The sequence below is a fragment of the Mus musculus genome, chromosome 10 (assembly GCF_000001635.26).
Source record: "Mus musculus strain C57BL/6J chromosome 10, GRCm38.p6 C57BL/6J".
Taxonomy (NCBI): Eukaryota; Metazoa; Chordata; class Mammalia; order Rodentia; family Muridae; genus Mus; species Mus musculus.
In genome coordinates, this window is record NC_000076.6 from 117,032,358 (window position 1) to 117,174,816 (window position 142,459).

Sequence of the window (142,459 nt, forward strand, 5' to 3'; positions counted from 1 at the left end):
TCCAAGTTCCTTGGGTAGTGGCTCTGCATCAGATGCGATCTTGCACCCAGGAGACACTAGGTAGTGTTGAGAGATGTTTTCGATCATCATACTGGAAGTGTTACTGGTACATAGTGGAAGAGGCCAAAGATGCTATTGAACACCCTGTGATGCACAAAATCAACTTTAGTGCTGGTTCCCTAAAAGTTTAGTGTACCCAGAAGCAAGCATGGTTCCGTTTGTCTGTCTATCTGACTGACTGTTATTTGTTCAGGTATTGATGCTGGGTTTTGCCAGTACACAGAACAGTGCACGGGCCTCCTTGTTACAGATATTCAGCTTCTACACAAGAGGCCAGTTCCTGATGCCAGGGGGAACCCTGCTCTACTGACTACAGTGCTGCCCAGAGAGCAGTCTACAGGGACGGGGGTGGGAGTGGGAGGGTGGGGGTTAGGGGGCTCAGTTAGGGCAGGGAGGAAGAACAGCCATGCTGAATGAGATGATGGGTACCAGAGGAAGTCAGCTTTCATTTTGTTTCTTATGTGGTTGTAGTCGATAACTGTTATTACTATTAACAGTCAAAAAGAATGCAGGGGCTTTGATATCTGGCTTGAGTCTGTGGACTTGGTTGTTGGCCACCTGTGGCAGGGCTTAGTGTCCTTAGGGGTGGCTGAGTGAGGCAAACAATTGAAATTTTAAAAATATATATATGAGGGACCCTCTAGAGACCTTTTTTTCTTTTATTATATGTTTTTATTGGTTTATTTAATTCTTCATTCATTTCGTGTGGAGACAGAGGGTAGGCATGTGGAGATCAGAGGGAAACATACTGGAATCAGTCACTTCTTCTGCTATGTGGATCTTGGGAATCCAACATAAGCCACCAGGCTTGGCTGCAAGCACCCTCACTCGCTGAGCCATCTCGCTGGCCCATCACATCAGCCTCGACCACACTGCCTTTGCAGTGATATCCTGAGCCCGCTGTGTCACCAGCGTCACGCTAAGGCCTCAGCACCACAGTGAGAACCCCGAGCATCAATGTCAGCCTTCCTGCTTCCCATCAGTAGTTTCATGTCTAAAACCTCCAAGGTTCGAGGTCCCAGAAGTTCAAGGCCACACTGGGCTACCTAATGAGACTATAATTAAAAAAAAAATTAAAAGGCAGAAGAGATGGTTCAGTGTATACTGTATATATGTGTGTGTGTGTGTGTGTGTGTGTGTGTATGTATATGTATATATGTATATATATATATATATATATATATATATATGCACTGAACTATATATATATATGATATATATATAAACATATGTTAAAAACATAACATATATATGTTAAAAACATTTACTATATACACATATATATAATAAATAAAACACATCTTAGGAATTAGTGGTGTTGCCCTTCAGGGAGAAGGCAGGAAACCAGATCCTGGCAGGAGACTCTCTGGTTTGAATGGAATATGCCCTCCTACAGGTGGTCAGGTCAACTTCCGCTCCTGCCAGGGAAACCAGGCAGCACCAGCTCGAAAGGGGGTTTCTTTCTCAACCTTAGCTGGAGGCTTCCACACCGGCAAGCAAGACGTTTCTGCTTTCTCCCATCTGTCTACCTATGAATCATAAATGCCACGCCGGTGTTGACTCCCAGGGCCAGGAGTGCCCCCTGGTGGCCATATGACCAACTTATTTCTCTTCTCCTGGTGGGTAAAGCCAGCCAGCTATCTGATGAGCTACACAACTCTCTCTCCCGCCCAAAAGCAATTATTTGGATGTTGATGACTAATAATAAGCATTTACCACGATCCAAATGTGTCATCAAAACCTTACTCAGACTGTCCCCTTTAAGACTCACAAATTCTATGATCTATGATAATATCCTGCAGTTCACAGTTCAGATTGCTTGTCTCTGGGACACCTAGACCCCTCTTATATATTTTAAAGATATGTTATGTGTACGAGTATTTCATCTGTATATACATATGTGTACCGCGTCTGATGTGTGATGCCTGCAGAAGAGGATTCTGGATTCCCTGGGACTGGAGTTACAGTTTGTGCGCTGCCATGTGGGCGCTGAGAATTAAACCCTGGTCCTCTGGAAAAGCAGCCAGTGCTCCTGACCGCTGAGCTAGCTCTGCAGCCCAAGAATACTCTTAAAGACACTTTCCACCAAACACTCTCTACCTTCCATTTTGACCCATGATTCGTCTCTGATTTCTACAGATTTGCATTCCCAGCAACAGGTGGTTCTTAGGGCATCCAGGTCAGCTTGACCTGGAGTTTACGCCAGCATATCCCCCCCCCCCTCCACCCGTCCCCACTCCCGTGTCCCAGAATGCCCCAGGGTACTACCCAGAAAGAGCCAAGGTTTCTAAGGAACAGGTCACGTGGGATAGGTCAGATGGGGGTGGGAGGATGGCCTGAATGCACCGTTCTCCCTGCAGGTATTTTAGAAGGGACCGCTGGGGACGTGGGGCTGCCTCACTTCCGGCACTGGATATTAAAGAGCCTGGTCTTAGGCTCAGAGCTTGCTGAGCCCTGGACAGTCAGAAACCGGGCCTGAGATTCTGGGGGAAGTTTTGCTATGGGGATGTGGCTCTCCCCACAAATCTTTCCACTTTTCAGTTTCTTCAAAAGCATTTCCCTCTTGTTGAAGCCTCTGGGCCTCACATCAGGACTGAGACACCTCCTGCCGGATGCAGCCACTGTCTGTGCAGGTCGGAGCTCATGACCAAGAGCTCTCTCATGTAGAGTGTCCAGTTGCGACTTGTCTCAGAATTTGCAAGTGAATGTGAGAAATAATGAAAGAAAAGGAGGGGGGCATGTCTACCTCTCGAGTATGGAAAATATTTTTATTGTAGATATAAAGGAGAAAGTAGGCAGAGGGAAGAGTCCAGGCCAGCAGGACCAAACCGGACTGCGAGAGGGGTGGAGTGGGAGGGGTGGGATGAGGGAAAGCAAGAGAGGAGCCTCGGGCTAAGGCAGCCCAGGCCAAGAGGAAAGAGAGTAAAGGGCAGACAAAAGGACCGGGAAACCAAAATGTCTGGATTATATAAGGAAGCGCAGATGGGGGGAGGGCAGCCCAACCCCTGGGCTGAAGAAGTTTAGGGTAGCGGGGCTGGGTATGCAACAATACCCTGTACCAGATAGGGATGAAGGATGCTGGGAGAGCCTGGCAGCCATTTGTCTCTGGTTTAAGACCTAACAGCAAGCCTGGGAACAGGGAGTCTGAGAGGGCCTGCCTGCTGCTGCCTGCCTGCGCCTGTCTTCCAGTGTTTTCTCAGTAACACAGCAGGGACTCCACTAGAGCCAGCACTAAATTGTGACCACGTGGAGGGCAGCCACGTTTTGGAAACTCAGTCCCAGAGCCCCTGCAGGAGGCCTTACCTTCCCATCTTCACCTAAAAGCAGAAAATGGTACTAGCATGTAAGGAGCAGCCTGGGCGTGGCATTTAAATAATACTGTATAAAAAGCCCTCAATGTGGGGGACGACAAGAGAGCAGCTATTATTATTAAAACTAACTGCAGAGTCTGCCGAAAGTAAACCTTTTCTCTTCTTTTCTTTTCTTTTCTTTTCTTTTCTTTTCTTTTCTTTTCTTTTCTCTTCTCTTCTCTTTCTTTCTCTTTTCTTTTCTTTTCTTTTCTTTTCTTTTCTTTTCTTTTCTTTTCTTTTCTTTTCTTTTCTTTTTGCCAAGAGCCTCAAGTGTTTCCTGAAGCAGAGGTCCAGACCAAGCCAAGTGTTACACCAATGTTTATCTAGTACCGGTAAGCGGGACCTGTTCTGTTACTCTATCCCTTGGACCTATTCAACGATAGAGGTGCTGCTGCTTTCTATATTTTACAAACTAGGAAATCAAGACGTGTTAACAGCGGTGTGGTAAGGTGTTTGCCTAGCATTGCACAAGGCCGTCGGTTCATCCCAAGCATTAAAAAACAAAAGCAGGGCTGGAGAGATGGGTCAGCGGTTAAGAGCACCAACTGCTCTTCCAGGGGTCCTGAGTTCAATTCCCAGCAACCACAGGGTGGCTCACGACCATCTGTGTTGGGATCTGATGCCCTCTTCTGGTGTGTCTGAAGACAGCGACAGTGTGCTCACATACATGAAATAAATAAATCTTTAAAAGGAGAGAGAGAAGGGAGAGAGGGAGGGGAAGGGAGAGAGAGAGAGAGAGAGAGAGAGAGAGAGAATGAGCAGTGTATTAGGCATAGGATTTCAGAGGTTTCAGGCACTGTGGCAACTTGGTCCCATTTCGGGGAGAGCCTTTGAGGTAGAAAAAACGCCATGACAACATCCGTGGTGAATAAATATAAGACCAGACAGGAAGGGACTAGAGACTAGAGATGGTCTTCTCCAGTGCACCTGCCCGGTAATGTGACATTCCCAGGAGGCCTAAATCTCCTGAAGATTCCATATCGTCCCAATAGCACCCACAGGCTGGAGACCAAAGCCCTTACAGGTGATCCTGTGAGAGGCCTTGTCAAACTCAAAGGATTCCAGAGACTAAAGGGAAATTTTGCATTTTTCTGTCACCATGAGGAAATAGGCTGTAGTGAACCAGGAGGGTATAGAGTTGGCCAGGTCTTCAGGTCTTTCTGAAACCAATTGAAAGACAGATCTAGGAAAGGGAGACACCACCACCTTCAGGCTGGCCCCAGGCCCAGCCATCTAAGTATCCAAGGACTTCCTGGAATAATCTTTCCCCACATCTGATGATAACACTAATATAAAGGGATTATAACACAAAGCAGCTTCCGTGTATGAGATACTTTGAACCCAGTATCTCCATGACCTCAGGCCGAGCCCACTTTGGCAGATAAGTAAACTGAGGTTGTAAGATGTCACCCGACCCCAGTCCAGAGCAAGGTTGATATTAAAACTCTTGACTCTCCGTGCGCTCGGGGCCCACACAGTTCATGTCTGGTTCATCATGTTGATCCCTCTAAGTGTCTTAGGGAGATGTGCAAAGCAGCAATGGGTGGGGACCTTGTTGATTATAGCTTTACAGTCTGGAATTTGAATGAAAATTCAAACAACAGTGGATTTCTCAAGCTCGATCTCTGACCCACATTCCACACTTAGCCTTTGTCTTAGTCGGGGTTACTATTTGCTCTAATGAAACACCATACTCAAAGGGGAGGAAAGGGTTCGTTCATTCAGCTTATGGTTCCACATCACTGTTCATCATTGAAGGAAGTCAGGGCAGGAAGTCAAACAGGGCAGGAAGCTAGAGGCAGGAGCTGATGCAGAGGCCATGGAGGAGTGCTGCTTACTGGCTTGCTCATTGTGTCTTGCTCAGTCTGCTTTCTTATAGAACCCAGGACCACCAGCCCAGGGATGGCCCCACCCACAATGGGCTGGGTCTGCCCTAATAGGCTTGCCTACCGCCCAATCTATGGAGGCATTGTCTCAGTTGGGGCTCCTTCCAATTCATTGACTTCAGCTTATGTTAAGTTGACATAAAACTCACCAGCAGAACCTACATTTCCAGGTAAAATATGCCTAGTATTTGTTAACACTAAAGTCTCCCAGCAGAGAGTCTATGCTTCCTAGCCTGATGGCCTATTAGGGACACAACCCTCTTCTTTCTAGAAAAGGAGAAAGAGACATAGAAAGATAAACAAGGAAACAATTGATGGAGTTCAAAGAGACCTTCAGAGTCCAAGTCTAGGACCCTTTCAACCACACTACCACACACAGTTCAGGTGAGCAGTGTCTAGCAAAGATCTGCACCAACAGATTCCTGAAGCAGCGCGATACTGAACTGATGACAAAAGTCCCCTCCCCATGAGTAAATGAAAACGAAGAAAACAGCTAGCTCACTGTTTTAGTTAGGGTTTTACTGCTGTGAACAGATACCATGACCAAGGCAACTCTTTTTTTTTAATTAATTAATTTATTTATTTAATGTAAGTACACTGTAGCTGTCTTCAGATGCACCAGAAGAGGGCATCAGGATCTCGGGTGGTTGTGAGCCACCATGTGGTTGCTGGGATTTGAACTTCGGACCTTCGGAAGAGCAGTCGGGTGCTCTTACCCACTGAGCCATCTCACCAGCCCCCCAAGGCAACTCTTATAAGGACAATATTTAGTTGGGGCTGGCTTGCAGGTTCAGAGGTTACACTGGGAGAATAAAAGATACTGTCACAGTATCCAAGCTGAAAGGTGACAACCAAGGAGACTGCCAAAAACTAAAAGTGTGCCAACTGTTCTGCGAAGGAAGAGTTCAGGAACCCTGATAGACCAGTCAGGAGCAGATCCAATGCAATCATACTAGGGTCTTTATTTACAAGCTCGAGCTTGGGCTGCCCACTTGCCAGCCCTGGGGGACAGAGGGAGGGAGCGATTCTAGCCTGGCAAGCATCTAATTGGAGAGTTATTATGGCCTTTACCATAATTGACTGGTACTGGGAGTCAAACTATAAACTTACCTTCTATTTCCCACTGCACTGGTGGTTGTTAGATAGAAGGCCGGCTGTTGTGGGGTTATTCTGTTAACTCCAAATTTGCTGGGGGAGATTAGCTTGGAGATGCTGGTCTTGTGGGGGTTAGCCTAGAAACTGGAGCTAGACTCCGGTTTCATTGGGGGGTAACCTGTAAACCAATTCTAGCTACTGGCCTGTTTACCTGAGTTCAAATGCTTTAAAATGGAGCCTGAATTGAAAAGATTTGGCCTCTCACAACCTCCCCGATGTCCCCTCATCTGCAGCTATCTAAAAGCACACCAGCCCCAGACATCTGCTTCACTGTTTAAAATTTACATCTTCTTCCCACACACTTGACATCACAATGGCTCATCGATTCCCAAAGCTTCAGGGCTGCTGCTCTGTGAATTCCAGAAGGGTCTCAGTTGCTGGGAGTTGTATTGATGTGACTGCTTTCCGACTACACCAAATGTCTATATCTCAGTGAGATTCGAGGAGACACCAGGCACGGCTGACAGAGAAGATGCAGAGGGCTGAGCGGAAACCCTTGATGTTGGCCAAGTCTCCTCTCTGCTCTGCGTATTGACTGACACCCACTGGGGCCTCATCAGAAGGACAGCGCTACCGTTGCACATGCCCGGTAATGTAACTTTCCCAGGAGACCTCAATCTCCTGAAGATTCCATATCGTCCCAATAGGACTCACAGGCTGGAGACCAAAGCCCTTACAGGTGATCCTGTGAGAGGCCATGTCAAACTCAAAGGATTCCAGAGACTAAAGGGAAAATTTGCATTTTTCTATCACCATGGGGAAATAGGCTGTGGTGAACCAGGAGGGTATAGAGTTGGCCAGGAACAAAAGCATGCACTACTACAGTCAACTGCAACAAAGGAATGTATTATGATATCGCTTTATTATTACCGTTATCTCTATCTTCTAGATGTGGAGTTGGTCCTCTCCTTATATCGTGACAAGGGTTCCAGAAATCAAACTCAGATCACCAGGATCGTTCAGCAGATGGCCTTAGCCACTGAGCCATTTTCCTGGCCCAGAAATCCATAAAAGGCCGGTTGTGTGTGGAGTATTTCAATACTAGCCCACCCTCTGTATTAAATTGAAAGAAAATCTTCCCCAGGACTACAAACAATTTGTTCCGCTGAAGAATATAAGCTCCTAGCTGTTTAATAACCTGCTGGGTGATTGGGTGATCCAGTCCCCAAGAAAAAGACCGACTGGCTCACCACTGGCACAGACAGCTAAGGGCTCCTCAACCTTGGAGCATGAGATACCGGAGGTAAATGATTCTTAGTTGAGGGGAGGCTCTGTCCTGGACACTGTAGACAGTTCAGCAGCACCCCAGCCCCTCCCCACTGAACACTGCTCTCTCTCTCTCTCTCTCTCTCTCTCTCTCTCTCTCTCTCTCTCTCTGTTATAAGTTTCCTCTCTGTGCGAGGTTGACCACAAGGAGCAGTTGAACGTAGGCATTTTGCTCCAGGGTATACAGCAATCATAATTCTGTGCCAAAACCAGTCAAATAAACCAAGTATTCAACTGCTCTCGAAGAAACACACAAGGTCTGTTTTCCAAGGGTGGTAATGTTTCCTTAGCTGTTTATTGTTGAGCCAATAAAGTTTGTGAATCCAAAAAATGGAAGAGGGAAGAGGAGGAGGAGGAAGAGGAAGAGGAGGAGGAGAAGGAGGAGGAGGAGGAGGAGGAGGAGGAGGAGGAAGTCAGCAGATAGACTCAAGGTCCTCTCTTTAGCAGCAGTCTTTGTTGCTTTCAATACTAAACTCTACCGCCACCTTGTGACTGCAGCTTGTGAACAGAGTATGGTAGTATCCCTCTGAACTCATCAAAATCTAATTTACAAAATATAGTAAAAACAGAAATTCTTTTTTTTTTTTTTAACTTTTAAAATCGTGGAATCAAACAGGTAGCGGTGACGAACGCCTTTAACCCCAGCACTCGAGGCAGAGGCAGAGAGGCAGAGAGGCAGAGAGGCAGAGAGAGGCAGAGAGAGGCAGAGAGAGGCAGAGGCAGAGGCAGAGGCAGAGGCAGAGGCAGAGGCAGAGGCAGAGGCAGAGGCAGAGGCAGAGGCAGAGAGGCAGAGGCAGAGGCAGAGGCAGAGGCAGAGGCAGAGGCAGAGAGGCAGAGGCAGAGACAGAGGCAGAGGCAGAGGCAGAGGCAGAGGCAGAGGCAGAGAGGCAGAGGCAGAGAGAGAGGCAGAGGCAGAGGCAGAGGCAGAGGCAGAGAGGCAGAGGCAGAGGCAGAGGCAGAGGCAGAGGCAGAGGCAGAGAGGCAGAGGCAGAGGCAGAGGCAGAGGCAGAGAGGCAGAGGCAGAGGCAGAGGCAGAGAGGCAGAGGCAGAGAGGCAGAGGCAGAGGCAGGTGGATCTCTGTGAGTTCGAGGGTAGCCTAAACAACAGGGAGAGTTCCAGGACAGCCAGGACTACACAGAGCAACCCTGTCTCAAAAAAATAATATAATATAATATACCAAACAAACAAACAAAATCATGGGATCAGGTTAACTAAATACCACTCTGTCAGGAGCTGTTTTGACGGATGGCTCTGGTTTCAGTCTTTGCTGGTGGTGTTTATACTGACAGCTGATGAGTTCATTCCTGTGTGAGTTGTACTTCTATCACTAATACAGTGATGGCTCTGAATGTGGCTGGATTCTTCATCATTAACCTCCCAGTGAAGACCTTTTCACACTGCATGAATGTTCAGAATACCTCTCGGGTCCCAGCTGTGGGGAGCAGCACACATTCCATCTTAGAATAGACTGTTCACAATAATCACATCGATACAGAAAGAGACATCAGCTGGCAGGATCAGGCAGTCACGGGAGGAAAGGGGAACCCCAGGCCAGTTCTGGGCACTTGTAGTTCTTTTTTAGCTGTAGGCACACAACTCACCTTACATTTAACTCACCTTATATTTAGGGAGCGCCTAGGGTGGGACAAGGACAAATGACTCCTCCCTCTGCGCCCCGGTTCAGCTGCTAGGGATACAGAGACGCGGAAGAGAGCTAAGGTAAAGCCCACCTCTGCAGAAGAGACGGCCAGGGGCCCGGGCAGCAAGGAGTATCATGGGTCAGAGACACAAGTCAGCAGAAAATTACTTCCAAATCATGAGACTTGAGCTCAACTACCCACCATCACTTGGGGGTTGGAGTGGGGCTGTTGGTAAAGTGCTGACGGGAAGTCCTGTGTGTTGGAACAAGGATTAAGGAAATACTCTACTTTTCCAACCCCGGAGCATTCCCTGCCCCTGCTGGGGTGAAATGGTATCCTCAGTGGCATGGGGGCCCCATTGTTAACTACCAGGTTCCCTGTGCCCGTTCATAACCGGTGTTCAAAGAGTATGTGACGTCACTATAAAGGCTCTCTGAGCCACTTGTCCCTCGTATGAGAAACGGCGTAAAACACTTAATCTATGTCTAAGAATTTTATATGCTATACCAAAGTATGTGGCACTGGGTTTAGCACTTAGCAGGTACTCAGTAAATAACAGCCAGGAGCAATACCTCTATTGTTATCATTTCTAGGGACAATGAGGGCGCTGCTTCATGACCATTTGTGGTCACCACTGGCTAGGCTAAATATAGAGGTAAGACCGCGCGAGCGCTCTGTCCAGAGACGACTTATTATAATAACACAAATACACAAAGCAAGGAGAGGACCCAAGATAACAGCCCTTGACATTCAAAGCCTAGCGAGGCCGGAAACTACCAGCTTCGGTCACAGTTCCGTGAGTAGGAAGTGAGTGGTGACAGGTTCCGAGGGCCACTCGCTGTCCTGGATGCTCCTGCCTGTGGCTCTGCTGGGTCTGTCACAGGGTAGCTGTTGGAAACGGAGCCTGGCGACTCTTCCCACCAAGTCAGGCTGCTCTTTCCCAAACAGCAAGCAAGCTGGTGGGCCAGGTTCTTTGTTTTCTGGGCTAGTTTTACATTTTATTTTGTTATTATCTTTGTTTTGTTTTTTAGATGGGGGGGTCTCACTCTGCAGACCAAGTTGGCTGGAAACTTGCCACGTAGTCTGGGCTGACCTTAAGTCCGCAGCAAGGCATCTGCCTCGACGTGTCAAGGACTAGGGTTACAGGTATACACCATCAGGCCCAGCCAAGTTTTAATTTTAAAATAATAAATGCCCTTTTAAAAAATTCTGAAGGCACTAAAGAGTGCGACTGGGTGGTTAACATCCCCTAATGTCATCCCAGGTCTCCAGGAAGATTTCTTGTAAACAGTCACCATTACTTCTTAACAAAAATATTTACTCTCACACAAGGATGTATGCATAATTTTTTATAGATGGAAATTATAGAATTGTCTGAACATTGCTTGGGTTTTTTTTTTTTTTGTTACAGACTTCCAAGTATTTTCTCAAGTCAATTTATATAGACTTATCTGTTTATCTTTAACAGTTATCTAGATTATAACAAGGTAATATAAGGAGATCTATACTCTAATAAGGTAATATAAGGAGGAGATCTATACTCTAACACAGTAATAAAGGAGATCTATAACACAGTAATATAAGGAGATCTATACTCTAACAAGGTAATATAAGGAGATCTATACTCTTAACAAAATAATATAAGGAGATCTGTACTCTAACACAGTAATATAAGGAGCTCTATACTATAACAGGGTAATACAAAGAGATCTATACTATAACAGGGTAATACAAAGAGATCTATACTATAACAAGGTAATATAAGGAGGAGCTCTATAGTCTAACACAATACTATAAGGAGGAGACTCATAACTTGGTCAATTCACTTTTCGCCTACCCAGATTCCATGGGGTGCTGAATGGGACACTGGGGCTGTGAGGAGGGAAGCGTCTGTCCCAGAGTTTACTCGGCATCCGGGATGACCCAAAGTGCTGCCAGTTTCAGCATGTGATTTGCACATACTTTGCTGACTTGTAAAGTCACCCCAGGTGACATTATTTGGCCAGTGAGTGGGGAAGACTCTGGAGGAGGGGGAGGAGCCTGTTTCCTGCTGTACAGCACAGAGCCACATCTGGGAGACAGTAAGCACTTCTGCATCCATTTCCAGTAGACAGATTTTTAAATTAATAGTTACCTTTATTTGTGTGTGTGTGTGTGTGTGTGTGTGTGTGTGTGTGTGTGTGTGTGTGTGTGCTTGCTCAGGGGTGGAGCTTCCCGCTCAATCGTTCTGCCACGCCCACTGGTGGAACGTGCCGCTTTGCTGTTTGGAGTCACACACGTGGTCACCCTGCTACTGAACTCCGAGATTATTTGGCGGGAATCGGGCCCCCTCCCCCTTCCTTCATAACTGAGTGTCGGAACAGTAAAATTGAGCTTTGATCAGAATGCCTGTCTTAGCTGCATCATTTTCTCTCGCCGCCTAGCCCCTCTTCTCTTCCAGGTTTCCAGAATGCCTTTCCAAGCTAGAACCCAGGCTATGATCTGCTGGCCGGACACAACATGCAAGATCCCACAGAGGCCAGAAGACAATGTTGGATCATCACCCCACACCTCACATCCAAAGCTGCCGTTAAAGACAGTTGTAAGCTATCAGATACAAGGGCTGGCTGGCGTGGATATGGCGTGGATATGAGGGCTGGCGTGGAACCTGGGTCCTCTCAAAGGGCAGCACGCGCTCTCCACCTTTGAGCCATCTCTCCAGCCCCCAGCAGCCAGACCTTGGAGGCCCTCGTTCTTGGAACGGTCTGGCTCATCGTTGCTTTTCTCAACTGGACGCGATTATGGACGAGAAGTACAGAGCTTTAATGGCCATTTAAATGGGTCTGGAAAGTGTTCCCACCTCTGGAAAGTGCCCCCCCCCCGGGTGCATTACATTCTAATGAATTAATTAATAATTACATTCTAATTAATCTATGCTTTTGAAGGCTAGTCAGCCTTCCTTCTTGTCCTTTGTCAAAGAGAGGATTTGTGTGTGTGTGTGTTCGTTTTGGCAGAAATGGAGACGGACCCCAGGGCTTCAATTCTGCCATACGAGCACCCTACCACTGAACTCCACTTCCAGCTCAAATGTACCCTTTTACAGTGTGGCAAGACGCTAGCTGGACACAAAGCAAGACTGTACAAATCAGAAGCCATTGCTTCTGATTACATATTGGTTAAGGCTTGTTGGAACTGGAGAAAATCTGTAAAGGATGTAGGCCTTTGGCAACACTTTGAAGGATGCATCCTGGAAAACTTAGCAGCGGGTTGTTGTTGTTTTGTGCCCCACTCAGGATTGAAGCAGGGCCTTGTTCGGGTTAGGTGAGTTGTAACACAAAGGAGATGACTATGCATTCAAATATTTACAGTTTTACCTACATAGTACAAATATAGGTGTTTTTCATTTTTACTTCTCCACCTTTGTCACAGTATTTTTTCAATTTGGGGGGGGGGGGCGGGAGATCAGGAGAGAGTAGATAAGAGATCAGGGCTTAAGTGATTAAAGACAAATATGTGAGTTGGACAGGACGTCCCAGACCCTGCCTGTCCGGCCTGTCACCAGACACTCAAGCTGCTATCAGGAGCACTTTATTCTGTCAAAGTGACTGGCTTTTGTCACCGAATTCCGGGTTATAAAGAGAGGGTAGAAGGGTTCCCGAGCAGTGAGCACAGCCAGCCCACTCCCTGACAGAGTTGGTGGGCAGGGGCTCGCCTTGCAGCCCGTTTCACATGGGAAACACCATCCGGGCCTTCGTGGCTTTCATCCCCACCGACCGCTGCCAGAGTTATGTGGTGGGAGACCTCCGGGAGATGCCCCTGGACAGGATGGTGGATCTGAGCGGGAGCCAGCTGCGTCGCTTCCCACTGCACGTGTGCTCCTTCACGGAGCTGGTGAAGCTCTACCTCAGCGACAACCACCTTCACAGCCTGCCTCCCGACCTGGCACAGCTGCAGAACCTGCAGATCCTGGCCTTGGATTTCAACAACTTCAAAGCTCTCCCCCGGGTGGTGTGTACCTTGAAACAGCTCTGCATCCTCTACCTGGGCAATAACAAACTCTGTGACCTCCCGGATGAGCTCAGCCTGCTCCAGAACCTACGGACCCTGTGGCTCGAATCCAACTGCCTCACCCGGCTGCCCGATGTGGTGTGTGAGCTGAGTCTCCTTAAAACCCTGCATGCCGGTTCCAACGCCCTACGTCTGCTACCCGGCCAGCTCCGGCGCCTGCGCGAGCTCAGGACCATCTGGCTCTCCGGCAATCAGCTAGCTGACTTCCCCTCGGTACTGCTTCGCATGCCCTTTCTGGAGGTGATCGACGTGGATCGGAACAGTATCCGCTACTTCCCCAGCCTGGCCCACTTGACAAATCTGAAGCTGGTCATCTATGACCACAATCCTTGCAGAAATGCCCCCAAGGTGGGCAAAGGGGTTCGCCGTGTTGGGAGATGGGCAGAGGAGACACCAGAGCCTGACCCCAGAAAAGCTAGGCGGTACGCACTGGCCAAGGAAGAGAATCAAGAGCCACCTCCTCCCCTTCTTCCTTCCAGCTCTTGAACAGCTGAGGTTGAAGGCCAATTCAAAGGTTACCCCACTGCTCCGAAGGCATCTCATTAGAGCGGAAGGGATGGTCCTGGCTCATCCCAGGGCTGATGGAGAGAAAGCCAGGTGAGATGCTGTAAAGGAATAGGGCGAAGAAAACATTTCCAGCCCCCAGCACCTCTTCCTAGGGGGAAGGTGTGTGCTGTTGCTGGCCTGGAATCCAGGGTGACTGTCACTCCTGTGCCAGAAGCAGTTCCTTCACACGAGCTATTTTGAAACACCAAAGAACAAGACCAGCCACAGCACTCTTCCACCACGCAGGAGTAGCTGGTCACAAGGCTGGTGAGTGCTTCAAAGACTGTATTTGTTAAAATAAAGAAAACAACGCCACCAGCTGCTCAGTGGCCTGTCTCTAGCTCTCTCTAGCTCTCATGCCTCTTTCCTTCCCGAGAACTTCTGCATAGTACCAATGTACTGCTGTTACTAATTTGGTTCCTGAAAGGGACAACTCTACCCAATCAGTCTTGATTCGAAGGAAAATAAAAAAAACAAAGCTGTGGTCACACAGCCTGAGCCCCTCCCCCCCCCCCCCCCCCCCCCCCCCCCGCACTTTAGCCCCTGCTGTAAATGCCACAAAGAAGTCTTTCCCTGAAGCTCTGCCTTCCAACTTCCCAGTGGTTCAAGCCGGTTCCACTCGTTTTCCCTCGTAAGGTTTGACCTAAAGTCCGCTCAGTTTACTGTCATCTGAAAAGCCAAGCCTTTCTTCCTCGAGACAGCCTCCTGATTCCTAGGGTGAGGGCAGGCTGCCCCCCAGAACAGAGCCATGCCTCCCGAGAGTCACACTTTGTTAAAGGTAGAATGTAAAAATCAGTTCACCTAAAACAAGTGTCTGAGTTTGAAGTGGAGGTCTCAGCTTTTATCTTGGCTGAGACCAATAATCATAATTTGTTCGGGTTTTTGTTCATAGGGTCTGTTGACTGTCTACAAACGTAGGTATTTTGGCCGTTATTTAGGGAAGAATGTATCACAAGTGCATAAATCCTAAATTATTGTCTGTATATGAATAACCGTTTCAAAACACCAGGGCAAAAATTGTCATCTTAACTAAGACAAACCATACTGAGGTTTTATAAAGAACCATGGGAGGACGGACCTTCACGAGCCCAGTTCTGGAATATCAGAATCCTTTCAGAAATACTGCTGGCTAAGTCAGAGGAGGTCCTGGAGTGTCACAAAACCCTGTCACCACCTCTCTGGTGCAGAACATCGGCAGCCCAGTGATCAGACCGCCAAGGACGCCTTTAGTCATTAAATGGAGTAGTTTATACCCATAGGGACAGATTTCTCCTTACAGCTACGCGTGCATATTCCTACTAGATTGCTAGAATGGTTTTTGTTGTTGTTATTTTTTGTTGTTGTTTTTTTTTTTTGTTTTTTTGTGTTTTGTTTTTTTGTCTATTCTTTTTCAGGTAACTGAAGCCATACTCAACTGATTCTAAATGCAATTTGCAAACAAGAATTTGCCTTCCAAGGACACTTCTGCTATAGCAGTTTACAAGTTGCTTTTTTGCCCAGTCTTCCATCTCAAGATGAACAGGTCTGTCTTCTCCGGCATAAGCTGCAGTCCACAGCCTTGAGTTGAAGCTAACTGACCAGGGTTCCCATCGGGTATGCAGCTGCTCTTATAGATCACTAGCATTTGGAGTATAGCCAAATTGTTTTTTTTTTTTTTCTAAATCAGTAAGCTTGCAACATTTATTTTGTTTTTGCTGCCAAATAATTGTGTCCACTCTTAAGCTTTCAATCACGTTTATACGGACGGCATTTACATTTCTTTCAATTCAGTGGTTCTCAACCTTGCGTACGCTCCGACCCTTTAGTACAGTTCATGTTGTGGTGCCCTCCAACCATAAAATTATTTTTGTTGCTACTTCATAACAACAGTTATTTTGCTGTTATGAATTATAATGTAAATATTTGGGGGGGACAGAGGTTTACCAAAGGGGTTTGTAAGCTGAGAGCCATCTTCTGGTGGTCTTAGAGATACCAAGATCTCATCAGCAAAATAAGGAAGAAAGGCTGAAGCACCAAGTGTTAGTTATTGTTCTTCTGGACTTTCAGTCTGGAAACCCAAAGCACTGAAGGAAAGATGGCCCTTGCAGACCATCCCAGGTGGGGATGAAGGGAGGCCAGGTCTTACCTACCGACCTCTCCTCAGTTATCAGAGATGAGTAGTATGGACTCGTACCAGCTTTTACTTGACACAAGCTAGAAATCGCTTGGGAAGAGGAAACCTCAGCTGAGAAAACGCCTCCACCAGATGGGCCTGTGGGCAAGCTTGTGTGGCATCCTCTTGATTAGTAGTTGCTGTGGGGGAGCCCAGTTCACTAGGGAAGGTACCACTCCCGGGTCCTGGGTACTATAGGGAAGTAAATGAAGCCACGAGAAGAAAGCCGGCCAGCACCACTCCTCCATGGCTTCTGCTTCGGGTTCTCCTCTGACTTCCCTCCCTTGGGGATGGAGTTATGTGTTTTATCGCAGCAATAAAAACCCCAGGACACAGCTAACTTGTTTTCTTTTGAGACAGCCTCAATATGATGTCTCAGCTGAACTCAAAGCTTAGACTCCTACCGTGCCTACCCACTTATCTTTAGCATTTGTTAGGGAAATAAATAGACCACCAAGCTTTTCTATTTTGCCCTAAGTGGCATACCACTGTAAATTGTAATTTTGTACTCCATAGGTGGGATTTGCCAAGACTAGCACATACCTGTAACGCCAGCACTCAGGAGGCTAAGGCACAGCTAAGTCAGTCTCAAACTCAGGGGTTAGGGAGGGGCATGGCTTTTGTCTTGAAGTCAAAATAAGTTGAAAACACCTTAAAAGCACAGGCCACAGGCATCAGAGAACTCTGCAGTACCATGGCGGAGGGAAGCCCCCCTCCTAGCTATCTGGACTCAGTCCCCACCTCTGCCACTTACTAACCTGTGAGTCTGGGTTCCATCCTCAGCTTCATAAACTAAAGGCAGGACTCTAAATCCTGTCTCCCTTATTGTTCATGCTGGGAGTTTTAAAGTTCTCTAACAATTGTGATCTACAGAAAGTTCCCACTTATGAAGACATTAAAATGCACCCACAGGAACCTAGCAAGGTAACGCATCTGGATTTACCACATGTGAGTGCACTGGCGGGTTTTAAACAGAGTATGACTGAAGAGGATAAAGGGCACAGGAATGGAGACAGTAACAATAGCAGCAAACTCTGATCCTTAGGGTCGAGTTCACAGGGAAGTACAGCTCAAATCCACTTCAACAGCCATGGAGGAAACCGGTCACATATGTAGAAACTGCTGCTGGAAACACTCAGTGGTTAAGGGGACTAAGTGTGGTTCCCAGACCCAAGTCAACCAACCACCTGTAACTTTAGCTCCTGGGGGGGGGGGACCCAACTCCTCTGGCTTCCCAGGACAGCTGTACCTCAAGTACAAATGCCCACCCCACATTTAAAAATAAATCTTAAAAAAGAAAAAAGAAATCAGAACCCAGAAGTTGCTGTGAGAATCAGGAAGAGGTTCCCTCCCACACCCTGTCAACATCTCCCAAGTTAAACAGTGGCAGCCCAGTCCTCGTGGGAGTCAGCCCCATGAGAGACCAGTGCAGCCTACTGGATCCTAGAATCCTGTATTTTCTATGCACTGACACTAACGTGTCATTAACAGCTCTTTGAAGTACCAATTTGTATTTTTTTACATGTATTTATTTGGGGTTTGGGTCTGGCCACCTCTCACACATGGAGGTCAGACAAGCACCTTTGACCACTGAACCATCCTGCCTACCCCTAATAAATTCCTGGTATTAAAATAGAGAGAGGCTAGAGAGATGACTAAGTGACTAGTGCTCTCAGAGAAACTAGGCTCAGTTCCCAGCATCTGCATGGTGGTTGACAACCACTTGTAACTCATTTCAAGGACTCCCAGGCCGTCTTCTGACTTCAGGCACCAGGAACATACAGGCAAACACTCATGCACATATATCTAAAAAAAACAAAAAACCAGGCTACTTCTCACTGACCCTGAAGCCCACCTATGTAACCAGGCTAGCTGTGACTAGTAACCACTTAGCCTTTCCAGTGCTGGAGTCAGGTGTGTATCATGTGCTAGGGGTCCAAGCTCAGGCCCTCACACTTATGTGGCGAGCACATCACTGACTGAGTCACTTCCTATCCCTCTGCCCCCCATGACGGCAGCCTGTTGCCCTGGCAGCCAATAAAACACCTAAGCCTTTGAGAGCTCTTCAATTCTGTGCACGCTTCAATATTCTGATTAACTTCCACATCTGTGTCAACTGTAAATTAAACCTAATACATACCTATGCTCATTTCCTGTTTACCAAAACAAAAAACCCTAACAAGACAGTTATGACATCTAACACTCACACTTAGGATAGGAAAATGCTACCCTATTAAGGCACCAGAGAGAGAGCTGTGGATGGTTAAACGTTACTTCAGAAATAAAAAGGTTGTCTAATGTAATAAGGGGTACTCATATTAAACTAAGTCAGAACTCTACCTTACAGTACTTCTACTCCAAATTAATGTTCAGTAAAAGCTATGCCTGACTGTGTGTGTGTGTGTGTGTATGCATAACTAAGATAATTACTTTATTAAACGGTAAAGTCAGTAATTGATTAGGCTGAAACAACTCTACAGAGGTACGACTGCTTCCGTGAGTAATTTCAAACAGGATATATACAGATCAGTAAGACATTAAGGGCTAAGTAACTGGATTTTTATTTTAATACACAGTATGAGAAATGAACTTGTAAATCAACTGAATTGTATGGAAAATGAAACAGTAAATAAATTAGACCCATGTTTAACACAGAAGGTCAGCTAATGTTCAAACTTAAGGCTATCATGGACAGGTCAATTCCACCAGTCTTCTTTAAAGGTTGAAGTCTTCCAAGTACAACTTTGCTATGAACTGGCCCAGAGTTCATCAGCAAATGGGAATGCTTAACAGGGGTGGTGATCGGGGACACGTTTCCTGTAAGGGGAAAAAAAAAAAACAACCCACACTATTAAGGAAAAGTAAACAATGACAAGTATGGTTTCAACTATATTTTCATTGACTACAAATACGGCGAGAACCTCTGTCTCAGTAGTCACTGCAGGCCCACTTCCCATGAGGACGGAACACCACACAATCACTGTCACTATTAGGAGGACACAGGACAATTCAGCAGTGTGCAGGCCTGTACTCAGCAGTTCGCAGTGCCTGACCCAAACAGCTACTCGATAAACAATACACTTCCCAAAACAGGCTAGCCTGGTTTTTGCTTTCTTTCCATCTTGTGAAGGTCACATCTTACCACACACCCTAAGACTAGACTTGAACTTGCAAGCATCCTGCCGCAGCCTCTAAGGAATGCACTACCACACGTGGTTTACGGCATGATTTTGAATAATGTAAGGATTAGGAAAGTTTACCAAATTCACATTACACCAAAGCCAAAGAACGACTCAGGGGTCCTGGATTTCAACCTACTCAGGTTGCCCACGGCTAAGCTAGAGTGAGGAGAGAGCACAGCATGCTGACAATCACCCCTCACTGTCCAGTGACACACAAGTGACAGAGACAGGAGAAGCTGGAGCAAAGGGACGACAGGCCATCAGTGAACTTTTAACTTTATATTTTGTAAAATGCTTTTAAACAATGTTTATATATGTATGATGTATGTGTCTATGTGTAAAAGATACATTTTAGAATTATACAGTGTGGGAAAAAAGTGAGATTTTTAAAAATCCATGGTATGTAAGATGCAGGGGCAATTAGCGAGCATCCCCAGGAACTCTCAGAAGTTTCAAGTTTACAGAATTTTAAACCTGCCTCTGACAATCTTCCACTTGGATATTCAGGCTTCCTCTAATGGCCGCCGTCTCTGCTCACTCACAGAACATGCAATCTGTACCTCACGTTTCCCTTTCTGAGAGAAACTGTACTTTGAGGTTTCTCTCTCTTCTGAACCTACTACAGGATCAAATTTATCCCCCACACTCCACAACCACTGCAAGCCAAACCAATGCTGGGGAGGCTTGGCTTCTAAGTAACCCATTATCTTCCCAGTTCTTTCCCTTGGCACCCTGGGCTCACGTTCCCTCACTGGCAACTGTGCCACCCCAAGGCAGTATGAACTGACACAACTAAACCTGTGAACCCAAACACAGCCTTCTTCTGTCACAGCCATGTGAAACCGGCTGATGCGCTTCATTTAACCGAGTCTGTGTAAACGCATCTTCAAGAGAATTTAAAGTCACCTTCTACAGCGTGAACGTGGAAAGGAGCCTTGAGCATGTTTGTGAGCCACGTGCGGGGCGCCTGCCGCCTCAGCACTGCAAGCTCAGGGAAGAGGGTTCTGAACTGGAAGGCAGCCCCAGTTACACAGCAAGACCATCTCCAACAACAGACCCACCAGGTCAGGCACACACGCACCTATAAGGATATCCAGGAAAGCAAGCGGCCTGACTCATCCTGGTAAAACCACCAGATACCCACACGCTCCCTGATACCTGACCTTCAGAAGCCTGGCTCTTTAACCCTTCCAGTATGAGTGTGCCCCTGGCTACCCAAACCAGTTTCCTCCTATGCCTTTCTAAGAACTACGACTACTTACTTTAGATAGTTTGTGTAACCGTCTACTAAGACGGAACTGTCCCATTATACACAATTATCAAGCTCCCTGGACTCCGGCCTGTGTTTCCCTAGGAGCACGAGCACTCTGGTACCTTGGTGCTGCTTTGATAATGTTGTCCACTCGCAGGATCACCTCTGCTGCTTCAGCCGCACTCAGAAGAACCTGTCGCTTCACTTGAAAACTCTCTGTTATACCCAGTACTGCCATATCGCCGATGGTACCTTCCTTCATATCTGAAAAGGTAGTTATTAAAGGCATTAAAACATTCCTAATAACTCATAATAAAACTAAAGCTGTTACTGCATCTCACTGCCTGATTTAGCTAGATCCATCTACAAAAGCACTATTTTAAGAAAAAACTGGCAAGAAAAATTGTTAGGCCTGGCAGTGGAGTCACACACCTTTAATCCCAGCACTGGGGCGGCAGAGGCAGGCTAATCTCCGAGTTCAAGGCCAGCCTAGTTTACAGAATGAGTTCCAGGACAGCCAGTCTTGAAACTAAACAAAATGACAATGAGCCCACACAAGTGCTTTTAAGGGGTTTTGTGTAGACGCATGGGGCAGGGCTGCCTGCAGTGGGCAGAGTCCATGGGGAGTCTGGTAACGGGCCCAAGTCCAGGAAGCGAATGCCCGAGTGCGCGGCCCTAACCAGGTCTCTGAGAGCACCACAGAACAGGGTAGAAGGAACCTAAGGGGTGAAGGAGTGCTCTGGCATGCTGCCTTCTGGACCTGAGATGCCCAGTGCACCCGTGACGTCAGCAGCAGTGGCCACCTGCACACAGCTAGGCACATTAACATTCCATCCTGGGGAGAAAGGGGCTCCTAAGATCCCATCCTCACGGAAAAGCTGCTAGGGCTACTGGGGAAGGATGAATCTTATTCCTCAGGGTACAGCCTGGATAAGGTGCCTATAGCCCGCGTGAGCAGGACAGGGACCTGGGAACAAAGGGTTCAGTGAAGGAGAAAAGGTGTGAAAAGAAAAAGGGAAGGGGGTGGGACCCCAGTGCATTATGTGCGTGTCCATACAGACATACAAAGTGGATGTATGTGTGACTTATTTCTAATTGAAGAAAACTACTTTCCAAAGTGGCTGCAGAAGTCCATTTGTCTCTTACCCAGTCCAGCAGTTATATGGCCTTCACTGTGAGCAGCTCGGAGCTGTGCCACCAGATCTGCACTGTCATAGCCCGCATTGTCGGCTATGATGGTCGGCAACTGCAACATGAAAGGGACAAACAACTCTCACTCTTGCCGCTTGCCCCTTGCTCCCCCCTCTCCACCGATTCCCTTCCCCTTCCCTCCATGTGGTCATAGCTGGACTCTACTTCTCTACTCTCTCCATCTCCCCACTTTTCTCTCCCTCTTAACTCCCCTCCCTATGCCCAGAATAAACTCTATTCTATACTTAAAAAAAAAAAAAACAAAGTGATGAATAACCACCAAGGACCACACTGCCTCTAACCTAGAGAGACAGCTGAATTACAGGGAAAGCCTGCTTCCTGTTGCTCTTCTTAAAGACAAGCTCTTACAGACAGGGCTGGTCTCACATCTGGCTTCAACCTCAAGTGCTGGGATTATAGGTAAAGACCATGCCTGGCTGTCTGGTTTGTTTGTTTGTTTGTTTTTTCCGAAACAGGGTTTCTCTGTGTAGCCCTGGCTGTCCTGGAACTCACTCTGTAGACCACCAGGCTGGTCTCGAACTCAGAAATCCACCTGCCTCTGCCTCCCGAGTGCTGGGATTAAAGGCGTGTGCCACCACACCCTGCTTGGCTGTTTGTTTCTTAATAATGATTCATGATTACGTATAAAATGTAGAATCAAAATATAAAACATTGTGGACTACTGTAGTTTTGTAAAGGCAAAGAGAAAAATTTTTCTCTAGGACACAAAAATATATTCAGTTTAAAATCAAGCCCATGAAATGTATGTTCACCTCTCTCTTCATAGCTTACCATTCTCAGGGCTTTTGCAAACGACTCCATTGCTACAGCTTCTTTTCCTGGGGTTCTGTTGGCAAGCTGTGTCACAGCATGGGCCATCAGCATCTCAGAGCAGCCTACAAATGTAACCCAGAACTTGTTATGCACTCTGCCGTCTCTGTTTCTATAAAAGCCAAGATGTTCACATCTAAGTCGGACCTACTGTCAAGAAACAAAGTATGTAACATTCTTGAAATGCTTACCTCCCCCGTAAACTGTTCTAGGATCTTTTACAGTCTGAGCAAGAACACAAAGAGCATCATGCAGAGATCGTTCAGCTTCATCCAGAATTTGCTGAGTGGCACCACGAAGCACAATGGTGCATGCCTCACCTAAGGAGAAACGTCAATCAGTGACCGTCTAGCCACTCACCACAGCATCATCTGCACTCCAAGTAACGACTTAGTAAGTAACGACTCGACTAGTCTTGGGCTTTGGTAGCAATGCTTCTCTGCAAAAATCCATGTTCATAAATGTTCTGAGTGATGAAGAAAAAAATTCTATGCTAAATGTACACATTTCAAAAGGCAGCAAGTATCAACCTGACTTTAAGACACTGAAACAGAACATAAAATAGGCTCTCTCAAAATTTATATTTGTAAATGAAGAAAATACCTAATTAAAAAAAATTTATATTTGCCCTCATAAGACACATATATCCAGTCCACTTAATAATCCTTAGTCATGCATGTATGTGCGTGGGTGCATATATGCATGGAAGTCCAAGGTGAGAGTTGGCTCTCTCCTCCTACCATGAGGGTCCCAGAAAGGGAACTAAGGTCTTCAAGTTTCAAGCACTTCCACTCAGAGCCATCTCGACAACCTATAGGATATCTATCTATAGGGTATCTATCTATAGGGTATCTATCTATAGGATATCTATTTCAGTGCTATAGAAACCTTAAAAAAAAAAGTTTCACTTTATGTAGTATGAGTACACTGCCGCTGACTTCATACCAGAAGAGGGCATCAGAGCTCATACAGATGGTTGTGAGCCACCTTGTGGTCACTGGGATTTGAACTCAGAACCAGAGGTCCTTAACCGCTGAGCCATCTCTCCAGTCCTACAACTTTTTTCCCACTTCCAGAGGTCGGCAAGGACTTAGGTCCTTAAGCCAAGATTTACAGTCACTCACCAAGGGCAACCCCAGAAAAGTGAATGAGTTTATCTTCCCCGATCATAACTTCTTCAATAAGTTTGCAACTTCCAAGCTTCACAAGTTCTGGGTGATCAAAGGTAGAGGCAATCTCACCACCTGCGAACATCACCGGAAACACATCTGTGGGTTTGAGGCTGTTACAGAATTGATTCACTCATTTAAATAGTTTTACCGTAATTTTGTAAATTAGAAACTTAGAAAAGATATGTCAAATCAAGCACAAGGTACATACTTGACCCGCTCTGAAGGGCACGATGTCGTCATTAAAGGTCACTGACTTTACCTCACACGGGGCATAAGGAGCTAAGCATTCAGCAAAACAAACTAAGGTTTAACTTAAGATTTAATACTCGAGACTCTTCTTTTAAGCTCAGATTTGCTCATGCCCAGAAAGTAAAGTCTTTATTCTGTGAGAAAGAATGGACTGTCTTGAAACATCACTCTAGAGTCATGGCAAACCGTGTGGTGTGTGCATGCACACATGTGTGTGCGTGCGCGTAAAATCTGGCATACACTTTAAGCATTCCTAAACGGAAACCCCAAATGTGCATCTGTAAGAATGAAAATGGCCCAGGTGAAAGGCCAGTAAAACTGCATATCAACCAAAAGCGCTGCGTAAACCATTTCTGTGTGAGTATACACATCTGACGACCTCTCTGTGTGAGTATACACATCTGACAATCTCTCTGCGTGAGTATACACATCTGACAGAAATGTATTTCATATTTAGACTTGGGTCCTACCCTATGTCATTTCATCATACACAGTCAATCACTACACTCCACACCCAAAAATCTGAGAAACTCAAGTACAGAGAGAATTGCCTGTAATGGTATAGAGGAGCCAGCAAGGTAGTTCGAACCTGAGCTGAGACCCAGGACCCACACAGGAAGAGGAAAACATTAGTGCTACGATCTCCACTGGTGAAGCAGGGCACATATCCACATGCACAATCAATCAATCAATCTAAGTCTTCAAACAATGTAAGGAAATTAAAGGCCTAACTCAAAGTATATACTCTCAACTCTTTAAGGGGGTTCTTCCTATTCTCAGTGCACTGCACAGTAACGTACTGGAAACTGCACTTCCTAAGGTATGCATTTTCCATACCTGTGACAAGAGCGAGGCGCTCCACACCTGCGAAATCCGCATGCTCAATAGCCATGACGCCAGCAGCGCCGAAGAGTTGTTCAGGGTAATTATAAATTAACTGTCTGAAAATAAAATACATGTTATGCTCAAAATGGCTCCTTGTCAAGCTGAATTACATTACAACACAAACCTGCAAGCACTTTTACTTCACCGGAAATAAAAAATCCAGCCTCACTATCTATGCTCAATCCTTGAGTCTCAAACGATAGAGACTGCAATCCCACACGTTGTCCTGACCTCCATAACTGAATCCCCAGTATGTTCTACCTGTCTGGCGTCACCTCCATTAGATCACTGTTACCTCACTGTTAACACTCATGGGGCTTTGCATGATGTTAGCCTTACTCCATCCACAGCAAGCACTCCGTGTGAGGCTGAGGACAGTGAAAATAAAGGACCGAGGAACCTTAGAACACAGAGACCTGCCCGGAAGCTAACAGTCCTCCGAGCAGCAGCCTGGAGGAACTGCCACACTCTGCAATCTTAAGTAAAACCGTGTGCAGCAGTTTCTAACAATAAGTAACTTGATAGGAAATACAATTTTTATGAGAAAAAAGTAACTTTAGGTTACACACCTGTTAATAAAGCAATTTATTCCATGCTTAAGAATACGTTCAACTTTCTCCTTCATCTTCTCCTTTTCTGCATGTTCTATCTCTGCAACCTTTGCTGTGGAATCAACTCTTACCCGAGAGCCAAATATCTAAGATTGAAGACATAAAGGCAGTGTAAGGTTCACTCCTCTTAAAATACACCGTACGTACTTCAGCGTTTCTACGAACATACGCTTCAAAGTGTATATAGGTGTCTCATCTGCTTGGTGTAACTGACTCCTACGTTAACAGCACCAGCAACAGCCTGTCAAGAAATGTAGCCACGCACCTTTATTTTGTCTGTATCCATCCCAGTATTTGCAATAAGAATTTTAGCATTTTCAATTCTCTTTGGTTGATTTACTCCAATTTTTTTATCCAAAAGAAAACCTACAACAAACATAAAGATGGTAATAAACTTAAGGATGCATTAGTAAACCTGCACAGCACGTGCTGGCTGACAACCCTCAGTAACTCCAGTTCTGGGGGATCCTGTGCTCCACGGGCACCAGGCATACACATAGCAAAGGACCCATAAACTTAATAAAGCAAAGAAACAACTAAAAAAGAGAATACACACAGGCAACGCTACAGCATCAGTACAGACACAAACCACATCACCCTGAAACTTTTGTTACACACACACACACACCCACACCCACACACACACCCACACACACACACCCACACACACACCCACACCCACACACCCACACACACCCACCCACACACACCCACCCACACACACACACTCACACACACACACCCACACACACCCACACACACACACACACACACACACCAGATCAGAGGCTACAGCTCACAATGTAAACACATTTAAGTTCACTTTTACTAGCTTAAAACCAGCAAAACTAGCAGTGAGAACTGGAAATCAGAGACAGGGTCACCTGTTCTACACAGCAAGTTTCAGGACCACCAGGGCAACATAACAGAGACCCAGCCTCACTAAAATAAACAAGACAGCTAGGAAAATGGAACCACCTTGGACAACACAAAAACAACACAACTACATAAACCTGCTCCCAATCCTGCTCTTGCCCTTAGGCTATGGCTGGGGTCGACCAGATGCTCACATATAAATCATGCACAACTCAAGGAGAGATGCCATTTCTAGCCGTGCTGATCTGCTGCCATCACATGACCTGGTACTGACATCTGCACTGGCTTAAGACACATGACAAACGTTTGGCTCAGTAACCCTACCTTGGGCTTTCTGCTCTATTCAGCTTGCCATCACTTAGCAGATGATTAGAACAGCTACAGGATCGAGGTTCCACTACAATTCCTGGCATAGAGCGCACACACACAGCAGTATGAGCCTCTGTTACAAGGCTGCCCTACTTGGCAGACCACTAGAAACATTAGAGAGACCTTGCAGATCAACGGAACCAAAATATTTTCACAACTCCGTAAGTAAATGGCACAGGACACACATAAAAGCCAGGATTCCAAATCACTGTAGACACAAGCTTACAAAGCACAACTTGATTCTTTTTAAAACCCTTTAAGATGGGCTGGAGAGATGGCTCAGTAGTTAAGGGAACTGACTGCTCCTCTGAAGGTCCTAAGTTCAAATCCCAGCAACCACATGGTGGCTCACAACCACCCATAATGAGATCGCCCTCTTCTGGTGCAGCTGAAGACAGCTACAGTGTACTTAGATATAATAATAAATAAATCTTTGGGCCTGAGCGAGCAGGGCTGACCAGAGTGACCAGTGGTCCTAAATTCAATACCCAACAACCACATGAAGGCTCACAACCATATGTACAGCTACAATGTACTCATACATTAATCACATAACTTTGGAAATATTTTTTTCTCAAAACGACAACAAAAAAAAAGCTGGAGAGATGGCTCAGATGTTAAGAGTGCTTACTACTGCAGAGACCTGAGTCTGGCTCCCAGCACTCTCACTGGGGGCTCGCACCAGCCTGTAACCACCAGAGTGGAGCTGCTACTTCTGGCCACTGGCATGCACATACCCATACACAGACCAAACATGCACATGATTAAAATAACCTTGGACACGCAAAAGAAAATGTTCCTGGGGCTAACAATGTGGCTCAGTTAAAAGATAATTACTTAGCATTCACAAAGCCCGAGATGGATCCCCCAGTACTGCATAATCACAGCCTGGGAGAGCAGCAGAAGGGACAGAAGACTAAGGGCATCCTTGGCTGCGTGCGAGCACGCACACGCATGCACACGCACACACACACTCGCTAGCTACACAAGACTACCTTAAAAAACAACAAGGCCTGAAGAGATTCTACTTGCTGCTCTTCCTGAAGTGGTCCTTAAAGACAAGCTCTCTGCCTCTGTAGTGTCAGGGTGGAGATCAATGGGTACGTTCCACCAAATGGTGGCTTCACAGCCATCTTGACTACAGTGCCAAGGGTTCTGGTTCCTTCTTCTGACCTCCATGGGCACCACTTATGCATGTAGTGCACATATGTTGCCAAAACACTTAAGAGAACAAGTCTAAAATTTTACACAAATGCCAATAAAATATCAGACAAAAATTCCTTTATCTACAACAACCTGCTAATTTGACTTAGGGAAAACACATATAATCCTGAAAAAGCATTTGGGAACAGCTTTTGGTAAAGCTGTAATTTCTGTTATTAGCAGAGACTTCCTGTTTGAAATCTAGAAAGCAAACAATGCTCAGCGGTGTTGAAGATGAAGCACACAGACCGCAACAGGACAAATTGTTACAATGGCCCAAGCAGCCAAGTGGTCCTTAAAGACAAGCTCTCTGCCTCAGTAGTGTCAGGGTGGAGATCAATGGGTACGTTCCGGCATACACACATACCTTCATCTAGATAGGAGTCTGCCAGACTCCCACCTAGTTTCTTGATGACATGAATCGCCTCCAGGTTGCCAGAGCCTTTCAGTCTGAGAACCGCTTCCACGGCCAGTTTAGTAAAGTGGTCCTTGTGGTGAGTAAGGAGCTTTGAGGACAATGTCGTTCCTGCAATGTTCATTAAGTCCTGCCAGAATCTGGCTTCATCAGAACTAATAAAACCAAACAGAAGAAGACATGCTTGTTATTAAAATTATCCACTGAGTATCCTTGACTTCTTAAAGATTTACTAGGAACAAGTGAACAATGGGATCCCGTCTTTCCCATCAAAGCACCAAACTCGGTGAGCCCTAAGCCCAGGCCCACTCAGTGTTGTCCCTCAGCACAAACAGAATTAATTTCTGGTGGTTTATTTGGTAATGTAGAAGTAAACTAAACATGTGTATTCTTTTAGACTCAGCAATTCCACGTCTAGAAATATCTCGAGTAACAAGTGTCCTACATCATAAAGCTAAACCTTCCCAAGAATAAAGGTTCATAGGAGGGCGGCCTGTGTTTTAGCTGTGAGGGAAGACAAAGTGTATCGAGGTAATGGTCACATGTGTTTCTCACGGTTCTCTAGATTAGACTTTCCCACCACGGGATTGCGGTACACCAACCCATGATCCACAGCGGAGCTCAGCAGGGCCTCTCTTGCTGCCTTTGTGGCTTCTCTCCAACCTGAGATGATGGTCTGTGGATGTATCTTTTTTGCAATTAAAGATTCTGCTTCCTGCCAATAAACAGATACACAAAAGAAAGAAAGGATTCCACTGTTGCTCAAACCACAGTCCCCATACTAAGGTGGAAGCGTCAGGCACTCTTACCCGGAGCAGCTCTGCGGCTAAGACAGTAACAGAGGTAGTGCCATCACCAACTTCATCATCTTGAACCCTTGACATATCTAGGAAAAAGTGAAATTATTTCTCCACATTACTAAATTCTCTTAAAACTTCCACAACAAGCGTAAACTCCATTAGTAATATGCACCTGACAAAATTTTGGAAGACCTTTAACCGTTAAATACTTTAGCTTGAATGTGCCTCACGAGTTCATGTAAATTAACCCCTAATCTTTTTCTGTCTCACCAAGTTAGGCCTTTTGTCACATTATGACAGCAAGAGAACTCACCAAGAAAGGGCCCACTTGGACTTGGCAGTTCAGCCAGACTGAGTTGTACCATTTAAAAATTGTGGTGGCAGCAGCCCCCCGTGGACTATGGGTAACAATGATACTTCTGACACTCATCTGACTAGCGATAAATGCCAATGGCCATCACTTAAGTAGCTGACAGCCTATCAGGGAATAAATTATTGGAAAATAACAACAAGCAAATCTTATACTCACCAACTAGAACCTTTGCTGCGGGGTTGTCCACACCAATGTTCTTGAGAATGGTAGCACCGTCGTTGGTCACCATCAGAGCGGCGTCTCGTCCACTGCTTAGGAGAATTTTGTCCTGAAAAGAAATATATTTCTGTCAAATTAAGGTCTAAGTACTTCTTCAAGAATACATGCAGATACCAAAACCTCTGGATAGTTAGTTGGCTACTAAATGTTTTCTATGCATGTATCCTACAACCAAACCTCAATGTGTAAAAAGCTTAGACATACAGGCAATACAAACTAGCTCTGCTACACTGTCACAAGACAGCAATGGAAACAAATATCCCAGAACACTATATGACAGTTAAACACACTAAAAGCAGATACACATAAACAAAAAACAGTATGTTACTTTAAAAATGTGTTGCAAAAATATGTAACATGATAAACTTACCTATAAGTGAACAGAAAAATACCAGCTACAGTGTACTTAGATATAATAATAAATAAATCTAAAAAAGAAAAAGAAAAAAAGAAAAAAGAAAAGAAAAATACCAGCAAGTTTTGTAAATGGTAACACTTGCTGCCACTGGAGAGGGATGTGAGATTGGGGATGGTAACACAGGAGAACGGTTTATAATTTGTAAGTTTTAGATTAAAAAACATAAATAAGAACATTGTTACTATCTACATTTACACCAAAGGCTTTAAACCATTATTAAAATTTTGGCCAGCCACTACTACGCAAGACCGCAGGAAAGCAAAATTAGAAACAAACAAAAGAAACTTCTAAAAATTCCCTATCTTTCTTACCATGCCCTTCGGTCCCAAAGTGCTCTTCACCAAGTCTCCAATGGCGATGGCACCGATAAACGACGACTTAAATTATAAAAGAAAAATCAGAAAAGGCGGTCAGAATTTACCCTCACAAAGCGTTGGATTTTATCATTTAAAAGCAACAGACGGGCTTACCAGGCGAGCTGTCTCGGCCCTCTCTTCATCAGCTCCAGCCTTGAAGATATTAACAGGTGCGAGGGAAAGGGAAGCCTAAGAGAGGAAGCCAACACACGCCGTTTGAATGCCAGTACTCGTTAACACCCGTCCAGGGCCTCTCACTAGATCGGGAAGTAGATTATCTAAAGGAAAATTGGTTTACCATCTAATTTCAGGAATCCGTCCTGGGAGTGGGGTATTTACTTAAATGGGGAGAGGGACGCTCATATGGGCGCCAGGAATAAATCATCACACCGACCCACTGGTCTGAATGGCAAAACTAAAGGCAACATTGGGCCGGTCGAGCACGGACCAACATAGCTACCTAGCTACCCTCCATCTTCCGCAGGCAAGCACGGCCACTCGCCCTTCCAGCCCCGCCCCGAAGAGGGCGGAGCCAGCAGGTCCTGCTAGAAACTTCTTCACTTGGGGTGAGGACCGGGGGTCGCCAAGGTCCCCTAGCCGAGAAACAGCCCTGATCTTACAAAGAGATGCTGACTTAGTGTGCGTTCCCCCTTCCCGTCCCGCGCGGAGAGCTCGGTCACCCGGTCCCACGCAGGCCTCATGCCCGGCCCGAGCCATGTGCGGAGGGGCCAGGAGGCGGCCGCTCGGAGCCTGCGACTCCGGTTAGACAAGAGGACCAGCGGGGCGGCAGGACACAGCGGGGCGGAGCAGGGAGCCTAAGTCCTTGGCCGAAAGCTAGGCTCACCATGGTTCCGACGGATTCCGCGTAGAGGAGAGAACCCCTCACAATCCGCGCCGGGAAGCCAGGCCGGGGAAAGAGAGAAAGGCGGAAGTGACGACACGCTCCGCCGCGGGGGGCGGAGCCGGACGCACGGGTTTCCGCCTCCTGCGTGGCGGGCTGGGCCGGAAGCGTAGCGGCTCGCTGGAGAAGGGGCGGGACCTCAGTTGGTGGCGGAAATCATTGAGCTGTGGGCGGGGCTAGGGGCGGGGCCAGGGGCGGGCTGCTTTAGAATAGAACTAGAGAACAAAGAGACAATGTACCGCGCGGGTTGCCGCGGAAACCAAGTTCCTGCTGACATATATTTTTAAAATATAATCTTTCAAAATTTGTTTTAAGGTCAGACGTACATTTTCAAGTGTTGCACACTAATCATTTCTATTATTTACCCTTCCTGGAGGCAACCATTCCCATTTTCGTGCTTATTTTTTCCTTTGGGAAAGTTATTTATCAATAGATTACTAAATGATTTTTTTATAAAGGAGTCTTCATTTAATCTTTCAGACATGATCTGACTGTGTAGCTCTGGCTTAGCTCGGAACTCACGTTGTGGACCCAGGCTGGCCATTCTGGGATGCTGCTTCTGCCCTACCTCAGCTTCATTTGTTTTCTCGGGGGGGGGGGGGGGCACCCTAATATAACTTACATGACTTCAAAGCAGAGATCAAGTCCTAAATATTCCAGTTTATCAAAAATAGTTTTCTCGGGAGCTGGAGCTATGGCTCAGCGGTTAAGAGCACTGACTGCTCTTCCAGAGGTCCTGAGTTCAATTCCCAGTAACCACATGGTGGCTCACAGCCATCTGTAATGGGATCTGATGCCCTCTTCTGGTGTGTCTGAAGACAGCTACAGTATACTCATATAAATAATAAATAAATAAAACCTTTAAAAAAATTAGTTTTCTCGGGCTGGCGAGATGGCTTAGCAGTTAAGAGCACTGATGGCTCTTCCGAAGGTCCTGAGTTCAAATCCCAGCAACCATAGGTTGGCTCACAACCACCTGTAATGAGATCTGATGCCCTCCTCTGGTGCGTCTGAAGAGTCAGCTACAGTGTACTTATGTATAATAATAAATAAATCTTTGGCTCAGAGCGAGCAGGAACTGAGTGGAGTTGACCAGAGCAAGCTGAGGTCCTAAAAATTCTATTCCCAAGAAGGCTCGCAACCATCTGTACAGCTACAGTGTACTCACATAAATAATCTTTTAAAAAAAGAGAGAAATGGTTAAAACATACATAGTCTAGGGAAAAGCCCCAAAACTAATGCAAAAAAAAAAAAAAAGTTTTCTCGGCGCTAGCGAGATGGCTCAGCGGTTAAGAGCAGTGGCTGCTCTTCCTGGGGTGCAGAGTTCAATTCCCAGAAACTCCATGGAGACTCACAACCATCTAATGCCCTCTTCTGGCATGCAGGTATACATGCAGATAGAGCACTCATTCATATATATATATATATATATATATATATATATATATATATATATTACATAAATCATTTTTTAAAAGATTTCTCTTGGAATTGGAGAGATGGCCGAGGGTTAAGAGAACTGACTGCTCTTCCAGAGGTCGAGTTCAATTCCCAGCAACCACGTGGTGACTCACAAACATCTGTAATGGGATCCCATGCCCTTTTCTGGTGTGTCTGAAGACAGCGACAGTGTACTCACACACATAAATAATTCTTTAGAAAATATTAATTTTTGCCGGGCGTGGTGGCACACGCCTTTAATCCCAGCACTCGGGAGGCAGAGGCAGGCAGATTTCTGAGTTCGAGGCCAGCCTGGTCTACAAAGTGAGTTCCAGGACAGCCAGGACTACACAGAGAAACCCTGTCTCAAAAACACCAAAAAAAAACAAAAACAGAAAATATTTTTTTCTCTTTACTCTTGACACCTAAGGCAAAGCTCTCGTGCTTAAAAAAAGAATGTTAGTTTTCCTTTTATCCACTGGTAGGTAGCATTTATCTCTCTGATCACTTAGCAAGTACTTATATTTCTGATACTTGCCGACACTCAGTCATTTTCCATTTTTAGTTATTTTTACCCTTAGATATAGTAAACTAATTTATATTGAGTTGGCAAGCTATGGAGAGTCAAATCTAGTTATCAACTGCTTATAAAGTCTTAAGCACTTAAAACTAATTATGTGTGCATGTGTATGTGTAGACATGTAAATGCCAGAGGACAACTTGGAGAAACCAGTTTTGTCCTGCCATCACAGCTCCCGGGCCCTGAACTCAGGTTGTCAAGCTCAACAGCAAACGCCTTTACCCACGGAGCCTGTTTCTTAACTTTTATTTCTCTCTGTGAAATCTCCATGTGCATGTAGGTGCTGGCGGAGGTCAAAAGAGGGCATCAGATCCTCTGGAGCCGGAGGGGTAAGCAATCCAACCCTGTTGCTGGGAATTTAACTCAGTTTCTTCCAAGAGCAGCAAGGGCTCTTAACCACCGAATTATCCTCTCAGCCCCCTATCAAACGTTTTTACAGTGTATGGGTCCACAGAGCCTACAACAGTCTTTTTTTTTTTTCCGTTTTTTTCGAGACAGGGTTTCTCTGTGTAGCCCTGGCTGTCCTGGAACTAGCTCTGTAGACCAGGCTGGTCTTGAACTCATAGTTATTGGCCTGCTTCTGCCTCCTGAACAGCATTTTCATGAGCAGATCCAAGGTGGTATTTAGGAGCAATCACACTAAGAAGCTAACATACCTGCACATTTTAAAAGGCTGCTTTCATTATGCACAAAGTATATAGTGTTCAGTGGGTGGCAGGCAAACTTAGACTGTGGGTGAAGGGTTACCAGTGTCCCCTCCCTATCAGATTTTAGAAGAGTAGGTGAACATAAAGGCTTTGGAATAGAACAGAGAGACAGACCTGCCATCCTGTAGCTCTGAGCTGAGTGGCACTCAGGAGTCAGTCCCCTGGAAGGGGGCTCTAGAGACTGTCTTCTCCCCTGCATCTTTGGTCTCTTCCTCCTCTGCCCCTCCCTTCACTTGGAACTAAGCTCCAAATGTTCTGAGTTGACTGACTGAAAGCTATTTCCAAAAGTCCCACTGGCTGAATGTGTCATCTTACACCCCCCACCCCAAATGTTTGTCTCTAAGCATTTTATAACTTGTGTAGCATTTTTGAACCGGGAATGTTGCAGGGTCCAGGGGCCACCCTTGCTTATTCCTCTCATTTGTTACTCCTCCTCGGGTTCTCTTGGCTCTTTATCCTGTCTTATGACGCCCTCTCCCTGTCCCGCCGCCCTCAGTCTTTCTTGCCTATGGTTGGAATTCCTTTGGTGAATTCTGTTAAGTGACTGCCCCTAGCTACATTACGTCTGTGCCTCAATTTCCTGGTGTATGAAACGGATGTAATCAGAATATGTATTTCACAAAAGCAAGACTACATTGCTTAGTGGGCGGGTGCCTGGGCTACAGCAAGCTCTCTGTAGCTTAGCTGGAATTCCAGTGTGTTTGGAAAACACTGCTCCTGCAGTTGATGTACTTGGAATGAAGTATATTTGATAAGTGACTTGGGGAAAAGAAGAGAGTCACATTGTCTAGAGCAGTGCTTCTCAGCCCTCCTCATGCTGCAACCCTTCACTACAGTTCCTCATGTGGTGGTGACCCCAGCCATAAGATCAGTTTTATTGTTATGAATCATAATGTAAAAATCTGCATTTTCTGACGATCTTAGGAGAGCCGTGTGAAAAGGTTGTTCAACCCTCATGACCCATGGGTTGAAAACTGCTATATGGAGAGATATAACTAACTGAAGTAACAAACAACAACCAGAACACAGTTAATGAGACTTTCCTCAAGAACTTTCTTAATACTATCGTAGGGGATTAGGATCCAGAATCAACACCTACTTGGATTCTTACTGTTAGACACTAAACTGTCACATCATTCACCATACAGGATGCTTAACAGTCTGCCAATGGGGGCAGGCAGCCTACAAGATTAGCCAGGATCATCATCATCATTGTTGTCGTCATTGTCATCGTCATCATCAATTTTAAATGTAGGAGTACTCTGTCTGCATATACATCTATGTCAGAAGAGGGCATTAGATCTTTTTGTAGATGGTTGTGAGCCCCCATGTGGTTGCTGGGAATTGAACTCAGGACCTCTGGAAGAGCAGCCAGTGTTCTTTCCCGCTGAGCCATCTCACCGGCCCCAGCCAGGATGGTCTTTAAATGGCTAAGCTGGCTCAGCGGTTACACATGCTGGTTCCTGGTGCAGGAGTTTGGTTTTCAGCACCCCTATCTGGCAGCTCTCAATTGCCTGTAACTCCAGATCTAGGAAATCGGGTCTTCTCTCAGGCTTCCAAGGATAGTCTCACACACACACACACACACACACACACACACACACACACACACACACACACACACACACTAACATTTAATAAAGTAAGATAGCATTTGTGATAGTGCCTGGTAGTTAAGGCATTTTACAAGTCAAAATTCTAATTTCTATGGAAAAAAACGTCAGTATTTAAACAACACACTACATCACAGTTGCTTTTGCTGTCTGTGTTGATAGGTAGCTATCAACCTGTGGCCCTGTGGTTCTCAGTGGGGACAGTGCTGATTTCTCTTGTACTGAGTAGGGAATTCTCTTTCAGTATCTGGAGCCTCTATAAAAGAAATGTATAATCACTATTATACTTTTTTATGAGGTGGGACATATTTAAGGAAACCTTGATAGCCTTTAGTGCACAAGAAATGCTTCTTCCATAACCTATGTGCACTTCTAGAATACATCTAGGCTTTAACTACATAACTGCATCCGATATTCATAAGAAAGTAAACCTGTTACATACACACACACACACACACACACACACACAACACACACACACCTTTAAAAACAAACAAAAAATACACTTTCCTTAATTCCCCTATGGAATTTGACTACTGTCATTCTAAAGTTATAGAAGCTGTCTGTAATATGTAATCTCTGTCGTAGGGCTTAGTCCTTGGGAAGGAAGGACACTGTCTTTTATTACTAGTGATGGGCTAACTAGTAGATTCTTTGGAGGGTGGAGATGACTGTCTTGGTGACTAGCACAAGGCTGACTTTAAGCTCATCTGTTAAATATGAGCATGTGACCAGTTACTGTCCCCAAAAGATCTTCAAAGGAGAAGTACATAAGCAATCCAAAGCAGCTTTCAGAGTCTGAGCACTAACACCCTAGTCTTCAAAGATGCTTTGCACCACACCATAACCAATTTGAACATTCTGTAATGTGTGGCCCATGTACACACCCAATCATTTGTGGGTTTGTCTCAGCCCTGTATTGCTTAAATGATTTCCATCTCTGCTATACCAGACGAGACTTGGCAATCTCACTCAGTAGCTAAAATAAGGTTTGGGTTCCCAGAACTGAGTGAGATAAATTGGAATGACCATGCACACTAGATACTAAGAAAGTCTGCCAACTAAATGTATAATCTTTAACACAGTATACGTTCACTTTTAAAACAAATCTGGCTGGAGATGGCTCAGTGTTTAGGAGCACACACTGGTCCTGCAGAGGACCATGGTTTGTTTCTCACCAACCAGTCTACTGGGGATTGACTCCCTCTTCTGGCTTATGTGGGCACTGCATTCACTTGTACAGCAACACTCCCCAACTGATTAACACCTCTATCATGAGGTGTCAAGCAATACATGGAATATAAATACAGTAAAACTTTACGTAAGTATCCAACCAAACTTTTATTTGGGTTTTATTGCGATCTACTTTTGGCAATAAGGGAGAAGTGACCATAAGAACTCATCAGATTTGATTCCACAGAGCAGTTTTCCTGAACGCTGAAGGTCAGTGTGTGTCAGCTCAGCTTCAGTATCACCTTGTACCCATCATGGGTATTTACGCCCGGATGCTGACAGGAAGGCCTCGCGAGATGCTACAGTCTAAGATGGAGCCACATTTTACACATTCTAATTTTAGGATAGGAAAGTATACTAATACAATAAGTAAGAGAATTTTAAAAGTGTTGCTTAGCCCTTGTGGAACAAAATTCCATTATTAGCTTATTCTTTAAGTACTCCAGTTAATAAAGGCTTGATTGTACTTCAAGGACTCTGACTTTTCCAAAGATTAACAACTAGTTATTACCTGTTACATCAAAAGCAAAGCTTCCAAGCACTCGCACACTTGTCCTTAAAGCATGTTTACATCGTAGATAACTCCTTATGCCTGACAACACGGCTGACATGGCAAGAGGCCCACACTATGACAACTGTGGGGTGGTCCTCCCACCCACACTTCCTCCACAAAGCCACACTCGGCCTCAGTGTAGACGGTCTGTTTTATTGCCATGCTACAGGGTGTCTGACATTGGCACTGATGGGGTAGCAAGAACAAAGACAGAGGGGCCAGAGGGCCAGTGACGCCGTTACACACACAAGGTTTTATTGTAATAACAGTGGTTACGTTTGCCAACCCAAGATTAACCTGCTGATATGAAACAGCATTAAAACACAATTTATGCATAGTACAGTATCACGTCTTTCATTAGAGAAATATGGAATGTTTAGAAAAGAAATTAACCATAGGGGAAGATTCATATCTCATATACAATTTGGCAATGGTAGTCCCACTGTAGACAACTTTTATAAAAGAAAAATTAAAATCTAATAAGCTACCTTTATACAAAGTTGCTATATTTATGCCTTTATGTAGGAAAAAAACATTTATAATGCAAATTAGAACATACAATAATCTTACATTATTATACAATGTAATGAAAATAGAAACATAACACAAAGTCTGTCCTTTATAAAACATCTATTTTGCATTTACTAATGCAAACTCGGCCCCTGGTGACTATTGTACACTGTACCAGCCTGTTTCCAGGCTTCATTGTCCAACTGTCAGACAATTTCAATGATAGGATGCTATGAGAGAACTGTGTTACACCCTGAACATTGAGGACGCAGGGTTGGGAACCAGGCAGCGAGCCGGCAGGGCACTAGTCTGTGCAGGGCACACTGACGGGGGAAAGGATTTCAGGTTAACTCTTCAAGCCAAAATGGTTTCTACACATGCTGTAATTTCGTACCAACGTCTTGATTCTAATTTGGCAAACATTAAGGAAAAAGTAAATAGTACCATATACTTCACATCAGAAATATGAATGAGATGCCAATACATTACTTCTGAATGATGTCTCTAAAGAATATATATATATATATTTATACATACACACTACACATTGCACAAAACACTTGGGTATTGTGGGTAGAAAACAGCACAGGGGAACTGGGAAGTACTTGTTAGCTTGTTAAACCTTTGCCTTGAGGCAAATACATGGTGGCACATTGCTGGGAAATGATGAACACATAAGGCCCCGTCCCATTTGCAATAGAACTTTAGTGAGGTACATTTTATATGCTGTGCACACCCACAGATTTAGGGTAGGCGCAGTGGGGAGCACAGACAAACACAGTTTGACTTACAACATAGTGTGGGGGGGTGGGGGAGGCAACATTAATATCTGTAATGACAGAGACTGCTTGGCAAAGTTTCCTAAGTCCGAAATGTGGTCTATTATGGATATGCTGAGAAGTGAGTCTTTTTGCTGAGTCTTCAAGAGTAAAGTGCGTGTCTCATCACTCCACAGCAGTGGGAGAACAAGGAACGATTTGCCCGTCTTCTTGGAGGGAGAGAGGAAGGGAGGGAGAAAGAAGGGAGAGAGGGAGGGAGGAAGGGAGGGAGGGAAGGCACCATATTTTCACTTTTCAAAGGAAGATGAAACTGGGACACAACAGTCAGGAAACACTAGTGATGCCCTATCAGTCTCCAGCCCTGGTCTGTAGAAGTGTTAGGATCTATATGGACTATATGGACTAAGCAAGGGTTTTTATCTGGGGAGAAAAGGAGGGAGCAAGGATTATATTTCCAAAACCAGAAAGTGGGGTAACATGGTCTAACCAACAAAACCAATGATCTGACATTAGGTTTGATTCAGAAAATCTGAGACATATGGCTACAAATATGCCAATAAAATATCTCACTCTAAAATTCACCAAATAGTAGCAGGTACATTCTTCCAGGACAGAGCTAAATGCCCATCATGAGACGACTGTAAAGGACACAGGGATTCTACAGGACTGGTTAAACAGAAACAAAGGTGGTTTCCAGAAGATATCTAGAAATTAACACACCTGTTTACCTCTTCCTAATATTCATATTGTACCCTAAAATCAAATTCTTAGCAGACAAATTGGTCCCATTTGCATTCTTAAGCCATATACTACTTAAAGCATAGCTGTAATGATGATATTAGTCAGCTAAAAAATATAAAATCTAATTCAAATCTGAAGGGAAAAGTGAAGAGTACAGAGAAAGAACAAAGCACCCAGCCTGCAGACGGCCGCGCAGACCAGCCCTCTGAGGTGGAGGGCTAATTCTGTCTGGACCTGCGCCCTTCCCATAAGCGTCCTTACCCCACACCACAAAACCACCACTGAAATTTGGCACAATTAGCAAGCTACTCAGAAGAAAGGACGAATGGAACAGTGTATTAAATATGTAAACTGCACATGTATCCACTATTCTCTTGAAGAGAACAGCAAACATTTTAGTTCGCAGAGGGAAAGGAAAGGAAGCGTCTGCTATGCTATGAAGCAATGGCGCTGAAGATGATGAAACATCTAGATATTATGGCCCCGCACTACTGTTCTGCAAATCCAGCCGCTGCTCTGGATGAGTTCCTAAATACACTGCCTGCCGATGACTGAACCCTTTTCTTGACCTGGTATATCCAGATCATAACCAGGAATGTCTCCAACTTTAGAGAAAAGATAACCTATCCCGCAGGCTGCCCCTCCCTGTACTGTCCAGTGGTCGGTCTGGGAGCACATCAGTCTGAGTGGCCTTTCTTCACTTCACGCTATGACATAACGGCGCCTCTTTAAGACTTCCCTGTTCCTGTTATGCTGGCAACAATATTAACAGCTCACCAGCATCACAGGGTAATCAGAGCCCAGCTCCACGTGGGAGGACAGCAGAGCAGGGAGAGCGGGCCTGCAGCCATGGAGCTGAGACAACCCCTGCTAAAGTGCAGCGCAGGGCGCCCCAGCGAGGACAGGACCTTCGGGGACTCACATGTTTAAGAGTCTCTTCCTTTCCTTCTCAGCTACTAAAGAGATCACCCATGGACACAAATGAACTTTAAAACCCAAACGTCGATTTTTTTCATCAACTTGAAAAGCAAGCAGGAGATAAATAAATACTGGACAAGGGCAACCCAGCTAGAGAATAACAGTCAGTCCCAAATGGACCTTCAGGACCGTAACAACAAAAACGCAGCCTAAGTAGTAACAGCAAACACACAATCCTATTCCAAGACGATACACAAACATTGTGTTGTAAATTGAAAAAAGCATTACATACAAGGTAAGACAACCCAAAGACCAAAGGGGAAACTGAAGCTCCATGGGACTGAATGGCACGAGTGTCTGCAGACACATGTGTGCTGTCAGTAATCTACCGCAGACACACCGAGAGATCAGGGGTAGACTTTCAAATGCTTTTGGGTAAAGTGACCTGAGACTGACTCCTAAGCCCATCCTAACTCTGAGTAAGATGCTATCTGGACACGCCCTTCAGATGACACCAGGAGGTGGGGACACAGAGCTGTCTCCTGGCTGCCTTCCAATCACAGCACACTCAAGACAGAGGTGCTGACTGGTACAAAAGGAAGTGTGGTTCTCCTTGTTCTTTGACACGAATTTGGCCCAAGACAAAAAGCCTTTAACTAATGAAATAAAATCCTCACGTTCCATGCTGGCGACCATACCCTGTGAACAGTGATCTATGAGGGTTCCTCTCAGGGCCCAGAGTTATGTTAGCAATGCGCATTATCAAGAGACTTTATAAAAGGTTCAAACGCCAACCACAACTCAGACATGAAAGCTATGCATCCCCCAGGATGCTGAGGACAGGTCACCCAGCACGGCATTCACTTCAATTCTCGTGGTAAGTAGGCACTGTGAGAATGGGGTGCTGCTGGACAGTGAGTAGCTATCAGGAGATTAGTGTTCTAAGGAGTGCCTGCTCTGCATCAATTCCCTTTAAAGATGAAATATTCAGAGCAGAAGACCAGTCTATAAAGGAGCTAGTGTAGACATGAAGAGGAGGCACTGCATCTTCGCTCTGAACGCCTTGCGGAGAAGGACGCAGTGCTTCCCGGCTCACATGGGCAGGTCAGTACTATTGTGCCTCGTCTTCCGAGATGTACCGTCGTCTCGAGGCAGCGCTTTCTGCAAGTTGGACATAGCAGCAGTTCTCTCAATGTCTATCACAGCGTACAGCTCTGTGCGCCGCGTGGGGGTTTGCGGGAGGGGAGTGGTCGGCGTTTTTGGAGTCTGAGGGTTGTCAGAGTCACTGCCCCCTTCCAAATCCACCTGTATATAATTGAGTTGCCTATGTTCTAAACTGGGTCGCCTGATATCAAAGTTAAAGACTGTCGGTGTACAATCCCTGCGCTTCGAATAGTCTATTTTGTGAGCACTTGCCGGCACTGTTACATTCTCTGTATTAACATAGTTATGCATTGGATCTAGATTATTATGGTAGCCATTTAGAGATGGGGTCTTTGGTCCTAAATTGTCATCTTCATCCCTACTGAGCTTGCGGGCTTCCCAAACAGGAGGCAAAGATGGTAAATTTTCATAGTTTAATAGTGCAGGTCTTCTCTGCGCTGAGTTGTTGATATTCTGGGTGTCTGAGGTGCTGGTAGATGTCAGACGACCTCTCCTGACCCCTGAGGCACTGGGAATAGATAGCCCGTTTATATTTTCATACACCAGTTTGTTGACAGGGGGCACATCTCTGCGCTCGTCACTGTCATAGCCGGTGTCCCACTCCGTGTTGCCCGCTCCACTCCCACTGACTGGGTCTTTTCCCAGTTGCTCCAGTTTCTCCTTTTCCATTAACTGCTTCTGGACAGGGGTTGGTCCTAGCACAAACCTGACTCCTTCAGGCTTAAGAAGCACTTGCGGGTCCCTGTCCTCGGGGTTACTCGGCTCTTCTTTTGGTGTGTTGCTCTCAGCATTAGAAACCCTTGCCTCTGGGGGAACATGCACACTTGCACGGTTTTTTCGCTCCTCTTGCACACCTGTAGTGTTAACATAAGTATGTACCTAAAAAGAAACAGAGCAAATCAGTCAAGTGTATGGTACAAAACAAGAACAGGCTGACTAATCAGGAAGCCAGAGAGGTGGCTCAGTGGTAAGGACACTGACTGCTCCTCCAGAGGATCCAAAAGAGTTCACAATTCTTAACACCCACAAGGCCGCTCACAACTTTCTGTAACTACAGTGCCCTCTTCAACAGACACTGCACACATAAACATGGGCAAAACACCCATACACATAAAATGTTTAAAAAGATACTGGTCATGTCAATTCATTCTACTTATTTATTGAAACAGGGTCTTACTGTGTAGTCCAGGCTAGCATCAAACTAGACTCAATTGTTTCTACTTCCCAAATGTTAGGATTATTGGTTTGTGCCACCATTCTTGGCTTACATTTGTTAATTTTATCACTTCCTCTTTAAATATACTGCTACCTTAAAATGTTTGCACCTATCTTTTTACCTAATCAAAAAATTGGAGGTAGGGAAAGTATGCAGAAATCTCATAAGTTATAAAAAAGAATAACTACTTAAAAATGACATGCAGCATTATATTGAAATAGTAAGTTATAAAAAAGAATAACTACTTAAAAATGACATGCAGCATTATATTGAAATAGTATTGCATCCATCAGGAAGTCAGCTGACCACGGTGACAGGTATCTATAATCCTGGTATCCTGGCAGAGGCAGGAAGATAGACAAGTGTGAGGCTATCACAGGCTATATAACAGGACGCCACCCCACCCCCCGGCCCCTCAAATAAAGAAAGAAAGAAAAGGAAAGGAAAAAGGAAAGAAGTCAGAACCAAATAGGCTTCTCTTTTTGCAGCTCTCAGGTGTTAACACATGACTCACAAGTTTGGAACAACAAGCACAAAAGGAAGAGGCAGCTCTGTCTCCATCGACAAAGTGGAAACCCTGTGTAAGAGCTCTATACAAAATTTATAGATGCAAAATAGCTGCCACCTAGTAAGGTGTCGTCACTGCTTAGAAATGTCTGATAGTATTGTAGAAGACAATCTGCAAGTATCTGACAGACTCTACCTAAGAATTTTAGGGTTCAAAACAAAATGCAAAATGAAATGAAAAAGTAGATATAATTATAGTAAATAATATAAAAATGTTTACTATGCAAAGAACTATATTTTTGGTTTTTTGTTTTGTTTTGTTTTTTTTGTTTTTCTTGAGACAGGGTTTCTCTGTGTAGCCCTGGCTGTCCTGGAACTCACTCTGTTAACCAGGCTGGCCTCGAACTCAGAAATCCGCCTGCCTCTGCCTCCCGAGTGCTGGGATTAAAGGCGTGTGCCACCACGCCCGGCTAAAGAACTATATTTTAAAAACACTAAAAAAACTGTTACTCATAAATGATCATGCAATTTACAAAGGATAAACTTATCTGATAATATATAATGTTCAAATACTTGGCTCCATATCTGAAGTAGTGAGGAACTCCAAAGAGCTCCAAACAACCTCAACAGCACAATCTGCCTTTCCATGTGCAGCTCACTGGAAACAAAGACCAACACACCCAAAGCAGCATAAAACCCTGACCCTCTGACGGCTCTTCTGTTCAGAGCCGACTATTAGTTTGCCTTTCTTCATCCACAGCTGCACCTCTCTATGGTCAGACTAAGTACTCGAAAGTGTCTTCAATCCCAGCACTCGGGAGGCAGAGGCAGGGGGATCTCTGTGAGTCCCAGGCCAGCCAGGGCCAGGTAGGGAACCCCTTACTCAGAAAGGAAAGAGAAAAGTGAAGCCCGGGACATTTGTGCGCACTACAGCACAGGGTAGCAAATGAAAACCACTTCTTCAGCTGTCGATGCAGAAGTGATGTCCAGTGAGGTTAGAATCCGTACTGAGTAAAAGCTTCAAGCACTAACACAGGCACACTTTAACCCCACAGAATCGGTTTCCGGGCACAGTGGTAGACCTTACTTGTTCCTCAGCCACGAGCAAAGGGTGTGTGGACTCTTCACCGACTGAAGGTAAGCGAGCACTTCCCACCGAAGGATGCCGGCTTGAGGGGTGGGATGAAGCGTCTCCAAACGAGGGGTAGCGGGGATACCCATTAGGTAAGTTCTGAGCACCGAGCCCTGGAGCTGCAGTTTGTTTGGTGCGTTGAAAAGAAAGGCAGAACATGGAGTAGGGCAGGGAATAAAAAGACTGAGACTAATGCACACTGGGAGCTGGTGACACTGGCTGTTTTTCTGTAGTGCTGATGCTGAAACCCCCGCCCCTACACAGGCAAGGCAAGCATTCCCACACTGACCTAGTAGTCTCCTACCTTGAACTCTCAGTCTAGTCAATGTGACACGTTTAATGTTTTCATTTTTAAAATGTTTATAAATAAAGCTAGCAGGGGTTTTGTGGCTGTTCATCACCATTTCTAACTGGTTACCCCCCCCCCGCCCCCTGCACCCCCCCCCCAAGACAGGGTTTCTCTGTATAGCCCTGGCTGTCCTGAAACTTACTCTGTAGACCAGGCTGGCCTCAAACTCAGAAATCCGCTTGCCTCTGCCTCCAGAGTGCTGGGATTAAAGGCGTGTACCACCACTGCCCGGCCATTTCTGACTGTTATAGATTAGATATCCATATGAACGTCTGACATGCAAACATGGAAGGAAAGGGCTACTCACTTGTAGGTGTCCGAGGTGTCCTAGGGACTTCCAGCTCTGTCTGATGACTACTCCTTTCTACAACCGGCTCTTCCACCACATTTATACTATTATTTTGCATAATCTCTTGCAACATGTTAAATAATTCTTCTGCACGGGCACACTTAAAAGCAAAAATTCCTAAAAATATAAATCAAGAGCAAAACATGGTAACCATGCCTTTAACAAGCTATAGGAACTTTGGTCAAAAGAATTTCCTTTTGCATTAGGCAGCAATAACTGCAGAGATTGATTCAAAGGACCAAAAACAAATGACTGTTGAACATTTGGTCGTATTTCCCCTCTAAGGCTCAAGGAACAGTACAGAAAGGCAGAAAACTGTCAGACTCACAGAAAGGGCAAGGAGTGGTCTGGAATGCTGATTTCTGGGCATGCCAGCAGCTGTTACCGTGCACATGAGAACTGAACTTATTAGACCCATCAACATACCCTACCCTTGGGTAGGAGAGCGGGCTCAAGGGGCTTTGGGAAAGATATACTTATCAATGGGGCAGCCTTTGGTAAGGTGCCTATACCCCTGAACAAACCCTCACACATGTCCCCGTAAATGATTCTAAATGAAACCCACTCAATTTCCCCAAGCTGTCATCCCTCTAGCCCCTGCACACCAAATGATGTGAAAGTAGATTGGGGGGGGGGGGGGGGGCGGGACTATCTAGCTACAAGGATTAGCAAGAGTGAGAGGTGGGTGTGATCACACTTTATTATGTACATTTGTGAAAATGTCAATAAAGCCCACTTTATGTATAATGGATCTATGTAATGAGACTTTTCCTAAGTTGTGAGAACACTCAGAAAGGAAGACATTGTGAAACAGGCACCGTGGCGGTCTGAATGGCTCCCACAGACTCATATATCTCAATCTAGTTCCTATGAGCAGCACTAGGAGGTGTGGCCTTGTGTTGTGAGGCCATGTGTCACTGGGAAGCCCAGGCCAGGCCAGCGCCCTCTGCCTGCTGCCTGTGGAACAGGATGTTAAAGCTGTTAGCTACTGCACAGCTCCACTGCTGACATAGACAGTTAACACTTTATTTCTATCAAGGGCACAGTGTCTCGTGCATGCTTGGTAAATGAATCCATAACTTATGTCTACCTCCACCGAGGGCTCGGTGGCCAAGCCTGTGTCTCCATGCCATGTTGTATTCAGAGTAACTGGAAGTGCAATGCTTCCAAACACTATCATCTGGAGAAAAGAAAGGCTCTCCCTACCTTGTCCAGTCTGACACCTTCGACCACTTTCAAAAGAAAACAGATTTGAGTCATAGCCGTATCGTCGTAGGCAGAGGTAGTGCCATTTTACCGAGTCCCGTTTCCGGGTGTACAGAATCAGCTCTGTGTCTGTGAGTTCCATCACACCAGAGCCTAGCTCATTCCCATCATCATCCACATTAATGACCTAGAAGGAGATGAGAGCAGCTTAACATTCACGACCTTTTAGACAAGAAGCACTGCTGAGAATTCTGTCAGCTTCCCTCCACTTGCTGCTTCACTCACCACCAGTGTGTGTAGAGGAATGGACTATGTCCCAGTAAGATAGAGAATTTACATTCCCACTTAATAAGACACAAACACCAAGTCAGACGGTTTGATTGTTGACAAATGAATGCAACACAGCCCGCACAAGGTGGCGACGGTAGCCTAAGGTGGATGAAAAAAACCACGGCCCCTCCTTTAGGCCGGAGTAGGACTAACTTTACAGAGGAAATCGGGTGGCTCACAAGATGCACGGCACAGCACGAAGGCACGATGCTGAAACAGAATAAAGAAAGCACCTTTCAAAGAGACCAAATTCAGTCAGGCACAAAGTCCATCTAAAGGACTGGGTATACGGCTCAATGGTGGAGCAGGGGATTAGCATGCCTGAGGTCCCAGGTTCCACTCGCAGTGTTGCAACATAGAAAATGGCCAGAGACTAAGACTAAAGGGTAACACACAGAGAAACTGCTCTTCCTGGGGCACGGGCAGGTGATCTCCATGATCTCCATGTGCATTCTTCATGTCATCTTCCTAACGCCTCAGACCACAGGCTTCCACTTACTAATCACACAAACTGCCCAAGAGAGCAAAGCTGTGAAGTAACAGGGCTTGAAGTTACACAGATAGGAGTCATGCAGAGGCAAGGACCCCCAGCGCAGGGGGATAAGAGTGTACGGGACACTAACCAATCTGGGAGCAGCTACGAAGGGTGAAGGAGGACTAACTGTATGCTAACCTCAGCATGGATAGCAGTGCAGTTAAGAAGTCAAGCCAGACGTGGTGGTACATGCATGCAGTTCCAGCTAGGAAAGAGGAGGACCGAGATTGCACGCAGCCTTAGATACAGCGAGACTCTTGTACTAAGAAAAGCCCCATGATCTAAGCATGCCCAAGGATGTCTGAGACGGTGAGGGCCCCCGACTCTCACCGGCAGCAGTACTGACAAAGCGTCAGACCTTAGAGGTCTTCCAGTCACTGTAGACGTGGCTCCGATGAGGATTTCTACATGCTGACCGTGACATACATGATTCTGGTCTATAGTACATGTCTGCTCTGAGGTGCTATCACATCACATCCTACAGCAGTGGGCTACAGACCATGGACTGAAACCTCTAAGACTGACCCGAAAGAGAATTATTCTTCCATGTAAGATTTTGTTACAGTAACAGAAAGCACACAAGTGCTAAGCTTATAGTCTCAAACGAGAAAATTGTAAAATGACATTTAAAAAAATTATTACCAAACCTATGTGATTATCTGGATAAAAAGGACCAAATGAAAATTAAAAAGTGATTCCTATCATGGTCTGACCTAACAGCTCATGTGCAGGCGGCCTGGTCATCACTGAGGCAGTATTGGGGTGGTAGGACCTTTAAGAGCTGAGGCATGGTGGGAGGCCCTTATGCTATTGGGGGTGTGCCTTCAAAAGGGATCAATACAGTTCCTGTGAGACTTGAGGCAGTCCACAGTCTCTTTCCCACACAGAGGTAGTCTAGCAAAGGGGCTCTTGGGCAGGGCCAGTGCTGCGCTGACTGAAGTCTTTTCTTCAGAGCTGTGAACTGAGCGCACCTCTGTGCTTTGTAAGTGCTTAGCTTTAGGTGTTTGCTGCAGCAGTGAAGAACAGAGCAACAACCCATACTGTTAGTAAGAAAGCACCATTGTTTACTCAAATACGAAAAGGCACACTGTGGGAGAGGAGGGGGATTTTTAAAAAGGCAACATACGGGACTGGCGAGATGGCTCAGCGGGTAAGAGCACTGACTGCTCTTCCAAAGGACCTGAGTTCAAATCCCAGCAACCACATGGTGGCTCACAACCACCCATAATGAGATCTGATGCCCTCTTCTGGTGCATCTGAAGACAACTACAGTGTACTTATTTATAACAATAAATAAATCTTAAAAAAAAAAAAAAAAAAGGCAACATAGATCAATGTCTGAGTAGTATGTCCAAGTAGGCAGGAGAAACATTTATAGTTCTGCTGGTTTTACTGACCTTAAACTTGTTCCGATGGTTATCTGGGACAGTGTCTTTATCTGGACAGCTACAACAGCTACCCATGGCTTCTTCAGAAGACCATGTGAGCACTACAAAGAAAATAATTTGAAGAAAATTATTATACACAGGATACAAAAGATCCAAAACAGGAAAAGCCCACAAAGCATCCCGTGTAAGCATGGTGCTTCGATGCAGGAAAGAATGCCCAATAATGTTCATGTTTAGGATTAATTCATTCAACTAGTTGGTCAATTTATGCTTTTAATAAGAATAAACTATACACGCCACAGAAACTCACATTTCTAGTTTAATTTATAACAGTCTGCTCACTCTACAACCTTATGCCACTATCTAAATAATTAGTTTACAATCACTCAACAGTTAATCAAGAAACCAATCTTTTATGTATCAGAAAGTTCACACTCTCCCTTAAAAAAAAAAAAAAAAGTTGAGCACGTAGCACATGCCTTTAATTCAGAGCCGAAACAGGCAGCTCTGTGAGGCCAGCCTGATTTACATAGCAAGTCCCAGGCCAGCCGGGGCTGCACAGTGAAACCCTGTCTCCAAAAAAAAAAAAAAAAGTTAAAAAAAAAAAAGTTTTAAAAAACAACTTAAAAAAAAGGATGCTATACTTTTAGCCATCGGTTATTCTGATTCTCATTGTAGTACCTTTTTTACATATTCTATTAGACAAGAGTTCATTGGTGACATCAAAGAGTTCATACAATATCAAATCTTAAACAGTACATTAGTAGGGAAAAAGGTCAACTTAAAATTCCACCAGTAAAGCCGGGCGTGGTGGCGCACGCCTTTAATCCCAGCACTTGGGAGGCAGAGGCAGGTGGATTTCTGAGTTCGAGGCCAGCCTGGTGTACAAAGTGAGTTCCAGGACAGCCAGGGCTATACAGAGAAACCCTGTCTCCAAAACCAAAACCAAAACCAAAACCAAAACCAAAACCAAAAAAAAAAAAAAATTCCACCAGTAGCATAAAACACACAGCACTGGGCAACCTGATATTTTGTGTATTTAATTCTTTGCCTCAGAAGGTCAGATAGGAAAGGTTACAGAGGTGAGATTCATGTTCAAGGCCATTCCAAATAAACACAGGAGAATGTCAAAGCAGTCCTTCTAACAGAGTAGCGAGGTGGAGTGACCCTGCTGTGTGCTACACAGGGAATGAAGCCACACAGGCCGTAACCTTATAAGCACAGCTCTGACTGAAACCATTAGACACTTCTTCCCACTTTCAGGTTTAACAACCAAGCCCTCCTCTTCCTCAGAGTAACAGACTGCCTTCTCCCACATTAGCCTACTGCATCATGTTCTTCCACACAGCTTTCTGTGGCTTCCTTTTCTCAAGATTAAACTTCCCAACTCCAGCCCTATTGGGCTGATTTAGAATTGTTTTAGACTTCTCACCCATCCCCATCTAAGTTCCCCCAGGCTGTCCTGATAGCAAAGTATCCACTAAGTAGCAGGAACTGGGGTTGGCGATCTATTTATGTCCCGTTCTCCCTCCATTAGAAGCCCCTTCCAGTAGAAGCAGACCACACTCATCTGTGCAGACTTTAGGCCATCTGTGAGCCTGCGGAGTGATAACTGCCAGTATCCCCACAGTGAACTGTCGAGGCCTTTTACCATGTTTTGTTGCAACAGTTCTGTTCTGTACTGACTCACTCCACTGGGACCTCGCTGAGAATAGCCCATGTCCTCTTCATTTCCTAGGGCACTAGCATACTATCCAACACAGATATGCTCCATATGTGTTGTTCTTTTTTTACCAAGAAGGGCTAAATTATTAAATTTTGTAAACTTTTTTTTATTTATTATTATACATAAGTACACTGTAGCTGTCTTCAGACACACCAGAAGAGGGAGTTAGATCTCATTACAGATGGTTGTGAGCCACCATGTGGTTGCTGGCATTTGAACTCAGGACCTTCAGAAGAGCAGTCAGTGCTCTTTACTGCTGAGCCATCTCTCCAGCCTGTAAACTTTTTTAAGTTTACAAAAAAGATGTAATTGATGGAAACATTTTGAAAATCTTAAAATTATATAGCATTCTTTCCCCACCCTCCTTAAAACTCATTCATTTTAACCACAAAGGGGAGATACTCAGGTGTGTGTTTAAAATTTAGTTGCCCGCAGGATACACTTGAGTGAGAAAACTGAACTAGGATAAAAGCCTAGCAACACAACAGCAGTAGCACGAGGAAGAAAGTCATGGCTTTAGAGCCACAGCCAACAGTGCTGAGTGGCTGACTGTCCCCAGGAGCCGGAAGCAAGGGTCTATTCTATCTGCTGTGTAGGTGCTGGGGACTCTTCTGGTGCAGACGGACTCAGCTGCGACAATCCTAACCTGAGGCTACAAACAAAGAGCTAAGTATGGAAATATGGGTTTGAGGGAGGAGCTTAGAAAGCAGACTCCATGGACCACTGAAGCTATTAAGTGAAGGAGAGCCGGGGCTGGAGGCAGCTTAGCACGTGAGAGGACTTAGCACTTTTGCAGAGGTCTGGTTCCCAGCACTCAGATGATGGCCCACAAGCCCAAGTAACTCCAGGTCCAGGATCCACTGCCCTCTGACCTCTGAGGGCTCGTGCATGCACACACATATGGATACACATACATACACTCAAGCCCACACACGTAAGTATGGCAAGGCTGGCCTCAACTTTATAACTGTCCTGTCTCAAGTCTTCTAAGGACGAAGAGCACCACGTACCACCGTCTTAGGTGTCACGTAATTAAAGAAGCAGATCTTCAATCAATGGGCAGAAAAAGGGTTTTTCTTTCCTTTTTTAAAGCACAGAGAGGAAGCATGGAGGGGGGAGCCTAACTAACAGAGTGGGCTGAGAACCTAAAGAAGGGGAGATGGGTACAGTGACCAGACTGTGGCGCCTACCGAGAGGTGGCAGACTCTGAGGCAAGAGAAAACATAAGAACGGAAGGGACTAGAGAGGTGACTTCAGGTCCAGAGGATTAGGTGTCTTCTTCTGGCCCCTATAGTTACCTGTACAGCACACATGCACACACATACACACGCATGTGCATATATACACATATGTACACACACGTACTAAAGGGCAGACGAGTGATAATAGCAAATAAGCTGAAGTTGATGGCATCTCCCATCTTATAAAATACAAGACACGGGTTGCAAAATGAGGGAACTGAAGAGACTGGTAAATAACTGAGTGCCCAAGAAGATTTTTAGATTCGAGGACCTCAGCAGAAGATGAGAGTCAGGATTCTGCACTCGGCAGTTAGAGGGCCTGACTGATTTAATTGATCTAGGGTCTGAGGGTAGAAGAGACAGATATTACAGGATGTTCTGGTCAGGAAAGAAGCAAAGCAGAGGACGAAGGACAAGGGTTTCAGCATGAAAGCAGCAGCTCAGCACGAGTGAGGAACTCCAGCTGATGAACGCTGGCAGTTGTGGTCCGCACGGTTCTGCAATGAGGGGTCCGGTGCCCTGAGTCCTCCCGCACATGTGCCTGCTGTTGCGGAGCCCATTCACATGTGGACATCCGGAGGTGCCATGCCGAGGTCTTGGTTCTAACGGCTGTGCACTGCCTAAAGAATGGGGAATCTGCACTCAGATTTCTGCACCCTCCTTGGGAACCACCCTGTCCTAGGCATAGGGACAGGCGGGCGCTGGAGTCTGCATTCTGAGCAGCAGACTGGTATCTGAAGGCCACATCTCTGTGGATAGCTCATAATAAGCACTGGCATTTTAAACAGAACTCAGCTGGTATGTGAGGGGTCTTATGCTCCCCCAGTACACAGATATCTGAGTGCATTTAGCAAGAGGGAGTTTCGGTCTGTGATGAAAAATTCCACAAATCAGCTGAATATTCTATATTAGTAAATGCTGTGTTTGTTTAATAAAAGCCATTTGTCCTCATTTTCTGGGGATAGGGGAGTCAGCAAATCAACACACAACGTGGTTACATTCAACAAAATGATGTCGATTGGTTCTTTCTTGTAAGGTAAATTTCAACTTACCTAGATCTGGCCATTAATATTGTTAGCCTCTGATGCTGCATCAGGAGATTAATCATATTTCAAAATACCAGGTCTTCGTTTGGTACTTTAACCTAGAAATAACAGAAAAAAAATGACTCTCTTTCCAGCAGTTGGGCCCAGGGCGTGCGTCACCGTGCTGAGTGCAAGCACTTAACTGAAGCACATGTCCAGCCCTGAGACACCATTTTTCAAAGACAACATGGCTTCTTAAAAACTATAGGTCTCAAAAAATATGTGACAACAATAAAAGGGGATTTGCTTTGAGTTTTTAAATATATTTTTAATTAATTCTTTGAGAATTTCACATAATGTTTTATTAAAAAAATCATTTTTATGTTAATGTATGTTCATGTGTTTTGTCTACATGTCTGTCTGTGTATCACGTGCATGCATGAGGCCCGTGGAGGCTAAACCATGGCATCAGAGAGTTGAGAGCCGCCATGTGGGTGTGAGGCCTCTGGCCTGCATCCTCTGGAGGAGCAACAGCGCTCTTGACTGCTGGGATGTCTCTCCACCCGGTTTTTGTTTTTAAAATTTATTTTTATTTTATATGCATGGGTTTTGCCTGCATGTTCATCTGTGTACCACAAACATGTCTGGTGCTCGGGCCAGAGAGGGTGTTGGATCCCATGGGGCTGAAATAGACAGCTCTGAGCAGAATGGACCCTGGCTCTGCTCATGGACAGCAGTGCTCTTAGCTACTAGCCGGCTTGCTAGCCCCAGGCAAAGTGTGTGAATGTTCAATGAGCGAAACTAACTTTAGTATCAAATGGGCAATGAGTGTGAGGTGTTTCTGACAGTAGTCTACTGCAGTGTAATGCGTGACTTCACTATCCATGTTCCCCAACATCAGGGAATACAGCTTGGAACACCTCGGCTCAGGCCGGGGAACGCTCAGTGCTGGGAACTGCAGCACTTCTATGGACCACACAGTTTTCTGCCCCTGTACAAACATAAAGGCTTAACTATAGAAACAGACAGCACTTTCCTGTCTTTACCCCCACAGGTAAGTGCCCAGTGAGTCCATCTCTGACCGCACCGGACGGGAAGCTTGATTTTAGAGAACGCTGACTGAGCTGCTCACTCACGTGCCATAGAAGTTGTTCAGTAAATTGTGGTGTGGCCTAGGACAGGAATGGTTCTAAACATACTCTTGCCACTTCTTTCTTTCTTTTTAAAAGAGATTTATTTATTATTATATCTAAGTACACTGTAGCTGTCTTCAGACACACCAGAAGAGGGCGTCAGATCCCATTACAGATGGTTGTGAGCCACCATGTGGTTGCTGGGAATTGAACTCAGGACCTTTGGGAGGAGCAGTCGGTGCTCTTAACCGCTGAGCCATCTTCTCCAGCCCCCTCTTGCCACTTTCATACCAAGTATGAACATTCTCAACACCGATTATTACAAATATCAACCAACTATGAAGATGTTTGATATTCTGTGTCTTGTGGTTTCGCATATTCACCCAACATTTATTTTTTATGTAGAAATAAGCATGGAAAGTTGCTTTTGGTAAAACTATATGTATACCAAAAAATGGTGCACGCCTTTAATCCCAGCACTCCAGAGGCAGAGGCAGGGAGCTTTCTGAGTTTGAGGCCAGCCTGGTCTACAGAGTGAGTTCTAGGACAGCCAGGGATATACAGAGAAACCCTGTCTCAAAAAACCATTAAATAAATAAATAAATAAATAAATACTTCCTGATTTATTATCAGTAACTGTTTCCTTTGTATACTTATTTCATAAACATACACCTATAGTTATAAGAAACTTTCTCACACAAAAGGGGTCATGAATGAAAAATGTTTAAGAAGCCCCATTCTATATACTCTTCCATTCTCCAGCACTCAAATACATTAGTGTGTGAGTACACATATGCAGAAAGAGACAAGTGCCCACAGCTCCGATCACAAAGCACTCCTCTTATTTGAGGCTCTGCTCCCACTGTCTACATCTTTTCTCAAAGCTTTAACTCTACTCAGAGAGACCGTTCTTCCTTATTTCTCTGCTGGGGGCTCTCAGCATCTGCCCACTTCCACACTGAGTAAGTTTATAGTAAGTAAACAAGAGTGGCAAAAAAAAAAAAAAAAAAAAAACCAACAGAAAAATCCATTTTGAAGATGAACATATTACAGAATCAGTATGCTAACCTATAAGGACTTAAAAACAATTCAAAGTTCCATTTTAAATCTTTGAAAAACATTTACTCACATTTTGTGTGTTTGCCTGTTTTCTGAGACAGGTCTCACGATGTAGCTATGGCTGTCTTGGAACTTACTCTGTAGCTCAGAGACATCAGCCTGACTGTCCATGAAGTAACGGCTGTGCCTCACATCGGCTCCTCTGGCCTCCTTTTGAAGTTGGTGTATATAGTGTTTGTTACTGTCTGTTTTGAGTTGTTTGTTTGTTTTGTTTTGTTTTTCGAGACAGGGTTTTTCTGTGTAGCCCTGGCTGTCCTGGAACTCACTCTGTAGACCAAGCTGGCCTCAAACTCAGAAATCCACCTGCCTCTGCCTCCCAAGTGCTGGGATTAAAGGCGTGTGCCGCCGCCGCCACCTGGCTTTTTTTTTTTTTCTTTTCTTTTCTTTTTTTCTTTTTTTGTTTTGTTTTGTTTTGTTTTGTTTGTTTGTTTGTTTTGGGGGGGTGAGACAGGGTCCCCTGTTCAGCTCAGGCTGCTGTCATTTATGGTCCCCCTCCTTCTTGCTCCTGCACACTGAGATGGCAGCTGAGTGCCACTGCAGTCCATTGTATCACTTTATGTGTTAATTGTTTTGACTGTTAGCAAAGCTAACAATGTATTATGTGGATTTGCTTGCTTTTCAGAGGGGGGGAGGGGCATTGAGAAAGGGACTATGTATGTGAAGGTATCAGGATATAAAGTAATTTAAAAAAACTTTCAGTACAAATACCTACTATTTGAGGTGTACTGGATAGTAAAAATGTTGTGCTTCCTTTAAAAGCATACTTTGTACATGAAAATACATTCTCAGTCTCAAACAAACTAAAGCACTCCCAATATGAAGAACAACAACTCACTGGACCATGGGTGTCGTGGGCATTTGATTTGATTCAGATCTTCTGTGTGACTTTCTTTTTAAACATTTATTTTATGTATGTGAGCACAGTGTAGCTGTCTTCAGACATCAGAAGAGGGCATCAGATCCCATCACAGATGGTTGTGAGCCACCATGTGGTTGCTGGGAATTGAGCTCAGGACCTCTGCAAGAGCAGTCAGTGCTCTTAACCACTGAGCCATCTCTCCAGCCCTCTGTGTGACTTCTTAAATCTCTTTGGTTTCTCTCCACTGATGAATGACTCAGACCTGAATGTAATACACGTGCAGTGAAAAGGAAGTGATTATATAGATAATAAAGCTCTGCTTTTACTGTTCCTGGAAATCCAATGGGAGGAGAACCAATGTCTGCTAAGTCGCCCCCCCCCCCCCACACACACTACCACTATCAACTATGTCAAATTAAAAAGGAATAACATGCCTTCTAGATGTAGTAGGGAAACTACACCCATGAAATCTCAACAACATGGCTGCCTAAACAAGGCCTGAATAATCTCAACAATAATTGAGATTCTAGTTGAGATAGGAGAAATCTCATGGAGCCCCACCCTAGATGAAGAGCTACAAGCAACTGACAATTCGGAGAAAAAGATTCAGCCTTCCTTCCCGGGGACAAGGCCCTGACTGTTATTTAAACCAAGTGCTCAACCCTAGACACATGTGCTTGTGCATGTCGGTAATGCCAGTGACTCAGCAGGCTGCATGGTGACGTGTGTGTGTGTGTGTGTGTGTGTGTGTGTGTGTGTGTGTGTGTGTCTGTCTGTCTGTCTGTCTTCTGCCTGTGTAAGGGACATAGTTAAAAGAGAAGAAAGTCACTAGCAGGGGAAGGGTAAAAGGAAGGGCGACAGGAAAAGCGGTATAATTCTATTTGAAACCTTAGGAAACAAATAGTGGCTAGAGAGCTCCCTCAGCAGAGCACTGGTTGCCCTTGTAGAGAATCTGATGAAGTGCCCAGCGCCCACACGGTGGCTGGTAATCATCTGTAACTCTGTTCCAGGGGATCCAACACTAACTGACCAATGTGAGCACCCCACGTACACATAAAAAACTAAATTTATAGCTGGGCACAGAGGCAGGCATATTTCTGAGTTTGAGGCCAGCCTGGTCTACAAAGTGAGTTCCAGGACAGCCAGGGCTACACAGAGAAACCCTGTCTCAAAACAACAACAACAACAACAAAAACCAAACCAAAACAAAAAACCCCTAAATTTATTTTAAAAATAATAATATGAGCTGTGTGTGGTGGTATATATATTTAATCCCAGTACTCAAGAAGGCAGAGGCAAGAGGGTCTCTGTGAGTTCAAAGCCAGCCTGGTCTACATAGTGATAACCTTTGGTGTATTAAAAATAGTTACTTCAGCTAAAACTAATATTTGTACAAATAATAAAAAAAGAAAGTAACTGTAGAACATCATAAACTACTGAAATAATAGTTTATGAATATTAGTTTCTTCCCATTAGTTTTCTATCTACTAAAAATTTGAAAAAAAAATCCATGAATAAACAGTTCATCTTCTCACCTAGTGGTACAGTCACTGTACAGCCTGTAAGTTACTACTAAGGCTGAGATTGTTTAGGACTGGAATTGGCAGCATATGTGTTTTCACACTTTAATTAAAATGCCAGAAATGAATGTGTTTATTTTGTCAATACTAAGAAAATCCTGTGGTAAGGGAAAATATTCAGAACACTTCCTCTCCCCACACCCCCGAGTTAGAAAGCAGTGAGTGCTGTGTGCTCTCCAGAGCTCTGATGACGTTTGCTTTATTAACAGAAGAGTAATCACAGCATTCAAAGTTTAATGCGAAATTATTCTGCAAAGTAAATGTTACTCACGTGCAACCAGTGCCCTCCTTAAATTACTAAAACTGTGCTAAACTTATTGCTAGGAAGAAAAAAATTGTACAAAACCATTATTGTAGATGAAAACCCAAACTCCTCCACCTGAATTACAACAGGGCTGCTTTTATATGAAAGCAGGGTTAGTCACATTAGCAACACTAACGCTCCAACCTTTCTTTTACAAGTTAAGCTAAACACAAACAGAAACTCAATATAAACACAGGCAAAAAAATTTAGTATGAAATATAGTCAGTATTTTATAAGAATTTTGGTTAACCTGAAGATAATAAATAAATAAATAAATAAACAAAAACTTGAAATATTCTAAAGGGATTAAGACTTTAAAAAAACAAACAAACAAAACCCAGAACCCCCACATTCATGACTATGCCTTCAGAGGGCCTCTTTACAAGAACCATTTACCCAGGACCCCAGGGCAAAGTATTCCTTTACTGTATTTATTAATTTTAAAATAAAACAAAATAAAAACATGGACTGCTCAACAGCATGGCATTATTTAAATTATGGCTTTCAAAAACAGTCTGAGGTCGTCTCTTCTGGGATGAAAGGCTTGAGCTTTCAAGACACCCCAGGATGACGGTGCAGGGAGACCCCACAGACCCGTGCCCACCTCCTCTGCTGCTCACACCTTACATTACACGGCTCGCTTGTTGGTGTGCCGGAACAACTGAAGTACACACTTAAGACCACCATGGGAGCTTACTCCGTATCCCAACATCCAAGAGGCCAAGGCAGGAGGACTGCCATGAATTTGAGGCCAACCTAGGCTATACAGTATGTTCCAGGCCAGCCTAACTATAGTGTGACATCCTCTCTCAAAAACAAAAAACAATTTAATTTTTTTAAAGTATACTTAATTGTTGGCTTTACTTAGCTTTTACATAAGTTTTTCCATTCCTTCCAAGATACTTCTATGTAATCCTACAATCTCAAGGCTTCTCTTGGCTGTAACATTTTCTCCCAATGTTCCTTAGTTCTGGAGACTCCTCCAGTTCTGAGCAATGCTCGGTTAAACACTTTATAAAGCTCTTTGCTGGAATTTGTTTCCTGTCTTTCTTATAACCAGACGAGGATTATGAGGTTGGGAAAACTGGAGATAGGAGATAGGAGATAGACCTTTACAGCCCTTGAAACACTATCAGCACGACTGTGGCTGATGCTGCTGGCCTGGTCACCTGGCTGGGCTGGGCCTGCCATTTCTCCACTAGAAGCTACTCCACTCCAGCTCCTTCCCACACAGTATGGAAGCCAAGCATGGCGATGCAGGCTGCAATCCCTCAGGAGACTCAAGGGGCTACAGCAGAACTTTCAGCGTAAGGCTAGCCTGGGCAACTTTAAGCTTAAGGCTAGCCTGGGCAGGTAAAAGGTGGTGTGGGCCACAAGGCCTTTCCACAAGTACAGTTGTTAGCCTTCAAGGGGCGGAGTTCCACTGCATTATGGGGTGGGTGGGTGAGAAAGCTCTGACCCACTGTACAGAAGATCCTGGGTTCAATCTCCAGGATGACACACAAGAAAGGAGAGGGTGTTGGGGGCAGCTTCAGTTCTCTCTGAACACAGAACACTGTCTAGCTGCTTAGTGTGCTAGGTGCGCAGTCTCTCTGCTGGGCTTTATCTGTGGCACTGGCCAATCATTTGGAATTCTTCTGCACAAGAGGACGGTCTTTTCCCCGCTTTGATTCTACCCAGTCACATATTTACCCCACTGCTGACCCATGGATATTTCTTTTACACTGAGTATTGTTAAAACTACATTACATGACTTTGTTAAGCAAATGATTTCAATTTTGGCTTTCGTTGGTTCCTATGCCCCTTTAACACATTCCCATCTTTGTAGGGTTTACTCCTGTGCGTCCTGCTTGTTTGCCCCAGTCTAGGATCCATCTTTCCCTAAAGGACACTGGTAACTCTCTCTCCTGTAGGGAGAGTGCCAATTAACACTCACCTCCAGGCCCTGGCGTGCTCTTCCTATGTGACATACTTCCAACAGGATTCTGCTTTTGACTAAATTTTACAAAAAGTTTGTGAAAAATTAGCATAAAAATGCAGAATTAAATTCATACTGAGAGGATTCTAGAGATGGCTCAGTGGTAAAGAGCACAGGCTGCTCTTTTAGAGGTCCTGAGTTCAGTTCCCAGCAACCAACCACATGGTGGCTCACAACCATCTGTGATGGGATCTGATGCCCTCTTTTGTCTGATTCCCTTTTCTATCATGCAGGCACACATGCAAAAATAGCTCTCATATACATAAAGTATGTAAATAAATAGATCTTTAAAAAGTTCATACTGAGATTAGAAGAGGTAATTTTAAATTAATACAATTTTATGAAAATAGTTATCACCACTTTTTAATAGACATGTTTCAAATAGATGAGAGGAAAATTTTTAAACCTATAAAACTGGAGCATAGTCTCTTTCTTGGCAAGAGAGAAAGTAACAAAAAATAAAGTCACAAAAAACCAAGGTTCGCTCCAGGGCACTGGGCATGCAGCCCAGTGGGTACAGTAGTAGTCTAGTATGAATGAAGCCCTAGGCTAGGGCACACGTAACCATGTGGCTCAGGTGGGAACTCACTACGTAGTCCAGGCTGCCTCAGACTCTCCATCTTTTTGTCTCTAGAGTGCTGGGGCTTGGAGCCATATGCAATCCTTTCTTTTCTTTTTTTTTTTAAGGACTTTGTTTTGAGGCAGGGTCTAGAACTCACCTATGGGCCAGGCTGGCCTTGAACTCACAGATAGATATGTAAGACAAATCTCTGTGAGCAATGGTTCAGGACAAGACAGGACAGTGCAGTAAAGCAGAGCACACAGAAACAAAACCTACTCATCCACGAAAGCCTGACTTTTTTCTTTCTTTTTTAAAATGTGCAGTCCAGGCTAACCTCCAACTCATGATCCTCCTGCCTCTGCCTCCTTCAGCAAATCCTACTGGCGTGCACCACCACAACTGGCCTGACTTCTTTCTAAGATAAACTATAAATGAAAGACAGCTCACGTCATCCTACACTGAAATTCAGGGCTGCTGTGGGAGCGGGGAGGGCTGTGAACGGATCACCTGCTGCTTGTTTGGGGCAGCGGCAACGCTTATCAAGATCTGCTGTGGAACATCAGGGAGGCAAATGAATTTAGAGGTCAAATTATTTTAATTCTTTAGTTACCCTTCAAATTATATAATTACAAAACTAATCAAACAAAGCCTTGTCAAATCAAGTAGATTATCTGCCTAAGAAAATAAAGAGCCACGTGCTGCGGCAGCTCTGGAGGCCGAGGAAGGAGGATTTCTAGCTGAAGCCGGCCTGGGCAATAAGACTTAAATAATGTGAGGCTGACAGGGCTGTGACTGCTCCACTACCCCTCATGGTAATGTTACCTCTTATGCCTTGTTTATATGGCTCAGTGGGTAAGAGCACTGACTGCTCATCCAGAGGTCCTGAGTTCAATTCCCAGCAACCACATGGTGGTTCACAGCCATCTGCAATGAGTCCTGATGCCTTCTTCTGGTGTGTCTGAAGGGAGCAATGGTGATGTACTCATATGCAATAAATAAATAAATAAATAAATAAATCTTAAAAAAAAAAAAAGAGAAGTCTGTCTTTGGGATGGGCTGTGGCTCGGTTGACAGAGCGCTTGCCTAAGTGCGTGGAGCCCTACATTCCATCTTCTGGACTAAATCAACGGAACACGGTAGCATTCGCCTGTGGTCCCAGCACTTGGGAGGTAGAAGCAGAAGATCAGAAGCTCGAGGCCATCTATGACACAAATCAAGTTGGAAGTAAGCCTGAGACACATCAGACACTGCCTTACAAAACAAAACACGAAAGAATCCATACATGTTGGAATTGGAGAAGGAAAAAGTAAAACCAAAACAATACAGGTGCCAGTCTGTGTCTACTGTAGAGTTTACTTAAGTATGCATAACAGTGCTCATGTCAGAGTAAAGGTGTGTCAGAGTTGAAGCATGCTGATGTACCTCTCTCTCTGCATGGGTGTGCATCTCTAAGAATGAAAGCCATTTGTGTATGCGCACCTGTACAGGGCAAGAGAAGTCACTGGATGCCCTGGAGCTGCAGGCAGTACAGGTGGCAATCATCTGACCCAAGTGCTCAGAACTCAACTGCAGCTCTCTCCAAGAGTTGGCGTGCTCCCAACCGTAAGCTCCCTTTAAATCATCTCATGGTTTACTAAATGCAACACCAGAACCTATCTGTAGATGCATTAGAGGATGAACAATGTGTGAGGGTCTCACATGGCTGAAGAGATGGCTCGGCAGGTAAAGTTCTTGCCACACTAGGATGGAGGCCTGGTCAGATCCCCAGCACCAACCTAAAAAGCTGGGAATGAAGGCTTGTGGCTACAGCCACAGCACTGGAGAGACACAAACAGAAAGATTTCCCCCTTGCCTTCCGGGCAAGGCAGCCTAGCCAAAATGGCAAGCCCCAGATTCTGGGAAAGACTGTCTCAAACACACATACAGACAAAGATAAGCTCTCCTTAGCCTCAGAAGCAAAGGCTGGGGAGACATGAGCTTGAGCAGGCCTATAAACTCCAAAATAAGACCCAGGCTCAGAAACGAAGAACAAGTAGACAAACAACGACAAACAAAGGCGAGCTCTTCCTTGGAGACAGCAATAACATGGTGGGGCGAGGGAGGGAAACAGCTAAGGCAGGCACAGCAGGGCAAGCCTGCTGTCATACCTACTTGGGAGGCTGAGGTCTGAGGACTTAGAATAGCAAAGATGGGGGATGGGGCTTTCCAAACAATCCTGATTAAAGTGTCAAGTCAAAGAAATACAACCGCAAAGAACACATCATTAAACTGGGAACTTATCAACACTGTATCCACAGCTAAAAGGATGAGATGGAACACGTAAACATGTATGCCAAATACTTTTTTAAAACTGGGTATAATGAACGTTTATGTCATCAAGCAAAAGACCTTCACTCTTGTTTCTCAGGCAGGCAGACATTTGCCCGTGACCGGTGAGCTTCTGGCTGCACACAGCATGGGCTCGCAGCCCTGCGTCTCCATCGTCTCCATCGTCTCCATGCTGCCCACACAGCACTCTGTGATTAGGAGTGATGCACAGTCACACCACATTCTTTCCCTCAGCTCACACAGCAAGAACTTGCCCTCTCAGCTGCATTCTGCTGCAAACAGCCCTGGTCCCCTTAGCAACCCTATGCTCCCAACATGGACAGCTGGTCCACTTAAAGTCAGTCCTCATTGGCAAGGAAAGTGCTTGTTCTTCCAAGAGGGGGAGAGAAGAGGTTTGCCTTTCAGTCCACATTACAGGGCTTGATTCATCCGCATCAGCACTTTTGTTCTGCGGTAGCAGTTTGTGTACAGCTTCAACCTACTCTGAGTAACTAAGAAAGTACATCCAGCTAGATCATACAAGACTCTGAGCAGAATATGAAACAAAAAGTTACCTAAAACAACCATACTCTTCTATTAAAACTCTCAAGTTTCAAAAATAAAGTTCAGTTTCAGTTAAATTTAACACCTGACGCCTTGATCTACCACAAGGGATCGGAATCACAAAGTGCTAACTTTTCAATATCACAGCCTCTGTCTGACTCTCAGACACAAAGCCCAAAGAAAGCACTTTCCTAGCAAGAGAGAGACCCCGGGGTAGACTTCCAGCATCACTGAGCTACTGAACTTCAAGTTTCACAAGAATTTAACCAATGGACTATCAGCCAATCTGCATTCATTATTCTACCACCTATAGGGACAATTTCTTACTGTTCCAGATGTTGAAATAAAATCAAGTAATAAGCATATCTAAAGACCTATGATCTAGACTGACATAGATAACATGAACTACCTAGAACCAATCTTGATCTCTGCCTGTACCTGGGTCTGAAGCAAACTGAGCCTTTCAGAATAAAAGAAAGTTTTACAACGCATTATATATGATTCCCATACTATAAAACAGGCAGGGAAAACTGTGGCACTCTGAAAACATTCAATCAATTTGTTTATTACATAACCCCCAAAGGCATTTAAAATATCGTACCCAGCAAATACAGACACCTAATATTTAACGAAAGTAAACCAGAACACTAAACTGAAAGTCTGTGGTATTTGTGATAAATTAGAAACGTTAATGAAATGTTTTTCTATATAACAAAGGTAAACCAAATCCTATCAATTCAATAAATGCTGCTTCAGTGGAACTCAAAGTAAGTATACTTAAATAAAAGCATCTGGGGCTGGAGAGATGGCTCAGCAGTTACGAGCACTGACTGCTCTTCCAGAAGTCCAAGGCTTGATTCGCAGCAACCGCATCGTGACCCACAACTGTCTGTAACTCCAGTTTCGGAAGATCCAATGCCTACTTCTGGCCTCCAAGGACACCAAAGGTACAGTCAGTACACAGACATTCAAGAAGGCAAAACATTCATACACATAAAATAAAATTAAAAACTACTAAAAAGTACTCACTGATTTTGTTCACTCTCTTTTTTAACTGTATACATGTGATTTTTAAATATCCACATTATGAGGTTACAACACTTCCTTAGGGGGCTGTCAAGATAGTTTAACACCCGGGGACAGGTGCCTGGACTGCCTGGTTCTGAGGAAGAAGAGAACCAACTTTCTCAAGTCCTTTAACTGCCACTTGTTCACCACAGCATCTGTGCACACAGTAGTGAGCATGTGTGCATGTGTGCGTGCGTGTACACACACACAACTAAAAATACAACAATAATAAAAACAAACTTCTCTAAGACTTAACCTATAACCTAGTTCATGAAGCAAAGTAATGACGAGTGACTGACAGGACAGCCATACGCTGGCCTCCATTTGTAAAAACGGAAACATTAGGGTTCTATCCATGCAGGATACAGGGTGAGAACAGTGAAAGTACTATGCTGTATAAAAAGACTCAAGAACAGAAGATACTCCAAAAGAACTATGTGCTTGTTCAATTGTGAGTTGTACAATTAAAGGGCAACACTTGGCAATCTATGGAATGTGAAAAGCATTATCAATCACAAAAGTTCTGCTCTTCACACCAAAACTTTTATAAATACATCATTATAGACATTTACAAAACAACCAACTAACCACTTTCTTTTTTTTCTTTCTTTTTTTTTATTTATTTTTATTATATGTAAGTACACTGTGGCTGTCTTCAGACACCCCAGAAGAGGGAGTCAGATCTCATTACAGATGGTTGTGAGCCACCATGTGGTTGCTGGGATTTTGAACTTTGGACCTTCGGAAGAGCAGTCGGGTGCTCTTACCCACTGAGCCATCTCACCAGCCCACCAACCACTTTCAAAAGGCTGCCTTCCATGTGCTTTGCTCTCTCAGCCATGCACCCTCCTGCCTTCCCTGCCCCTCCAAAGCTGAGGAGCTGGAACTGGCTGGGAGCAGAAGGGAAGGGCTGCCCAAGTCACACAGCTCCTCTCTGTGGCTGGGATCAAGGCTCTCACAGAAGAGGCTCACAGGGCCTTTCTTTATCTACCTTCCATCACCTGGCCCTGCACTCCTCCTCTGCAGGAAGCAGCACTCACCAGACAAGGACCCTGCCAGTAAGTACACTATCTTCAATTCTCAGCATCCATATGGTGAGAAATAAACTTCTCTCTTTAAGTTGCCCAATCTGTGGTTTGCTATTATTCTAGACACACAAATAGAGACACCTCCCTATCCCTTTCCACCTTGTGTCAGTTCCTAACCCAGAAACAGGGCCTCCAAGGCCTCACCTCACAGTAAGAACTGCCATCCCAGTTAGGAACCTTCAGCCTTTTCCAACCACATCTGGTTCCAGTATCTACATCAGCAACTCACAGCCACTTCTAACTCCAGCTCCAGAGATCTTATGCTTCTTTGGTGGAGGAATACATGCGCACACACCCATGCACAAACACAAAGTATATCAATCAATAAATAAGGCTTAGACGGAGAAAAGGAGCAGAGTGGAAGGCATCTTCTGGCCTCCACACATTTGTTCACACACACATGTACTCATTTACTACACACAGACACACAGACAAAATGAACCGATATATATGGAGAAAGCAGATAGCCCTTTAAATGGACCAATGGTGATGAGCAGAACAGAAACCAAAGACTGTTCTGGTATCAGTACTCCTGAACTTATGTGTCAGACCTGCAGCCTCTTTTTATTTTTTTAAGATTTATTTATTATTATATAAGTACACTGTAGCTGTCCTCAGACACACCAGAAGAGGACATCAGATCTCATTACGGATGGTTGTGAGCCACCATGTGGTTGCTGGGATTTGAACTCGGGACCTTTGGAAGAGCAGTCAGTGCTCTTAACCGCTGAGCCATCTCTCCAGCCCAGACCTGCAGCCTCTTTGAGGCTCTCAAAAAACCTACACAAAAAAATAAAACACAAAATACACTATATAGAGTATTTAAGATGTATAATGATTTTTTAAGGTTGCCACTGTCCCTTTACAACATTAACTACATAGCAGTGATACTGTGTGTGTGTGTGTGATGTGCTAATTTCTACACTAAATATAAACTATCAGGGTGCTGGAGAGGTGGTTCAGTTAGTAAAGTACGTGCCTTGCAAGCAGAGGCCCCGAGATGGGAAGCTGGGTGTGCTGGTGTGCACTTGTACTCCCAGTTTTATGGAGACAGAGTCAGACAAGATCCCCTGGGCTCTCTGACCAGCCAGTCCAGCCTAGTTGGCAAGTTCCAAGCAAATAAGAGACCCTGTCTCCAGAGAAAAAAGTGACAGCTGAGGTCATCCTCTGGTCTCTACATACACATGCACAGACATGCATCTGCATATACACGTACATCTGCATACGTGTACCAACAAGTATGCATACACACAAACACAAAATAAAAATACTAGAACTTAGGCATAGCTCACTAAGAGGAGTGTGCCTACCACATACGAGGCCTTAGGTTCAATGCCCAGTATCAATAAAATACAAATTTAAAAAAAAAAAAATCACAAAAATAACCACTTACCACTCTCTAGATGGGAGCCCGAAAACTATCAGACCCTGTGACCCATCATCATTATGAATCACATATTTTACTAATATAGAAGATTTAAATTTCACTTTTCAAAAGAAAATGGCAAAGATGACAGACTAAGAACAATAAGATTAAGCCTTTTAAATTTTGTGGAGCTGGTGGCACAAGCCATTAATCCCAGCACTTGGAAGGTGGAGGAAGAGGGATCTCTGGGTTTGAGTTCTACATAGTGAGTTCCGAGACAGCCAGGGCTACAAAGAGAAACCCTGTTTCAAAAACAAACAAACAAACAAACAAACACCAAAATACAAGACAAACAAACAAATAAACCCAGAAATTTTGCTTTAGGCACTATAGTCTAGGAAAAGAACGTTCTGGATTTCTATGTAAGTACTTTCTCAATGCCTTGAACAGCACCCTGGAAGATTTGAACATGCTATTTACATCTTCCAAGAACTCCCAACAGCCTGGACTGCTGAGGCAGCTCCTGGTGGAGGCTGAAGCCCTGCTGTGGGCAGCAGCCTGCCTTCCCTGCTGCTCTGCGCTCCTAGCCTCAGCCCCGCCCCCGCCCCTCCCCCCCCCCCCCCCCAGGATCAACTCTGCAGTAGTGTCAACAGTGGGAAAGGATGGTCCAGAGTGTATGCGTCCCTTAAAGCCTGATGCTGGAAGATTTAGCAGGAATTGATCACTGATCTAAAACAATCCCTTTAAGAGATTTCCTTCAGAAAGTCTAGAGAGTATTTTAAAAACGATTTTCTTAAAAATCCATTGGAAAAGTGATCCATAAGGAATTAGAAACATTTTTTTTAACTGGCATTTAGTTGGCAGGTGGAATTAATCTACAATGATCACTACTACCCACCTCCAATGTTCCTGAGGAAATATGACCACAGTGACTTTTTAAAGTTGCCCAGCAATTGAATCCAAGTAGTTGGTACACAGTTAACAAACAAACAAAGATAGTTTCTACTCACTCGATGATGTCTTCCTTCAAAAAGTCTAAAGAATTAAAAAAAAAAACTATTGTTAAAAATCCATTGGAAAGGTGACCAATAAGGAATTAAAAAAAATATCTAGTAGGGCTGGAACCCTAACAACACCATTATTATGGAGGAACAGAGCTATAGTTCAAGCAGTAGGCCAAAGTCAAAGCTAGCTAGCTACACAGTGAATCTGACATAGCCTGGGCTACATGAGACCCTGTTTTTAAAAACTTAAAAAACAGTAGGGCATGGTGGCATACCCCTTAGATCTCCATGCTGGAAGGAGGGCAGAGAAGGATCTCTGAACTACTGGCCAGCCTGATTTATATAGCAAGTTCAAGGCTAGCCAAAGCTACAGAGTAAGAAACCCCATCTTTAAAAACTAAAACAAACAAAAGATAACCACGAAAACAGATGGTGAGATGACTCAAAGGGCTGAGCAAGCCTGGTTACCCAGTTCCACCCCTGACCCACATGGGGGAAGGAGAAACGGCCTCACGAGCTGTCCTCCCAGCTCTACAGGGGTCTCATGGCATACAAGCACCAACACACACATAGGGCACACTACGTTAATAACGTCTAAAAGAAGGCAACAGAAATGATATTACTTATCTTTCAGAGGAAATCACTCAACTATTCCCGTTTAGTTTACCATTATATAAATGATTTCTTACCTTTTGGAATTCTTTTCTGAGAAAAACAGATATAATTTTGTCCCTTAAAAGAAAAAAAAATCAGGTAGGAGAGAATTAGTTTGAAAATAGTTTCTTGAAAATGAGAAATTTCAAAATCAAATTCAGTTATAATTTACTTCTTTTTAAGAGAGATCTTACTATGTTGTCCTGATTGGCCTTGAACTCATAGATCCACTGGCCTCTACCACATGAGTCTGGGATTAAAGGTGTATACCATCATGCCTAATACAGTAATTTCTTAATAATAAAATAAACATAAAATCCACTCTACTATAACACTACCATGTGAAGGAGCTGGAGCGGTGGCTCGGTGGCTCGTGTACTTGCTGCTCTTGTAGAGGCCCTGGGTTTCATTCCCAGCACACGGTAGGTCCCCACCATTTGCAACTTGAGCTCTAGGGGATCGGACACCCTCCTCTGGCTTCCAAGGAAACCAGGTGTGCATGTGATATACAGATATGGGGGCAAATCATTCATGCACATAAAATTTAAAAAGTAAATCTTAAAAAATAAATAAATAAATAAACACCAAATCAAATCATTTTTGTCAGGCACATGATGTGAGGCGCACTGTCATATTCTAAGACACCAGAAACTCAAGTGACATTTGTTTCTCCAAGACATATTCTGAATGATTTTTTTTTCTTTTTTCGAAACAGGGTTTCTCTGTGTAGCCCTGGCTGTCCTGGAACTCACTCTGTAGACCAGGCTGGCTTCGAACTCAGAAATCCGCCTGCCTCTGCCTCCGGAGTGCTGGGATTAAAGGCGTGCGCCACCACACTTGGCTGGATAATTTTTTAAGGTATAAAAATATTATAAGTTAACTTATTTCAACAGAAGTATTTATATTCATAGACTATTATATTTTATGATATTATATTATATAATCATTAGGTTCATCTAATTGTAGAACATTTTATCATTCCAATAAGAAACCCTCAATTAAATATTGAAGGGTAAGTTTTTAATTCAAGAAAGAAGTATCTGAAATAAATCTAATTTTAGAAGCTATTTTTTTGTCATTTATTTGAGACTGAGTCTCTCTGGATCCCAAAATGGCCTTGAACTTAGATACACAATCCTCCTGCCTCAGCCATTCCAGCGTTTGGGCTTTGGGCATGTGGGATCACACCCAGATAAGAAGCATAGTCCGTCTGTATAACACTATGATCAAACTATAGCATTATACTATCAAAAACAAAGACTGGGATAAAAATAGATATCCAAAAATAGTAAGAAAAGCTGTAGTGGGCAGAGGTAACTCTTTAAGTACATTTTTCTAAAGCTGTAATTCAATATACTACATGCACGGTTCTTTTAAGAAAACATAGCAGACATTTTGTAGAATCAACCTAAACTATCCAGTAAAACAGAGATGTAAGTGACTCTTTTAATGCCCACATTCGTATTAAATGTTTTCAGCACAGATAACTGTTTAGGTAAAAGAGAGAGATTTGGTCACTTACTAATCTGGATGGATGCTATACTGCATCTTACTTCATGACACCTGCATCACCATTACGTCTGGGCATTTACTTCTTGGTAGCCATTTCTGAAATAAAGGCACAATAATCGAGAATATAACTTATATAATAAAATGAAGTAAATGTAAAGAACAATTAACTACATTATCATGACCATAAGCAAACTCCTACTAGAAAACATGAACAGGTCTGAGTTATGAAAGACTTAAAAAGAAAAAGCTGGGTCTTGTCCCTCAGGGCCAGGCAGCTTCAGTCCTCAACACCATTGTTCCTGCTGGGCCTTACAGTCCTGAATGTGACTGACAAAGTGGACCAAAAGACATGCACATAGGAAACCATAAACTGCGCATTTTGAGCTCCATGAAGCAATTGCCCACTTGCTATTTACCTACCCACTCACCTGGAATGAAAACCCAAGAAAGGGGTCACTGCTCCTTTTGTGTTTATTTTAGACACCTGAATCAGTGGCTTTCCTGTCAAAGAGTGTCCCACACTTGTTTGTTCAAAGAATGAATAAACTGATTATTAGTTAACTCCAACTGATGACATGCTTAAGTACTTTAAGTCTCAAACACCATTTCTTCCACAGAACAGCACGAATGCCAACTACACCGGCACCGTCTTTCTCCAATAAACAAGAGCCACAAAAGGCACGGCAAGGAAGACCTACTCCCGAGCACAGAGACAGAGCAAAGCCTAGGCCACCTATGCTCTTGACCAACTCCACCTTTGGTAAAGACTCTGAGAAGAACAAGAGTTGAATATGTGGTTTCTGTCGGGTCCCAGGACGTTTTATTAAACATTCATATTCTTTGAGGTACTGTAGAGAGCACTAGGAACACGGTCTTCTGTAGGGAATGAAATGGTGCTACTCTGACAGATCTCAAGAGTAAACCCAACAACTCTGGCAGTCTCTACTTCTTAGACTACAACTGAATGATGATCACAAAATGCTATTTGTGGCTGGGCATAGGGGTGAAGCAGAGGCAGCAGATCTCTGTGAGTCTGAGGCCAGTCCAGGCTACAGAGAGTTCCACAGTGAACTACATACATAGACAACTACATAGTCAGGCCCTGTCTCAATCAATCAATCAAAATACTATTTGTATGTGTCCATGTGAAAACTTGGAAGAATAAGAAACTCAGATGGTCCCACATCCTTCACAAAGCAAAATGAGCAACAATGAACCCAAATCATTCTCAGATGATAATGGAGAAAAGGAGTAAGATAAACCAGGTGCTGCTGAAAACTGCATTTTGTGCTATCATGGGTTGGTTAGGGAGGTCTGGCCAGCTGCTTGAGTGGTTGGTTGAACTGCTTGAGTGGTTGGTTGTCTTGTAGTTAGCCTAGGTTCATCTGAAACTCAAGATCCTCGGACCTCACCTTCCTGTGCAATATGCAGCACACACCATCAAGCCAGGCTTTAGAAACATAGTTAAGATAATTAAAAATACAAGATAGGTAGATGAGATACTCAGCTAGTATAGATGTGTGCTGCCAAGCTTGATAGCCTGAGTTTGATCCCCAGGACCAAATGGTAGGGAATGAAACAACCCCAAGTTGTCTTCGAACTACCTCATGAATGCTGTGGCAAACCCATACACACCCTCAGAAGTCCTTTTATTCTTTAATGATTATTGTTACACTGCGTGTGTCCATTTAGTGGTACTTGCATAGATATGGCTTTAGGGTTCATCACTGTGTGACAAAACATATCCTGGGGAGGCACTACACATGTTATTCACTACAGACTGGGAGCTAAACCAGCCAAAGTGTGGATGGATACCACCAGAGACCAACTTTTTGGACCATGAGTCTTAGTGGGGTTGTTTACAGGAGTAGGGGTGAGGAGTTACTGACAGGAGCAGAAGTAGCTCAAAGACAGCTGCTCACAACACTGGGGACCTAGAGCACACTGCAGAGCTTGCAGGCAGCTCAACAGGTTGGAAAGTTTCAAGGGACTTTGGTCCAAATCTCTTCCAGCCAGTTCAGCTCCTTTCTGCTTCTCCCAGGCAGCTGGTCTGCTCTCAGTGGTCTTTTGTAGCTTATCTTTGTTTCTCTGATAGGGACTCTGTTTTTATTGCTCACCCCAGCAAAAAGTGGCCCAATGAACCTGGTAGTTTCAGGGATGTTCTGGGTTTATTTTTGAGTTGTTTACCATCCTGCTTAGGGGGGTTTCCCTGTAGGATGAAATGTTTCAGTCTCTAAGGAAACTGTTATGCACCTCAGCAGCACTTGGAACTGTATAACCTCTCAGGGTGCTCTCCCTAGCTGAGCTGCTGCTAACTGCTAGTACTCTGTGCAGGGGTGGGGCCTGGGAGAGTCTCCCAGTCAGTGTTTGTTCATGTTTTGTTTAGGTAGACATGCTGTTCAAGTTTCATGGTTATAGCTTCTTTATCTCAAAAACTCTTAAACTTGGGACCAGAAAGATGTTTTAGGAGTAAAGACATTTGGCAACAGCTCTGATGGTCTAAGTTCAATCCCTAGAAAGAATATGGAGGAAAAGAGAGAAGAAACCCATTTGTTCTCTGACCACCACATGTACATCCTGGAACAGTCACCCAACCTTACGCCCTCCACACTAAGAAATAATTATATGTATTTAAAAAAAAAAACTGGCTAATAGGTAATATTTCTCATTATGATTCAAATAAAAATCACAGAAGTAAAAACTCAATGATTATATAAAATTTAGAGTATCCATAAAGACTCATGATTCATTTCATAAATATCTATTACTTGCTCTTTCCCCTTAAAAAAGCCTTAAAGCAATTATTATCCCACCACACACCACACTATAATAACCACCATGAGCTGGAACACTAAGTACATAAAATTCATGGTCACCTTTAGAAGTTGCTTACCCATAAATTTCATATGAAAGGTAATAAAGCAGACAGTGCAAAAGACAGATAGACAGACAAATAGACAGACAGACAGACATTGTGTGGTGTTCTGGAGAACCAAGCCCAGAGTCTCACAAAGCCTGAACAGGCAGCTCTAACCCACAGCTGCATGAGCTTCCATAGCCACGCTCATCGCATGATCCACGCCATGTTTCCTTCCTAGCTCTGTTATTGCAGTGGCTCCATCAGAGCCCCACCTCTTCCCTGCCTGCTTCAAGAATCAGTGAGATTAACTGTTTTCAAAAGAAGGTCAGAGCATATCATCCTTCCCTAAGCCCTTCAAGGAAACACTCTTACTAATACCAAACCTTTAGCAGCGATTCTTTCCACCTCCCTGACTGCTTCCCACTCACCCACCTCTGTCCCTGCTCTTGAGCCACAATGGCCTCTGTGCTCTCCTTAAATACATTATGCCATGTTCCCACTTCAAAGCTTTCTTACTTGTTTTCTCTGTGCAAGCAACCCCACCACCACGAGAGCCGCTTATTTCTCCTTTTCCTTTAGACTCTGGTTTTTATAAGTCATCTCACCAAAGATAGCTGCCTGTCTGGGAAAGCACCCCCCAAACCCAAATACTTACTTCTTTCTTGCTATCTGGTAGAGAATATTTAAGAAAAATAAGTTACTCACTTTAGATGAACTGATTTCCAAACATACCATCATCAGTTTTCAGAGTTTTGTTCTCAACATCTACTGGTCCATACTGCCACTTTTTAAAAGATACTTAGGGCTGGAGAGATGGCTCAGCAGGTAAGAGCATTGCTGCTCTTCCAGAGGAGCCTGGTTTGATTCTCAGCATGGAGGCTCACGACTATGAATAATTACAATTCCAAGGCTCCAACACCCTCTTCTGCTGTCATAGAGCAGCAAGCATGCATGCAGTGCACACACACACACACACACACACACGTCTCAAGGCATTATACACATAAAGTGAAACATAGCAAAAAAATACTTTTAAGTTTCTTATGTTCCCAACTTCAAACAATTAATGAAGTTGTATGTATCGCACTGTTTTTCTTAGTGTTCTGTTTTTAAATACTCTGCACTATTAGCTCCACAAAAGAGCAGTTATGAGTTTTAATCAAATGAGCACCATTAAGACAACTCTCAATAGAAATGACACAGCCTTTCTCCTGTTTGTTTTTTGTTTTGTTTTGAAGTATTTCTATTGTGGTTATAAAGTTTCATGTTTTCTCAGAAGTTCAACTATTTCAAATTTATTTGTTATCTTTAGGCACCATGGGCCCTAGAAAGAATCAAAAGAGCCCACGAACGGGTAACATGACTAAATTAGATACACACAACACAGTAGGGCTGTTTGAACTGCATTTTTTCTTCTTTAGATAAACAGACGCCCTCTGGGCTGAGGCCCACTTTGCCTTTTGTATATCACACGTGGCAAGCTGCAGGGTTTTAACAGAGATTAGCCAGGGGACAGAGGACCCCCCCCAAGTGTGACTCAGCCATCACCCTCAAGACCAAAGCAAACATACAGTCTCCAGAGCTGTCCCAAACCTCTGCCACATACCTTTCATCTCAACAATCCATTTTCATTTAAAGTTCACAAGCTATTCTCATATAATCCAAGATGTAAAAATAAATCCAAAATATCAAAAACATAATCAGCAGGGACTTCAAGAGCTAGACAATGACTTTGGCATGAAAAGCTGACTTGGGGGAAGGAGGTGGAGAGAACCCTTTGAAGACTTTAAACAGAATAGCCTCAGTCGTCTACAAATCAGACTTGTAAATTCAACTCTCTGAAAGATGAGAGAGGGCTAGCAAAATGGCTAAGCAGACACTTGTCTTCCTGACACCTGTGTGCACTCTCCCAGACCCATACGGAGGAAACAGACCTGGCTCCTCAGAGCTGCCTTCCTATGGCCCCACGTGCCTATGTGAGTGTACAGTCTCACACACACAAGAAATAAATGTAAAAAAATTTTTTTGAAAGACTTTTAATAACTTAGCTTTATTACACTAATGCCCTCAATTATCTAGAGAAAATAACAGTTATCACTGTGACTAAAAGTGTGCCTTAGACATTAATACAGCTTAGCTCTTTGCACAGAGGATAAGGCATTGGAGTTACCAACTTAAAATTCCCAAATGACTAAATATAAATGCTACCATTCAAAAATCTTTTGTCCAGTATTGTAAAGAAAAACTACACTTAAGACTGCTCTTCAATTCAGTGTTTGGGATTACTAAGGATGGGAGGGAAGACAGACATAATTTAAAAGTTAAAAAACAAAATAAAACAGGATTTAATGTTTGTTTGTTTTTTAATATATGGATCGGGGCTTTTTTTTTTTTTTTTTTTTTTTTTGGTTTTTCGAGACAGGGTTTCTCTGTGTAGCCCCGGCTGTCCTGGAACTCACTCTGTAGACCAGGCTGGCCTCGAACTCAGAAATCCGCCTGCCTTTGCCTCCGGAGTGCTGGGATTAAAGGCGTGCGCCACCACGCCCAGCTGGATTTGATGTTTTTCAACAAAAACATGTTCAACACAAACCTTCAAATCCAATGACGGTACTGGAATGGGCTGTGTGATTTCCAAGTCAATACCTCAGGCATCATTAGTAGTGTTTGCTTTTATACTTTGTTTCAGGTTAAAGAAGGGAAAATGGGGGCTGGAGAGATGGCTCAGCAGTTAAGAGCACTGGCTGCTCTTCCAGAGGATCTGAGTTCAAATCCCAGCAACCACATGGTGGCTCACAAACATCTGTAATGAGATCAGATGCCCTCTTCTGGTGTGTCTGAAGACAGCTACAGTGTACATATACATAAAATAAATAAAAGAAAAGGGAAATGATAGCATATGAAGTGTACATGGTCTCTTGAAAGCTATGTGTACAAACCAGGTGGTGGTGGCGCATGCCTTTAATCCCAGCACTCCGGAGGCAAAGGCAGGCGGATTTCTGAGTTCGAGGCCAGCCTGGTCTACAGAGTGAGTTCCAGGACAGCCGGGGCTACACAGAGAAACCCTGTCTCGAAAAACCAAAAAAAAAAAAAAAAAAAAAAGCAAGCAAGCAAGCAAGCTATGTGTGCAATCTTTATAATCAGTAAGTGTCTGGTCTTTCTTCCTATGTACGCTCAAAAAAATGAGGAAATGTCCTAGTTTAAAACTTTTGTTTTGGGGATAGAGATGGCTCAGTGGTTAAGAGCACTGACTGTTTTTCCAGAGGTTCGGAGTTTAATTCCCAACAACGACATGGTGGCTCACAACCATCTGTAATGGGATGTGCTCTTCTGGTGTGTCTGAAGACAGGGACAGAGTATTCACATACATAAAATTAAAACAACAACAACAAACTTTTGTTTTATACAGATAACCTGACTACATTCTAGGCACTACACAAAATGTATTTCTAAACAGAAAACATTATTACATTTTCCACTGTGACCTATTTAGAGTATCAAAGTAGAAACTTCACTAATTTTCTTCTAGATCTTCATCACAAGCAAAAGATGTATACAAACCTAAATAGGCATCACCAATCTGTGACATTTATTGTTTATCATAAAATTAAATGCAATGTCTAAAACCTTTGCTATATAGAAAACCTGACCTCAAAACAGGCTTGCCTGAATTCAGTTTTTACATGTGACCTACAGACAGTCATTAGTTTTTCATTGCATTTTAAAATTAATTAATTAAATGAGACAGGGTCTCACTATGGAACTTATGACCAGGCTAGCCTCAAACTCAGTGATAAATCCACCTGCTTCTGTCCTCCAGGTGCTGGTCTGAAGGGAGAGTGAGCGCACCACGCCTGGAGGGTGGGTTGTTTTCTAAGCCCTAATTAAAGCTCATCATCTGGAGGACTGAAGTCCTAATAGCATGGAACCGGCTCTAGTGAGCAGCTCCAGGGAGACATCACAACAAAGAAAAGATCACAAGAAGTAGCCGGTCCTGCTCCCTCAGTACAGATCTGGAGAGAACGACCCAGGGTTCCATATTCTAAAGACAGCAATTTCTACACTTTAATTATCTTGCGTTGAGCCCTACCCCTTTTATGGTCCACCACCTCCCCACACTATCACACTGAGCACCAACCTCGCTCCCAACCTATGGCTCATTGGGCACACACAAACCAAGAGTACAAGCTATACCTGAAATACTTTTGTCCTTACATTCCCTAAAGTTAGTCACAGAAAGTCCCGGAGCTCCCTACCATATACCTCCTTCCTTATGTGTCAGTAGTCTGCTTACTAGTGTGTGTTTTCAGCTTAGTTGTCTAACAAAAGGACTACAGATTATTTCAAGATTATTAGTTTAATACAGGAAGCATAAGCTTAAAAATTCAAAGATGTATGTCCCAATAACCTATACACGCACACATGCACGCACAAACACACACAGCTTGAACTGGACTCAAAACAAAAATTTTATAAAGAACTAACAGTTCTCAAATTAAAATGCACTGCCTAAAAAAATGAGCAGGTGTGGCAACAGGCTGACAGCACAGTGTGCTTAGTGTGAATACGCTCAGAGTGAATGTGCCAGAGTGAATGTGCTCAGTGTGAATACCCCCAATGTGAATACACTCAGTGTAAATGCCCCCAGTGTGAATACACTCAGAGTGAATGCGCTCAGTGTGAATGCCCCCAGTGTGAATATGCTCAGTGTGAATGTGCTCAGTGTTAATGTTAATTCCAACTTACATCAGCATTTCTCTAACACCCAGACCACATCTGAGGCTCCAAAAGTGCTATGTAAAGAAGGACAGTCAAATTATTCAGTTTTACAAAAATGATGCTATTTCATCACAAGGGCACACATTATTATAGAGTGCTGTTTGGGTACTACGGAAAAATCAGCAGACAGACTTGTATTAAAGCAATTCAGTAAGTGTGGGGCCTCTGAAGAAACATGCAGTCTTTACTGACATTGCAAAAATCCTAAGACTTATTGCTTACTTTAGGGAAAGCATTGACTTAACCCTAATAAAATAAATAAAATGAATGGCTTCCTAAACCAGCACAAAGAATTGTATTGTCTTTCAACCTAACAGAAGAATTTAAAGGTACTTTAAGTGCCGCTTGCACAACAGAGTGTGTGCCCTTCCTTGCACGCGTATTTCTTTGTATGTATGTGCAGTTTTAGTATTTCCCTTCCTTAGCACTGGTCTTTCTGTCTGTCTTCCCTCTCCTTCATGCCCCTTTCTTACTCAATAACTAACTCAATTGCAAGCCCAGGTTTCCAAAAAGAAAGCATTAGATTTTAGACAGAGCCAAAGCATTTTAAAACTGTTCCAAAAGGAGAAAGAAGCAGAAATTAGGCTGGGGAATCTCAGGGGCAAAGCTCTCAGCTACCATGCACCTGGGCTTGATACATGCACCACAAAACAAGATAGAATGGAGACTACTCAAACACTGATTAGAATGTAAAGTGAATGAAAGTCAGCCTCGTAGTGCACACCTGCAGTCAGGCACTCTAACAGTGAAGAAGGAACAGGAAATTCAAGGCCAGCCCGGGTTACATATGAAGTTCTGTGACAGCTTAACTGCACAGGCGAAGCTTCATCATAAAGTAGGTCAAAGCCACCAACTTTCAACTTTAAAATTCATGAGCATGAGCATACATGCCATACATAATATATATACCTAACAGATTAATAAATTAATTAATTTATTAATTATTAATTAATTAATAAATCAATAAACCTAGCAGATTCAGCCTACAGGCTTACAGAATTTATTTGAAGCACAGGAGTTTACCGTTTTTTTAAAGATTTTTTTTTAAGTGTATGAGTGTTTTGCCTACCTCCATGTATGTATATGCACCACAGAAAAAGGCGTCAGGGTTCCTGGAACTGGAGTTTTGATAGTTATGAGCCTCCATGTGGATACTGGGAATCAATCTTGGGTCCTCTGAAAGAGGAGTCAGTGTGCTCTTAAAAACTGAGCCATCTTTCTGTCCCTGATTTAATTGTTTTTGATATGGTATACATGCGTGCCTGTGTGTGGGTATATACGCATGAGTATAGGTGCCCTTGGATGCCAGAACTAAAGTGACAGGTAGTTATGGGTAGACTGGTGTGGGTGCTGCCAATTGAACTCTGGTCCTCTGAAAGTATATGAGCTCACAAGTACTGAGCCATCTCTTCAGCCCTCAGGAGATCTGCATATCAATTTTAAGCATGTTGGTTACAAAGAAGGTGTTCATCAAGAAAATAAGACAGACAGCTGGAGACACAGGCTTTGGAGTCACAGCTTTGAACACAGTCTCAACACTGCCATGACTCAGTGTGTGATCTTGGTCTAGTCACTTTCTCTCACTGCCTCTCTTCTAAGATGATGAGTTAATGCTGCCGCTGTGTGATAATGACACAGACCGTCATTTCCTTCATAAGATGCTGAGCCTGGCACCCTGAACAGTGAGGAGCAATAAGCATCCACGGCACCAGGCACCATGGACGTCTAACATTCTTCTAGTCAGCTCTGGAATTCCCTGCATCATTTTAAACGAGCAAACACTTACCACTTTGAGAATTTTCCCCATCTGATGATCTCAGAAAGTAACTACTTCCCCACATTTTATCGCACATATATCCAATGCAGACTAGGAGGGCCAAGTGAACACTAGAAGCAGAGAGAACAACTTGTTCTCATACTAAAGTCAGTGGAGCTATAGCAAGGTCAAGTCTGGGGCAGAGGTGGCAGCATTTCGTTGTCCAGCAGTGTCACTGGGACAGGCTATGACGTCTGCCTGTCTCTGTGGTTGCTATGGCATCCTCACAGGAACCCTTGTGCAGTGTGATTCTGGGAACTGTTCCTGGCTGCTTACCCTGGACCCGAATCGCTACCCTTGCACCAATATGAACCCTGAGTTCTCCCCTTTAAACTATAAGATACACTTACTTACCTTGGTTCCTACTCCAGAAATTAAGCACACAGTGAGTACAGAGACCATCTATTCTCACCTTCCCTAGCTCCAAGCAGCAAGAAGAAAATGCGCGTGTGCATGCGTCTGTGTGTGTGTGTATGTGCACTCATGCACAGGCATGCATGCATGCAATTTTCAATTTCTTTAAACAAAAACAAAATAAATAGGGCTGGAGAGATGGCTCAGCAGTTAAGAGCACTGACTGCTCTTCTGAAGATCCTGAGTTCAAATCCTAGCAACCACATGGTGGCTCACAACCATCCACAATGAGATCTGGTACCCTCTTCTGGTGTGTCTGAAAACAGCTACAGTGTACTTACATATAATAAATAAATCTTTAAAAAATTAATAAAATAAATAAACAAATAACCACAGAAAAAAATACTGTCCAGTTTCAACCTATGTTTTATCCTGGGATTCTTAAACCTTGTTTTAATAAAATATGAGTAACTATTTTGCTAATTTAGAAAATGATCCACTTCTAAGGAATATTATCAAGAACACATACCCCAAAACAAAACAAAACAAACATACAAAAAAAAAAAACTAACAAAAATTATTCCAGGGCCAGTGAGAACACTCGGTGGGTAAGGGCTTTTGCTGCCAAGCCTGACAACCTAAATTCAATCCCCAGGACTCACAAGGTAGAAGGAAAGAATAAAGTTGCCTTCTGATCCCCCACCCTGTTAAGTAAGCAAGCAAATCAACAAACTGCTGGGGGTTCAAAGAAAAAAGCAGTCCCTATAGGCCTACAGGAAGTGGCACTATTAGGAGGTGTGGCTTTGCTGAAGGGGGTGCGTGACTAAGGGGTGGCCTCTGAGGTCTCAGAAGCTCACACCAGTTCTTTTCCTGCTGCCTGTGGGTTCAGATATACAGCTTGCAGCTCCTTCTCCAGCAGCATGTCTGTCTGCACACTGCTACACTTCCCACCATGACTATAACGGACTGAACCTCTGAACTGCAACCCAATCCCAATGAAATGTTTTCCTGTGTAAGAGTTGGCAATAGAAACCCTAACTAAGACACAGACAAACAAATAAAATGAAGCTAATTTTAAAGAAAAACCAATTATCCCAGCATGTCCAGCACTGATCTGTGAATTCCCAGCAGGAGATTTTAACCTGAGTATCTATAACCAACAAAGAGCCACTCTTGCTTAAGAGCCATGAATGGCAAAGTTGAAAAAGTATCATAGAATAAAATCACACACACACACAGAGCTTTATCCACTTGTTTTAACAAATAACTCAGTAAAACATCTATAACAGAACACTTCACCCTTCTATAAGCCATGCAGAGTAAATCACTACCTCTTTAGATATGGCTGATATATACTCTTCTTCCGGTCCTCTTTTGGTCTTCACGCCAGGTCTCTATTGTATTTCAGAATGTTTTCCCAGTGTCTAAAAGCTCAAATCTGTTTATTACTTAATTGCATGGATCAAAACGCAGGCAGAGGACTAATCTCAACAAAAATCAAACAAAGCTTTTTCTATGAGTCTTTTAAAATTAAAATAAAGATCAGACATTTAGAAACCTATATTGATAACGAAAGCCTATCTAATAGACTGAAATTATAGGTACGAATCCTGGATTTTGACAGAGATTTGGTGTCCCAAACCTTAGAGCTCATAACACCTGTGATGGTTTGTATATCCTTGGACCATGGAGTGGCACCATCTGGAGGTGTGGCCTTGTTGGAATAGGTGTGACCTGGTTGGAATGGGTGTGTCACTGTGGGTGTGGGCATAAGATCCTCACCCTAGTTGCCTGGAAGTCAGTCTTCCAGTAGCAGCCTTTGGATGAAGACACAGAACTCTCAGCTCCTCCTGCACCATGCCTGCCTGGATGCTGCCATGCTCCCACCTCGATGATAATGGACTGAACCTCTGAACCTGTAAGCCAGCCCCAATTAGATGTTGTTTTTATAAGACTTACCTTGGTCATGGTGTCTGTTCACAGCAGTAAAACCCTAACTAATACAAAACCCATATACTGGGGTTACAAAAGACTGAAGAAACTGAGGCCTTGAGACGCAGGTAGCATTTGAGGAACCTATCTCCTGATCCCAAGCTGCAACACCATTAACACAAGTTGCTCTCCATGTAAGTCAAAATGAAATTAACTGAATCTCACATTATGTAAAGATTTAAAGTAAACAAAAGTCCAAAACAACACCCACCCCCCCACCAAGTCCAGGGCAAGAAAACTCAAAACTCAACTCAAACTGTGTTTAACTTTTCTGATTTGTGATAATTCATAAATAATGAAGTTATCAATAGAGAAAAATGGTCAAAGAGAGTAAGAACTAGGAGGTTTATTCCTACATAAGACCTAGGGTGACACTGGAAGGCCTCCTCAACTGTTCTCTACCTTAGTTCCTTGGAGCAGGGCCTCTCAAGCCCAGAGATCACTGCTACAGGCAGTCTTCGGGGCAGCTTTCCATGGATCCTGTCACAGACGGCCATCACACCTATCCCTCAACTACACCGAAGCTGGGGACCTAAAGTCAGGTCCTTGTCCTCAGTGGTAAGCACTTGAACCACTGGGCTGCCATCTCCCCAGTGCCTCAGCAGAATCTTAAAAGAAACAAACAAGCACAACAAAAAAAGACTTTTACGGAAGGTTCTGGCAAATCTGTTCCCAAATGACTCTCCATAGAAAGGTCAGGTTCTCACTATGAAAACTGTTGTAGGGACACCATCTTAGACGTCCAGGAGACTTAGAGGGGAGCAGTGCTGAGGTGGGTCAGGGATATCAAAGCCCTGCAAACAAGATGGGAAACAGTGGCAATGGCTTACTTGCCCATCTTAATTTCACAGCTAATGTGGCTGTGAGCTTGTTTGGCATACCCATAAATGCCTTTAAAACTCCTATAAAGAGAGGCCCAGCATGGGAACACACCCTCAATGCCAGCACTTGGAAGGGCAAAGGATCTCTGTGAGTTTGAGGTTAGCCTAGTCTACATAGCCAGTTCCAAGGGCTACAGTGAGTCAAAAATGCAGAAATTCCTACAGGACCAAAAGAAATTCTTCCTGAAACCTTACATTACAAAAATAAAAGGAAGGCTGGTAAAATGAAAGGTAAAGACACTTGATGCAGGCCTGATGACCTGAGCTCAGGATCCTACAAAGTGGCAGGAGAAAACCTGTCTGCCTGGCCCTCCCATTCCCCTCACTTCCCCACGCACAGAATTAAAGTGGGACAATTACCTGGGAAATTATGGGTAACTCTGGTCAAAGAAACATTTGACATTTTGTGTAGTTAAAGCTTTATTTAAAAGTGAATGTCAAATGACACAGCTGAAGGGCCTCCTCATGGAAAATATACAAATACTAAATATAAGAGAGAAAACAGGAAATAATCTTATCTGCAAGAACTATAGCAACTTGCAACTTTTAAAAGTCACATTTTTGTGGGCACAAATTCACCAACTAAATATAATCTTATTAGCATACTTCTACAGTCTAAACCAAGACCCTGATTCCAAAAAAAGAAAACATTTTAAAGCACAAGGAAAAAACCACAAACTACCTCAGAATTTATTTAATTTTTTTTAATCAACAAAGCTCTTTTCATATAGAAATAAAAGCTGTGTGTCTAGGTTATTTTTACAGCAGTATTAACAGAGGATGGTGATCTATATCAGACTTCACTTATCAACTGTGCAACAACAGTGCAAAATTAATTAGGTAATTATTATACATTTTAAAGGCATTGGTAATATTTTATATCATTTTTATTGTGACAAGAAACACAGTCAGAGAGTAGCAAGCAATGAAAATCCCAAGCTTCCGTCACTGAATGCCCATCATGTGATAGGAACATGAGGCAGAAAGGCAGGAGAAAGGACTCTTCAAGTTTAGCAGTATAGAACAGTACAGGAACTGTACGGTGAGGGGCTGAGTCTGAGAGTCAGCCACAGAGCACTAGCCTAATATTGGCAAGGCTCCAGATTCTATTCCCAGAACCAGAGGAAGAAGAAAGAAAAAAGAAGAAAGAGGAGGAGGAGGAAGGAGAAAGAAAAAGAAAGGAGGAGGAGGAAGAAGAAGAAGGAGGAAGGAAGAGGAGGAAGGAGGAGGAAGGAGGAGGAAGAAGAAAGGAGGAGGAGGAAGGAGGCGAAAGAAGAAAGGAGGGGGAAGGAGGAAGAGGAGGAAGGAGGAGGAAGAGGAAGAAGAAGGAAGAAGGAGGAGGAAGGAGGAGGAGGAAGGAGGAGGAAGGAGGAGGAGGAAGAAAGGAGGAGGAGGAGGAAGGAGGAGGAGGAGGAGGAAGGAGGAGGAAGGAAGAGGAAGAAGAAAGGAGGAGGAAGGAGGAGGAGGAAGAAAGGAGGAGGAAGGAGGAAGAAAGAAGTGTGGTCTATGTACAGGGAGAACCAGGCCAGCCAGGCCTACACAGCAAGACCCTGTTTCAAAAAGTGCCTGGTAGAGCTACTAAGTCTAGGTCATAAAAATAATCCATGAGCATTACAAAACAGTAAAACAACTGAGAACTAAACTACAAACACACATTTAGAGGGGGAAAGATAATAAAGAGTGTAAAACAGACACAGAGACCAAATTCAGCCCCCAACTCAACAAAACCCCAGCGATGAGAATAAAAGTCCAGTCAGCTCTCTCCCTCTTGCGTTTGCACTATGAATTTCTTCACAGTGAAAAATACTGGGGAGAACATAAATGCAAAAGATCAAAAATAAAAAGGGAAATAATATAAAAAGAACTTCCCAGAGAAGAAAAAATAAATACATAAAAATAAAATCTTTGGGGAAGGGGCTGGAGGGTAGGTTGGGGGTAAGGGTGATACTCAGAGGGGACTCCCTCTCTCAGAGAAGGGAAGGAGAAATGGAGAAAGGATCTGCATGAGGAGGTACTGGGGGTGATATTGGGATATAAAGTAAATGCATGAGTGAATGAATGAATGAATGAATTCATCCATAATTTTAAAAGTGCTTAACTAAACAGGCTCACATTATTGTAGTTGACTGAACTAACTCTATTATTTGAAAGAGAGCAAGAACATACAGGTATTGTAACCACCTTTCTACAGTGACAGGTGCACAAAAAGGTCAGTCACAGCCACAAACCTGTGTGAGGGGTGAGACCCCTGGTCCCCACGCGATGACAGTCCTTCAGAAGCACTGACTTGTGTTACTCGATCCCAATCTCTACCAGAAACATCAGCATACTATTAAAAACAAAAAAAGCTAGCCTCAACTATACTACAAGCACAGGGACAGCCTGGGCTACACAAAACCCTGCTCCAAAACTAAACAAAACATTCGTTTAAAATAACTGCTGAACATAGCCATGATTCCAAGTCAAAGAAACTCCACTTCATGCCTGGATTTCTATTTTCAGTAAGCTGAGCTGTCTGACTACCCCAGTGTACCTACCCTCTGGACAGCAGGACAAGTGACAGCTAGAAGAAAAGCTAATGACAAGGTCAGAACAAAAAGCCACAGTCAAAGAATTTATACCCACAACCTTTTCAAAGCTTCTTCTAAATTATTTGATTATAAGCTGACAGCTTCATAGATAGGGATTAAAAGTAAAGTAAGATATAAATATGTTCAAACTCAACAGCATAAAAAATTACTCATGAATATTCTATGCCATATATTTATTGATCAAGCTTATATTCTCAGAAATTAAGATACCAAAAATGCAATGTGCCTTGCTCTAATAAATTCTTATTACTGGTCTATATCCATGAATGTTTCTTGTGTACCCAGAATTCCTTGTCATAAATGAAAAGCATTCATTAGTTTGTCATCTATGAGCCACAGTATCTTTGCCCTCACTGTCTTCTGATACCCCAGAGTCAAGGTCAAAGATTCCTACATTCTTTCTTACCTGAAACATGTCTGAGTGACAGCCAAGTCCTCCCTGGAATGTCCAGAAGAACGTACTACTGATTTAACTCCATTTACTGAATATACAGAAGGGTCCTACCAAGGGCTATGGCTATACTGTGTGCTGTATGCATGTGTACAAATATATGTTAGTTCACGCACTGTGCACACACATGGTGAGGACAGAGGCTGGTGTGCAGTATCTTCCTTTATCACTTTCCACCGCACTTACTTATTATTTGTGTAGTTACATGTGTGTGCATATGCACATGTATGCACTACAGCATATGTATGGCAGTTAGGTGACTCTCCTAAGTCACTCGTGGATACAGACTCGTGACTAGGTTGCCTCTTTCCTCCATGGGTTCCAGGAACCAAACTCAAGTCGTCCTGCTTCGGGAGCCTCCCTTTCAGCTGCTCAGCCACCAGCAGCCTAAGAACTCACTGTCTCTCGTCTCTCCAGGACTAGGATTCCAGGTGCACAGCAGCACATGAGTTTCTTTCTGTGGTGCTGGGAAACTCAACTCAGCTCCTCATATGTGCACAGAAGCCCTGAGCAAGCTGAGGCATTTCCCCACCTGGCGATGTTTCAATCTGTGATTATTTGTGTCTGCTGCAAGAGGGGTAAAGAGTTTGAAATGAATCACAAGAACACCCGTCAGCCCTCTGAAGTGGCTGTGGCACATGATACAAAAACAAAGTCCTGCATTTAACCTCCCAAGTCACATGCAGAAAGTCCTCAAACTTAGTGATCTTTAGTGGTGGTGGTGGCGGCAGCGGCTGTGGTAGCAGCAGCAATGGGGAGGCAGAGCATGAAGGAGGGCCTCAGCAGCCACAGCACAGCTAAGGCAGAGGGAGGGACAGAGTGGGCTGGGGCGACAGCAGGAGCAGGACTGACTCCACAGCTGAGAAGCACTAGGAGAGCTCCGACATACAACTTCCTGTGACTGTAGTAACAACCCAGGGGAAGGACACGCACTGCTCTACAAACTGACTTCAAAACATTTATTTAACCAACACTCCACGGTGCTTATCATGTAGTAACTGACTGAAGCACTCTACAATTCATTTAATCCTCTTTATAGCATAAGTACACACTATATCTGATAGATGAAAATATTAAGGCTCCGAGAATCTCTTACCCAAGTTACACAGCTAATTAAGTGGTAGAAACAGGAATCAAATACGGGTAGCCAGACCTCTAAATCCACACTCTTAATCACTCCGCTAAGCAGTCACGTGGTGTGGATGCATGACTGATTTTCAGGGTACACCATCCTAACTATGTGCTAGACAAATATCTAAAGTTTCATTATCAGGAGAATTATATTTGGTAGTAAAAACAAATCAGCACTCATTGGTTACCCAACACCAAGTGGTCAGCCCTGAAAACATACACACAAGTAACATGACATTAAGGTTATAGTTAATATATTTAAGAATACACAAGACAAGAGAAGTGACCATCAAGGCTTCTGGAACTCTTACTACAAGCAAGACAACATGTTAGATTCTGAAATAATTTCCAGGTGTGTTAATACTAAAAGTAACTTCTCCATGAAGAGAAAACTATGCAGAGTAAGTATGTCTTACACCAGTTCAAACAGTGCTGAGATGAAACAAAAGACATCTGAAGACAGCTTTACTGTCTTATAATTTCTTAAAGTACTAAAGGAAATTTTGTGTTCATATAAAAACATTAAAGAAAATATAAAAATAAGGAAAACTTAAAGAGATACTTCTGAAACCAGCAGGTGACTGGAAGAGAGAAGGAGGACTCTGGAGAAAAGGGCAGAAGCAGCCTTCACGCTCTATAGTAAGAAGTAACCAGATAGGATAACCGTGAAACGGGGGTTTGTCTGCTGTGCTCGACGTGCAATGTTTACAGCATATCTTTCTGTACAAGCACAACGAAGATTTCCTTTCCATCATAACCACATGAACAGATCTCTGCCGGTGCGTTTACTGTGTCTATTCTCAGCCCTAGGCTATTTTTGTACCCAATCTCAATTCGGAACTGGGATGCTATCTGTCTTCAAAATGCTGAGTTTCTGGCAGAAGCGCAGCTCCATGTCTTACAGAACTTTCATGCTCTACGACAAATCTTTTAAAGTGGAATTCTTATTTAGATGTAACTAAAACCACCTGTACATTTAAAGTATAAATCAGGACCTATTAGGTACACTGTTCACTGGTACAATGGATGAAAACTTGTCTCTAGTATGGAGAATGGTCCTGGTGTTTATTCAGCAATTTATCTTAGAGTTAAACAGGTTAATGCCTATTACTTACACATTTTATTTTAAGGAACTAACATTCCCAACTTAGCTACATAATAAATGCTATTATCCCACCACTAGAAAAGCAGAGAAATGTTACACAAAACTCTAATTTCCAAAACATTATGCCCAAACTGTCTACTACTAAATGTAGCCATCTTGCTTATCAGAATGCCACAGTATCACAAATCCAATGTCTATGCAGCCCTTAGGTAGCAGTCTAATACACCAAAGCGCATACGAACTTACTCCATTTCATTATCAGGTACTCAGTGATTTTCCATCATCACAAGAAGGGCAAGTACAGCTCAGTGAGCTGCTCGGGAGGACCAGGAATGGTGGTACACGCATGCAAGGCTAATATTCAGGAGGTTGAGACCGGAGTAGGGTAATGCCATCTATCTCAGTATCCGCCCAAACACAGAGTATACAGCATGAGTGTGCACCTGCCCACCCGCCCTCCCTCCCTCTCACCTCTCTCCCTGACTTAGACTGAGAAGAACTTTCAGGTAATAATACCTAGCTAAAATACCATTAGTTTGCCATTTTCTCTTTAATTTTAATACTACTAACTATTTAAGGTAAGTTCATCAATTTTCCACTTACCAGTATCTTGTTGCTGTTCTTCTTGATATGTTTACAAAATAAGGTAACTTCTTTTTAAAAGACAAGGTCTCTCTGTATAGCCCTGGCTGTCCTAGAACTATGTAGACCAGGCTGCCTCAAACTCAGAAATCCAGTTGCTTCTGCTGGGATTTAAAGGTGTGCACCACCAGATCTGCCCTTAGCTTTTTCATTATTCTCATATTCTCTCGCCCTTCTCCCCATCCCCTCCATGCCCTGTGTGTGTGCGTGTGCGTGTGCGTGTGCGTGTATACACATGTGGAAATCCAAGAGCTTGAGGTAGTGGGCTCTCCTACCACGTGGGCTCAAGGAACTGAACTTAAGTCACTAGACTTAGCAGCAACCACCTTTACTAAGCCATTCTGACACCTATTCTTCTCATTTAACACAATATACTTAATTAAAAGAGTGGTTTACAGGCTGGTAATATGGAGATGACTTTTTCTCTCCATGTCTCCCAGTGTCTCTGTTAAAACCAAATCCTAAAGTAAACTCCATGTTTTCAACTTAGGAAACAATACTCACATATCCAATTCTCTAAATTAATAAACTCATGTTGTTTCCACCCTCAAGCCCACTGGCAACCTCCCATCGAAAGTCAGCCAAGGGGCTGGCAACATGGCTAACTGTGTAAAGGTGCTTGCAGCCACACCTGGTGATCTAAGCCTGGGCTAAATCACCAGAACCCATATGGTAGAGGACAGAACTTACAACCATTACCACTGCCCACTCTGCAAACTTTTCAAGAGCTTCTATATTCTAGATCCAATCCAGCTAATATCTCTGTGACATTTCTATGATATCTAGAGTCGAACTGCTCAAATAGTAGCTCCATTATTTCCTAGCTTGGGCCTTATTGAAGTTACCTAACCACTTAATACTTCAGCAAGGCATTTATAAAAAGCAAGCCAATAACACATACCTCATAAAGGTGTTATGCATACCTTCATGTAATAAAAGGACTGGCTCACAGTAGGAGATCAATAAATAATGGCGTTGTTAATCATTTACAATTCTACACTCAATCTTTGTTTGATCCTAGTTTGTTGACTGTCAAAAATATGCATAGAGGCCAGAGAGATGGCTCAGCAGTTAAGAACATATATGGTTTTTCCAGAAGACTCGAGTTCAATTCTCAGCACACATATCTGGCAACTCAAATTCCATCTCCAGAGTATCTGATACCACTGATCTCCACAGGCAAGCATGCAAGCACACAGACACACAGTTTTAAATAAATAAATAAAAATTTAAAAGATATGTATGAATGACTCCTGACTGAATTGGCTCTAAAATATTTGATCTTTCGATTTTTTAAAATATTACCTAGGTGATTCAAAGATCCTAAGGGTACCTCTGCCCTTATCACAAGCCTGACATAGCCAAGAACTGTATCTCTCTGTGTTTCTGTTGTGTGTCTGTCTGTCTGTCTGTCTGTCTCTCTCTCTCCTTCTCTTCCTCTCTCTTCCAAATACATATAGTTCAAAATGTCAAAAGAGTGTTCAAGGGGAGAAGATCTTGTTCAAAATCAAAAATACTAAGAAGTGGAAAGAAGAAGTCCAAGGGCGTCCTCAGCTATTCCGTATCGAGTTCAAGGCCAGGCTGGGATGTCTGTCTCAAACAACCATTCCAATTCTCTAAGATGTTAGCTAAGTGAACGCCATATTATAACCCTTCTCTGAGGGGACATAAAAGATGCATCGTGTTTCACAGAAAGACTGTTAGGAAAAAAACAAAACAAAACAAAAAAACTTTTAAAAATTTTTCGAGACAGGGTTTCTCTGTGTTCCCCTGGCTGTCCTGGAACTCACTCTGTAGACCAGGCTGGCCTTGAACTCAGAAATCCACCTGCCTCTGCCTCCCAAGTGCTGGAATTAAAGGTATGCACCACCACCGCCCGGCACAAAACAAAATTTGAGACAGAAAGCCTAAGAGCAGTAAGCTAAAAAAAATCAGTACACTTTAAAGTAAGATTTCTGTCAGAGACAGAACTCTGAACTCCTCAAAGATAAATTAAAACCGTAAATCACTCATGGCACTGAAACTGATTTATTTTCTGCATCATCTATTGAAGTTCAAGGGACTTCAACACAGAGTTCTTACACACTTGGATTTTGTACACTTATTTATATATACTTATTTATATATAGCATTCTTCAGTATCTGCTTGTCACAATGGAAACATCCACTACTGTATAAAAATTACCAAAACAAATTAATAAAATTTACTTTGTGCCCTCAAGAAATACTTAAATGTTAAGAGCTAAGAGTAAAACAAAACACACAAATAGATTTAACCCAGGAGGCAAAAAAGCACATGAACTGGTGGGCAAAATCCACACAAAACACACACTAGCAGGACCTAGATGAAACAAAATTAGACAAATCTGAGAGAAAAATCATTGTTTAATTAACAGGATCCTAGCTATGCAATAGGAGCAGCAAAGTCACAAGGGCAATAATTTGTCACTTTAGCAATACTTGGCTAAACTTCTAATTCGCTTGAACAGGTTCAGGGTGATTTAAGTGATACTTTAAATTAATTTAACTGACATTAATGGCAGTTTACTGAATTCTTGACTTCTGCAACCACTTTAGTTACCTTACTGCTGTAAGACAGTATAAAGTGGAAAGGCTTGATAGGCAAATGTCTAAACAGGCTGAGCTCCTGCTTGCCCAAGGGTGTTACAAGCAACTTTTAAAATGCACAAATGTAGCAATTATTTCTAAGCCAACAATGTAAAGAAAAGAGCAATTTCTATCTAAAGCTTATATAAATATAAGATATTTATAAGTTATATAAATATAAGACTAGTTTTGCAAATGTCAGCAGGTTTAAGATCCTTTTCTAAAGGAATTGTATCTCTTTGTTTTGATTGGTATCTTAATTTGCCTTTATTTTCAAAATTCAGTTTGCCAACACTATTCCTCTCAAAACCTCAGGAATTCCATTCCTAGCTTTAAGCTACACTAAAGGAAAATAAGCACATGCAAACCAAGACAGGGGTGTGCATCAAGTGCTTGCTGATGCTCACAGACAGAAATTAGACACATCTGATGGCCAACTCTGTTTGGCTTCACCACGGAACTAGATAGAAAGAGAATTATTAGTAGTCCTTTCCTGAGACCAACACTGGACACCTTTAAACTAACAGACTACAACAGAGAGCACTGTCTAATTGTGTGTTTTCACTTCAGAGAAGACTGGCCAGAGTACTCTTTAAAAGCCCACATGATGTGGCCAGGCATGGTTGCACATGCCTCTGATCCTAGCGCTCCAGAGACAGAGGTAAGCAGATATCTGGATTTCTAAGCCAGCTTGGTCTACATTGCAAATTTCAGATTGCCAAGGCTACATAGAGACCATGTCTCAAAAAATAAACAAGGGTCCATTTAACATAAAGATGTTACTGTCCTTTTTCTCCTCAGAACTTCAAAAGAACTACTCCAGTATGTATGTATGTACGTACATAAGTGTGTGTGTGTATACATACTTACCCCTATATACTCTTACCCCTAAAATCTTCTCCATTCCATTTCCCTTATCCTCAGACTCTCCTTTTTTAAGACTATCTCTTTTTAAATTTTTTTTTTTTTTTTTTTTTTTTTTTGGGTTTTCGAGACAGGGTTTCTCTGTGTAGCCCTGGCTGTCCTGGAACTCACTTTGTAGACCAGGCTGGCCTCGAACTCAGAAATCCACCTGTCTCTGCCTCCCAAGTGCTGGGATTAAAGGCGTGCGCCACCACCACCCGGCCTCTTTTTAAATTTATTTATTTATTTTATGTATGTGAGTACACTGTAGCTGTCTTCAGAGACACCAGAAGAGGGCATTGGATCCCATTACAGATGGTTGTGAGCTACCATGTGGTTGCTGGGATTGAACTCTGGAAAAGCAGCCAGTACTCTTAACCGCTGAGCCATCTCTCCAGCCCATCAGACTATCAGTCAGACAACATAGTCACTCTTGTTTGCCCTTGCTTCTCTATCACCTCCTTTAAGACCTCAGCCCATGGCAATCCAGAAGCTGGAATTCCCTAGCCAGAACTAACGCCATATTTCCCATTTCTCACTTCCTCCCCAGCCTGTGTCATGAATGTAAATCATCCAGAACAGTGAGCCCCGCCCTTCACTCTGCTGCGCCTCAGTCCTTCAGCCCCAACTCACTTTTCTCCAGGTTTTCTGTTCCACAGGCTTCGCTGCCCCATCCACTGATCACAAAACTCCCAATGGCTCACAGGTAAGGGTGCTTGCAGCCATGCTTGATGAACTGAGCCCAATTCCCAGAATTCACAAGGTGGAGAACTGACCCCTCCACCTCCAGCCTCCACGTGAGTACACGTGAAACATGGTCTTAGACGTTTTGAATATAAGTTAGAAAACAAAAGACATCAGCTGATACAGAAAAGAGAAATCAAGACTCCAACCCTTCGTGAGATTAATGGCACCCCTCCACAAAGACTCATGAATCAAAGGTATACTTAAAACAAGTGGTGCCATATAATTATATGTTTGTGTATCATGATTTACAAAGAAAATAAAGCTTCACAATTTACCAACTGCTATTTTTTAATTTTACTAATTATAGCCCAAGAAACCTCAAGTATTGAATATGATCAGAACACTGTCAATTATATTAATTATAAGCACATGAGGGGATTAATATATACACATACACACAGAAGCACTAAAGTTCATATGTAAGGAAATGGTTTTTCAATCCCAACTTGAAGAACACCTAAATTAAAAAAACAAAAACAAAAAAAAAAAAAAAAAGAAAAAAGAATTTTTAGATGTGGCAGAGTTTGGTCCAGGAAAGTGTGCACTGCAGTGGAGCTTAGCAGACCACCCTAATCCACGAGCCTGGAACGCAGCAGTACCCAGAGCTACACAGACATGAAGGCCAGCTCCAGAAGTTCCAGAGGGCAGTCACATGAGCGCCTGGGACAGGCCATTCTGTGATGCTCTGACAAAGAATGGGGCTGCTTTCTGCCCCAGTCCCAAGACCTTGCCTCAGGCTAAATTTGCAGTAATGAAATCTCTTCGGAGGCAGAGATTTCAAGACAGCCTAGCACTGACTCTGTCACAGGGTCGTTTGTTATCACTCTGAGGCAGGTTTACAATGGAAAAGGCCAAGTGGGGCAGGAAGAAACGCAGCATGGACAGTCTGAAAAGGAAAAAGAACACCAGGAACAATGCTGCAGCCAAGTTTTACAAAGACACTAGGACAGTAATGGAGGGGCCTGATCTGCAGTGGGATAAAGGGATATGGGATACATCCATATATATATACATCCATACACACACACACACACACACACACACACACATATATATATATCATATATATATATATGAATGAGGTGCCCTTTGGGCAAGGCATTATCCAGCTAAACTTAGGAAGAGGCCTGATGAATTCTATACTGCTAAAAAGCAGCACTAAAAAGCCACTGCAAATATGAGTCAGGAGGGCCCGTGTCTGTCCCAAACTCAGTGAACCTGCCAGGGTCATCTAGGTGGCACTGGCTTTAGAGCTCTAAATGTCACATGAACAAAGGAGTCATGGAACCTTCCTCCATAGTTTCAGAGAGCCGTAGAAACCAGAAATAAAGAGTCCCTGCAAGGCCACTGACTGCATCAAATTGTGGAAACAAAGCTTGAGTTGCATGAGGGACCCCAAGACATCAGAGATGCCAGTGTCATGAGATATCTGCCAAGGACAGTTGCACCAGGAAGTGGAAGCAGCAGAGAGGGGCAGGGAGCAAAGCTGGAGGGGCAGGGCCTTCCAAAGCAGACATGAAGCTGCGGTGCGAAGGGTTTGCCCTACTGGGTTTTGTCTGGCTGTGCTCCAGCAGTTTTTCACCGTGTTTCTATTCATTCCTTCTCAGATGGCAATGTATATTCTGTGCCACCCTATATTGGAAGTATCTGATTTGCTTTTCATTTTATACTTAAGAGAGTAACAGTTACAAGATCACCTACAAGCCTCAAAAGAAATATGGACATTGGACCTTAAACTTAAAAGCTTGAGACTGTGAAAGACTATGCGGACTTGTGAAACTGGACTAAATGCACTTAAGGTCTGTGGTGGTCTAACTGAAATGACCCCCAACCCCACCCCATAGCCTCAGGCTTCTGCACTCCTGTTCTTAGCAGATGACCCTTTTGTACAGTTTAGGAGGTATGACCTTGCTGAAGAAGTGCATCAATGGGGGCAGGCCTTGAGGTTTCAAAAGTCACATTCCTGGTTTCCACTCTCTGCTTCATGTTTGAAGTGCCCTCAGCTCTGAGCTTCCAGTTCCAGCTGCCAGGTCTGCCTGCTGTCATGTTTCCTGACTTTATGACAGGACACTCTTAACCTTCTGGAACTGGAAGGTAGTTACAAGTACCAGCTCAGGCCATGTGACCAGTTGTAGAAATGATTGTAATTGACATTATGTTTCTGCTCTATTTTGTTAATGTAAATGTATGTGTGTATACACACACTCATATATATATACACTGTATATATACATATATATGCTCATATATATATATACACACAGATATACACACACATATATGTATATGTATGTATGTATGTATCTCATGTTTATGTTTCTTTTCCCTATTTCCTTATCATGTAATGTGAAATCATTGACAGTGGTTGCTGCATTTCTTATGAGACACTGAAAGACTAAGCATCCCTCAAGGTACACTGCCATCTATTCTGAAATCTCTATGAGTTTGTGATTATACATAAGATAGTTATCTCATGTTAGGAAGAATTATGACCTGGTTATTGTTTTCATTTGGAAAATAGTATGGCATAAGGAAAAGTGATTATGTATCAAGTTGACAAGGAATAAATTTGTGAGAGCTAATCACAGTTGCCAACTGGAATCAACTAAAACCCAAGTTTCTGGGCATGCCTGTAAGGCACTTTCTTGATCAGATCGTTTGAGGCAGGAAGACCCACCCTAAACCAGGGCCACACCTTCTAGTGGCAGCCCAAATAAAATAACAAGAAAGGAGGAAGCACTTGGTTTTTGCCTGCTTGTCCTCACTCTGGCTGGCAAATTCACTTATCCTGTTGCTGAGGCATCTCTTCACCAGTATTACAACCACCGTCTTAAAGACCAGCAGCTCTCCAGGAATTCTTTAGGACTCCATCAAGTGCCAGACTTGCCTGCTCAGACATCCAGTTTCATGGACTGAACAACTCGGCCTCTCCAATAATTCTATTAATTCCTTTAGAGACCCTTGACTTAATAATGCAATAACTAAGTTTATTTTTTTATTGGAATTAAAACTCAAGGTAGCAACACCAGTTATCTCATGACCAGAACACCTCTGGCAGTTACAGTCCTCAGTAAAAATAATTAAAACCTGGCTCCAGAGAGATGGTTTAGCAGTAGAAGCAGTAGCTGTGCACGCCTGGTGACCTAAATGTGATGCCTACACATCAACTCCACAAAACTGTCCTCTGACCTCCACACACGCACTATGGCACCATGCACCCCCAATAATCATATCAACAACAGTGTTTTCCAATAGAAAATCTGGGAGCTTTAGTCATGTCTTGGTGATTCAGAGCCTTTGATTGCTGCCCCTCCAGAGGCCTTGGGATCGATTCCCAGCACCTACATGGTAACTCAACAGTCTTCCCTGATTCCAGCTCCAGGGGATCTGATGGCCTCTTCTGGCCTTCACAGGTATCAGGCACAAGCATGGTGTCCACACACACAGGCAGGCAAAACATTCATATGCATAAAATTAATAAATCTGAAAAAAAAAAGTTTTAAGGACTTTAAAGTTAGCTCACAGGTTAAAAACACTTGGTCTTACAGAGAACCAGGGTTCAATTCCCAATATACACATGGCAGCTCACACATGTCTATAACTCCAGTTCTAAGAGGTCTGATGTCTAGTTTCTCTGTGTACCAGGCATGCACACATTATACATATATCCATGTAGGCAAAATACTCATACACATAAAATAACAAATTTAAAAGTTTTAAATAAAAAATCTATTTTGTTAAAAAATCTGAATCTCAATTTAAGATTAATAAAATAAGAGTGATTTGCTTTTTTAAATGTTCTAGAAAAGTAAAATGCAAACCAAAACTACATATTGGGCTCTAATAAACACTGAAAAAGTCTGGTGATTGCCAGATGAGGACAGCAGCATACTGAGGACAGCAGCATACTGAGGACAGATATGCACATATCTGCATCCACAGCTCTCTTAAAGCCTGAATGAACAAAAATGAAAACAGATAAAGGGAACTTATCAGATCCCAAACAAATAAGGAATTTCAGCGGGAATAATGCTGTTTCTTCTTTTACTTTAGTTGCTTCCATACCCAGCTCCCTTTATAAGGTCTTTAAGCTGTAGTCCCCGTCCCCATACACTCATGTCCAACATAATGGGGGTTGGGGACAGGTCAAGACAGGGTTTCTCTGTGTAGCTCTGGCTAGCCTGGAACCTGCTTTGTAGACCAAGCTGGCCTCAAAGTCAGAGATCTGCCTGCCTGGTGGTGGTACAAACACTGCCACCACCTGACCATTATTTTTAAAAATAATTAGCCGGGCGTGGTGGTGCACTCCTTTAATCCCAGCACTCGGGAGGCAGAGGCAGGCGGATTTCTGAGTTCGAGGCCAGCCTGGTCTACAAAGTGAGTTCCAGGACAGCCAGGGCTATACAGAGAAACCCTGTCTCGAAAAACAAAACAAAACAAAAAAATTATGTTCCATTTTTACCCCACAATATACCCTTACTTTTTAAAGAAAACAACAACAAATCAGACTTCAAGACAAGACTTAAGGAATAAAACAACAGGGGATCAAGGATAGGGGTGAAATATAAGAAGCTACCCAAACCACCCTTTAGACACTCAAGAGTACTTAATGACTAAATAAAGCAGGTAACCTAAATGGCAGCCACACCCCCACAGCACGGAAGACCTTAAGTTGAACCTATCTACGCAGAGCTACGCACAGATCCTGACTAATCATTGTCTACTTGACTTTGGGGGTTACTGAGATCCTGACACCCCAGCTCTCTCAAAGGTAAAGATGGAAGTCAGAATAATAATTCAGTACAAGTCTTTTTAAAACGTCAACCTGACCCTTCTGCAGTACTAAAGGTCTGCAGCTCTTGCCTGACTCCCTGCACTGGTATAGTCTTCTAAGTAAACTATTCAGTGTTCCCACCTCCTGTTCTTACCAAATGAACAGGGTGACAGTACAAGCCACCTTCTTGTCCCCATACCAATTCCTGTCAACTTGTTACTATAGCTAGTTAAACTTATGAATTTTAAGTAAAAGAGACTGTTTTATGAAAAAGTTCAAAAATACTCAAAAGGCTAACTTTAGAAAAAATTATCGTGTGTGTGTGTGTGTGTGTGTGTGTGTGTGTGTGTGTGTGTGTGTGCTGTGTGAGGGGTGAGGGGTGTGTGTGTGTGTGTGTGTGTGTGTGTGTATCACGCAGAAGTTTGAAGACAATTCACAGAAGTAGGTTCTCGCCTAGCATGTGGGTCAGGCTTAGGTCACACGGCTTGGCAGCAGTTACCTTTCACTGGCTGAGCCATCCTGTTGGGTCCTTGCCCATTTTTTACAGTTATTATGAAATTGGGTGTATTTTAGACAGCTTTAAAAGAACAGGAGAGGTGGGCTGGAAAGATGGCTCGGGCTACGACTGTTGGTTGCTCTTCAAGAGGACCCAAGTTCAGCCCCTAGCACCCACAGCAGGAGGCTCACCATGCAGTTACTCCCACTCCAGAAGATCCAACACCCTCTCTGGTTCCTATAGACATGCACACAAATAAAAATAACCTTTTTAAAAATAATAGAGAAAAGAGAACATAAAAGAACCTAGAAGCAGGGATGGTTGTACACACCAGCAGTCAAAGAGACTCCGGAGACCTCAGGAGAGTGGTACATGCCAATAATCAAAGAGTCAAAAGTCAGGAGATTCATCTCAAAACAAACAAACAAATGTCTACAGGCAGAGTTTGTATTTTACTCATGTTCTCCTGTAATAAGAAAGAATACTACTGGGTCACTTAATAAATAATGCCCCATGGATATTACTATGCTAAAAGGCAGCCCAGAACTTTACCCACCGGATATATCCACAAAGAAAAGCCTTGACCTTGACTCTCACAGTGTATCCTTTCCCCTTGTGTGGGGAAATTAGTAAGAGGACAGAGATTTCAGTTAAATTGTTTAAATATGGTCAAGCCCAATAATAGGGGCCTACACTCCCAGCTACTCCACAATGACAGGGGCCTACACTTCCAGCTACTCCACAGTGACAGGGGCCTACATTCCCAGCTACTCCACAGTGACAGGGGCCTACACTCCCCCAGCTACTCCACAATGACAGGGGCCTACACTCCCAGCTACTCCACAATGACAGGGGCCTACACTTCCAGCTACTCCACAATGACAGGGGCCTACACTTCCAGCTACTCCACAGTGACAGGGGCCTACATTCCCAGCTACTCCACAGTGACAGGGGCCTACACTCCCCCAGCTACTCCACAATGACAGGGGCCTACACTCCCAGCTACTCCACAGTGACAGGGGCCTACACTCCCAGCTACTCCACAGTGACAGGGGCCTACACTCCCAGCTACTCCACAGTGACAGGGGCCTACACTCCCAGCTATTCCACAAGCTGAGACAAAATGTTTGAGCTCAATCTCAGCAATACAGAAAAACTTCATCATAAAAATAAGTCTGTTTATGATTTCCCACTCTTGCGCGTGCTCGACTGGCCAGGAAGAACGACGCTGCAACATCTGCACACGTTTATTGGGAGAGCTTGATTGTAGAGGCAAAAAGACCCCCGAGCCCAGAACTGGTGCTGCTTATATAGGCCTAGGAGAGGCGTGTCTCACACCCGGATTGGTTATGCACTACGCCTCATTTGCATGTTCTTCATCTGATTGGCTACTCTCTCTCTGTATCTCACAGAGCCTCATTATCATACCTCATTTGCATGTCTCACATCTGATTGGTTACTCTCTCTCTCTCTCTCTCTCTCTCTCTCTCTCTCTCTGTACCTTACAGAACCTCATTATCATGCCCCATTTGCATGTCTCACATCTGATTGGTTATACTCTCAAAGCCTCATTATCATGCCCGGGCCAGGCAGTGTCTTTGCAAAAAACTTTACTGCATATGTACACATTGGTTGTTTGTCCAAACTTATGTATGGTGGCCAGCAGTAGTCAGTGCCACTCTGCAATGGCACATGTGGCTTCCCACATCCCACAAATCGTTTTTTCAATTAGATACTCAATATTTCATATATGAAATCTTTGTATGTGACAGTCAAAGCTTTCTGTTACTGCGGAGGCTAAATAAAACTATGTACTTAATTACACAGAATGACTACTATTTATTTAAATTCTGTTCCAAGGCGGGAGATGTAGCTCAGTGGTAGAGTGCTCGCCTAGCGTGAACATGGCCCTGGGTTTATCTCCAGCATTGTTCTCTTATACCCTGTTGCACTTCAGAGTTCTGCTCTCTTTTGTTGTGATCTGATGATCAGTCAGATGGTATGTGTTTGCCTAGCATGTCCAAAGCCTGGTGCTTAATCCCCAACACTGTATTCACAGAGATTATGCACATGTATTGTGTACTATGCATGGTGGTACATACCTGTAATCACCCGCAGCCTTGAGAGGTGGAGGCAGGACAATCAGAAGTTCAAGCAAAGTCATTCAGGAAGGTGGCTCAATGAGTAAAAGTACTTGCTGCCAAGCTAACAGCCTGAGTCCCATCCACAGGGCACCCATGGTACAAGAGGAGAACTGACTCTCACAGTGTATCCTTTGACCAGCATTTCCAGCCTACACTCCCAGCTACTCCACAGTGACAGGGGCCTACACTCCCAGCTACTCCAGGGGATTCAGCCTGAGGAGATAGGAGCGGGGACAAGTAAACTAAATGCAAGGACCTGGCAATCCGACCTCGAGATCAGAATGGCTGAACACTGGCAGATTGGAAAAGGCTTTTCCAATCACTTAAAGGAAAATCCATATTTTAAAAGTTTATGTCCAACTTTACTTTCATGAAAAACTTACATAAAGAAATGCAGTATGGGGCTGGAGAGATGGCTCAGAGGTTAAGAGCACTGGCTGTTCTTCCAGAGGTCCTGAGTTTAATTCCCAGCAACCACATGGTGGCTCACAACCATCTACAAAAGGATCTAATGCCCTCTTCTGGTGTCTCTGAAAACAGCTACAGTGGACTTATATACATAAAAAATAAATAAATCTTTAAAAAAAGGAAAGAAAGGGGGCTGGTGAGATGGCTCAGTGGTAAGAGCACCTGACTGCTCTTCCGAAGGTCCAGAGTTCAAATCCCAGCAACCACATGGTGGCTCACAACCATCTGTAACGAGATCTGACGCCCTCTTGTGGTGTGTCTGAAAAAACAACTACAGTGTACTTATATGTAATAAATAAATCTTTAAAAAAAAAAAAAAAAAAAAAGGAAAGAAAGAAATGCATTCTGTAATGAGACAGTGAGGTGAGTCAGAAGGGGAGGCACACTAGTGATCTAACAAGGACAGCAGACATTAATAAGAGCATACTTTTGAAAAGCAATTTAATCCAATGTTCCAAATACTGATAGCCATTCATCTAAAAAGTAAAAACATACCTGGGAATATGGCCTAAAGTAACAGTTAAAAACATGAAGAAACTTTTATATCAACTATATTTTCTTTAAATTTTCCTGTAACAGCAAAAATTAAGAATGATAAACTGTTTTACGGAAATATTTAATATAGGCACAAGGCAAAGCTCGATGGTGTAGTATTTATTATCTAGCAGGTACAAAGGCTAGAGGTTCACATAGAAATTACTATTTCTTTTTTTAATGCAGCAAGCAAAACTAAGCACAGACTAAAGTAAGTCTGGCTTCTTAAATTGATTCTGCTCATGACCCCTTTTTGCCCAAGAAATTTTAATGTGATCTCAGATATGTTACATATATAAAGCAGACATGAAAACCAAACAGTTACCGATAATATATAACTCCAAAACAATTCTTTGGTATACCTATTTTACCATTTATTTAAAGCAAAAGTAAATCTGCATACTAATGAGATGAATATGCTTGTTTAGTTTTACATAAATAACTAAATGTTGGCTGAATCATTCACACTGCCAATGTAGAGCCTCTTCAATGTTTTCCAGAGTTGACTGATATTTTAATTTTATAGCCATCAAAGTGGAAAGCAAATGAAGTCCTGAGTCAATGTGTACTGCTGCTCTGAGCACAGCCCTGAGACCCACAGGAATGGCAAGACTCCCAAGTCAGAGTACTACAGATGCTGACAGTGTGTGCAAAACCTGTCAGGCACAGCTTCCTCCTCCCAGATGACTGCAACTGAGGCTGCTCTGCTTAAGAGACCCTCACCAGGATTAGCTAACCGCTTGCCCAGACAGTAAGCACTCTCCTTATTCAGACCTCCTACCCATTTGGATGTGCACGGAATGCACTGACTTCCCTGGCTTTCCACCTGCATCAGTGCTCGGCCCGCCCAAGCCTGTCTTTTCTGTCTATGTGCCTGACTTGTCTGTTCATTCCCTGTAGCGCTAGTCATGTCCATCGCAGAGCTTTGAGGAAGCTTCCAACTGTGCAGCATGGCAGTGGTGTGCTCACTTCATTGCTGCTATTGTGTATGTGTGGGCCGCTGTTTTATCTTTCAGTTTTTCTGGCATAAATACATTTAGGCCATTTCAGAATTTGTTGGAAATTCTGTCCTACTCCCAAACCAAAATTCATTTAACTATTTTTAAAGGATTTATTTATTTTCATTGTATGTGCATGTTTTGCTGTATGTGTCTGGTACTCTTAAAGGCCAGGAGAGGGCATCAAATCCCTTGGAAGTGGAGTTACAAATGACTCTTAGCTACTGTGTGTGCTGGAAACTGAACTTGGGTCCTTTTCAAGGACACCAAGTGCTCTGAACCACCCAGCCATCTCTTCAGCCCCACTTAACTTTTGTTTTTTCAATAAAGTTTATATCAGCAACTCTAGATTTTTTTTTTAATTTAAGCTTTCTAACCCAATATAAGCCAAAGTTGTTCTAATTTGATACATTCTGGAGAATGAAGGTAGGAAAGTGGTCAAAGCCTGTGTTCTGTAATGAGCTCATTATGTTTCTATAAAAGTAGAATCTTCTGGGCTAAACAGATGGTTCAGCAGTTAGTTAAGAGCGCAGACTGCTCTTCTGAAGGTCATGAGTTCAAATCCTGGCAACCACATGGTGGCTCACAACCACCAGTAATGAGATCTGATGCCCTCTTCTGGAGTGTCTGAAGACAACTACAGTGTACTTACATATAATAAATAAATAAATCTTAAAAAAAAAAAAAAAAAGAGTAGAATCATTTGTAGGGGCAGCGTACGCCCCACGCCTGGTCCATGAAGCACTCTGCAATCTGCGCCAAGGTGTTTTAGGGAGCGCTCACTGGCATTTCCTGGCTCACTGGCACACACATTGAAGAGTGACTGTGCTACATGATCAGAGCAGACTACATGCTTGGGTCTCAATTCATTCTTGCATGCTGTATACTCAGAAACCTTTCGCTACTTCCAAATCTTTTCCAATACAGTTATGTGATCCCATATGAAGTTATACTGTTCAATATTGCTTTTGCTTATAATGATAGTTGAAGAACTATCATTGGTTATAGGCTGGAGAGATGGCTCAGTGGTTAAGAGAACAGGCTATTCTTCCAGAGGTCAAGCCCAGCACCCACATGGTGGCTTACAATGATCTGCAAATGTAGTCCCATGAGGTTTAATACCCTCTTCTGGAGTAAAGATTTATTTATATAAGATTTATATATATATATATATATATATATATATATATATATATATGTACAGACAAAACACCTATATAAAAATAAATCTTAAAAGAAGTTGGGTTAAAAATAACATGAAATCACTAGTTAAAAAGAAAAAGAAAACTATCTCCAAGCCTGTGGTGTCTGGATGAGCAGCACAGGTCTCGCTTGGGGCGGGCGGGGAACCATGGATTTTACCCCCAGGACCAAAGGGAAAAAACCTTCAAAGTAATTATTTTATTCAGAATAGCAACGTTTTATCTATTTTGTAAACTTTCTGAATCTTCTCTGTCTTTATCATTTCCATCTACTGTTCCCCTATGTCCTGACCAATTTTCCCTGAGCTGGAGTGGAGCTCCTCTGCCTCCAGAACACTTCGGTTCGCTCCTGAAGGCATGACTGGTCATGTGCCCACCACTAGCATTTACAAGATATCCCATCCTTAGTTACTTCTCCTGCTGCAGGGATGAAATACCCTGGCAAAAACAACTTAAGGGACAAAGGGTTTACGTGTGCCAGAGCTTGGCATCACAGTCCAAGAGAGTGGGGAGTCACAGCCCCAGAGCTGCAGACAGCTGGTCACACTGTAAGCACTGTCAAGGAGCAGAGGATGGACCTCACGCACTTCTGCTTCTCGGACAGACAGAATCCTAGGCTGGGAACTGATGCCACCCACAAACGGCAGGTCATCCCATTGTAATTAACCTAATCAAAATAATTCTAGATAGCTGACAATAGAAATTAGCCATCACACTGCAGGAAACATTTAGAATTCCACGGCAACAAGTCTGGTGGCTGTGTATACCTCGAGCCCTCTAGGGGTTCTCCAGACGCAGTAACACTAAATGTTCTTACAAGTTCTGGGGCCAAATGAGTTTTTCTCTTTGGATGACATACCTCCACCCCAACTGCCCTATTCCTAATCTTCTAGGACTCTGAACAGATGTTACTTTTTCCAGAGACCCTTCCTTAACCCCTCCCTCCCAACCTAGGTGAACAACAGCCCCCAATGAAACTTCTTATGAATCTTCCAAGCAAGAAGTTAAATACCAACACCATTGCATACACTAGCAAGCGTTGGCTGAAAGGACCCAGATATAGCTGTCTCTTGTGAGACTATGCCGGGGCCTAGCAGACACATAAGTAGATGCTCTCAGTCAGCTATTGGATGGAGCACAGGGCCCCCAATGGAGGAGCTAGAGAAAGTACCCAAGGAGCTGAAGGGGTCTGCAACCCTATAGGTGGAACAACAATATGAACTAACCAGTACCCTGGAGCTCTTGACTCTAGCTGCATATGTATCAAAAGATGGCCTAGTCGGCCATTACTGGAAAGAGAGGCCCATTGGACACGCAAACTGTATATGCCCCAGTACAGGGGAATGCCAGGGCCAAAAAATGGGAATGGGTAGGTAGGGAAGTGGGGGGGGGGGAGGGTATGGGGGACTTTTGGGATAGCATTCTAAATGTAATTGAGGAAAATACGTAATAATAAAAAATATTTAAAAAAAGTTAAATACCCACTGATAAGTTTGTTTGGTTTTGTTTGTTTGTTTGAGTTTTTCGAGACAGGGTTTCTCTGTATAGCCCTGTCTGTCCTAGAACTCACTCTGTAGACCAGGCTGGCCTCGAACTCAGAAATCTGCCTGCCTCTGCCTCCCAAGTGCCGGGATTAAAGGCATGCGCCACCACTGCCTGGCTCACTAATAAATTTAATAGCCAACTTTTTTTTCAAAATTTGTATTTAATTGTTCAGAGAAAGAGTGGAGGTGACAAAGTATATGCCACATAGGGCTACAGGCAGTCGTGAGCTGCCTGATATGGGTGCTAGAAACTAAACTCAGGACCTCTGGAAGAACAAGAAGTGCTCTTAACCACTGAGCCATCTTGCCAGCCCCCAACCTTTTTTGTTAAGATATGTAGGATATGAGAATCAAATTCACAAAACAACATCAGAAAAAAACGGCAGTCAGTAGCCTGAACGCTATTTAACTCAAGCTTTAATAAAAGGCTTCAATTTAAGTCAAAGTATTAACTCTCAGATCACATTTAACTGAATAGTTTTGAACTCCCAAAGCTTATACTTAACACAATTCATTAAAAGAAGAGCAGAAAACAGATTGAACATATAGGATTTTCTTATACATATTTAATTCAAATATGTAAATGGCTCCTACAGACAAGAGCTATAGTACACTAGACAGTGTTCCATCACAGAAATAACTCACATCTGCCTTAGCCACACATGGTAGTATATACCTAGAGTATCAGCACTTGGAAGACTAAGACAGAAGGACTGTCCCAAGTTTAAGGCCAGCTTGGACTACACAGTGAGACCCTGCCTTAAACATATTTTAAATTAAAAATTAATTAATTACTTAATTAAAAGAGCCAGGCAGAATGCCACAGGCCTTTAATCCCAGCACTTGGGAGACAGAGGCAAGAGGATGTCTTTGTATTGTAAACCAGCCTGGCCTACATAGTGAATTCCAGGACAGTCAAGGCTATGAAAAGAAACCATGTCTCAAAAAAAAAACAAACAAAAGGAAATGATTTAAAGAAAAAATGGGGAAGGAGAGGGGAGGAAGGAGGGAAGAAAAAGAAAACTTCTTTTCTATGAATTCATTTTATATGCAATCACTAGCACGGCTCTTGAAACCTAGTGCCCTTCAAGAGCTACTTACTGCACCCATCAGTAGATGGACTCATGGTCTAACTTGTTCATTACCCAAGTCCTTCTAGCACTAACTCAGGATAAAAGGTAGAGGTGGCACAGCCCTATAATCTTAGTCAAAAGGATCAAACTATCAGTGCTACAGTGGGAGACAGAAATCCCGAGAAAGAAAAAGGATGAATCTGGTTAAGAGCCCAGCTTCTACTAATTCACTGGCCCAAAGGAAAAATACTAACCAGCATTACACCCTGATAGCAACATGATATCAATATAATAAGCCAACTCCTCTGCTTATCCAAACCTTTTAGTTTTATTTACTTGGTTTTATGTGTACGGGTGTTTTGCTTGCATGTATGTATGCCTGCAATGCTTGGTGCCTGTGGAATTCAGAAGAAGCTATTAGACCCCTGAAGTTACACGGACAGTTGTCAGTCACCATGTAAGAGCTAGGGATCAAACCTGGGTCTCTGCAAGAGCAACAAGTGCTCTTAACAGCTGAGCCAACTCTCCATCCGATTATCCAAGTCCTAAGGGCTTGTTAACAACCAGAAAAAGAACTGAACTGATACCAGACAATCTTCCTCACTTCTGCTGTTACTTGCTGCAGATTTTCTTTGCTACATAAAAGCTCTTTATGAAAAGAGCTAAAATTATGCAAAAGAGCAGAAACTCCTTCCATATGAGCCTTAAGTTCTCAGCAATTATATACAATTATGTCTATTATACATATATACACATTGTATCTATATTCACATATAAATATATATTATTATACATATAATTACACTGGAATTACTACCTTTTCAGTAATCTATTTTAGCCAGCAATCATGGATATGTTATGTGTACACTTAATAGTACAAATATATAAACATTAACAACAATTTCAAAAGCAACTGTAGCCGATAAAAAAAATCTCGCACATATTTGGGTTTGAATTCCACTGCTACCTTTATCAACTCTATCTCTGAGTCTTAATTTTCAAAACTATAAAATAGTTACAACTGCCACAAGAATTAAAATAAAATCATTAAAGTCGGACAGGGTGGCTCATGCCCATAATCTCCGCCTGAGAGGTTTAGGCAGAAGAACTGCCTCAGGTTTCCTAGGCAGCTGGGACAGTGTACAGGAGAGCATAGAGACCCAACTTCCGTTATATGACCTGAACACACACACGTACGCACGCACAACCATGCGCACGCAGTCACAAAGAACTCAAGAGGAAGAAAATGAGGATCATGAATTCAAAGTGATCATGAGCTACATAGCAGGAGCCAGTTTGAAAACAAACAAAATGCCACAAAGCTCTGGATTCAATCCTAGCTCCACCAATATAGAGAGATGGGAGAGGGGAAAATGTTCTCTTTCAGTTTTTCAGACAGAAACTGAGCCCAAGCTAGATAGAGAAACATACCTACAATCCCAGCACGTGGGATGCTGAGATACCAGGGAAAGAGTTCATTCAGGGATGAGAGTGCTTTCCAGGCCAGGCAGATGTACAGCCCTAGGCTCGATCCCCAGTACCTAACACACACACACATACACACACACACACACACACACACACCACATATACATACACACATACACACACACACCACATATACATACACACATATACATAGACACACACATATACATACACACATACACACACATCACATATACATACACACATATACATAGACACACATATACATACACACATATATACACACACATATACATATACATACACATATACATACACACACATATACACACATATACATACACACACATGTACATACACACATACACACACATATACATACACACACATGTACATACACACATACACACACATATACATACACACACACCACATATACATACACACATATACATATACACATACACACATATACACATATACACATACACACACCACATATACATACACACATACATACACACATACACACACATATATACACACACACACATATACATACACACACACAGAGTAAAACAAAAAAATCAGGTCTTTCTAAGCTCTAAAGCAAATCATCAACAAGATGTTGTAGCTGAAAGTACTTTATACTCTGTTTACACACATAGAAGAAACAAAATGTAAAATCCTTGCTAATTAAAAAAAAATAAGACTTTATAGACATTAAGACTTTTCAGCTTATAAAAGGAATATTTTGGGCTATTTTCCCCTCCATTTTTTTAGGGTACTTTTCCAACTCATTTGCCACTGGGAATGCTTGGTAGAAAAAAAAAATCAACAATATTAAAATAAATAAATTACATATGTTTTGTTTTGTTTTTTTAGTTTTCCACAAGCAATCATATACAGGAAAAGTCTACAACAAGACTATCTTTACTATCTAAGGCAGCAACACCTCCAAGGCACTTGGGCCGCTTAACATCAACATTTTCTTCTGGGTATCTTATTACAAACTCAAAGATTTCTACAAATCACCCAACTTATTTAATTACCCAAACTAAAGCACTCAAAGAAAACTAATGTTAGCATCTTAACTCAGTAGCCTAGAGTATGTTTGTGCGTTAAAGCCCTGTGTCTTCCCCTACCCTAAGTGAACAAGGACGTGCTAAGCTTTCCATCAGACAACCAACTTCCATAACCATCTATTAATACCTGCTGTGTATCCTAAGGATAAGAGGACTTCATGGCCCACTATGCAAAGTGCTTCACACCCAGCCCTTTCCTAGGGACCACTCTGATTACTAGTATTTTATTAGCACAGGGTTTCCTGAGAAGGAAGGAAAGCCAGTCTCTGCTACCCCACTATGTCAAAGGCCAGCTGCTTATCTTGCTGGCTGATACACAGTGAGGACTTATAGCAGCACCCAACAGCATCCCCATCCCATCAGTCCACCACGTCTCGCCTTAAAACCCTGCAGATGCTCTACACTGCTCCTTGTGCAAGCACTACGCAAGCACCGCAAGTACTAACTGGGAGAGGGGCAGGATTATGCGCCACAGTATTCAAGAGTCATCGTGCGCTCCTCTAGGGGACCCTGAATCTAACTTGAATGTGCATAAATATATAAGATGAGCAGTCTTCTCCAACTTCTCAAATGCTATCTAAGCCACGACTCTCAGTTTTCACTGAACCATCATCTTTTCAAAGGGGTAGAGAGACCAACAGAGCACTGCCAACTCTTACTCTGTCAAGAACTCACTCACCCTTCCCCCTCCCCAATCCGTCCATCCATCTGTCTGTCCCTCTCGACAGGAATGGTGGCTGACTTCTGTAAAATAAGCAACTGAGAGACGAGGCAAGGAGTCACATGTTTCAGGACAATCTTGGCTAATAGAGGGTTCAAGACCAGCCTGCACTACATAAGGAGCTACCTGAAAAACAAAAAAGCCAACTATACAATCAATGTATTTCATCAAAGAACTAACACATGTTTCTTTCAAAATTATTCCTTCAAAATAATCCTAAAATTAACGATAATTTTCGAAAATAAAGAGTTATCTTTCAGGGCTGGTGAGATGGCTCAGTGGGTAAGAGCACCCGACTGCTCTTCTGAAGGTCCGGAGTTCAAATCCCAGCAACCACATGTTGGCTCACAACCATCCGTAACGAGATCTGACTCCCTCTTCTGGAGTGTCTGAAGACAGCTACAGTGTACTTACATATAATAATAATAAATAATAATAATAATAATAATAAATAATAATAAATAAATAAATAAGTAAATAAATAAATAAATCTTTAAAAAAAAAAGAATTATCTTTTAAATTCAATAAACTTATTCTTAAAAAGCAGACTACATTTCTCCTCTCACACAACAAGTGGCAACAGTGTGACAGACCTTCATGACACTATTACGCACGTCAGCTTATGAGAACCACAGATCTATTGGCGAGGGCCCCAAGAGGAAAGCAGCAGAAGTGCATGCAATGTTAACAGTTATTAACTCTCCAATAGCAAGGAGTGGAAGCCTAGAGGAAGTCTGGGGACTCCCCAAGTCATAGATCAGGAATTTTAATTCTGATTTGTACAGCCCAGAGTCAGCTCGCAACCATCAAGCTGCACTTTTCCAGGGCCTAACATCCCACTTTCATCTAGCCATGTCTGAGACCAATGACGAGCAAGGCCTTTCCCAGACAGCTGGTGGGAGTGAGAGGTAGATCCTTGGCCATCACTCAGACTAAAGCTAACTGGAACTCCTGACCTTTGCCCTATTAATACCGAGCTCAGAGAAACTAAAGCAATCATCCCAGACAAAGCACACTGCGCCACTTCCCCCAGACACACTGCTGTAGGACTCTCTGGACATCTCCTGGTGCCTGTGATGCAGTGAAAAGCATATTCTTGAAAAGCTAAAGATGCTAATTCTTAAGAAGAAAGCAAAATGCTTCAGCAGCAACTCTGACTAAAACCAAACTTGTCTTTAAACAGTTACAACCCTGAGCCTCATTCTCAAACTACTATAATCTTTTATATGTGAAAATACAATTTCTTCCTATTTAACTATCCAAAAAGCAAAAGACATAAAATCCCACATATTAAAAATTTTGGGGGACTGGAGAGATGGCTCAGCGGTTAAGAGCACTCACTGACTGTTATTCCAAGGGTCCTGAGTTCAAATCCCAGCAACCATATGGTGGCTCACAACCATCCATAATGAGATCTGACATCCTCTTCTGGGGCGTCTTAAGACAGCTATAGTGTACTCATATGTAATAAATAAATAACTCTTTTAAAAATGTGAAATAAAGCATAATCTTCACATATATGATAGATATGAGTATCTTATTCTTTCATTCCTCTATGGTAATCAGAACATTTGAATAAAATTATTCACGTTAATGAAAAGTACTTCTATTGGGCTGGAAACAAAGTTTGGTGGTGCATCACCTAACTGAGATGCCTGAAATCTTGGGCTTGACTCCCACATCATAAGAAGGGTATTATAAAAGAACCAGAGGGGAAATGTGTATATACACACACACACACACACACACATATGTACCATTTTACGAAAGGCAATATTAACTTTATTAACAGTCATTGTAATGAGAGGCACACATAATGTCTTTGAATATCAGAGGTTGAAATATTGAAATAAAAATGAAACTCATACACACAAAAATAAATGAAATACCACACTCACCTCTAAATCCCCACACAGCACTCACTAGACAAATGCCCAAAGGACTCCAAATGAGCCTGAGCTCCCTGCAAACTGAATGATGGCACAACAGGCTTGCCAGCTTCTATTTCTTGATTCTGTTGTTAGTTGTTGGGGGGCCTGCAAGGACGGGGTGTGTGTGTGTGTGTGTGTTGGAAACCAGTTTCACATAGCCTTCAATGCTTCAACTTCAGTGTGGCTGAGGATGACCTGGGACCCTTCTGCCTCCACTTCTTAAGTGCTGAAGTTATAGGTACAGCTAGTATGAAATGCTGGGGGTGTAACCCACAGCCCAGGGTCTCAAGCACGCTAGGTAAAAACTCTACCAGTTAAACTACATTCCCAGCCTGCCTCCAATGAATTTAATTTGTGTTTTTAGGGTTTCTGTTATTGTTGTTTTTGAGACAGGGATTCACAAAGATCTGCCTGCCTCTGCTTCCTGAGTGCTAAAATTAAAGGTATGCATGACCACAGCACATTGGTGATTTTTTGTTTTTGTTGTTGTTGTTTTAAGATTTATTTATTTAATTTATATGAGTGCACTGTAGCTGTCTTCAGACACACCAGAAGAGGGCACCAGATCCCATTATAGATGGTTGTGAGCCACCATGTGGTTGCCGAGAATTGACCTCAGGACCTTTGGAAGAGCAGTCAGTGCTCTTTACCTCTGCGCCATCTCTCCAAACCCCATTGGATTCTTTTTAACTAGACAGATGTTTGTTTGTTTGTTTGTTTGTTTGTTTACACACAGCGAGAGACAGTGTGTGTGTGTGTGTGTGTGTGTGTGTGTGTGTGTGTGTGTCTTCGATAAGAGGGTGAGTCACAGTGGCCTGCATGTGGAGGTCAGAGAACACCTTGCAAAGCTGGTGTTCTACCATGGGGGTGGCAGGGATAGAACTTTGGGTCATGAGACATGGCGACAGCACCTTTAGTGCTGAGTCATCTCAACAGCTCCTTGACAGGAATTTTAATGAACAGATTTCTTTCTCCACCATCTGAATTTATAGTTTAAGGAAACAACCCAGATTACCAAACTCCTTACCCACTGTACACTACAGTCTACTTACTGTCTCTTTCGTTATAAGCACATGCTTTTAAATGCAGGCTTGGCTCTGCAGCTGCTGTTGTGATTTTCTTTTCCCTCTACACACTCCCTTGGCACTTTCATCTCCTCACACAGATTCAACTAGCATATCTATCTGAATAATCTATTTGTATTTTCTATATATATAAAATAGCGCTGACCTCTCTCTCGAACTGAAAACCTACATTGGCAAAGCTTCTAAATAGTTCCTGTGTGTAAGTATATTTAATAATAATAACTTAAAAAACCCTCAGCACGCCTGGCCTGACAGCATACATTGGTAACCACAGTTTCTCTGCAGGTCAGGGCAGAGCTGTGGATTTAAGGCTACCGTATCTTTGAAAAAATGAAACCTAATTATGCAACTCCTTGCTCACATTCCTAGTTAACGGTCCAACTGTCAACAGCCACAGTTAGAAAATGTAGCTTTCCACCCTGCCTCCTCTACAGCTCTCCTCCTGGCCTGCTGGGCCCTCGTTCTCGCTCCACCAGCACCACTCACAGTATGCACAGTCGTATATTAATAGCTTGCCATAATAAATCATTCTGCACACTAAACTATTGCAAGGTACACACTTCTTGTTTTCTTCAAAATGTTGAGCTTCTAAATATAGCCTCTAAGCAAGCTCCACAATCCAGCCTTGACTTAAATTGCAAACTTCATCTCTAATTCCAAAATAAACCATCCAGGTCATCTGGGACACTAACATTTTTCCACATCATGAACCCTTCTCATCTCCAAAACTGTCGTTCTCTTAATCTGAAAGGCCTTCTTTATCCAGGAATCCTACCTCCCGAATCTTTGTTTCAGAAGACTTTAACTCTCAGTCAACTTAAGATTGCCAGTTTAAGAGCAGGGTATGGTGGGACATGTCTGTAATCCCAAGCAGAGGAAGGAGGTCGAGACTGCAGATCCAAAGTCTTGAGAGATAGGAGGCCCTGTCTCAGAAACTACATTAAATAAAAAGAAGCTCATTGGGAAGCAACACCATGAAGTAGAACTACCAGCTTCTGACAAGGCAGATAGATCTGGCTTCAAATAGACAGTTCTGCTAGCCACATAAGTCTTAAGGGGAATGACTGGACACGTGTGACACGGCGGTATCCTGACTATTCTGAGAGATGCCTACACAGGGAGACCCCTGTCTAAAAGAAAGAAGCTTCTATGTTGTTGAGAAAACACAACCATAACAGAACTCAGCACCCAGTAACTAACAGTATTGGCCCACACCCGTAAGTGTTCCCGTCTCAACTGTGACACGTGACCTAAGTTATAACAAACACTTCACTTTTGTACAAGTGCAAACTTCAGATAAGCCCATCTATGTGGTTAAGGATTTACACACACTTTTTGCTTTCAGAGTCTTTTGTTGTGAACAGGGTCACCTTGCCACTCCTTTGCCACTGCAAGCATGACACCACATTCAGACAGATACTTACTTATACTGTAAACTTTTGTACAAGTATCTTACATCCCACTAGGTTCACATTCCACAGCCCAGCTTCCTCTTGGTGAGGCAGCATGCCTAGCACCGGTTCTTCGTGAAGCACTCAACAGCCCCCCCCCCTCCCATTAAGTCCCAATCCAGGGGAGGTTTAGCATTCCTAGACAGTGCAATTCAAGTCTTCACAATTTCAACACACTTGGAAAATTATCAAAACATGAATCCCAAGTTCTAATGGCTTTGGCTTTGTTTTCCCTACATGGTTCACTAAAGAGTCTGACGCATAGAAAATGCTCAATGTCATTTGAATTGACTTGAGCAATAGTTAAAAGTTATAATGCCCGAAAGTATTTGATTTTTACCAATTCCCTTTTTTTGCTTTTATAACTCCCATACTTTTTTCCCTTCAAAACACACTATAACCAGAGAACAAATACATAATCAAACCTAACTTGACTCATTTTCCAGACTTTAATTCAACATCCCAATCTTGGGCTCTGAACAACTGAGTTCTTCAAACACTAAGGGGCTACCGCATCATTCCGAGTCTAAACACTACAACTTATCTTCACTCACACTTTCCCACGGGCTAGAAAAACACCCCCTTTGTTTATTATCAACAACCTTGACAGAGATTTGAGGGGCTGGGGAGACTGCTCCCACGTCGAGTGCTTGCTGACTGAGAAAGTGAGAGAACCTGAACTGGCACCGACAGCACCTCCATTATAAACTAGATGCTGGGCCATGTGCCGATAACCAGTAGACCTGGACTGGGGACATGGGGCAAACACAGGACGGTCCCTGGGGCTTGCTGGCCAAGCAGCCCAGCCGGAAGTACAAGCTCCAGGCTCAGGAGACCCTGTCTCAAAAGGATCATCATGATCATGGTGCTGGGTAGTCTAGGTTCACCTCTGGCATTACACACACAGAGAATTTGTTTTTTAATGAAATAAACTTTTCTTTTGCATAAGACAGTATATGCAACTCGTCACTTCAAATCATTCCCCTCATTCATGATATCTTCCCTTCCAGTAGTCGAAAGAGAAAGTACGAGAGAGAGAGAGAGAGAGAGAGAGAGAGAGAGAGAGAGAGAGAGAGAAACAGTATAAATCCTAACGTAAGCATAATAAGGGCAGATAATGTCACTGGTTTCATGAAGATGACTTGTGTATATTGACACCACCACAAGGTCATTTGCAACAAATAAACTATCTGATAATAATTTAAAACTCAATAAAAGCGGAAAATAGCTCCATTATTTCCTACAAACCTTTTATCCGTAGTTTATCACCTAAACTCAGTTTACTAACAGTGCCTACAAGATTTTCTTCTCTAGGAAAGTCTCAGTTTATTGGAGTTAAACACTTCATATGCTTAAATCAACAAACACCTCTGTCCCGCTGTGGGAACACCCCCACCCCGCGTTCCCACAACTGGACTACACGAAGAACCTCCGAGGAGAAACTGAGGGAAATTATATATATATATATATATATATATATATATATATATATACATATAATATACATACATATGTGTGTGTATATATATGTGTGTGTGTATATGTGTGTGTGTGTGTGTATATACACACATATATACACATATATATAATTAGCTCAAGAAATGACAGTTCCAAGTATGAAAGTAAACAAACTGGGGTGAAAAAAAAGGATACAATTCTCCAGCCTTTTGCAGTCAACTTGTGCAAGGTCCCGACTGAAGTCTTAACAACTGTGACTTCGGATGAGCGCAGGAATTCGGAAGGCTGATTACAGAATAGCATGGTTTTTTTTTTTTTTTTAACGTCAGCAAGAACACGGGGAAACTCCTCTGAATCTACGAATCTCCTCAAATCTTTGTTTTTAAGAAGTAACTCCCAACAGTTTCAGTTTGCAAGGGAGCAAAGACCCTTCGAGGAATGGTACTGCCTCACTGACCGACCCTACGCAGGCATCCAGACCCAGTTAAGTTTCGAGCCGAGTCCAAATCGAACCTCCGGCGACCCCGACGCAAGCCCCGCAAGAGATCGCCAGCATCCACACAGGGAGCGCCCCACCCTCGGACTGACTACACCCCTGGGACACAGGATAATTACTGAGACGGGAAGAGGGGACAGATCCAAGAGGCGACGAAAGTTGGACACTGATGTCCAGTGCAGTCTGGCTGTCCCGGTCCCCAGCGTCCGAGTGCACAGACCCCACAGCGGAGGCACCGAGCCCACTTGCCCGATGCAGAGAGGGGGTCGCAGCGCCGACGGCCGGGCCCCGCTACGGAGTCCCCCCTCTGCGGGCGGCCGCGGCTCCGGGAACCCCGCTCCGGCTGCGCCCCGCCCACTCCGCGGCCCCGCATCGCGCCCCTTCCCGGCCCGCGGGCCGCGCGCGCTCCGCGGCGGCCGACGAACCCCTTCCCCGGATCCCCGACGGCTGAACCTGCAGCGGACAGCCGGGTCCGAGGCTCGCTCGCCCAGCGCAGGCCCCGCTCGGCGTCCCCGGCTACTCACCGTCGGCGCGAAGGCGCTGCGAGGGGCGCGGGGTGGCAGCCGCGGAGCTCCTCACTCTCCCCGCGACCTGACCCCCTGCTCGGAGCCTCGGCGCCTGTGTCTACAAGGCCTCTCTCCAGCCCGAACCCTAGACAAGCACTTCCGGGGGAGCGGGGGAGGGCAGGGGTTTGGCACCGGAACTGCTCCCAGGCTGGAGCTGCCAGCCCTCCCGGGAGGGGCGTGGCCTCTGCTCCGGGCGCCAGCGGACCCGCCCCCGAGCCCCGCCCCCGGGCTCCTTGCTAACCCCTGTGGTCCCGCGGGCCCCGAGCTACCGCTGGCACCCCTTATTTTAACGCCTGTTAGGATCGCTCCCTTCTACTTAATTCTACAGGGGCCCGGAGAATCTAATTTCGCCGAGCCCGGAGCATTCACCGGCTTGCCGACCGGCCGGCGGTGTTATCCTTTCTCGCTTCTGTCCCGCGTGAAAATGCAGTTGACATTTATCGAAGGAAGGCTTACGGCGTGGTAGACAGGGCATTTATTACGCGATTCGGTGGCGTTAACTCATTTAATAACCTTCAAACTCCTGGAAATTGGTGCTTTTATTCTCTGTGTCTTACAGAGAAGGAAATCGGCCAAAGTATCGGACTTTACCACATATGCTGGCTCTTGGTTTTACTTTAATTTGTGGTATGCGTAGAACTCTCATTTGCCCCAAACAAGACTTTTCAAATTATTCAAAGACGGGAGCCAAATTATTTCCCTATATGGGTCATCCTTTGCACTTTAAACAAAGGCTGAGATGATGGGCTATGCAATCTTAGTGCCAGGATCCTGTTTCTTTACATTTCACCCTGGTGTGTGTGTGTGTCGTGTTCATCTCTGGATTGTAGACGTTAAAAATAATATAATGCATAACGCAATAGTAAGCATTTCAAAGTACCCAGGACTGAGTACGTCCGCACAATTCTTATACCTAACCAGTAACTAGCAATAGAGAAGACCTGGGCACTTTTGAAACTTACCAAAGACAGACAGTATGAGAGCCTACAGAGTCAGTGTCAGGCAAAGAAGTGAGACGATCTTAAAAGATTTGCTCTGTCACAAAATCAAGAAACATCAAATATTAAAGGCAGGTTTTCAGTATGAAGCAAAGCCCCACATGGAAGAAAAGGGCTCAAACCTGACAAGCTATTTTGTTTCCAGCAGTCTAAAAAGGCTGAGGCAGGGAGAGTCCGGAGAGTTTCTAGCCAGCCTAAGCTTTACAGTGAGTTTCCAGACAAAGGTGGCCAGGACTATGAAGCAAGACTCTTGTCCAAAAAGAAGGAGAGGAGGAGGAAAAAAGGAAGAGCAAAAAAGAAAAGAGTTTCTTAGCATGCATAGTGTCTGTTAAATACTGCAGGGACAAGTGTTAAGACAATCTGCTTTGAGAAAGGCAGAGTAAAAGAAAACCCCTTATTACAAATTTAAGATGCAAACAATGCCATCACTATTGCTGTATATAAAGTACTGCCTTGTGCTTTATGTAATTGCAGAAGTGTTTGTAAACACTTCCAGAATTCTCAAGTTCAAGCAGCCTTTCATGCCTCCTAGTAGACTGAAGAAGAAGAAGAAAAAAAAAAAAAAAAGACCCTGCACAGACAAAACTTAGGCTGTCTCTAGCTGTTTACCATCTCCACCCCCCAATCCCAGACACGAGCACGAGTGCGCGCCAAGGGCAGCACACGCGCGTGCGGGGGCGCGCGCGCACACACACACACACACACACACACACACACACACACACACACAGAGCCCAGAGACCTAGTGAGGGGAACCCTCAATCACAGCCTGTCACGTAACTGGTAAGTGGTGAAGCCTGGATTTAAAAGTGAAGCTGTGTTCTCAGGTGCTTTTCACCACGCTGCCAGCAGGTCTCAGGCTTGAAAATGCCTCGCAATCACCGGGAGGGCTTGTTAAACAAATTGCTGGGCTCCATCCCCAACCCTTTCACTCACCCAGGGTAGGGCTTCTCGAGGTGTGTCCCCGGCCAGCCTGGCAGCTCCACATCACCTGGGAATGTATTAAAGATGCAAATTGCCAGGCCCCGCCCAGACCTTGTAAAGCTGTAACTCCAAAGATTAGACAGAACAACCCTAGTTTTAAGAGCCCCTCCTCCGCAACCTCCCCGCCCCCACCTCGCATCTGATAAGACGTCCAGTTAAAGAACTACAGCATTCTAGTAGCCTATCTTTTGCATATTCTTTTCTTAATTGTGGTAAATCTACAGCATGGGATTGTTGTTCTTTTTTTTTTAAGATTTATTTATTTATTGTATGTGAGTACACTGTAGCTGTACAGATGGTTGTGAGCCTTCATGTGGTTGTTGGGAATTGAATTTTAGGACCTCTACTTATTCCGGTCAACTCTGCTCACTCAGTCCCTGCTCGCTCCAGACACACCAGAAGAAGGCGTCCCATCTCATTACGGGTAGTTGTGAGTCACCATGTGGTTGCTGGGATTTGAACTCAGGACCTTCGGCAACCCGGGATTGTTGTTCTTGTTGGGAGGAGAGGAGTGTTGTTTTGTAGTGCTGCGGATTCAAATCTGTCTCTAAGGCCATTGGAAGCAAATGTCACTGAGTTACACACGCCTAGTCAGAAAGAGAGAGAGAGAGAGAGAGAGAGAGAGAGAGAGAGAGAGAGAGAGGCTTCCTGCCTAACTAAACGACATTTTGGAACATTTTTATTTATCTTTTTTCTTTTCACGGGAGATAAAAATGGGGAAAGTGAGTTTTAATGGGGGATTTTTTTTTTTTTTTTTTTTTTACTGAAACTGAACCAGATGATTCTGAGGTGGGGGTGGGGGTGGGGGTGGGGGTGGGGAAACAAATCTTCCTTGAAACCTGCTCCGTGTTGGAGGCTTTACATGCGTTTTCTGAATTAATCTTCGATGTGCTGTGAGGTTTTATGGTCTTACTTTTACAAATGAGAATAGCCGAGGCCTAGGTGAAGTAATTGACTTAAGGCCACATTCTTGTTCGGGGTAGAAACAGCATTGCTCAAAGATCCCTCTAATTCCAAAGCTCTTGCGCGTCCCACTTTGTGGCTGGAGCCTGCAGAAGGAGATTCCAGCGGCTCCACCACCCCAGCCACGCAGCGTTGAGTAAGCGATTTAATCTTTATTTTCAATTTCTCCCATCTATAAATAATGCTATCATAAATCTGCCCTGCCCACACTAGAATGTCAGAAGAAATGAGGGAATAAAAGTGCTTTCAGCTCTTTGAAGAAAAACAGTTTTTAAAAAAAGTATAGTATTGTGCGTTTAGACACACACTGCTCACATTTGTAAGCCTGGGCTTTGGAGTTTTTGTTGTTTCTTCCCGATTCATATAGAAGAGCGTCCCACTCCCCTTCCAAAAAAAAAAAAAAAGTGTTTAACTTCATTTGACAGTGTCTCCTAAAGGATATAGAAGCTGATAGAGGCTCTTACATGTTGTTGTTGTTGTTGTTGACTACATAGAGAGCAGAAGGAGGCAGTCCACATGTGTACTTGTCACCCCAGTGTTTAGGCAGCCTGAACTATATATAGTAAGTCCCTGACTAAAAATCAAGGAGCAGGGGTATGCCTCAATGATAGTAGGCTTAACATGCGCAACACCCTGGGTTTCATTCCCCGCTACCCTGTCAAACTTGTAATTTAAGTGACACAAGGTTCACAGACCCCCCACTTTGGTACCAAATGCTAGCCCACCTTCACCCTAAACACACATTTAATCCAAAGCTTGCTTTTTTTTTTAATCTTTCCATTTAAGCCCCTTCCACCCCCCTGCCTCCACCCACCCACCCCTCCACCCCGCCCCAATGAAGACTTAAAAATTCCTGTTATTTTATTATGTAGAAGGATTTAGGTCTTAATCTTTATCTCAGGCCAGACTCCGGGTCGTCTTTACTGACTTAATGGCCAGGTTGCACAATCCCAGGGGGTACTGTTCACAAAGAAGACAGCCAGAGTGTTGCTCAAGGGGGTGCCAATCACACAGACCCCATGCCTGGTGGAACGGACAAGGCGAGGACCCAGTCTCTGCAAAGCACCTCTTCCCAGATCCATTAAGGCAGTTTGTTAAACAAAAGAGCTGTGCACTTCAGCGTCTACCCTTGGCCAGGCCTGGAGATAATGGCGGTCTTTGTTTATGTTTCGTTTGTTTTAACACAGGCCTGGGCCTTTAACACCCAGCTTACCAGTCTTGGGCTCCAGACTTCCCTGAGACATTTTTCACTGCCTACTCTGATACTGTCAAATCTCTCAGCCTTAAGAGCTTTTTAGATGTTGCAGAGTTATTTTCAGACAGGATTTTACTATGTCGTTCAGGCTAACTTCCAATTCTTAATCCTCCTGCCTCCACCTCTCAAGGGTTGGGATTATGGACAAGTGTCACTATGCTTAACTAGAGTTTTGTTTTGTTTCGTTTTAAACCTAAAGATGGTCACACATTGTTTACCTCAACTTTGATCCTTTCTTTGGCACACGTGCTTGAAATGTACTGCAAAGGATGCTACTCGAACTGTGTACAATACATAAGTTGTTTTATTCTAGGTGGGTGCAGAAAGGTTTGAAAATGGCTCTGGAACGTATGTGACCCATCGTTTTGTACCAATAAATAAATATATAAAAATAAAATAAGCTCAAAAGGTTTTTTTTTAAGATTTTTTCCCCTCTTTTTAATTTTTTTTATATGTGTATGGATTTGTTCTCTGTGCCCACAGAAGTCAGACGAGGACACTGGATCTTCTGAAACTAGACTTATCCGTGGTTGTGAGCCACCATGTGTGTCCTGAGACTTGAACCCAGATCCTTTGTAAGATCATCCTTTGCTCCTAACCACTAAGCCATTTCTCCACCCACAAGATTTATTTTATTTTTAATGATGCGTGTAGGCGTGTGTCTGTGTGTGTGGCTACGTATATTCGTGAGAGCAGCTTCCCAAGGAGTTCAGAGGCCTTCGATGCCTTGGAACTTAAGTCTCTTTCAATTATGAGCCACCCAATATAGGTCCTGGGAACACTTAGGGTCCCTGGGACACTTGGGGTTCCCTGGGAAAGCAGTTCATGGTCTTCTTGGAGGTAACTGGTAGTAGTGGTAGTTATTGTTATTTGTGGATTTGTTGTGGCTGTTTTTTGGTTGGTTGGTTGGTTGGTTGTTTTTATATGGATGAGTGTTTTCTGTTTACCATCTGCATGCACTGCAAAGGGCAGAAGAAGGCATCCCCCTCACCCCCAGCCCCACCCCTACCCCCAACCCCACCCCTACTTCCATCCCAGCCCCACCCCCAGAACAGGAGTTACAACAGTTGTGAGCTGCCATGTGAGTGCTGGGAATCAAACCCAGTCCTCCAAAAGAGCAGCCAGGGCCTTTTAACCACAGGGCCATCTCTTCTGTTGCTGGCTTTTTGGGACAGAGTCTCACTATGTCTCCCTAGCTGGCCCGGCTGGACTGTGGCTGACTGTGCAGACCGGGCTGACCTCAAACTCAAAGAGACCTGCCTGTCTCTGCCTCCTGGGTGCTGGTATTGAGGACACCCAACCACCGTGCTCAGCAAGAACCACCCAGCTCTTAACCTCAGAGCCATCTCTCCAGCTGTATCAATTCAAAGCTTTAAAACTGAGGTTCGGGATATAGCTCAGCCTGAAGACTGCTCGCCTGCCATGGGCAAACCTCTGGGTTTGACTCCCCAGGACCACAGTAAAGATGATGTTGTTGTTGTTGTTGTTGTTGTTTTTAAAGCACTGGAGTGCTGTTGCTTACCTGTAACCTCAGAATTTGAGAAGGAGAGGCAGGACAGCCAGGGGTTCAAGACCCTGTCTCAACAAAACAAAACAAAAAACAAAAACAAAAACAAAAACAAAATTTTTTTTTCTGCCAACTCTTGAAACTTAAACTACTCTGGCACACATCTGGCACACATCTGGCACAAGGCACCACTGTCTTCCTCGTCAAGGTTAGTGAGTTGCTCCCTCTCATAAGTGTTCACTGTAGACACTAAGTCTGGGGGCCACCAGGACAGAAGAGAATATAGATATTTTAAAAGAAAGAGGTACAGACTCTTGTCATAACTATTTATTCCAAAGTACTTTAAGAGAGTTTGAAAGTAGTTTTCCTGGATGCCAGCTCTTGAGATCCCAAAAAGGCAAGCACAGACAACAAATTAATCAAGACCAATGGATTTTGTTTTGTTGTTGTTTTTAAAAAAAGATTTATTTATTATTATACATAAATATACTGTAGCTGTCTTCAGACACAATAGAAGAGGGTGTCAGGTCTCATTATGGATGGTTGTGAGCCACCATGTGGTTGCTGGGATTTGAACTCAGGACCTTTGGAAGAGCAGTCAGTGCTCTTACCTGATGAGCCACCTCGCCCGCCCTTGTTGTTGTTTTTTGAACAAACTGTGTAGCCCAGGCTGGCTTTGAACTCACTATGTAGCAAAAGACGACTTAAACCTGAGTTTATGAGGTGCCGGAGATGGACCTTTATGCATTTTAGATAAATACTGGAATAACTGAGCTACTACATCCCCAGATCCCTGCCACCAATGACTTAAGGGGGGTGGTGGTGTAGATACTAGTTGTCAGCTGTATGGAAAAGAGAAAAGACACCCAGACATGGTAGCACACGCCTTTAATCCCAGCACTTGGGAGGCAGAGGCAGGCAGATTTCTGAGTTCGAGGCCAGCCTGGTCTACAAAGTGAGTTCCAGGACAGCCAGGGCTACACAGAGAAACCCTGTCTTGAAAAACCGAGAGAGAGAGAGAGAGAGAGAGAGAGAGAAGACAATATCAGATACTTAGAACCAACTGTGTAAGACTGAAATCTGATCACGCTGTTCCCTTTGTTCCGAGTGGAGAGCAGCCTTGCTGCTGGCTAAGGTAGATAGCAAGGAACAGAACCAGGATAAGAAGACAGACAATCTGTCTCTGGACCTTTAGTCTTAACCACTAAACTAATATTTATTGAGTCTTCCCCATGTGACATAGCCGTGATTGCCTCCCACCCAAAAGATGCTCAGTTTACGGAAGAATGCGCCTATCTGCTCCAGGGCTGTCTAGAGGGATCCAGAGTAAACCCACAAGGAGCTCCTCCCTCTGCTGCCCACCGCACACTGACTTGTTTGTCGGCTTCATTCTGAAAACCGCCAGACATCTTAAAATTTTCTGAAATTCTCATATAATGCTTGTGGTGAAGTTTTTGCCGCTAACTGAAAGTTATCACGGAGTTCTATGGCTATAGTGAGCAAAGTCTGTTTTCTTTTGTTTTATTTTGTTTTTCTCCCAGACAATGGATGTAAACCAATGCAACACCAGACTGCTATTGGAGAACCAGTGTCTGTAGTCGCCGGGTGGAGAAATGGGAGAGAGTAAGATTGAATCGGAGCGTGGTGGCACACGCCTTTAATCCCAGCACTCAGGAGGCAGAGGCAGGCGGATTTCTGAGTTTGAGGCCAGCCTGGTCTACAGAGTGAGTTACAGGACAGCCAGGGCTATACAGAGAAACCCTGTCTCGAGAAAAACAAAACAAAACAACCCTCAGAGGGAAGGGGCATCAATCTTTAACATGTTTTTGCATTTTATTTTTAATTAAATATTAAGAAAACATATTAGACCTGATAATGTCCGTCAAAAGGGTTAAACTAATTAACCGACTTGTTGCCAGGACTGAGTTATTTAAATGAGTTTGAAAGAGGCAGGGTTACATTTCACCTTCATTGATTTTGTTTGTTTGTATGTATGTTTGTTTGTTTGTTTGTTTTTTAAATTAAAGTGTTGGCCCAGGGGCCAGCAAGATGGCTCACTGGGGAAGGGTGTGTGCCTGATCACCAGAATTTGATACCTAGAGCAGACATGGTGTGAGGGGTGTCCTCTGATCCCTCGCTCCCCGGCATACACACACACACACACACATAAACACATACACAACCTATATCTTTCACTTTGTTTTTAAAATGGTCACCCATCTCTCTCTGCCTCAGCTCCTCCTCCAAAATACACACGATATCATAGAGATGTTTTGAGACATGGCTAATAAATGATTATAAAGCGCAGGGCTTTGAAGTATAAAGCACTGCATAATTACTAAATACTATAATAACCATGCTCATAATAACAGTAATTTTCAACCAACAACCAGCCCCAGATGCCTTTAGTCACCTCCCAATTAGACAAAAGTGTATATGCCAACTATGAAATAAAGTCAAAATCATAAACCACAGACCAGTTCCATTCTCTCTCTCTCTCCTCTGCAGAATCCCAAGTTACACTGCCAGAGAGAGGCGGCTTAGCCCTGTGTGACCCTAGCTGTGCGACCAGTATGTGCAGGGCAAACTTCTCTGGCCAGTTTCTTTTATTTTAAAATCACATTTATTTAGCTTGTTGCTGGAAGTAGGCATTTTGCCCCGCAGTGCACATGAAGAGACCAAAGGACAATTTGAGAGAGAGTTAGTATCTCTTCCACTCACGACGTAGGGCCCAGGGATAGGGCTTAGATCTTCCGTCTTGACATCAGGAACCCTTACCACTGAGCCATCTTACCAGCTGGTGGCCTGTTTCTTTTTTTTTTTTTCAAGTTTTTAGATCTCATTTTATTGTATGTATGTGAGTATACTGTCGCTGTCTTCCGACACACCAGAAGAGGGCATCGAATCCCATTACAGATGGTTGTGAGCTACTATGTGGATGCTGGGAATTAAACTCAGGACTTCTGGAAGAGCAGCCAGTGCTCTTAACCTCTGAGCCACCTCTCCAGCCCATAGTGGTTTTTATTTTATTTTTATTTTTATTTTTATTTTATTTTAATTTTATTTTTATTTTATGTGCATTGGTGTTTTGACTTCACATATGTCCGTGTGAAGGTGCCAGACCCCTGCAACTGGAGTTACCTGCACTTGTGAGCTGCCATGTGGGTGTTGAGAATTGAACCCAGGTCCTCTGGAAGAGCAGCCAGTGATCTTAACCACGGAGCCATCTCTCCAGCCCTGGTGGTCTATTTCTTTAACTGTGAAAGGATAATTGAAAACGCCTAACTTGTGTTTCTGCTGGAGTTTAACAAAGTAATGCTAACAGAGTCCATCTAGAGGAATACTAGAAGAGCCCACTGAATGTTAGCAGTGACTGTGACTGGATACAAAATATGGGTAAAAGAGCTAACAAAGGATACTTTATCCCAAGAGAAACTAAAGTCAATGCTCACAACTTGAAGAATGATTTCAGCTCTCCTCCAGACCACCACGCCAGCATTTACCCTACAAGCCCTGCAGTGTGAAATCTAGATAGCACAGGTAATAGTGAATCATTTATTTTTCAGTTTAATGGCTGTTTATGTAGTAAATGACATTGTTTTGATTGTTATAAGATGGGTGTGCGGGTAAAATCTGAAAGCACCTCTTTACCATTAATGATTCCAATTCCCTAACTCCTTCCTCTCCACAGACACGACTACGGCAAATGATCTGTTTTACTGTCAGGGCCTGTGGAAGATCACCTACCTTCCTACAAACAAAACCCGATATGCAGGCGATGTGTGTGTTTATGACATATACACTTAAGGCCCTAGAAGAACAGGACCCCCAAAAACAATTGTTTTAAGAAATTAGCATTTTTACGGGTGAGATGGCTCAGTGGGTAAAGGCACTTGGAGTAACAACTTACAAGCTTGGCAACCTGGTCCAGGGGACGCCATGGGAGATGGAGAGGACCAGTTCCCACAAGCCGTCCTCTGAACCTAGCCACACAAATAAATAAATAAACATAACTTTTAGAAGACTGCAGCATTTTCACAAGTATATAGAAGTAAAAATCAGAGTTCATTTGAACTTCCTTGTACTTACTTTTAATAAAACTTTACTATTAAAAGGATATATTTTAAGTTATTATAATTATTTTGAGACAGGGTTTCTTTCTTTAGCTCTGGCTGCCTGTAACTTACTACATAGACCAGGCTGGCCTTAAATTCACAGGAATAGCCTGCCTCTGCCTCCTATGCTGGGATTAAAGGCATGTGCTTGGCACGCTTAAAGACCACGCTTGGCAAAACAAAATGAAAGTATTTACCAGAAGCCATAAGCTCTTTAGAGATTAGGCTCATTCTTCAGATGTTAATGCCAGCTTGCTCTGAGGCTGGAGACAGAAACTTGCCTAGCGTGTGCAAGGCCCAAGCTTAATCTGTAGCACTTGAACAACACACACATGGCAAGTTACAGACATGCTGGAGCTTGCTTTGTGAGTGGGACATGTGCATTCATATTTATAACTATGAATCTAATTGTTTATGCATGCTTGTCTTTTGGTAAATAGTTTTGCTTTATTTTTGTTTTAGAAATTAAGTGTCTTCTTTTATAGCCCGGCCTGATATCAAACTCTTAACCCCCCTGCCTCAACCTCCTGTGTGCTGGAATTACAAGCATATACCACCAAACCTAGCATGTATGTAATATATAACATATTATAATATTATATATAATGCAATAATATATACCATATATTATGTATGTTACATATGTCATTATATATAATATATAATAATATAACTCTGATTTTTACTTCTATATATTTGTGAAATTATGTCTATTTATTTATTTGTATGTCAAAGGACAACTTGTGGGGGCTGGCTGTCTCTATCTACCGTGGTGTCCTAGGGATAAATACATTATATATTCATTAGACATAATATGTAATATATAATTATACATGTAATTATATAGTATATGTAAATAATATTGACATTATATATAATTATATATTATAATATAATATATAATACTATATATCATATATTTATTATATTATAATATTTTATATATTTATGTTATATACTCTAGATAATATGTATTTTATAATATATAATATATTGTAAATATAATATATTATATGCTTAAATTCATTTGAATGTATTTATATATTTGCATTATTTTATATATTTATTACATATGTTATATTTGTGTATTTATTTATATGTTTTATATATAAATATATGTATATATTATATATAATGTATAAATATGTCTTACATCTATTTAATATATTAAGGTTTTCATTGACTTATTTATACATGTTTATGGAGAATAGTGTGATAGTTAAATATTTGTATACAGTATCTAACAATATGATTGGTAATTGGTATATTCATTATTTCAAACATTTATCACTTCTTTGTATTAAGAATTTTCAAAATTCTTTCCACTGTCAGTCTTGAAGTATTAAGTTAGTAGTTATGCCAGGGGTGTAGCTCAGTTGTAGAGTGCTCACCTGCTGCATCCAGAGCCCTAGGTTTGATGCCCAGCACACACACACACACACACACAGAGTCAACCATGGCTAGTTTACTGTGCACCTCTGTACCCATTAGTGTGTGAGTGATTGTAAACACTGTAATATTCACCAAGCAGTGACCTACATCGGGAACTTGTACCCTGTTTGCCATTTTACCTCACTAAAAGCTATGCCTTTTTTTTTCCTTCTTTCTTTCTTTCTTTCTTTCTTTCTTTCTTTCTTTCTTTTCTTTTCTTTTCTTTTTTTTGTTTTTTTTTTTGTTTTTTTGTTTTTTTGTTTTCTTTTCGAGACAGGGTTTCTCTGTGTAGCCCTGGCTGTCCTGGAACTCACTCTGTAGACCAGGCTGGCCTTGAACTCAGAAATCTGCCTGCCTCTGCCTCGAAAGTGCTGGGATTAAAGGCGTGTGCCACCACCACCTTTAAAAAGCTATGCCTTTTTAAGACTCCCGATGGAACAATATGCATTTCAAATACCTCCTTTCTTGGTAAAGCGAATTTCATTTTCCTTCATATTCCCTAGGCCATGTAATAGAATTCTCTGGCCATTTCCAGCGTGCTCACGGCGAGGAATCCAGCAGACCAGGTGCTTTCTGAGTGGTGACTGTGGACAGATGCCAAGGCTGTAGAAGTGTGACTAGCACAGAATCCTCAAGTTGCTCTGAAGCAGCAGAAAATCACGTGCAAACTGTCTGTCACCAAGGCAGAGGGTCTCACCTACAAAGATAGAGCGCGTGTGGTGACGGTATTGGAGAGCAGCGACTGGAGTGTTTCAGGAGAATGTTCCCCGAAGAAAAAGCCAAATGACCTTTGGAGAAAGAAGAAAGGAGACTTAAGCAATAAGTCCTAGCTACACATATTTAAAATGTTTCTCTTCTGGTAAATTAACGGCTAGCTTTCATTACTCCTACAGAGAGCTCAGTGCACTTAAAAAGATACATAGGTATGTAGAAACCCGAAGTGATTTCTAATTTTAAAAATGTTTATTTGAAATATCCCTGGATCTAAACCACTGCAAATGTTTATTGCACGATTATCATGAGCAAGATACAGGACATTACAGAGAGCACCAAGAACTCTGAGTCCCAGAGGAGAATAAAAATGCCAGCTGTGGAGATGAGTTGTGGGCTCCTAGAAAAAGAGCCGTTAGGCTGCAAGGCACCTTGTGGTAAGTGCAGAGTGAGTAACAGAGCAGTTAATTTGGGGAGACTGCTTCCATCACTCATGATCGACCAACTCTCAGATGGAATGTAATGTTTTAAAGGATTTGTTAAAAAAAAAAATATAGAAAGCGTGGGGGCATCAACAAATCCCAGCATTTTCTTTTTTAAAGTGTGGCTATAGGAAAGTTCAAAGCTCAGGTAGTAAACTCCTTGCCCCAGCCTCCTAAAACCTGGGATTACAGGGACAATTCGCCACACCTGGCCTCCAATGTGGCTGTTACTTCAAAGAGTGGAGCTAGTCCTTATGGACTACCGTGGAACGATCTCCAAGACAGCTCTATCGCACACTTCCCCTCAATCTCTTAAAACTGATATACCCTAGGAGCCTGATGTAGCTGTCCCCTGAGAGGCTCTGCCAGAGCCTGACAAATACAGAGTTGGATGCTAGCAGCCAAGCATTGGGCTGAGGGTGGGGTCTCCAATGAAGGAGTTAAAGAAAGGATTGAAGTAGCTGAAGGGATTTGCAACGCTATAGGAAGAACAACAATATTAACCAACCAGACCGCCCCCGAACCCGAATCAACCCCCAGAGCTCCCAGGGACTAAGCTACCAACCAAGGAGTACCCATGGAGGGACCCATGGCTCCAACTGCATATGTAGCAGAGGATAGCCTCGTTGGGCATCAATGGGAGAAGAGGCCCTTGGTCCTGTGAAGGCTCTATGCCCCAGTGTAAGGGAATGCCAGGGAGGTGGGAGTAGGTGGGTGGGTGGGGGAGAACCTTCATAGAGCAGAGGGAGGAGGGATGGGATAGGGGGTTTCAGAAGTGGTGGTGGTGAACCAGGAAAGGGGATAACATTTGAAGTGTAAATAAAGAAAATATCCAATAAAAAACTAAACCAAAACCAAAACCGATATACCCAGAACTCAATTCTTTCTTTTCTCCTTCATCTACACTTCCTCCATTGGTGATCTCATCCAGCTTCAAGGATGTAAATATTGTCTATAATGTAAAATGTCCACACAGGTTTTCAAAAAAAAAAAAAAAAAAGCATTTAAAATGTTAAGTTGAAAATGTTTCCTGGGGCTTCAGAGATGGCTCAGCTCTGCTGACTGCTCTTCCAGAGGTCCTGAGTTCAAATCCCACAACCACATGGTGGCTTACCACCATCTGTAATGAGATCTGATGCCCTCTTCTGGTGTCTGAAGACAGCTACAGTGTGCTCATATATAATAAATAAATAAATCTTAAAAAAAGAAAAGAACCGAAAAGAAAGAAAATTTCTCCTCTACTCCAATGGAAGCCAAAAGGAGAAACTACTGCCCAAGGGCTGGTGCCCTGCCCTGAAAACAGACTTGCAAGTGAAGGCTCTTAAAGTTGAATTCGTGCTACAGCCTGAGGAAAAAAACCCTGGGGACAGAGCAGAATGGTGTGGAATAAGGAATGGAATAAGGAAGCAGACACTATTATAAAGTGAGGGCATGGGAGAGGTGTGGGGGGATCCCTGACCGATCTTTCTTACCTCTCATTCATTCTAATGTTTCTAGGATTAAGAAGCTGACATCGTTTGACTTAGGTTTCAAATGAACGGCACAGGGACATTGGAATAGATGACAGAGGATTCTACAGAGTGATGGACAGAACGGTACCCCTGAGGTTCAAAGCAACTGTAGCAACTCCGTGTTTCCAACATGTTCGTTTCTATGACACACTCTGCTTTTCACGCGGTAAAATTCGCAAAGAATTCTCTTTCCATATTGGGAAGGCCAGGCTACTTTTATATGGTTGCAGTTCGCCCTCCATTCTGCAAATGAGCGTAAACACATAAAATATTTATACATCCCTCCAATCTATAGAGAAATCACTTTGGGGACTGGAAAACAGACTCTTTACAGACGGGGAGGATATGAGGGAAATGCCCTCAGTGTGCTGGCTCGCAACTGCAATGTCTGCCCAGCACTGTGCCTTCTGTCAGAACGGGATGCTCTGCTGAAAGAGCCCTTGTGTGTCAAGATTCAAAACGGTCTTGTTTGCTCCAGTTGAACAAAGCTCTCACAGACAGTGGGATCTGCGAGGGCAACCGCCAAGTGTATTAAGCCAATGTTCCCTCCGCCACACTGCGGATAGTTTATCGTAATGGCACTTCACACCTTCATGTATAGAGGCTGGTGTTCTGGTCTGGCAGCGGATCCTGCACAGAGCCCCTCTGACTTCAAAGGAAATGACGTAGAACAGAACCCCCAGGTATAAGGAGAAGCAAGAGCGCTTGCTCTTCAGATACTGGACCATTTTGTCTGTTTGCTCTCATTCTCTCTGCAGAAATGGCTAAATTTATTTACCAAATGTCCAAAGGCAACTTTTCATTTCAACAGCTTATGAATCGTCAGATATATGAATATTTATTGGGAAACTGGAAACTGAACTGTTGTAGTCTTTTTTTAAAAAATGAAAGAGGGAAAGGGGGTTGTAGTATAAACTCATCCTAACCCCACAGTTTTCTTGCTCTGTAAGCCACCCAAGAGGCAGAAATGACTTTAGGCAAGTTTAGGCGTTCTGTTGTACTGAAAGCCACCAGGATGCAAACGCTAAGGAAAGAGAAAACAAAGTAAAGAGAGAAGGAAGAATGGGGTGGGGGTGGGGGGAATCAAAATCTGAGTGTAGCCGGGCAGTGGTGGCCCACGCCTTTAATCCCAGCACTTGGGAGGCAGAGGCAAGCAGATTTCTGAGTTCGAGGACAGCCTGGTCTCAAAGTGAGTTCCAGGACAGCCAGGGCTATACAGAGAAATCCTGTCTCAGAAAAAAAAAAAAGAAAAAAAAAAAAAAAGAAAGAAAGAAAAGAAAATCTGAGTGTAAATTAAATCTCTAGATTAATAGACTTAACTACCACAAAAATTAATGTTTCTATGTGTGAAAAATCAAAATAAGATAGACTTAAGTGGGAAATAAAAAGTTGGGGCAATTTTGGAAGGCATAAGAATAATATTTCTAATGTATTAGAAATTTCTGCACATTAGCTAAAAATAAAGCAAAATAAGTTCCAGATGGATGGAGTTAAAAGGAAAACTTCTTAAAACTCTCTAACAAAAATAAGGTATAAGTAATATCCAGCCTGTGGATACGGAAGGGAATTTTAAGCCTAAAATAGTATACAAACTATAAAGAAACATATCAATATGTTTAAGCATATATAAAATTTAATTTCAGGAATAAAAGATACAGTTAGAGCCTTATGAACAGCTTAGTCATAAGACATGTGCTGAGGGGTTTAAGTTCTGGGTTTGGGCTCTGTTATATCAAGAAAGAAAAAAAGAAGATGAAAAAAAACCCTTTAAGTTAACTTAGAACATATTTGCAACAAGCAATTCTAAATTTACGAAAAACTTAATAAAACTGATTTTAATTATATATATGTATGTGTATATATATACACACATATAATTCTTCTTCTTCTTCTTCTTCTTCTTCTTCTTCTTCTTCTTCTTCTTCTTCTTCTTCTTCTTCTTCTTCTTCTTTTTCTCCTCCTCCTCCTCCTCCTTCTTCTTCTTCATGTGCATAGGTGTTTTATCTGCATGTATGTCCATGAACCATGGTTCCTGCCTTATGCCCACACAGGTCAGAAGAAAGCATCAAATCCCCTGGAACTGGAAGTTATAGAGGAACTACCATATGGGGTCTGGGAATTGAACTCTGGTCACCTTGGAGAGCAGACAATGCCCCTAGCTTCTGAGACACATTTCCAGCTTGTTTGTTTGTTTGTTTGTTTGTTTGTTTGTTTGTTTATAGCACCGAAGCCATGCAGGCAGGTCCATATCTTAGCACTCAGGAGGCAGAGGCCAGAGGATTGCAAGTTGAAGGTTAGTTTAAACTAAACGGTGAGAACCTAAGTAGGAAAGAAAAAGGTAAAAGAAAAAAAAAAATAAAAGCACTAAAGTTTCCATAGGAGAAACAAAGAATTCAAATGATTCACAAAGATATAAATTTCAGTGGCTAACAGAGGTTTGAAAATTTTCAGTTACTCATAAACAACAGAATCAATAGGGTTCTCTTTCTTTCTTTCTTTCTTTCTTTCTTTCTTTCTTTCTTTCTTTCTTTCTTTAACTTCATATTAGCTATAACAAAGATGAGTCTGTGTGCTGTAGCCCTCTCCAGGACAAGTAAATGTTGTGAAAAGTGACTTCAAAATGTCAACAAAACAAAGAGCAGGGGAGATAGCCTAGGCAGAAGAGTGCTAGCAAGGAATGCATGAAGATGTGAGCGGGGACCACCAGGACCCGCACTCAAACAAACAAGTGTGTTGATATAAACCTGAACTCCCAGGGCTGGCGAGGCAAAGACAGGAGAATGACCAGGGCTCACTGGCCAGTCTGGCTAGCCAATCGCTGAGCTCCGGGTTCAGTGAGAGACCCTGTCTGAGGATGTGGCTTAGTTGATAGAATGCTTGCGTAGCATGCGCAAATCCGAGGGTTTTACCGCCAAGTCTCAGAAACGGATGGTGTTCACCTGAATTATCAGTAGTCAGGAGGTGGCAACAGAAGTGGTCAGAAATTCAAGGCCATCCTTAGGGAGGACCGCCTGGGTTAAATTAAGACCCTGTCTTTAAACATAAAGTATGGTGGAGAAGAGATTGAGGAAGATTCCCAGTTAACTCTTCCCTCCCCCACTCCCCACCTCCCCTCCACATGTTCAGAACGTAAGCTCTCCATCCTTTCTAGAGAAAGGGCAGGATCATGGGACCAGGCATGCAGAGACTTGGCTGATCTGGTAAGAGAGCAGAGCAGCCTAAAAATGTCCGAAGATCGGCCTGATGGAGGGACTTAAAGCAAACTGCAAGAATATTGAGGCTAAGGAGGGTCTCAAAGAAGGAACACAAGACTGGCTGGGAATGTGGCGCTGTAGTAACGGATTAAAATTGAAGTGGTGAGTTCGACAGTAAGATGTTCTTTATCTCACCGGGCATGGTAGCCCATACCTTCAGTCCCAGCCCTTGAGAGGCAGAGGCAGGTAGATTTCTGTGAGTTTGAGGCCACCCTGGTCTGCAGAACCAGCTCTAGAAGAGCCAGGGCTACATAGAGAAACCCTGTCTTGGAAAACAAACAAACAAATAAGCAACTAAAAATTCTTTTCTTCATCCTTATATCTTTGCTTATGTATTTTTATTGTGTATATGACAGGCATCAGTGAGGGCACCACGGCATGTATGTAGAGTCAAAAGACAACTTTTGGTAAGAGACTCCAGAACAAACTGGTCATCACAACCAACAAAATTCTCCCTGACACAAACTACAACTGTTTGCATAGCGTCTGCCATATTCCTTGTAGTTGATATGTTTTCGACAAATTAAAAAAAAAAAATCCACAGAATAAATATGACTACGTGCCAATGAAAAAAATTAAAATATATATGAAAATATTTACATAATGTTTCTATATTTGCCTAGCGCTTGTGAGACCAGCCCTGGTCGAGCTCCAACCCTGGAGAATAAACAAGTCGACAAACTGACTGCGTTCTCAGTACTAGGGATTACAGGGTATAACAGAAGATTCCATTTTTCCAGGGTTTTCATTGTCATTGTTTTTATAACATTTCTATTTTGTGGTGGAGTGGTTTTGGGGAGGGTACAGGGTGGTTATGTGGGTGTCAGGATGTGCAACTTGCCAAAGTCCTTTCTTTCCTTCCACCAAGTAGGTCCTAGGGACCAAACTTAAGTTACCAGGTTTGAGCTGTCTTTCCTGCCTTAAGAAACAAACAAATAGGGCTGGAGAGATGGGTCAGTGGTTAAGAGCACTGACTGCTCTTCTAGAGGTCCTGAGTTCAAATCCCAGCACCCACATGGTGGCTCACAACCATTTTTAATGGGATCCGATGCCCTCTTCTGTGTATCTGAAGAGAGTGATAGTGTCATCACATACATAAAATATATAAATAATATATAAATATATAATATAAATATATAAAATATATAATATAAATATATGTATATATAAATATATAAATAAATTAATTTAAAAAAATAAACAAACAAAAATCCCTATTTTTATTTTTCTAACAGTGTCTCTTAGAGCTCAGAGTAGGCTCAAAATTTCTATGGAAAGTATGTGAATTATTGGTCACTGTCCCTATCTCCCATGTGCTAGCATTACAGGTTGTGGCCCACCCTTCTGGTTGCTGTGATAAACACTTTCAGCAAAACCAATGAAGGAAAGAGTTTATCTAGCTTATACTTCTAAGTCACAGTCTGCCATTGTGGACGGTCGTCAGGTCAGAAACTCTGAGCAGGAACTTGAAGGCAGGTGTGCTTGCTATCCAGTGAAGCGTTCGCAGCAAGAAATACAGCAGAAGCCAAGGAGGACTTTCTGATGACTCACGCTGACTCGCCCTCATCCAGCTCCATTACACAACCCAGAACCACCTGCCCAGAGACCACCCACAGCCGCCACCTTCCTACATCAGCTAACCATCAAGACAATCCCCTACAGGCACGAGCAGGAGCACGGGTCAGTCTAATGTAGGCAGTTCATCAACTGAGGCTCCACTCCTGGATAACTCTAGGCTGCGTCACCGACAGATAAAACTAACCCAGGCAGCCCCCATGCTGGGTTCTCACACGGTTTACAACCTAGAGGTAAATTAGACTTTGCAACAATGCACAATTAGAGCTAAGGTGGAGAAGCACCCTGGGAGAAGAGCCTGGGGAAAACTCTTACTGATCAGGCTCAAGGAAGAGCATCACAAAATAGCTTTAAAGGCCCTGCTGCCTTAGCGAAACCTGAAAGACTGGATGACCTGGTCATCTAAAATGCAGTGGGGGGGTAGGTCAGAGGCAAAGTAGACCAGATGTCTGAAAATGAGGCAGACCGTGGCATGTTCAGCATGCTTAAAAAAAAAAAAAAAACTTACAAAAGGCTGTAGGGGACAGATCCCCCCCCCCCCCCCGGGAGTCCGAGCATACGTTACATAAAGGTCATCCTATTCGAGGTGTGTGTAAGGGATGGAAGACCCAGAGTGAGAAGGCTGTAGCAGTGATCCAGATGAGAGCTGGCAAGAAGTGGCCGAAACTAGGGTGTCAACAATGGGATATAAAAATATATGTAAGGTAGATTCGAAGGCTGTTTGAGAAGTGATGATAAAAATTAGCATGTAAATAGTTTGATAAATTATATGAGGACAAGCAGTTAAATATTTAGAGGGGAAAAGATCTTATCTCAAACTATATCAAAATCAGCCCCAGGTCAATGAAAGATCTGAAGCTTTAAAATGAAGATATAAAACTTCTGGGAGTGCTCTGGTCTAGATGGTTCTCTGAAGTACTCCAGCTATTCCACTTATGCCAGGGAGGATGAAAGCTGGTGTCTTCCAGAGACTGACATATGGGCTGTGGCCTGGAGGAGATGGAGGGACAAGGACACAACAGATAGTAGCTGAACAAAGCTGGCCACGGGAGTGGCGCTTGTACCTGTGACATCTCCAATGTTATCCTTGGGTAGAAATTTTGAAACGATACCCTAAGATCTGCTTTGGGATTAGTGGTCAGAGTCAGAATGTGGGCAGCCATAAAATAGCTAGATAAGGCAGGCAGAGTGAGGGAAATAGGGGAAGAATGTAAGCCAGAACCAACCAGACACACACACACACACGTACACACACACATAGATGAGTCTAAAGGCTGTTTGGACATCTTGCTGACGGGTAAACGGATGAGCTGGGAAAGCCAGACTACACAAAGATTATACAGCGCACACTTATGTGGGTGTTTAGCTCAAGTACTCTGGGTTATTGGTTTCTGTTTTTTTTTTTTGACACCGTGTCTCCTGTAGTACAAGCAGGCCATAAACTCACTGCATAGCCAATGACCGCCTTACCTTTCTGACTCACTATCCATTCAATAAGACATCACTTTCAAACATTGGTGCTTCCTTCTACAAACTAACTTTGCCTTCTTTGGGATTAAAGGTGTGTGCTAAGGCTGAGCCACACATCACAGCTAGAAACGGGTGGTTTTGTTTTGTTTTGTTTTGTTTTGTTTTGTTTTGTTTTGTTTTGTTTTGTTTTGTTTTGTTTTGAGTAAGTAACACAATCTCTGGGTTCCCGGTGTGGCCAGCTATCCTGCAACATTTCACTTATCTGAGCTTTTGCTTATTCTGGCTTCTTACCTGTCAGATGGATCTGTTGTTATTGTTGTTGTTGTTGTTTGACTTGGTTTAGTTTTGAGACAGCATTGCAACGGAAGATGACTTTAGACTTCTGGTCCTCTCACCCTAACCTCTGAAGTGCTGAGGCTGTAGGCACGGATCACAATACCTGCCTTGGGTATTGTGTGTGTATATATATATATATATATATATATATATATATATATATATATTTGTTGACTTTTGTTTGTTTGTTTGTTTTGTTTTTTTGAGACAGGGTTTCTCTGTATAGCCCTGGCTGTCCTGGAACTCACTCTGTAGACCAGGCTGGCCTTGAACTCAGAAATTCTCCTGCCTCTGCCTCCCAAGTGCTGGGACTAAAGGCATGCGCCACCACCTCCCGGCAGGATTATATTCTTAATGAAAATCAGTCATCTATTGTGTATTGGATCTCATAGCTTCCAGCCTATCCAGGGACCACCAACAGGTACAGATACAGACAGCTCAGCAGCCAAACATTTGCTTAGTGTCCCTAAGAGTTCCACGCGAGGACAGAGAGGGAAATGTTCTTTTTCTGGGTATCATTGGTTTTCCTCTCTTGGCTGAATTTTTCATATTACCATGAAACCATGCTTTCATGTCTCTTTTTTATGTGCATTGATTTTTTTTTTGTCTGCATGTATGTCTGTGTGAGGATGTCAGATTTCCTGGAATTGGGGTTATAGACAGGTGGGTGCGAGCTGCCATGTGGGTGCTGGGAAGAGCAGCCAGTGCTGTTAACTGCTAAGTGATCTCTCCATTCCGCCCCTTGAAGAACGGCCTGCCTGTGGCCGTTGTTTCTTACATTTCTCTTTCTGCTCCGCCTCCTGCCTGTATCAGTCAGGGGCTTGTCCTCTAGCTCAGTCCATTTTGGACTATGATAATAGACTACCACAGGCTTTGTTGCTGAGGCATAGAAACAAATTCGCTCACCGTTGAGGGATAGCGTGTATTGAGCCCCTTCTTGATGGACATCCCATGGCAGATGAGGAGAGAGAAGGCAGAGAACAGACAAAACAGAATCAGTCTTGCCCTTTCGCAAGGAGCCCATCTGGCAAGAGCTTCATGGGTCCACCATCAAGGGAACGGCCTCACAGCCCAATCACCTCTTAAAGGGTCTCTCTCTGTCTCTGTCTGTCTCTGTCTCTCTCTGTGTGTCTCTCATATAGAATAGAGTGTATTCAGGGCATGGGGAGGGGAGTTGACAGGGTAGTAGAGACAGAGAAAGGCAGAGAGAGAGAGAGACAGAGACAAGAGGCTGGCCATGAGCACATGGTGGGGGGGGGCATAGGAGAATAGGGAGAGAGGGGAAGTGAGAGCAGGAGGAAGAGGACAACGAGAGCAAGAAAAGGGTCCTCTTAATATCACTAAGATGGAGATTATTTTTCAACATGTTTGGAAAGGGCATTCAAAAAAAAAGACACACACACACACACACACACATACACATACAAATCCAGTGTCTTCTATTATTCCCCATATCAGCACATCATTGATTTTCTTGTCAAAATCACCAAAGCCTCTGACACTGCTGACTCCACTGAGTGATGCTAGATCTCCTCTCGCTCGGGCACTTGGGGCACCCGACATGTGCGAGATTCTGTCTTCTGGAGAGATATTTTCTTTCTTTCTTTCTTTCTTTCTCTCTTTCTTTCTTTCTTTCTTTCTTTCTTTCTTTCTTTCTTTCTTTCTTTCTTTCTTTCTTTCTTTTTTAAAGATTTATTAATTATATGTAAGTACACTGTAGCTGTCTTCAGACACTCCAGAATAGGGAGTCAGATCTCTTTATGGATGGTTGTGAGCCACCATGTGGTTGCTGGGATTTGAACTCAGGACCTTCAGAAGAGCATTCAGTTTTACCCGCTGAGCCATCTCACCAGCCCCTGCTTATTTCCAAAGCTTTCGAACACTCAGAGAGCTCAATTTTTGGATTTCTTCAGTGTTTTACCGTGCTCATGGCAGTAGCTTAAATTATGATTTACGACCACTTGCTCCCCCTCTTCTACAAAGATTATATATCTGCACTCTGGATTTATCTCAAAATCTGTCTTCTAAGCAGAATATGCAGCCAGGCTTTATGGCAGGGCTAGGCTAGTTTTGTGATGGTTAAGTTCCAAATAAGCCCAAGGCTAGAGCACAACTGAATCAGGCCTAGAGCTGGCCACTCACTGGAGAAAACTCTGTAATCCACTTGAACGTAACAACGGCATAAAATCCACTGAGATTTGGGCTGTTTGTCTCCTTAACAATTTTGACTAACAAAGCTCCTATTTATTGGTTGATTTAGAGAGAGGCTCTCGGGTAGCCAAGGCTAGCCTCAAATTCACTGTTGCAATTCGGTCAACTTCTGATCTTCCTGCCTCTTCTTCCCAGGTGCTGGGAAGCTAGGTGTGCACAGCCATTTATGAAACTGACTTTAAATATTCCTGAGTTCCAAGCTCATAGATACAGTTGCCGACACGGCATCCACATTTGATGTCCAAAGCTGATCAGACTCAGCCGATCTACACGTAAGCCTGTGCTCCTTCAGACACACTGGGCAACTTGACTCTTTCCATTATTAACGCCCAGAAATATCAACATTCTAAAGTCAGAAACATTCAGGAAAAAAAGCCTACAGTCTTCCTCCTTTCTTAGTTTTGCTAATATCCCATGTTGACTCATCAATGACTCTTGCCACTTTTATGTTGAAAATCAGTTCAGGCTCTGAAAACTCCCAAGCTGTGATCTCCATTTCCTGGTCACTGCAAGTGAAGCGCTAGCCCTCACCAATGGAATGTCAAGCTTTGCTTTGTCCTTAATCTGAATTCTTCTGCATTTTTGGAGAAACTTTTTCTAGACAAGAAAAACAAGAGCTACTCAAAAACTACCCAAAGAATGCTATGCACCTTCAGGTGGGGTGTAGATAACGGGTTGTCTTTTAACTCCCTTTAATCACACGTTCCCGCCTCTATCTCCATCTATCGCCTAGTTCAAGCCGCCCCTTATCTTAATCCTTATCTTCACCCAGGTTATTGTGAAAGCCATTGAGTTTGCTCCTGTTTGTACCTCCCAGTGGGCTTTTTAAAAAGTAATGATGTTGTACCTTGCCTTTGCTCAAACTTTCCTTTCTTCAAATAGCTCCCATTCCACCAAGAAGGAAAAAGCTGTCATTGTATCAAGAAGGAAAAAGTCATTGTAGCAGCCTCCTCGCCAGCACCAGCATTCCTTTCACTAGGCACCCACAGCTGCACAGCTCACAGTAACTGTGAATCCCAGCTGTGGCCACTCCCAGCTTTTCCTGCTCCCCTTAGGCCACAGTGACATCTTCCGCGTTCCTTACACATTCATTTGTGCTGTCACTTCAAGGTCTTTGTGTGTGTTAGTTTTGTGTTTCCTGGACTTCAGATCTTTGTTGATATCATTGTTTTATTTATAGATTTATTTATTTATTTATCATTTATTTATTTATTTTGGTTAGTTAGCTGGTTGGCTTTTAGAGACAGGATTTCTCTCTGTGGCCCTGGCTTTCCTGGAACACACTCTGAAAATCAGGCTGGCCTCGAACTCAAAGAGATCCACATACCACTGCCTCCCGAATGCTGTAGCTATCATAACCCAGCTGGTGTTTGCCTGTTTTCTTTCTTTTTCTTCCTTCCTTCCTTCCTTCCTTCCTTCCTTCCTTCCTTCCTTCCTTCCTTCCTTCCTTCCTTCCTCTCTCTCTCTCTCTCTCTCTCTCTCTCTCTCTCTCTCTCCCTCTCTCTCTCTTCCTTTCTTTCTTCCTTCCTTCCTTCCTTCGTTCTTTTCCTTTCTTTCTTTTTCTTGAGCCCAGGTCACTCAACAATATACAACTTTGAATTCCTGATCCACCATCCACCTGTCACCACACCTGTCCCCTAAGGTGTCTTCCACCACATATCTCTAGGACTTGCTGCTTTCTAACCTTAAGAATTTTACTCACTGTCTTCTCGACAGTGAGACCTTCCAGGCCACCATCTTAAATTACTCCAGACCCACCATCCCTCACCCCTACTTCCTGCTCTATGGCATTCATTACAGAGAACCTAAAATTTAGTACATAATAAATTCTGCTTATTGTTTCCATGCCTATACTAGAATGTAAAATGCTTCACGAATTTCAAGTGGTTATTTTTTGTTGTTGTTGTTCATTATTTTCTTCATTGTGGTATCTTCTGAGAATAGTAAATGTTCAAAAAAACTGTCAAAAATATCAATATAATTAACCAAGTATAATGTCCAGAATATATAAAGTACTACTTGATATCAAAAGCAAATATAAGGGCTAGGGTGTAGCTCAGTGGTAGAATGTTTGCTTAGGATACACCAAGCCCTGGGTTTGCTCTCCAGCTCAGGGAAGAGGGGTGGCCAAAGTAGCAAATGAGGGACTACCCAGTGCTATGAATTTATAGGCAAAATGTGTACTCGATAGCACTAAAAAAAGGATTCTCCTCACTAGTGATGAGGCTTCATGGGAGAATACAACAATATTTTTTAATGTGTGAAGAAATGAACTGGCAATCATAGTCTAATTAGTTTGAATGTGCATATATTTTATATGAAAAAAAAACATTACCTTAAACACTCTTCTTTTAGAAATAAAATTTTTTTTATGTGTATGGGTGTTTGGAGTACATGTATGTCTGTGCACCCGATGTCTGGTGCTCTCAGAGGCCAGAGGAGTGTGTCAAATTCCCTGGAACCACAGTTACAGATTACTGTGGGCTAAGTCACTGGGTGGGTGCTGGGAGTCGGGCGTGGATTCTCCAGCACACTGAGCCCCGGAGCTGTTTCTCCAGCCCCAATGTTACCTACTCTCTATGCATCAGCCAAGTTCATCCCACAGGAACTCGCCTGAGCTGGCTCCAATATCCTTACTTCTTAGATGAAACTCGAGTTTAGGGGGGTGGACACATTTTGATATGTTCATTCACCACAGAGGTTCTAGAGCCGGCACACACAGATCCAGACCCCGCCCCCTCAGGAGTCTGTCCTTGAATTCTCTGCGATTCAAACTCTACTACAATGCTATAGGTGGAGCCAGGTCAGCTCCAAGGAGGGAGATAGTATGAGAGGGAAGGAGTGTCACTTCTGATAGGTTAAAACAAAAAACAAAAAACAAAAAACAAAAACCCAAAAACAAACAAACAAAAAACCCAAAGGCACAGAAAGCAATGATTTTCATAAGGAGGAAAGCTGTGACGTTTCTGAGTAAGGTAAGCACTTTCTAGACGATCCCCAAAGATCTCCTTCCGGGTACTGTGGACTGGATTGAGAGACTTGTTTCTGAGCAACAAAGAATACAATGAAACCTGCAGAGGCATTCTGATTCCTGCCATGAAATTCTAGAAGTCTTCATTATACGGGGGGGGGGGGGGGGGGGGGGGGATGGTTAGAACCCCAGATCTTCTCCCTAGCCTTGCCCCTTCTGTGGAGAATTTGGAGATTGCCTAGGCAGACACTTCTTGTAACATCCTGGTTATCAGCAACTTCAAAATGAAAACAAATGAACAAACAAAACCAGTACATTCATCAGACTGCTTTGCGTCTAGGCTTTGGAATATAAATTCGGAGTCCACAATTCACTGCGCTTGGGCAGGAGAAGCTACGCGAGGCCCACTATCCTGTTCCTCTCACTGTTGCTTCTGGTAGAGACACATCAAATACAGCGAAGGGCGATTCTGTTCCGGTTCTGGTTCCGGGTCTTAGGTTTGCCGGAACACCCTGTAGTGTAGGTTAGGCAGCTTGATGAACATCAGGACCCGTGTAATGCAGTGTTAGCAGTAACTCAGTCTCAAGATCTAGCCTCGCCTTCCTTTTA

General features: G+C 43.4%; 3 protein-coding genes and 1 long non-coding RNA gene across 6 annotated transcripts; 2 read left to right on the forward strand and 2 right to left on the reverse strand.

Moving 5' to 3' along the window:
- Positions 1-9,882: 9,882 nt before the first annotated feature.
- Positions 9,883-12,328, forward strand: Gm10747. 2 transcript variants are annotated; one of them, XR_872056.2, is made up of 3 exons: positions 9,883-10,503; positions 11,199-11,438; positions 11,781-12,328. It is a non-coding gene; the product is annotated as a predicted gene 10747 (long non-coding RNA). The 2 variants fall into 2 exon arrangements; XR_001779646.2 differs by having other exon boundaries at positions 9,883-10,164; positions 10,389-11,438.
- A 655-nt stretch (positions 12,329-12,983) lies between these two features.
- Positions 12,984-14,411, forward strand: Lrrc10 (leucine rich repeat containing 10). The gene has a single exon (NM_146242.2). The coding sequence runs from the start codon at positions 13,066-13,068 to the stop codon at positions 13,888-13,890; it is 825 nt and encodes a 274-aa protein (NP_666354.1). The 5' UTR covers positions 12,984-13,065; the 3' UTR covers positions 13,891-14,411.
- A 4,228-nt stretch (positions 14,412-18,639) lies between these two features.
- Cct2 (chaperonin containing Tcp1, subunit 2 (beta)) lies at positions 18,640-31,495 on the reverse strand. Of its 2 annotated transcripts, none has more exons than NM_007636.3 (16): positions 31,349-31,495; positions 30,619-30,693; positions 30,460-30,525; positions 29,668-29,779; positions 29,148-29,224; positions 28,941-29,053; positions 28,291-28,493; positions 25,741-25,841; positions 25,434-25,561; positions 24,817-24,920; positions 23,683-23,802; positions 22,750-22,878; positions 22,520-22,623; positions 21,683-21,782; positions 20,659-20,800; positions 18,640-18,919 (listed from the first exon to the last, which is right to left on the reverse strand). In NM_007636.3, exons 1-16 carry the CDS (start codon positions 31,349-31,351, stop codon positions 18,889-18,891), a joined length of 1,608 nt encoding a protein of 535 aa, NP_031662.2. In that variant the 5' UTR covers positions 31,352-31,495; the 3' UTR covers positions 18,640-18,888. The 2 variants fall into 2 exon arrangements, with proteins under 2 accessions (NP_031662.2, NP_001345696.1); NM_001358767.1 differs by lacking the exon at positions 31,349-31,495 and adding an exon at positions 30,803-31,018.
- Positions 31,496-37,769: 6,274 nt separating this feature from the next.
- On the reverse strand, positions 37,770-116,117 carry Frs2 (fibroblast growth factor receptor substrate 2). The gene is made up of 10 exons (NM_177798.3): positions 116,035-116,117; positions 69,756-69,841; positions 68,269-68,311; positions 67,586-67,610; positions 52,675-52,766; positions 48,665-48,756; positions 46,403-46,589; positions 45,155-45,313; positions 44,454-44,617; positions 37,770-42,522 (listed from the first exon to the last, which is right to left on the reverse strand). The coding sequence occupies exons 6-10, from the start codon at positions 48,728-48,730 to the stop codon at positions 41,572-41,574; spliced, it is 1,527 nt and encodes a 508-aa protein (NP_808466.1). The 5' UTR covers positions 48,731-48,756; positions 52,675-52,766; positions 67,586-67,610; positions 68,269-68,311; positions 69,756-69,841; positions 116,035-116,117; the 3' UTR covers positions 37,770-41,571.
- Between the last annotated feature and the right edge of the window lie 26,342 nt (positions 116,118-142,459).

Coding starts and splice junctions, on each gene's coding strand:
- Lrrc10 (NM_146242.2), top strand. CDS start 13,066: ATGGGAAACACCATCCGGGCCTTCGTGGCTTTCATCCCCACCGACCGC.
- Frs2 (NM_177798.3), bottom strand. CDS start 48,730: ATGGGTAGCTGTTGTAGCTGTCCAGATAAAGACACTGTCCCAGATAAC. Junction 46,590..48,664: donor ACCATCGGAACAAGTTTAAG/GTCAGTAAAACC, acceptor ATCTCCTTCTAG/GTCATTAATGTGGATGATGA. Junction 42,523..44,453: donor TGCTCGTGGCTGAGGAACAA/GTAAGGTCTACC, acceptor GTTTCTTTTTAG/GTACATACTTATGTTAACAC.
- Cct2 (NM_007636.3), bottom strand. Junction 30,526..30,618: donor GGGCCGAGACAGCTCGCCTG/GTAAGCCCGTCT, acceptor TTATAATTTAAG/TCGTCGTTTATCGGTGCCAT. Junction 24,921..25,433: donor ATAAATTGCTTTATTAACAG/GTGTGTAACCTA, acceptor TTTTATTTTCAG/ACAGTTAATTTATAATTACC.